Here is a 126,906-nt window from a genome sequence, read left to right on the forward strand (position 1 = left end):
GGAATGACCCAGAATTCCTAAGCCTATCAAAATAAACTTCATGAGGTTAAGCAATTAATAATACTGGTTAATCAGCAATTAACCATGGCTGATCTATTTCCCTCTCAACGCCAATCACCTGCCTTCAGCAACAAATTCCACAGATTCACCACTCTCTGGCTAAAGAAGAATGCTACTCCAGATAACACATTTTGTATGTTATCCAGAGTAACGCATACAAAAATGCTGGGGGTCAGGCAGCATTTATGGAGAGAAATAAACGGTTGAAATTTCGGGCCAAGACCCTTCACCAGGATGAGGATACTGGTCTTGATTGTAGAGATAGGAAGAGCAAAATGGTAGAAGAAATCTGAGGAAAAGATTAGATATTCTTATAAAAGGTGAAAAATCCAGGGGATGTCAGCAAGTTAATCAGCATCCGTGGACAGCAAAGCAGGATTAGCATTTTGTATTAATGAAATGTGGACAAACATTAAAGGAAAGCAATAGGTTTAATCCCGAGTATTGTCCTGGATCATAACTCAGAGTGACTTTTAATCCTTTGAACCAGTGCTTTCCCAGAAAAGTAACGACAATAGTTCTTATGCAGAAACCTGATTCATGTTTTAACTTGTATATTGCATTCCATGTCAATCACCAACCTGCTCAGTTTCACTTGTGGGCTGATTGCAGCTGTGTCATTACATGGAATGGCATATAATGAATTCTGCGTGTCCCAGTTCTTCCAGCGAACCAATCCCACACACCCATTCTTTTCCCATCATTATGTAGGGTTGTTTTTTTTCTCCCCACCCCCACCCCCAGTTTGGAAAGCTCTTGTTGAATCTATTCCATCACTGAGCAGCGTGCTCCATACTCGGAGTAGGGAGAACAAAGTCTCCATCTGTGGTTCACCTGTAAATCTCTGTAAGTGTTAGGCAGGAGTGATGAAAGACCTCTGGTGAGTTTATAAGGAATGCCAAGAACAGTTCTAGTATGGAAAAGGAATTCAGGAAGTAGATTCCAGTGGATTAGTTTTAACAAAGAGGCAGCAAATTAGAAAATTTCCTTAAAGGTAGACAAACACTTGTAGTACTTTAACTATGTCTTTCTGGGTTGGGTTACTCAAATCTAGGTGTACTGTTTTTAAGGCATGCAAACAAAACTTCTCCAATACATCTGATACTACTACTAAGCCAATTACTAATTCCCTCTTCACTTGGGAAATGTTTATCTTGTGCTGTGTGGGATCACCAAAGTGCTTCTCTTGTTCTGGGTAACCACATTTACAGGGATTCCATGACAAGAGATATGAACTGGAAGCTGCAGAAGGTTATCTATCAGCACCTGCAATTCCTGATCACCACACGGGATTGTTCTTCTTCAGAACTGTGCTCTGAAAAGAGTTGGTTTGAAATGCTTCTGAAGATGAATGAAGTTGGGACAGTAGAGCTGCTGCCTCACATCCCCCAAGACCCAGGCCATTCAAGTGTGACTGTAGGAAAGTGTGTATGGAACCGGAGGAGATAGCTCAGGTACTTAATGAATATTTTGCTTCAGTATTCACTACGGAAAAGGATCTTGGCGATTGTAGGGATGACTTACAGCAGACTGAGTAAAAGCTTGAACATATAGACATTAAAAAACAGGATGTGCTGGAACTTTTGGAAAGCATAAAGTCTCTGGGACCCGATGAGATGTACCCCAGTCTACTAGTGAGGGAGGAGATTGCTGAGTCTCTGACAATGACCTTTGCATCATCATCAATGCGGATGGGAGAGGTTCCGGAGGATTGGAGGGTTGTAGATCTTGTTCCCTTATTCAAGAAAGGGAGTAGAGATAGCCCAGGAAATTATAGGCTAGTGAGTCTTACTTCAGTGGTTGGTAATTTGATTGAAAAGATCCTGTGAGGCAGAATTTATGAACATTTGGAGAAGCATAATATGATTAGAAATAGTCAGCATGGGTTTGTCAAAGGCAGGTCGTGCTTTACGAGCCTGATTGAATTTCTTGAGGATGTGACCAAATACATTGATGAAGGTAGAGCAGTAGATGTAGTGTATATGGATTTCAGCAAGGCATTTGATAAGGTACCCCATGAGAGGTTTATTGAGAAAGTAAGGAGGCATGGGATCCAAGGGGACCTTGCTTTGTGGATCCAGAACTGGCTTGCCCTCAGAAGGCAAAGTGTGGTTGTAGATGGGTCATATTCTACATGGAGGCCGGTCACCAGTGGTGTGCCTCAGGGATCTGTTCTGGGACCCCCTTCCCTTTGTGATTTTTATAAATGACTTGGATGAGGAATTGGAGGGATGGGTAAGTAAGTTTGCAGATGACACAAAGGTTGAAGGTGTTGTGGATAGTGTGGCTGTCAGAGGTTACAGTGGGACATTGATAGGATGCAAAACTGGGCTGAGAAGTGGCAGATGGAGTTCAACCCAGATAAGTGTGAGGTGATTGATTTTGGTAGGTCAAATATGATGGCAGAATATAGTATTAATGGTAAGACTCCTGGCAGTGTGGAGGATCAGAGGGATCTTGGGGTCCGGGTCCATAGGACACTCAAAGCTGCTGCATAGGTTGATTCTGTGGTTAAGAAGGCATATGGTGTATTGGCCTTCATCAACCATGGGATTGAATTTAAGAGCTGAAAGGTAATGTTACAGCTATATAGGACCCTGGTCAGACCCCACTTGGAGTACTGTGCTCAGTTCTGGTCGCCTCATTACAGGAAGGATGTGGAAACCATAGAAAGGGTGCAGAAGAGACTTACAAGAGTGTTGCCTGGATTGGGGAGCAAGCCTTATGAGAATAGTTTGAGTGAACTCGGCCTTTTCTCCTTGGAGCAACGGAGGACGAGAACTGACCTGATAGAGGTGTATAAGATGATGAGAGGCATTGATTGTGTGGATAGTCAGAGGCTTTTTCCCAGGGCTGAAACGGCTAGCAAGAGAGGGCACAGTTTTAAGGTGCTGGGGAGTAGTTACAGAGGAGATGTCAGGGGTAAGTTTTTAACGCAGAGAGTGGTGACTGCATGGAATGAGTTGCTGGTGATGGTGGTAGAGACAGATACAATAAGGTCTTTTATGAGACTCCTGGACAGCACATGGAGCTTAGAAAAACAGAGGGCTATGGGTAACCCTAAGTAATTTCTTAAGTAAGTACATGTTCGGCACAGCTTTGTGGACTGAAGGGCCTGTATTGTGCTGTAGGTTTTCTGCTTCTATTCCAAACATACATAATTTACTGAAAGCAGTAAGTGAAAAACACCAGAGATATACTGAACTAAAAGGTGAAATTGAAAGACAATGGTACACGAACTGGGTATACGTTGTCCTGATTGGAATTTCTACCACTGATACCATCCCAAAGTCACTACCCGATAACGTTAAAGAAATAGGTCCACACAGTAATATCTATGCAGATCTTTGGAAAGCCACAGTACTAAGCAGCACTAAAGTGGTCTGAAAGCGCATAGCAATTGAGAAATGAGTGCGCTTTGCCAAGCCCATGGCTCAGCATGAGAAAAAATAAAAATCTAATAATAATTGTAACGTTCTCCTTCGGGTGTAACGAAACGCCGAATTTAACGTCCGGATAAACCACAGTTAATAAGAACCAGATCGCAATAAGATTAACCATTTACTGTTCACTCTTCACATTAACATATGGTGAAAACTGTTGATAAAACAATACAAGATTGATACAGTATTTGTTCCTTCCTTAATATCACATTTCAAGTGTAAATACTTGCAAAGGTGACTATAACTACATTACACTAAGGTGCAGTATACAGGGAGAGTTTACCTGCTCCATTGACTACTTTAAATACACTTCCATGCAAACTATCCGCGACTCTTTAACTAACGAAAGCATAAACATTATCTACCGTCGTTACCTCTAACAGGATCAGCATTAACATCTTAGTTCAATATATCGATTATCTATTAACTTACAGCGTTGCTCTCACTGTGATTTCTCATGCCTGCAAAACAACTTCTGCTCAGGTGAGCCTCGTGGAAAGCCCCACCCTCGCGCTAATTTCAAACCGGTGTTTTCCCACAAGACGCGGCGAAACCGGATGTGACGTCATCGCATGCCGATATATTTTACATGCAATGAATATACTTTAAACACTCCTAATTCTAACTAGAAAATACTATTGAATGAATTACTAAGCGAAAATATTATAAACTAAATAACTGTCGTAAAGACAGCACAATAATAATAAATAAGCAATAAATATTAAGAACATGTGATGAAGAGTCCTTGAAAGTGAGTCCATAAGTTGTGAGAACAGTTCAATGGTGGGGCAAGTGAAGTTGAGTAACGTTATCCCCTCTACTTCAAGAGCCTGATGGTTGAGGGGTAGTAACTTTTTCTGAACCTGGCGGTGTGAGTCCTGAGGCTCCTGTACCTTCTACCTGATGGCAGCAGCGAGAGGAGAACGTGTCCTGGGTGGTGAGGGTCCCTGATGATGGATGCTGCTTTCCTGCAACATTGCTCCGTGTAGCTGTGCTCAGTTGTGGGGAGGGCTTCACCTGGGATGGACTGGCTGTACCCACTATTTTTTGTAGGACTTTGTAGGAACTAGGACTTGTCTTTCTCGAGTGAAGGAAGATAAGAAGCAACTTAATAAGACTATGAGAGGCACAGATTGAGTGGACGGCCAGCTCCTTTCTCCCAGGGTGGAAATTACCAATAGCAGAGGACATCTAAGAGTGGAGGAAAGCTGAGGGGAAATGTCAGAGAGGTGGGGGCCTGGAATGCACTGGTTGGTAGTAGTGACTGGAACATTTAAGGGACTCTTTGAGAGGCACATGGGTGTAAAAAAAATGGAGGGTGATGGCTGTGTAGGAGGGGAGGGTTAGATTGATCGAAGAGTAGGTTTATATAGATGGGCACAACATCATGGGCTGGAGTGCCTGTACTGTTCAATGTTCTATGCTCTAATAATTAAGAACAGTATCTATCTCAAAGAGCTGTACACCACAGAGATAGGCCCTTTGGCCCATCACACCCATGCTGACCTTTCTGCCCATCTACACATATCATTTTATGCTTGCTTATTCAAGTATCTTGCTAAATGACTATTAAAGATAGAAATTGTACCTGATTCCACCAGCTCCTTTGGCAGCACACTCCAGATATTGACTTCCTTCTGTGTTAAAAAAAACTTACCCTCTCCCCCCCCCCTTCCCTTCTCACCATAAAATTATATCATCTTGTTTTTGATACCTCCACCAAAAGAAAGAAAATTGGACTATTGATCCTGTCAGTTTGCATGTAATTCTATAGAACTCTATTACACCATCCCTCAATTTCAGCCTGCCCAGCCAGTTCTCATGACAATCGTCCTCCATCTGTTTAAAAAGCAAATGCGGTTGTGGACTTGAGAAAGAGTAAGATGAGGGAACAGCCGCCAGTCCTCATAGATGTGGAGAGAGTGATCAATTTCAAGTTCCTGGGTGTCAATATCCCTGAGGCTCTAACCTGGACCCAACATATTGATGCCATTATGGAAAAGGCAAGACAGTGGCTATATTTTATTAGAAGTTTGAGGAGATTTGTATGTTACCAAAAACACTCGCAAATTTCCTTAGATGTATCATGGAGAGCATTCTGACTGGCTGCATCACCGTCTGGTATGTGGTGGGGGGGTGGGGGGTGGGCTACTGCACTGGACCGAAATAAGCTGCAGAGAGTTGTAAAGTTAGTCAGCTCCATCACGGGTACTAGCCTCCATAGTATCCAGGATGTCTTTTAAGGATCAAGGCCTCTGAAAGGCGGCATCCATCTTGGAGGACCTCTGCCACCCAGGACATGCCCTCTTCTCATTGCTACCATCAGGAAGGAGGTAGAGAAGCCAGAAGACACACACTCAATGATTCAGGAACAGCTTCTTCCCCTCAGCCATCTGATTTCTGAATGGACATCGAACCGTGAACACTAACTACCTCACCACTTCATTATTGCACATTTTCTGCATGATCATTTAATTTAACTATTTAAAAATATATATATGCTTACTGTAATTCACAACTATTTCTCTCTTTTATCATGCATTGGATTGTACTGCTGCCGCAAAGTTAACAAATTTTACAATATGTGGCGGTGATATTAAACCTGATTCTGATAATACAGCTGGATTAATCTATGGATTACTGATTTGTAAAAAGGATAAGGAGAAGAAAATCTCCAGGGAAATTATAGGCATCTGCAAATCTGTAGGGGACATGATAATGGGGTACTGCATCTTTCCAAGTTTAGACAGAGACAGTGACCAGCAATAATTAACTAATTGGAGTGTGTTTTTTAAGTTAGAGAGCAGAAAGGTTTGATGAGTAGAATCTGGTTTACATATGGACTTGCAAAAGGCATTTGACAAGGTAAAGGGGGAGGTTGGTGGTTTTGAAGTGTATTATATTGATTATATTATAAATTTTACAAAAAAAAGAGGTGGCGATTCAAGAGGCTGCAGATGCTAAAAACCTGGATCAAAAAATAACTGCTGGAGGAACTCAACGGATCAGACAGGTGCTAGAGAGAAATAGAGAGAGGCGAATGAAATCACCATTCATATACCGCCCCCTCCCCACCCCACCCACAGATGTTGCTTGGCCCATTGAGTTCTTTCAGCTGTTTTGTTTTTTGTATCTTTGGTGGATTTACGTTTGGGAAAGAAGTCAGGGTAAGTAGATCAGGTTTCACAGGGGTGCATACAGGGAACATGGAGCATTATGTAACAAGGTTGAGAGTAGATAGCTCCAAGATGAACATAGTCAATTGGAGAAGGGCCAGTTTCATTGAGATAAGAGCAGATCAAACCCATTACCTGGAATCAAATCTTGACAAACATGTGATGAAACAATTTACATTTAAATTGAAGATGATCCTAAATAGACACATAACCGTGAAAATCACAATGGCTCTGCCTTAATTTATTTCAAATGTTGACAAATTCAGTATTGGTTCCTGGAGACAGGAAAACAGAAAATATTACTCACTTATTCCAAGAAGGGTGTGAGGATAAAATTAGTAACCACTCCTCAATCCATTTAATCTCTTTGATGGGTAAGTTTTAGAAACAATAATCAGGAGTATAACTAGCTCTAACTGATTAGACAAGTGTGTGTCAATTCAGGAAAGCTGGCATAGATTTATTTAACACAAAGTACTCTGCATATGCTGTGGTCAAATCAAGATGTACAAACAAGCTGGATGAACTCAGCAGGTCGGGCAGCATCCGTTGAAAGGAGCAGTCAACGTTTCAGTCCTGACAAAGGGTCTCGACCCAAAACATTGACTGCTCCTTTCAACGGATGCTGCCCGACCTGCTGAGTTCATCCAGCTTTTTTGTAGGTCTAGATTTATTTAAGACAAGTCATGCTTAGTTAACTTATTGGAGTGTGTTTTTTTAAATTAAGAAGCAGAAAGGCTTGATGAATAGAATCTGCTTTACATACGGACTTTAACAAAGCATTTGATAAGGTGCCACCTGGCAGACTTGCTTATAAAACAGAAGCCCGTAGAATAAAGGGCGTTGTAAGCTGTGTGATTAGAAACTTGCCAGGATCAGAGCAATAGCAAAAAGTTATTTGTGCATTGTGTGTGGTGGAGAATTATTTTTGGAACTGTAGGGAGCTGTGCAGTGGAGTTATCCATGGTTTAGTACTCAGTTCTCAGTTATACACACTGAATGTTATTGAGTCGGACCTGACTACTGGCAATGCTAGCCAATGGTGTAGTGGCACCCACACCAAACTTCAAGGCAAGTGCTTCTGGTTTCAAATCCGGCCGGCTCTTTGCGTGCCCTTCCATCCAGGCTGAGTTGAGTGTTGAGCTAGTAACTCGGCCCCGTAAAAAAACTAAATAAATGGAAAGGTTGCCGCCTGATATACCACAAGGTGCGGAGAGGAGCCAAACACGTATGTGCACAAACTCATTTCCAAATCTGTGGATGGCACAAAACGTGGTGGCATAGGGAACAGTGAGGATGGTAGTAGGTGCCAAAGAGATATTCGAAGGCTGGGGCAGAGGAAGATGGATGGCAGATTTAATTCTCAGAAATAAAGTGTGTTGGAATATTGAACTGGAGTAATATAAAGCTAACAGGCATATGTGTGCATGCTTTGCTGGGCGCAGCCTCAGAATACAATGGTTCCACTAGTGAAGAGTGTTGTAAACGGAATGAAGGGAGTTACTGAGAATGAAGGTTTTTCGGACAATACGTGGTTAGGATCTGGGATGCAATGATGGGAGAGTAATGGGGCAGATTAGACAGGGAACTGGGTAAGTGTCTGAAACGGGGGTTCCCAACACTTTTCATAACATGAACCAATACCATTAAGCAAAGGGTTTGTGAACCATAGGTTGGGAACCCCTGGACCCTGAGTCATTTGTCATTTGTGGAATGGCACTGGATGGATTATTATTACTGGATCTGAATCGGGATCAGGTTTACTATCACCAGCACGTGTCGTAAACCTGTTAACTTAGCATCAGCGGTACAATGCAATACATATTAATAGAAAAAGACCTTAAAGCACGGTAAAATATATATATATGTATGTATGTATGTGTGTATACTTTGAATTGAAGTTAAATAAGTAGTGCAAAAATAAAAAAAAATAGTGAGGTAGTGTTCATGGGTTCCATGCCAATATGGCTAGTACGGACTTAATGGGCCCAATAGCTTGCCCTGGGTGTTGCAATCTCTGAGGTTTCGTGCCAAGTTCCTTCTTAATTATGCTGCCTTGATGATCATTACATATAATGCCAGAAGTACATATTAAATGGGTTAATATTGATGTTTATTAATCTGTCACAAGAAAAGCCCTCAAGGATCGAACACTTTATTTAATTGACTGTGTTGTTCCAATGAAGATTTAAACATGTTGGGTCTTGCAAATTGTGGTGATAATGTTGTTTGACAAGTTCAGAATTGCCATTGCATCATGTTATGTTTTTCTGAGTTTGTCAGTGAGTGTTGCTGCCTGGTAACGACTATCTTGCTTTAATGCACATCACCAGGATCGGGTTTATCATTGCTGACATATATTGTCAAATTTATTGTTTTGTACAATCTAAGACATAAAAAAGTTACCAAAAGAATGTATAGTAATTCTTAATTACTTTAATTTACTAAATATTATTACTATTTATTTTACAAAAATGAATAAATACTGCAAAAGAGGATTAGTGAGGTGGTGTTCATGGGTTCCTGGACCATTCAGAAATCTGATGGCGGAGGAGAAGAAGCTGTTCCTAAAGTGTTGAGTGGGGGTATTCAGGCGCTTGTCCTGAGATGGTGAGATGATGCTAGGCGCTGCTTTCAGTGTGATACTGAGACAATGGTGCTCCAGGTAGCATCCTTGGAGTGGATGTGGGAGGCTTTGCACATCATTAAGAATGGCGGTGGGTTATGTGGCGTATGGTATGAGACCACATGGAGTAATTGTACCAGCCACTGTCAGTAGTCAAGAATCCAATAAAGGATGTTTGGCTGGTGCCTCTACTTCCAGCAACACAACAGACAACACAGGCTGTGAAGATAAAAGTTTGATTTGCTTATTCACCTCATTGTGACCCTCGTGCTTCATTTGTCTGCTTGCAGCACGCTGCTTCTGGAACTGCAGCACCATCGTTGGTAGCCACGCCATTGGATGCACTTGTACACCTGCTCGTTGATACTAATATCTAATCAGCCAATCAGGTGGCAGCAACTCAATGCATAAAAGCAGGCAGATGTAGTCGAGAGGGTCTGTTGTACAGAACAAGCGTCAGAATGGGGAATAACTGTGATATTAGTGACTTTGACTATGAAATGATTGTTGGTGCCGGATGGGCTGGTTTGAATATTTCCGGAACTCTGATCTCCTGGGATTTTCATGCACACAGTCTCTAGAATTTACAGAGAATATTGCTAAAAAAGCAGCCATGCCGGATTCTACTCCTGTACCCAATAAAGTGCTGACCGAGTGGATATTCTGCATTCCATTTTCCTAACTCAAAGTTAGGAAATGTTCGCAAACAAAATCTTATCAATGTTATCTCGGTATTAGTGACAATAATAGACTAATTCCAAGCTTGTTTAGCCATTAGTCAGATTACTGTGTAGATGTGTGGGTAGGAGGTAGGAATGGGGCTTGTTTTACTGTTGTGCAGTGATGCTTCTTGGGAAGAAAGATCTTGGCTCAAACCATCAATGGTTTGTTCATTTCCACAGATGTTGCCTGACCTGCTGAGTTCCTCCAGCATTTTATATGCATTGCTTTGGATTTCCAGTGTCTGCAGACTTTCTTGTGTTTGTGTTCCGTTTTGTTCTGCGGAGCATCATGGGCACCAGAATCCGTGGCAAAACTTCTGCTCTCCTCCCAGCACTCCTTTGAGTGTATCAGTTGTTAACACAAACGAAGCATTTCACTACCTGTTTCAGTGTAATTGTGTTGCCCAATTAATATTGATGTCAGTGGAATAGATTCTGAGAAGGGGGAGTTGGTGAGTTTGAGGAGAACAACCGAATAACCCTTCCCTCATATGGGTTAAAATCTCTGACCTTTGACCTGTGTCTCACAGGCCTGGGTGGCCGTATATCTTTCAGTTAGCCTCCTTCCCCCGCCCTCTGCCCCAACCTTATTATTCTGGCGCCTTTCCCGCCCTTCTCAATCCTGAAGAAGAGACACGGCCCAAAATGTCGACTGTTTATTCATTTCTATAGATGCTGCCTCGCCTGCTGAGTTCCTCCAGCATTTTGTGTGTGCTCCCTAGCCATGAGTCGGATTGAATTTCCTGACAAGCTCCCACAGTAATTGCTGAGGATGTATTTTTCAGAGCGGTATACTTCTGAGGAATTCAGTGCAGGTTTGAAGCCCTTTGCAATGGCAGTTTGTCAACAGGAAAGCAGGAGTCAACTCCCTGCTGATGTCAGGTCAGGAGCACTTGCCTGAGATCAGCCAAAGCATCTCCCGGCAGGAACCCAGAGGTGAAGTGGTCAGTCTGCACACACACTTACTTCCACTTGGAGGAGTTTCATCTGAAAGTGGGAGCAGCTCATGTGTGATGTCTCGCTCTTAGACCAAGGGCGTCGAAACGCTCCTTTCCTTGCTGGTGGTGACAGACTAAGTCAGCCCCTGCACGCCATGCTCAGAGACAGTAATTCTGAAATTCAGCCGACACAGTGGGTAGTGGATCCCATTTCAAGCAGGAAGCCCCGGGCGTCTGATGCTGCACTCTGTCACGTAGTCCCACAAAGAGACGCAGCGCAGAAATGGATCCTTCGGCCCAACCACACAGTTGGATCTCGCGGTCAGAGACTTGATGGGATTACAGCATCTCACAGCAGGGCGGTTGACCCGTTGTTCTTTTGGCATCCCATCACCCTCACTCTCCACAGACCTCCAAAGCTTTTCTCTTTCAAGGTTAAAGGGGGGAGTTTAAAGGTGAAAAGAGGGGGAAGTTGTTTCTATGCAGAGAATACTTGGTGCCTGGAATGGATAAGAGAATCAGGCAGTTTGGTGGAGCTTAAAGAGGTTTTTAAGATACACTTGAATATGAAGGGAATGGAGGGATGTGCAGGATACACAGGAGGAGGACATTTGTATGAATTGTCAACAAGGTTGGCACAACATTGTGGGCCGAATGGCCTGTTCAGTGCTGCACTGTTCTGTGCTCCATGTTTTCTATTCACATGTTACCCTGCTCCTTTGGAATTTACTGCTTAATCACAGATCACAGAGGCTGTTGGTGCATTTGCCTCCAAATCCTATACCTATAAGGTATAGATGTGAGTTTGGAGTGTCTCAAGCCCTGTAGGTTTTGAAATCTCTGCCACGGGGACAGTTTTCACTCCAAATCTGCCCCTCGCAATTAGATATTGTCACCTCTCATTCTTCTGAATTGCATGGGAACAGGCCCTTCAGCCCATCAATGCCTGCACTGACCGCCAGGTACCCATTTATACCACTTCCTCATCAACTCCACTCAGAATCTACATACTCACCCACATTGTGCGAGCAATCATCAGTGGGCAGTAACCTATCAATCGCTGTACTTATGGGATGTGGGAGGTGTAAACTCCATTATGGGCCCAAGAGTCCACACTGGGCTGTGCTGCCATGTTCTGTGTCCTGTTCTCTTCGGAGAAAAGGAGGATGTGAAGTAACTTGATAGAGGTGTACAAGATGATAAGAGGCATCGAGTAACACTGTCTGTTTCTCTGTGACAGGCGCATTGATGGAATGGTACGGGCTGTGGACATGATGGATTGCATCATGGGTCAAGATGCCAACATGACGACTCTTCATCAGGGCCACGTGAAAACCTCCAGTGGTGACCTGGACAACAGTAGCATGCCACAGGTGAACACTTCCCTATTGATCGCTGGCCCTGTCAGGTCCATGGCAGTGCCTATCTTCTCGATGACGCTGGGAGCCCTGTCCAACATCATTGCCCTCTTCATCCTGCTCAAGAGCTACGCCAGGTTCCGCCGGAGGTCCAAGGCCACATTCCTGCTCTTTGCCAGCAGCCTGGTTCTCACTGACTTTGCAGGCCACATCATCCCTGGTGCCTTGGTGCTCCAGTTCTATTCCGGGAAAGTAGAGAGTGACAACCACATATGCCAGCTGCTGGGAGGCAGCCTGATCTTCTTTGGCCTTTGCCCGCTCTTCCTTGGTTGCATCATGGCAGTGGAGCGATGTGTGGGCATCACCAGACCTCTCCTGCACTCAGCGGTGGTCACCTCCACCAGGACTAAACTGGTGATTGCCAGCCTTTGGGTGCTGGCAGGCATCGTGGCCATTCTTCCCTTTCTGGGTTTTGGTAGGTACAAGCTCCAGTACTCGAAGACCTGGTGTTTCATTGCTGTGGGCTCGCAGAACAACTGGACGGACAGTGGCTTTGCTTTTCTCTTCTCATTCCTTGGAGTGAGTACACTCGTCGTGTCCCTGATCTGCAACACCATCAGCGGGGTGTCACTCATACAGGCACGGATTAAGAAGAGGAACTACAGTCGAAGAACAAAGTCACATGACATTGAAATGGTCGTCCAGTTGGTTGGGATCATGATGGCTTCGTGTATCTGTTGGAGCCCGATGCTGGTACGTACCCTGTTAGTAAAATTCACACCGATCTCTCACCTGGGACAGCATAGCAAAAAGCCTCTTGGTGCACATCTACTCCCCTCTGTCTGCACATGTTCCCTATCTCTCTGTTCCCTTCATGTGGCTGTCTAAACACACTATAATATCTACTCGCAGACCACTCTGGCCAGCACCCTCCATTGACTTTGTAAAAGACTTGTCTCGCACACCTCCTTTAAACTTCCCTCTCTCACCTGCAAGCTATGCCCTCTTATGGTTTGCAGTTCTACCCTAGGAAAGAGCCTCTGACTATTGACCTTGCTGTGCCTCTGATAATTTTGCCAACCTCTCAGGTCTCCCCTCAACCATTGACACTCCAGACAAAACAGCCCATATAGTTAATACTTTTTAATTCAGACCGCACTTAGTAAGCTCCTCTGCATCCTTCTAGTAATGGGGTAAATAACGCAGGAGTCTAAATGTGGCATAACCAAAGTTGGAAAGTGACGTCCTGTCTCTTATACTCAATGTCAGAACTAATGATGGCAAGCATGCAAGTACCACCCTATCTACTTGAGGTGTCACTTTGAGGGAGCCATAGACTCGAACCCCAAGATTCATCTGTACACCAGTGCTCCAAAGGGTCCTGCCATTTACTCTATATGTTTCCATTATACTAACCAAAAGTCAGGCTGATCTGATGCTAACCTTCACTCTGTGTTCCTGCCACTCTTCAATAATCTACCCACTGTAGCTCCACCTTAATAACACCCGAAGATGAGATGATTCATTCAGTCCCTCGTTCGCAGCTCCAGCGACTCGTGTCTGATCCTGACTCTGGAGCTGTCTGTGTGGAGTTTGCATGTTCTTTCTATTTTGTTTCATTGGAGATATGGCCCTTCCAGCCCAACGAGCCCCCACTGCCCATCTAACATACTAACCTGTACGTCTTTGGACTGTGGAGCACCCAGATGAAGCCAAGTGGTCACAAGAGGAACATACAAACTCCTTCCAGACAGCAGTGGGAATTGAACCCAGGTCACTGGCACTGTAATGGCATTACACTAATTGCCACGCTACTGTGTCGCCCCAATTCTCCGTGTGTGCTCCCCGAGTGCTCCGGCCTGTGACCTGGCCGATATTCATCTCTCACCCTGTGGCTAGAGTGACTCAGAAGCCAATGATGTGTATCCTTAGTTGTAACTCCAAATATGTAGCAGTTAGATCATACAATATCGGACAGTGCAATACAGTAATAAGCTATTCGGCCCATAATGTTTAGCAAATGACACTGAACCCTTTCTATGTGCATGTGGTCCATATCCCTTGATCATCTAGAGCCTCTCGTGTAAACACCTCTATTGTATCTATCACCACCAGCGTGGCAGGGTGGAGATACGGCTGTACCAAAGGAGATGTAAAACACTCCTTTCCTCTGCTATCCTGCAGGTCACCCTTGGGCCCCCAGATCAGGGTCACATGAAGCCATGGGAGCAGGTGGATGGTTGTATGAGCAGCCGGTGCAGATCACAAGCCCTGGTTAGGTGACCACTGACGTCAAGCAGACAAACTCTGAAGGGTATTGATAATGGCTGAGGTCACCCATCCTGTAAAGACACTGCCCAGAAGAAGTCAATAGCAAACCACTTCTGTAGAAAATTTTGCCAGGAGCAATCATGGTCACGAAACCATCATCACCCACATGATGATAATGATAATAATGATAATGATAATGATAATGATGATGATGATGATGATAATAATGATGATGATGACAACTACCACCAACCGTGGCAGGAAACCCAAGCACCTACATCTCTGTGTAAAAAGTAACCTTTCCCTGCACATCTTTGAAGTTGTTCCCTCTAATCTTCAATGTATGCCCTCTAGTATTGGACAATGTTGACACTGGGAGAAAGACATCAGCTGTCTGTCCCTGCCTGTCATCATTTTATAAATATCTTTCAGGTCTCATAAGGACATAAGAACATTAGGAGCAGGAGTAGGCCATCTGGCCCATCGAACCTGCCCCGCCATTCAATAAGATCATGGCTGATCTGTCCGTAAACTCAGCTCCATCTACCTGTCTTTTCCCCACAACCCTTCACTCCCTTACTATGTAAAAACCTATCTAACTGTTTCTTAAATATATTTAGTGAGGAAGCCTCAGCTGCTTCCCTGGGCAGAGAATTCCACAGATTCACCACTCTCTGGGAAAAACAGTTTCTCCTCATCTCCGTCCTAAACCTTCTACCCTCAATCTTGAGGCAATGTCCCCTAGTTCTAATCTCACCTACCAATAGAAACAACTTTCCTACTTCTATCTTATCTATCCCATTGAAAATTTTGTATGTTTCTATAAGATCCCCCCTCATTCTTCTGAACTCCAGAGAGTATAGTCCCAGGCAACTCAATCTCTCCTCATAGGTTAACCCCTTCATCCCTGGAATCAACCTGGTAAACCTCCTCTGCACTGCCTCCAAAGCCAGTATATCCTTCCTCAAGTATGGAGACCAGAACTGCACGCAGTACTCCAGGTGCAGCCTCATCAGTACCCTGTATAGTTGCAGTGTAACCTCCCTGCTCTTCAATTCAATCCCTCGAGCAATGAAGGCCAACATCCCATTTGCATTCTTAATAACCTGTTGTACCTGCAAGCCAGCTTTCTGTGATTCATGAACAAGCACTCCCAAGTCCCTCACCCCTCAGCAACTGCCACTCCAGAAAAAAATAACCCAAGAAGGTCCAAGCTCTCCTTACTGCTCATGCCCACTAATCGAGGGAGCATCCTGCTAACCCTCTCCTGAATCTTCTCCAAAGCCTTCACATCTTTCCTGAATGAAATGACCAGAACAGAATTCAATACTCCATTTGGGTGTGCAAAGTCCTACAAGCATCAAATCCCAAAGGTACTCAGGTCGGTAGGTTCATGGGCCAGTGTATATTGTCCCCATTGGGCAAGTAAGGGCAGAAGAGGGACATAGGGAGCATAAAATAGATTTGATGGAAATGGGTACTTGAGGGTCAGTGTGAGGTTAATGGCCAGAGGCTTATTTTTGTACTTTGTGACTCACTGACTATGTGACATTGAGACAAATAGTGTTAGTTAATAATGGTTGAGGAAATGAACACCAGGACACTGAACAAACCCTAAACCCCACTGATCTCCTTCCTCAAGGTAATATGTGGTGTTTGTTTACACCTTGTACAGTATACCTGAGCGCTCAGTTTAATGATCTATTGAAATGAAAATTCCTCCTCTGCGTTGCACTAGCTGTAATTTTTATGCTTCATTACGGCAGTAGGACTTGAATCCACACACTGTTAGCCCACTGAGCCACATCTCACACCAACTTCATCTCTAAGTGACAAGTTCCTGTGTTTTGTTCCCATTGGAGTAATCAGTGAGGAACGTTTGATGGCTCGTGCCCTATACTCACTGGAGCTTAGAAGAATTGGGATGGGGGGGGGGGGGAAGATTCTCACTGAAATCTATCAAATATTGAAATATCTAGATAGAGAACACATGGGGACAGGACCTTTCCATTAATGGGACAGTCTAGGACCAGAAGGCACAGCCTCAGAAAAGTAGGATGCCTCTTTGGAATGGAGATAAGGAGGAATTTTTCTAGCCAAAGGGTGATGAATCTGTGGAATTCCGTCACTGGCTATATCTAAAGTGAAGGTTGATAGGTTATTGATTAGTAAGGGTGTCAGAGGTTACAGCGAAAAAGCAGGAGAATGGGGTTGAGAGAGATAATGAATCAGACATGATGGAATGGCAGAGCAGACTCAATGGGCTGAATGGCCTAATTTTGTCCTAAGTCTTATGGAAACTTGCCTGTTATTTCTCTTTTGATCTCGTATCTTCGTGGAGCAGTTCAGTTCTATTTCACTAAACAACTCTACCCTTCTGTTTGGCCTCAGGTTTATGTGACAATTACCCGGATCCACAACTGTGAGGACTATGCTAAGCTCAGCTTACTTGGGGTGAGGATGGCTTCATGGAATCAGATCTTGGACCCCTGGGTCTACATTCTGCTGAGACGGGCAGTCCTGAAGAAGATCTACCAAACTGTCTTAAGGAGGAATGGCATGAACAGGACCATGTTTGACCGATGGGAGGTCAGCTCCTTCCAGAGCTCTGATCGAAGTGTGGTCAAGAAGTTTTGAAGGAAAGCTGTGCTCAACCTTTGGAAGTGGTTGCTGTAGAAGGTGGCCTACCTGGATATCATTCAGGTGGAGTCTGGTTCAGTGGAAAACAGCAGACGATGGGAGCTGAGTTTTGGCATTGAGAGTGATTCAGAGGAAAGGGGAAAGTTGACACTACTTTCCACAGATGAAGTTTGGTCCCATCCAAGGACAGAACCATTCAGGAACTGAGTGAGACCAGAGGGCATTGCAGATGAGAAGATTGAGTTTGAAGGGAATTGGGTGAAACCATTTTACTGTGGACCAGCACATTATACTAGATTGACCCACCACTCAAGGAGACTCATTTCCCTTTGGCCCTCGGGTTGCGACCACAGAGAAAGACCCTTCTTGTGTGGTCGGAGATGTTACAGGTGGGACGTCAAAGCGTTTTCCTGTTAAAGCATGGACTTTATTCGAGAGTCGTAACGTTATCCTGCTGTTTGATGAATCCATTCTGAGCACATACAGAATTCATGGACCACCATGAATGAGGCAGTGGACAGCCTCTCCAGGGAAGCCAGAGCGTGAATGTGGCCTTGGAAGGGAGAGACTCACAGTCCCGCATGATCCCCTTCCCATTCCACACCTGGTCTCCTCACCCTTGATGAGGGTGCAAAGGCTGTCAAAGATTACCAGAAGAAGGCCGGAGAATGGGGTTGAGAAATAAATCAGCCACCACTGAGTGGCTGAACAAACATGATGGGCTGAATAGTCTAGTTCTGTGCCCAAGTCTTATGGTTCTAACATAAGGGGGGCATTTGCAAAATGAAGAGAACCTGATCTGCCCTAGTCTTCTCCACATGATGCAAAACCATGGGAGAGTGAAGGGTCAGCAGACACTGAGGAGCAGTGGAAGGAATTGTAAAGTGATTGCTGGTTGGTGATTAGCAGGGAGTGAGATCATTTGACTTTCACCCTGGCTGAACTTGCATACCAGTGGCTTGGGGTTAACTGGCTGATATTCTATTGCTGAGCTTGCCCATCTTACAGCCTGCCTTCACCCCATAACTTTTGATGCCCTTACTAATCCAGAACCTATTACCCTCCTTTTTAAGTGTACCCAGTGAATTAGCCTCCACAGCCTTCTGTGGCAATGAATTCAACAGATTCACCAACCTCCGGCTAAACAAATTCCAACTCATCTCGGTCCTAAAGAGATGTCCCTCTATTCTGAGACTGCGCCCACTTATGGATGCATCTTCTCCACGTCCACTCTATTTAGCCCTTTCAATTACCTTCTCTATCACCTGTCCCAATTCTCTCAATGCCCAAACATATTTTGGCCTCAGCTTTTAATACACAAGGGCTGAGACTCCAAGGCCCTCTGGAGAAGGAAATTCCAGAAACGGGAAGCAACCTCTTAGTTGTCAATCCTTCTCAGAAGTTTCTACCCTTAACCTCACTTGTCTAACCTTCAAAGTACATGGGCCCATTCCATTCAACCTCTCCTCAGTGGAAACCCTCCTCATCCCTGAATTCCATCTGGTAGAGAGCTTTTCCTGTGGGAATTAACATTTTGAAGGAAGGTTTGTTTTATTGGGGGGGGGGGGCTTCTCTCACGATGAAAAAAAAGCAGCTGGGGTAATGTTCAGATTGGGGTTTCAGCCCAGACCTGTAACATCAATGTCATTGGTAGCCAGTGAGATCCCAAAGGACAAGCCCCCTGAGCACAGTTTGATTTGCCCCTCTGAGTCCCATTCGATTTGCCCCCTGTGTACTGCTCGATTTGTCAGTGATAGTTGTGTTGAAAGCAAATACTCTGCACATGTTGCTTGTCCTCATTTTCTGGGTGTGTCTGGTTGGCACCAATCACCCATCCGGGATTATCCCTGAGAAGGCGGTGACGAACGGACTTCCCAAACAGCTGAAGTGTTTCTGCTTTGGGGAGGCAGGCAGGAGGTCAGAATTAAATCCAGCCACATGAAAGAGACATGTTCAATTCAGGACGGTGCGCAAACTGGGTAGTCTCCCCTTGCCCTTCCTGGTGGCAAAGGTGCCAGGTTTGGAAGGAGCTCGTGGTGTTCCGTGGTGCAGCTGGATCCACGTAGTGAGTGAGGACATTGTGGTGTGTTGAAAGAGAAGTCTTGCCATTTTGGATACCAGCAAGAGAAAGGTTAAATCCTGAAAGAGACCTTTAAGACCAATGGCCAAAGCATAAACCTGGGCTCACTCTTAGTCAGATAGTTATAGAAGATAGAACATAGAACAGCAGTGCACAGGACAGGCCCTTTAGCCCTTAAACACAAGAGATACAGGAAACCTTAAGTAACACACACAAACTGAATAGGGGAACTCAGCAAGTCAGTTCTGATGTAGGGTCTTGGCTTGGAACGTTAACTCTTAATTTTCCTTTTACAGACTGTTTGGCCCATGCTGTCTGTGCCCAATTAAAACTAATTCCATCCTCCTGCAAAGTATCCATAGTCCTCCATTCCTTGCATACTTAAACCCTGTTAAACACCACTATCATGTTTGCTTTGTGCACTACCTGTAGCAGCCCATTCCAGGCATCTATCATTTGTCCCGCACATCTCCTTTAAACTTGATCCCCACCCATCACCTTAAACGCACGTCCTCTCATATAGGACATTGTTACCCTGGGAGAAAGATACTATCTACCCTATTTATGCCTCTCATAATTTTATAAACATCCATCAGGACTTCCATCAGCCTCCGCTGCTCCTGCTAAACCTCTCTGGTATCCTTTCTAAAGCCTCCACACCCTTCCATGATAGCCATGCGATTTGAGTTGCTGGAGAGCTTGAGGTGTTAAACAAAAAGCCCCATCTGCACCCTCAGGAGATACAAAATATCCCATGGGAATACTTCAATGGAGAGCATGGTAAATCCCACTGGCACTAACCAATGTGCTTCTAATGCAGTCTTTTCATGTCTGTCCACTGCAGTTTTTGGAAAGCTTACTAGGAACTTCTTGTTACATTGGCAGCTGCACTGATTCTATTGCAAAGCTCTACGTAAGGCAACTTTCATCCTTTCTCTATAAAGTAGACATGTTCCCTGCAGAGGGCCACATACCAAAAAATATTAAAAAGTCACTGTTTACTAGAAAATTCCAAATACGTGAGGAGTCACCATAATGACTTATCACGTGAAGGAGACACGTCTTCCACACAACAGTTGTTGACATTGAACTCCTTAGATCACTGCACTTTATCTCACAAGAGTAGCACTTAAAATGAAATATCTATATTTGCTACGATCTCAGTACTGTTTACCTGTGTTCAAACGTGCAAATAATAACTTCAGCTGTAAGAATTTAAATGTATCTATAGAAAATGAATATATTTAAGAATTATTAAATTTTTTTTAAAAGAAATATATTATGCCATGTATTTTTGTATTGTGGGCTATTTAGTCAAAGCTTTGATCTGATTGAATAAAAATCCTTTCATCAGTATTTGGTATTGAACTGATGTTAATTCCAGTCAGTCTCAGACATACCCAGCATTACCCTCATTGTCCTCATGATGGTGCCCCTCGTGAATCTGCTGACCCGGTTGGCAAAGGTGTAGAAGAGAGTTGCAGGACACACCCGATGGCAAAGAAAATGTGGTGAGATTACACTCAGTGGCCACTGGTACAGGAGGCTCGTTATAAAGTGGCCACTGACTGCATGTTCGTGGTCTCTCACTGCTGGAGCCCATCCACTTCAACGTTCGATGTGTCGTGCATTCAGAGATGCTTTTCTGCACACCACTGCTGTAAAGTGTGGTTGTTCAAGTTACTGTCACCTTCCCATTAGCTTGAACCTTTTCCACCTTTCCTTCTGTACTCTCTCATTAACAAGGCACTTTCACCCACAGAGCTGCCGCACACTGCATTTATTTTGTTTGTTTTTACGCACCATTATCTGTAAACTCCAGTAATTGTTGTGTGTGAAAATCCCAGGAGATCAGCAGTTTCTGAGATACTTAAACCATTCTGCCTGGCACCAACAACCATTCCGTGGTCAAAGTCACTTAGATCACATCTCTTCTCCATTCTGATTTCTGATCTGAACAACAACTGAACCTCTTGACCACGTCTGCATGCTTTTATGCATTGAGTTGCTGTCACATGATTGGATGATTAGCTATTTGCATAATGGGGAGATGTAGCTAATGAAGAGGCCTCTGAGTGTATTCGCAAATCGGAATGCTGTGGGCTGCAGAGAGGGACCTGAGGGTGGTGGTTTTCCCATTCCCAACTAAGAAAGGATGTGCTGGCGTTACAGAGGGTCCAGAGGAGGTAGACAAGAATGATCCCTGGAATGAAAGGGTTAACATAAGAGGACTATTTGCTGGCTCTGGAGCTGTAGCCATTGGAGTTTAGAAGAATGAGAAGACATCTCATTGAAATCTCCTAAATACCGAAGGGCCTAGATAGAGTGGATGTGGAGAGGATGCGTCCAACGGCAGAAGCCTCAGCATCAGGACAAGAGGACGTCCCTGCAGAACAGAGATGAGGAGGAATTTCTTTAGCTGGAACAAGGTAAATCGGTGGAATTCATCGGAGGACAAGTCATTGCATATAGTTGAAGCAGAGGTTGATAGGTTCCTGATTAGAAAGGGTTTCAAAGATTACAGGGAGAAGCAGGAGAATGGGGCTATGGGAAACTAAATCAGCCAGTATGTACATGGAGAAGGACTGATGGTCTGACTGGCCTAATTATATGTCTTGTGGTTTTATGGCTGTATGACAGAGGTGGACCTGGCCATGGTCCCAGACGTAGAGTCAAGCAGCACAGAAACAGGACCTTTAACCCACCACGTGCACACATTGACCATCAAGCCCCCGGCTATTTACACTACTCCCAGTTACTCACACCTGGGACTCTATGTGTTAGCAATTCATTTGCTCATCTCGAAATGTTCCCGATGTAACACCACCGAATGTCAGGAAAGGTGTTTTCCTCTTACTGGACATGGTCATTAGCTGCCTGTCGTGGGGTGTGAGTTACTTGCCTGTTTACAGCCCATGCCTATATATTGTCTTGCTGTGTGAGGCAGGAGTCAGAATCGGAACTATTGTCACTGACATGACGTAATAAATTATTACAAGTTACAGTAAAAATGCATAGAGCAAAGGAGGAAAAATGTCCTTGATAGTGAGGAGCCTTGTGATGGCTGTCACCTTTGGAGTTCACGGATTCATGGACCATTCAGACATTTCATGCCAGAGGGGAAGAAACTGTTCCTAAAACATTGAGTGTGGGTCCTCAGGCTCCTGCACCTCCTCCCTGATTGAAGAGCATGCCCCAGTTTGTGAGGAGTCTTGTGATGGATGCTGTCTTCTTAAGGCATTGCCTTTATGAGGTGTCCTTGATAGTGAGGAGCCTTAGCTGTCACCTTTGGAACGAGTCCTTGATAGTGAGGAGCCTTAGCTGTCACCTTTAGAACGAGTCCTTGATAGTGAGGAGCCTTAGCTGTCACCTTTGGAACGAGTCCTTGATAGTGAGGAGCCTTAGCTGTCACCTTTAGAACGTGTCCTTGATAGTGAGGAGCCTTAGATGTCACCTTTGGAACGAGTCCTTGATAGTGAGGAGCCTTAGCTGTCTCCTTTGGAACGAGTCCTTGATAGTGAGGAGCCTTGTGCCTACGATGGAGCTGGCTGGGTCTATGCCCCTGTGCTGCCTCTAATGATCATGATTATACCAAATGGTGATACAGCCAGTCAGAATGCTTTCCAATGAACATCTGTAGAACTTTGCTAGTGTCTTTGACAGCATGCCAAATCTCCTCAAACCCTAATGAAGCATAACAGCTGGCATGCCTTCATCTCAATTGCATCAGTATGGAATTACTGTGTTCATCGAGGAATGGAAATGAGTGCCGTGCAGTCACCAGAGAACACCCACAGTTCTGATTTCACGATAACCGCTATTCCACTGATGAAGCAGCTGATGGGTTGGCTTGTACACTGCAATGGGTACACTGACACCAGACTGACTGACTTCAGTCTTTGTCTGAAGTATGACTCAGACCATCGTTGAGGTTTCCCCAGGCCTCCCCATTGAGATCACATTCACAGGGGCTCCTTAATGCCACTCACTTTAGTGTTTCCTTTGTGAAAGACATTGATACTCACCTTAACCACCTGACACTCGATAACATTTACCATCAACACTGACAAAAAGTGAAAAATAATGTTAAAAATTACAATTATTAAAAGAAAAATGAAAGTTACAGAAGAGAAAATACAAGTACACTTAAAATATTAAGATTATTAATATTAAATGCTTAAGATTTTATTTAAAAAAATCAATTAAATCAACTCTTGTCCTGCCCAAAGTGAACGGTGTGGTTTCAGATGGCAGGTTTTTCTGGGAAATCTGAAGAATCTATCAGTCAAAATCAGAATCAGGTTTAATGATATACATCGTGAAATTTGGTGTTTTGTGACAGCAGTGAATTGCAATATATATTAATTAAAATATACATTTGGAAGTATATATTAAAAATTACATTAAATAAGTTATGCAGAGGAGGAAAAATTACATGGTTCAATGTCCATTCAGAAATTTGATAGTGGTGGGGAAGAAGCTGTTCCTGAATTGTTGAGTGTGTGTCTTCAGGCTTCTGTACCTCTTTCTTGATGGTAGCAACAAGAAGAGGGCAATTCCTGGGTGATGGGGGTCCTTAATAATGATAATAACCTTTTTTGAGGCATTGCCTTTTGAAAGGGTCCCGGCTGACGGGGAGGCTCTTGCCCATGATGGAGCTGGTAGTCTTTACAACTTACAGCAACTTTTTCCAGTCTTGTTCAGTGGCTCCTCCATATCAGACACTGATGCAGCCAGTTAGAATGCAGTCCATAGTACACCTGTAGAAATTTGTGAGTGGCTTTGGTGACATACCAATTCTCCTCAAAGTCCTAATGAAAGACAGTCGCTGCCTTCTTTGTAATTGCAAAGTCCAGCCCAAGTGTCCCACAACCATCTCACTGCTGTAGTTCACAGTACACTTCTAATGGTCAGTCGATCTCACCTGGTTTTGCATGCTATATTCCCCCTTTGGCATGCCATCAGATTTCACTAGCTAAATTGGAAAGGTTGAGTTAACACTGCTCCCAGTAACGTGAAGGAGTTTGGCAATTGTCAATGGGAAGGCCAGCATTTATCTCCCAGCCTTAACGCCCTTGAGGATTTAGGGGTGAACAATCTTATTGAATAACTGCAACAGTGAGAGAGCTGAATGACTTTCCAGACCAATTCAGTGTCAGGACTTCCGCTGAAAACAAAGTGGAAAAGTTGGCTGCCTTATTTGTGATGAATCTTTGCATGAGCAGCCATTGCAATTAAATTATGAGATTTATCCTTTGGCTAATTCTGGGAAGGATAAAAACTGCAAACAGACAGCCTTCTAATGCAATAGTCCTGCTTCTAAATGTGTAGGTTCGTCTGAGAGAAGATTCATTATGGACTTACCAGACTACATTGGAGAATGATGTACCAACAGTTAATACATTCCCCACTCTGAAGTGTATCTCATCTTACATAGTCATTGATCTATCTTCACTTCTGTTGTGTGTGCATGTTTGAAACGTCGAGTGTGAACACATCTGTGAGTGCTTATGTGTGTGTATTTTTGTGTTTGTGTACGTGAAATGTGTGTAACTTAGAGTGTGAATGTGTGTGTGTGAATGTATGACTTTCAGTGTGAATGTGTGTGTGTCAGAGAGAATATGTGAGTGAGTGTGAATGTGTGTGTGAACATGTGACTGAGTGTAAACGTGTGTACAGCTTTGAGTGTGAATGTGTGTGCTATGTGCGTGTGTATCTGCATTCTAATGTTTGTTCTCGAGTGTGTATGCGCACGCATGTTTGTATGTGCCACTACAAAACTGGAAATACTGACTTTTTTCAAACTAGTAATGCATGCTACTTGGCAACTACCGTGTGTATGTTTGAAAAGTTAAAGCTCTGATCACCACCAGATTGTCCACAGACAAGGTTTATGTTCATGTTATTCTCCAGAGACCACTGTCATGGTATACCCTGTCTGTTTCCTCACTCACATTAATACAAAGATATATCTCCCACTGCTTACAACTTACATGGGATTTGAAACTGTTCTCTCCAACTCTGAGCATCCAGCTCCCTAAGACCAACCCTGTCTCTTGCAAAAATGCCATCCCCTTCTCACAATTCCTCCGTCTCTGCCACATCTGCTCTCAGGATGAGGCTTTTTGTTTCAGGATGAAGGAGATGTCTTCCTTTTTTAAACAAAGCGGCTTCCCTTCTTCCACCATCAACTCTGCTCTCAAACGCATCTCTCACATTTCCCGCGCATCTGCCCTCACCCCATCTGCCCATCACCCCACTCGGGATAGGGTTCCCCTTGTCCTCACCTACCACCCCACCAGCCTCCTGGTCCAACGTATAATTCTCCGTAACTTCCACCACTTCCAATGGGATCCCACTACCAAACACATCTTTCCCTCCCCACCTCTTTCTGCTTTCCACAGAGATCACTCCCTACGCAACTTCCTTGTCCATTCGTTCCCCCCCCCCATCCCTTCCCACTGATCTCCCTCCTGGCACTTATCCTTGTAAGCGGAACAAGTGCTATACCTGCCCTTACACTTCCTCCCTCACCACCATTCAGGGCCCCAGACAGTCCTTCCAGGTGAGGCGACACTTCACCTGTGAGTCAGCTGGTGTGGTATACTGTGTCCGGTGCTCCCGGTGTGGCCTTTTATATATTGGTGAGACCCGACGCAGACTGGGAGACCGTTTCACTGAACACCTACGCTCGGTCCGCCAGAGAAAGCAGGATCTCCCAGTGGCCACACATTTTAATTCCACGTCCCATTCCCATTCTGATATGTCTATCCATGGCCTCCTCTACTGTCAAGAGGAATCCACACTCAGGTTGGAGGAACAACACCTTATATACCGGCTGGGTAGCCTCCAACCTGATGGCATGAACATTGATTTTTCTATCTTCCATTAATGCCCCTCCTCCCCTTCTTACCCCATCCCTGACATATTTAGTTGTTTGTTTTTTTCTCTCTCTCTGCCCATCACCCTGCCTGTTCTCCATCTCCCTCTGGTATTCCCCCCCTCCCTCTTTCTTTCTCTTGAGGCCTCCTGTCCCATGATCTTTTCCCTTCTCCAGCTCTGCATCACATTCGCCAATCACCTTTGCAGCTCTTAACTTCACCCCGCCCCCTCTGGTCTTCTCTTATCATTTTGCATTTCCCCCTCCCCCCAGTACTTCCAAATCTCTTAGTATCTCTCCTTTCAGTTAGTCCTGACGAAGGGTCTCGGCCCGAAACGGCGACAGCACTTCTCCCTATAGATGCTGCCTGGCCTGCTGTGTTCCACCAGCATTTTGTGTGTGTTGTTCCCCAAGACCAACTTGACCATACCAAACACATCACATAATCAGTAAACATTGTCCACAAATATGAAATAGTAAACTAGCTGCACTTTTTGCCCTTCCCAAAAATAGCCACAGGATAAATACCACATCTTACCATGCAGTATGGAAGCATAACACTACGACAGTGCCAGTGACCAGGGTTCATGTCCCACTGATGTCTGTAAGGAGGAATTGACATTGGCTAATGAGGCTTTGAATGACTATTTTGTGTCGGTCTTCACGGTGGAGGAAATTTCTAACATGCCAAAGGGAGATGCTATGGATACAATGGGAGGTGAGGGCTTTGATACAATAGCTATCACTAAAGAGGTAGTGTTGAGCAAACTTGTGGCCTGGAGGGTAGACAAGTCTCCTGGTTCTAACAGAATGCATCTCGGAGTACTAAAAGAAATGGCAGACTTTATAGTAAAGACTTTGGTGATGATTTACCAAAATTCTCTGGATTCTGGGACTGCATGAGCTTCCTCTGCGTGATCCGGTTTTCTTCTTCATTCCAAAGACACAGGGGTTAGTAGGTTAATTGGCCACATGGGTGGCACAGTCTCGTTGGGTTGGGAGGGTCTGTTGCTCTGCTATATCTCTATATTAAAAAGTCTGATAATTCAGTACATTCTGTAAAGCAAAGCAGAAAACGTTGTCTCCTGACTCAGAAACAAGTTGCCAATGGAAGCAATGGAGGCAGGTTCAATTTCAACATGGTAGAAGGGGTACAGAGGGATATGGTCGGGGTGCATCAGGATCCTGGTCATTGATGGGTTCAGAGTGATCTGGTCATTAATAGGTTCATTAGGATTCTGGTATCGATGGGTTCAGTGGAGATCCTGGTCTTTGAGGGGTTCAGTGGGACCTGGTCATTGATGGGTTCAGTGGAGATCCTGGTCTTTGAGGGGTTCAGTGGGACCTGGTCATTGATGGGTTCAGAGGAGATCCTGGTCATTGAGGGGTTCAGAGGGATCTGGTCATTAATAGGTTCATTAGGATTCTGGTATTGATGGGTTCAGAGGGATCTGGTCGTTGATGGGTTCAGAGGGATCTGGTCGTTGATGGGTTCAGAGGGATCTGGTCGTTGATGGGTTCAGTGGAGATCCTGGTCGTTGATGGGTTCAGAGGGATCTGGTCGTTGATGGGTTCAGTGGAGATCCTGGTCGTTGATGGGTTCAGAGGGATCTGGTCGTTGATGGGTTCAGTGGAGATCCTGATGGGTTCATTGAGATCCTGGTCATTGAGGAGTTCAGAGGGATCTTGTCATTGAGGGGTTCAGAGGGATCTGGTCATTAATAGGTTCATTAGGATTCTGGTATCGATGGGTTCAGTGGGATCCTGGTCATTGATGGGTTCAGAGGGATCTGGTCATTGAGGGGTTCAGTGGAGATCCTGGCCATTGAGGGGTTCAGAGGGATCTGGTCATTGAGGGGTTTAGTGGAAATCCTGGTCATTGATGGGTTCAGAGTGATCTGGTCATTAATGGGTTCATTAGGATTCTGGTATCGATGGGTTCAGTGGAGATCCTGTCATTGATGGGTTCAGTGGAGATCCTGATGGGTTCATTGAGATCCTGATCATTGAGGGGTTCAGTGGAGATCCTGGTCATTGATGGGTTCAGTGGGATCTGGTCATTGATGGGTTCAGTGGAGATCCTGATGGGTTCATTGAGATCCTGGTCATTGAGGGGTTCAGTGGAGATCCTGGTCATTGAGGGGTTCAGTGGAGATCCTGGTCATTGATGGGTTCAGTGGGATCTGGTCATTGATGGGTTCAGTGGAGATCCTGATGGGTTCATTGAGATCCTGGTCATTGATGGGTTCAGTGGAGATCCTGGTCATTGAAGGGTTCATTGAGATCCTGGTCATTGATTGGTTCATTGAGATCCTGGTCATTGATGGGTTCAGTGGAGATCCTGGTCATTGAAGGATTCATTGAGATCCTGGTCATTGATTGGTTCATTGAGATCCTGGTCATTGATGGGTTCAGTGGAGATCCTGATGGGTTCATTGAGATCCTGGTCATTGAAGGGTTCAGAGGGATCTGGTCATTAAGGGGTTCAGTGGAGATCCTGGTCATTGATGGGTTCAGTGGGATACAGATCATTCATGGTTTCAGTACACACTAAAAAGACAAGGGAGGTATTTTTGTTGCTTTTTCATTCACGGGATAAAGACAAGTATTTTATTTTAGTTGATGCGCTGAAGACGTGTAGCTGCATGTGCCAGTGCAGAGTTGAAGATGACAGTCTCATAGCAACAAAAAAGTTTTGGAACACAAATAAAAATTTTGTACACCATCTGGTCCAGGTGACTTCTGACTTTTCAGTTTCCTTAGAACTTTCTGTCTAGTCATACTAACTTCACACACTTGACACCTGGAACTTCCATTGTGTTGCCTTTAAGGCATTTGTTTAGTTTATTATATTTTCGCTTTAGTAATTCATTTGTTATCATTTTCTAGTTAAAGTTAAGGTTGTTTAAAGTAAATTCGTTGTCTGTGTTATATCGCGGCATGCGATGACGTCACACCCGATTATGCCGCGTCTTGTGGGAAAATACCGGTTTGGAGAAATGGGAAGGAGGGCATTTATGTGTGCAGGATCAGAGCGAGGAAAATTTTCTTTCTACGCACTAGAAACATTAGTGAAGCAACTCCGTAAGTTCATGAGATAATCGATATGCTGAATTAAAAATGTTAATGCTTATTCTGTTAAAAGTAATGAAGGTTGATAAAGTTTATGTTTTTTGTTATTTAAAGAGTTGCGGATAGTTTGTGTTGAAGTGTATTTAAAGCCAGTCGATGGCGTAGGTAGATTCTGACTGTATGTTGCACTTTAATGTAATATAGTTGTTGTAGTTTTACTTTTGCAAGTATTTATGATCTAAATGTGATGTCAAGAAGGAAACAAATACTGTATATATTTTGTATTGTTTTATCAACAGTTTTCACCATACATTAATGTGGAAGAGTGAACAGTAAACAGTTAATCTTACTGGGACCGCCTCATCAATTGGTTTATGCTTGGTGTTTAGTTCAGAGTTCTTTTACACCTGTGCGAGAACACTACATCCACCGTACTGCTAATGTCTTCCACGGTGAAGATCTGTGCAAAATACTTATTCAGTTCATCCACCATTTTGTTACCACCCATTACAACTTCTCCAGCAACATTTTCCAGTGGTCCAATATCTACTCTCACCTTTCATTAACACTTTATGTATCTGAAGAAACTTTTAATATCCTCTTCAATATTATTGGCTATCTTACTTTAAAAGTAAGCAGGAAGTATCATATTGTCAGAATAACACATCAGGTTCACTAATGTCATTTAGGAGGAAAAAGTCCGTAGTCCTTAACCAGTCAATATATATATGATTCCACATATTTTTTATATTATTTATGACACAGAGAATGTTTGGCCCACAAATCCTATGCTAGCTATGTTATGGAGCTTAGCAGTCTCCCAATCTATGTCGGGTCTATATACGGGAGTATATACAGTCCTGTATCTATATACGGGAGTATATACAGTCCTGTGTCTATATACGGGAGTATATACAGTCCTGTATCTATATACGGGAGTATATACAGTCCTCTATCTATATACGGGTCTATATACAGTCCTGTATCTATATACGGGAGTATATACAGTCCTGTATCTATATACGGGAGTATATACAGTCCTGTATCTATATACAGGAGTCCACAGTGGGAGCACTGGGTACAGTAGACAACTCCAACAGACTCACAGATGAAGAATCACCTCTGTTTGGACTGTTTGGGGCCCTGAATGGTAGTGAGGGAGGAGGTGTAGGGGCAGGTGTGGCACATGTTGCGCTTGCGAAGATAAGTACCTGGAGGGAGATTGGACGGGAGGGAGAAATGGGGAAAGGAGTCACATAGGGTGTGATGCCTGTGGAAAGTATAAAGTGGGTGGGGGAGTAAAATCAGCTTGGTGGTGGGACCCCACTGGCGATGACATAAGTTACGGTGCTTGACCTAACTTGCCCCCGCATCCAGCACATAATTGTCCATAACTCCAAAGCCAGTCCATCCTTCCTCAAGTAAGGAGAGCAGAAATGCACACAGTACTCCAGGTGCAGCCTTCTCAATACCCTGAACAGCTGCAACAAATTTCTCTTGTCGGGTCCCCAGCAATCTCCTCCCTCATTTCCAACAGAATCTGGGGAGAGTAATTTATCCAGCCTTACGTGTTCCATGATTCCTAACCCTTCCTCCTTCTTAATACTTACATTCTGCGGAAAATGAACGCAACTCTCCCCGAACTCATGATTTCTCCACCGAACTCTTCCAGCATTATTCTGCTCATTAGTATTGGGGCGCTATCATCTGTATTATTCAGGTAATATTGCTCTCTGACAAGAACATCTGATTATTATATTCCTGGAGATCTTCATCAATGCCTTAGGATCGATGCCTAGGATCCTAGGATGCCTCCTAGGATTATGATCTATGCAGTCCAATCCTGGTCCCTCTTTCTACCTCCCCTCTCACACCCACCCAGTTGAAGAGAGCCCCCTGTACACCCCCCTTTATGGAGCAGATCCTGGGGGAACAACTATGAGGCAGAGTGTCAGCACATCAAAAACATCTGGCAAATGTGGTGCTACACTCGGGAAACACGACAAAGTGGTCCTTGGAACATTTCAGAAAAAGATCCCGATCTTTATACAGCTTTTAGAAATAGAGCAGTAATGTTGTCATAGTTACAGTAAAGAGTACTGTAAATGAATTTATTGGCTGATGGCATTTTGAGGACTGGGCGTTGTCCTGCACCACCACCTAGTGGCTAACAGTGGAACTACAGCAGCACTCTCAGCGACTCCTCGCACTGTTAGTTCATATTCTCGGGATCTGATGTCCCGGAACAAACTTTTCCGTTCGGCCAGGTGCTATTTTATTAGTGTTCCAATACATGTTCAATCAACTTCTTTAGGAGATTTTGCACAGTAACATTGAACCCAGGAAAGCAAACCGGCCGAGTCTGCAGGGAGTGTGGAAGCGGACTCTAACAGAGGTGGAGGCGAGGGGAAAGTGTGGGAACTCGGGGCCCGTTCTGTGCGAATTGCAGACTCCACCTACAGCAGCAGGTAGTAAGCCTCTGAAAGTTTTCCAGCAGAGCAGTTACATGTCCTAAGGAGGCGAGAGAAGAGTTTTAAAAAGGAGTGGTGGACCAATGGATTAGCAGGAGCAATTAAAAGTGAGGTAGGGTCAAAGCAGAGCGGCTATTGTGTGACTGGACCAGTGCAGGAGTGGGAACTCGAGGCTTTGCTGAGGTAAGTAGCAGGTAAGGTTTTTGTAGTGGTTGAATGACTAAATTACAGCTAATTAAACAAATTAGGGATGATGCAGGATCGGGCGATGTGCTGTAGCTGCATGCTGTGCGAGCTGGTGGAGCCCATTGTGGCTCCTGGTGACCACATCTGCAGCAAGTGTCGGCTGCTCGAGGAACTCAGGCTCAAAGCTGATGACCTGGAATCCGAGCCTCAAACACTGCGGCACATCCGGGAGGGGGAGCGTTACCGGGATTCTCCATTTCACGAGTTAGTCACACCCATTAGATTAGCTGCATTAAATCCGGTCTGTGGTCAGGGACAAGAGGGTGTGACTGTGAGTGAGGTGGGTAGTGGGATCCAAGAGACAGTGCTGGAGGAACCTCAGCTTGCCCAGCAGGTCTGAGACTCTTGCTCCCTGTGTGGATGACAGGGGGGCTGTAGGAAGGACGAGCAATCTAACTGTGGTACAGGGAGCCATTCAAGAAGTGGAGGAGAAGAGAAATATTAACAGTAATTTGGGATAGTGTAATCAGGGGAATAGACAGAGTTCCCTGTCGCGAAGATAGAGAGTCCCAAAGGCCGTGTTGCCTGCCTGGAACCTGGGTTTGGGACATCTGACCTGCAGAGGAGTTTGCAGTGGGAGGGGAAAGATCCAGTTGTCATGGTCAATGGGGGTACCAATGACACAGGTAGAACGAGGAAAGAGGTTCTGCTGGGGGAATTTGAGCAGCGAGGGACTAAATTAAAAGTAGAACCAAAAAAGGTGGTAATCTCTGGATTATTACCTGAGCCGCGAGCAAATTGGCACAGGTCAAGAAGGTTAGAGAGTTAACTGCATGGCTCAAGGATTGGGGTGGGAGAAGTGGGTTTGAATTCATGGGAAACTGGCACCAGTATTGGGGAAGGAAGGAGCTGTACCAATGGGACGGGCTCCACCTGAACCGTGATGGGACCTGGATCCCAGCGAATCACATAACGAGGGCTGTGGATAGGCTTCAAACTAAACAGTAGGGGGTGGGTTCAACAGATTGGAGAAGTGTGGATAAAGTAAAATCAAAGGGTAAGAAAAAGAGAAATGTGAGAGTGAAGAGAAGTCAAGTGCAAAAGAGTAAAAGATTACAAGATTTTAAAAGCACAATGAGTGTGAGGGCATTTTGTCTGAATGCCTTTAGTATTTGAAACAAGGTCAGTGAACTTGTGGCACAAATCAGTGCAAAGACATATTATTTAGTGGCCATTACAGAAACGTGGTTGCAGGTTGGAGAGGATTTGGAATTAAATCTCCAAGGATACCAGGTAATACGGAAAGATAGGCAGGAAGGTAAGGGAGGTGGTGTTGCACCCTTAATTAAGGATGAGATTAGAGCAATAGTGAGAGACGATATAAGATCTATGGAGCAGAATGCTGAATCCATCAGGGTAGAGATCAGGAATAGTAAAGGGAAAAAAAAATCACTGGTGGGAGTTGTCTATCGGCCACCGAATAACATCACAGCGACACAGGCAATACACAGAGGAATATCCGAGGCATGTAAGAATGCAACAGCAGTTATCGTGGGGGACTTGAACTTGTAATTGGATTGGGTGAATCAAGTTGGTCGAGGCAGACTTGAGGAGGACTTCATAGAATGCATCTCTGATGGTTTTCTTGAACAGCATGTTACTGAACCTACAAGGGAATATGCTGTCTTAGATCTGGTCCTGTGCAATGAGACAGGTAAAATTAGTGATCTTGTAGTTAGAAATCCTCTTGGAAAGAGTGATCACAGTATCACAGATACAAATGGAGTAATACAGATGATCATAGAAATGGAGGGTGCAATAGTTCAATCTAAAATCAGTGTATTATGCCTAAACAATAAAGACTACAATGGGAAGAGGGAATATTTGGCTAGTGTAGACTGTGAACACAGGCTATATAGTGGGACAGTTGAGAAATAGTGGAAGACTTTCAAAGAGATTTTTCACAGTGCTGAACAAAAATATATTCTAGTCAAAAGCAAGGACAGTAAGGGTGGGGAGAGCCCGCCTTGGATAACTAAGGAAATTAAAGAAGGCATCAAACTAAAAGCTCGAGTGTACAAAGTCACCAAGAGTAATGGGAAACTGGAAGATTGGGAAAATTTTAAAAACCAACAAAGAACCACTGAGTGAGCAATAAAGAAAGGAAAGCTAGATTATGAAAATAAACTAGCACAAAATATAAAAACAGACAGTAAAAGTTTTTATTAATATATAAAGCAGAAAAGGGTGGCTAAAGTGAAGCAACACACACAAAATGCTCAGGACGAAGGGTCTCGGCCCGAAACGTCGACTGTACTTCTTCCTATAGACGCTGCCTGACCTGCTGCTTTCCACCAGAATTTTGTGTGTGTTGCTTGAATTTCCAGCAGCTGCAGATTTCCTTGTGTGTGCGTGGCTAAAGCGAATGTAGGTCCCTTGGAGGACGAGAAGGAGAAGTTGACATTGGGTAATGAGGAAACGGCTGAGGCTTTGAATGACTATTTTGTGTTGGTCTTCATGGCGGAGGACACACTTAACATGCCAAAGAGAGATGTTATGGATGCAATGGGAGGTGAGGACCTTGATACAATAGCTATCACTAAAGAGGTTGTGTTTAGCAAACTTGTGGGTTTGAGGGTAGACAAGTCTCCTGGTCTTGATGGAATGCATCCCAGGATACTGAAAGAAATTGCAGGCTTTATAATAGATTTACCAAAATCCTCTGGACCCTGGGCAGGTTCTGGCAGATTAGAAGACGATGAATGTTACGGCACTGTTCAGACAAAGATGTTGGCGAAAGGCAGGTAACTATAGGCCAGTTAATTGAACATCTGTAGTTGGGAAAATGCGTGAAACTATCATTAAAGAAGAAAAAGTGAGACATCTGGAAAGAAATGGATCCATCAGGCAGACACAGCAGGGATTCAGCAAAGGCAGGTCCTGTCTGACAAACTTACTGGAGTTCTTTGAGGATATAACTAGCACAGTGGATAGAGGTGAACAGACGAACTTTACTTACTTGGATTTCCAGAAGACATTTGATAAGGTGCCACATAAAAGACTTATCCATAAGGATGCATAGAGTTGGGGGTGATGTATTAGCATGGATAAGGGATGAGTTAACTAATAGAAAGCAGAGAGTTAGGATACATGGGTGCTACTCTGGATGACAATCAGTGGTGAGCGGAGTGCCGCAGGGACTGGTACTGGGCATGCAACTGTTCACAAAATATATTAACGATTGGGAAGAGGAGACCAAGTGTAGTGTATCTAAGCTTCCTGATGATATATTAAATTGAGTGGAACAACAAATGGCGCAGAAGGCATGGAGAATCTGCGGAGAGATATAGATAGGTTAAGTGAGTGAGCAAGAGTCTGGCAGATGGAGTACAATGTTGATAAATGCAAGGTCATCCGCTTTGGAAGGAAAAATGAAAGAGCTGATTATCATTTAAATGGCAAAAATTGCAGCACGCTGCTGTGCAGAGGGACTTGGGTGTGCTTGTGCATGAATCACAAAAGGTTGGCTTGCAGGTGCAGCAGAAATGTTGGCCTAGAGGGATTGCATTTACGAGCGGGTAGGTTATGCTCCCTGAGGCCGCACCTGGAGTACTGTGTGCAGTTCTGGTCTCCTTACTTGAGGAAGAATATACTGGTTTTGGAGGCGATGCAGAGGAGGTTCACCAGATTGATTCCAGAGATGAGGGGGTTAGACTATGAGGAGAGATTGAGTCGCCTGGGACTGGACGCACTGGAATTCAGAAGAATGAGAGGAGATTTTGTAGAAACATAAAATTATGAAAGGAATAGATAAGGTAGAGGCAGGAAAGTTGTTTCCACTGGTAGATGAGACTAGAACTAGGGGAAATAGCCTCAAGATTCAGGGGAGTAGATTTAGGACGGAGATGAGGAGAAACTGTTTTTCCTAGAGTGGAGAATCTGTGGAATTCTCTGCACAATGAAGCAGTGGAAGCTACCTCCGTAAATATACTTAAGAGAAGGTTGGGTAGATTTTTGCATAGTATGGGGGATTAAGGGTTATGGGCAAAAGGCAGGTAGATGGAGATGAGTCCATGGCCCGATCAACCATGATCATGATTAATGTAAAAGGAGGCCATGGATGGACATATCGGAATGGGAATGGGAAGTGGAATTAAAATGGGAGGCCACTGGGAGATCCCGTTTTCTCAGGTGCTCGGTGAAGTGGTCTCCCTGTCTATGCTGGGTCTCATCGATATACGGGAGGCCACACTGGAGGAACACTGGACATGGCGGATAACCCCAACAGACTCACAGGCAAAGTGTCACCTCACCCGGAAGGACTGTTTAGGGCCCTGAATGGTGGAGAAGGAGGGGATGTAGGGGCAGGTGTAGCACTTGTTCTGCTTGCAAGGATATGTGCCAGGAGGAAGGAAGGACGAATAGACAAGGGAGTCACGTAGGGAGCGATCCCTGCGGAACGCAGAAAGTTGGGTGGTGGGGGAGATGTGCTTGATTGTGGGATCCCGTTGGGAGGTGGTGGAAGTTTCGGTGAATTATGTGCTGTACGCAGAGGTTGGTGGGGTGGTAGGTGAGGACAAGAGGAATCCTATTTCTGGTAGAGTGGTGGAGGATGGGGTAAGGGCAGATGTGCGTGAGATGCAGGAGATTTGCGGTTGAGGGCGGCGGTGATGGTGGAGGAAAGGAAGCCCCTTTCTTTGAAAAAGGAGGACATCTCCTTCATCCTGGAATGAAAAGCCTCATCCTGAGAGCAGATGTGGCGGTGTTGGAGGAATTGAGAGAAGGGGGTGGCGTTTTTACAAATAACAGGGTGGGACGAGGTAGCCGTGAGAGCATGTGGGTTTGTAACAGACATCGATGGATAAGCTGTCTGCCGAGATAGAGACAGTGGAGGGAGGTGGGAGAGGGGAAATTTGTGTTTCTTATTATTTTAATTTAACCCCGTTAATAATGGGTAAATATATACGGTGTAATTTCAGTGTCTGAAGGCGGTGAAGCCTTGAATTCTAAGCCCACTAAGGAACATAAACTACAGAAAGTGCGACATACAATGTTACATATCTGGAGTATGGTTTTATTCCGTTCCCGTCAGATCAGTGATGCCCAGTGTATCTTATTTGTAATATTCTACTGCCTAATGAAGCCATGAACCACCAAGATTGTAGGAACACTTCCGTAAAAGACACCCTGGAAAGGCTACTTTTGGTATTGCTCAGATCCACAAGATGAAAGAAGCATTTGAAAAGCATTGCACGTTTGAGTCATCTCCCAAGGAAGATAAAAATGACGTTGATAGTGGTCTCATTGCTTCTCATAACAGTTCCAAAATGATGGCAAGGTGTGGAATACCTTATACAACTGGTGAAAGATTAATAACGCCTGCTGCTGTATCAGGAGTGCTCACCACTGTTCTCAAAATGGATACCAATATTTTAAAATTGATTCCTGAGTAATAACTCTGTAGCTTGTCGTATTGATGAAATTAGTGAAGACATTGACTGTCAACTATGCACAGAGCTGCAGAAAACAGAATTTGGATGAGTCAACTGTGCAAGACAATGAAGCATTGCTAACAACGTATGTATGGTTAATCAAAAGTGGAAATATTTATGAAGAGATTCTCTTTTGTAAAAAGTAAAAAAAAACTATCAATGGAAAATCAATCTAGCATGAGTTTAAAATGTATTTGAGGATAAAAGTATTCCGATCAAGAACACGATTTCTTGTGCAACAGATGGAGCATCATGTATAACAGGTCCCCATGTTGGTTTAGTGGCATTTATGGAAATAAAATTCCAAATCTGTTTGTAATCCTTTGTGCAAGTCAACATCTCACAGCCAAAACCTCAGCTAGTGACTTGTTTCAAGCACGACTATTGTAATATTTGCTATCAACAAGATTAAAGCTCATCCATTAAATAGCAAGATATTTGTTATACCAAGATAATAATGAAGAGTTTGAATGCTTGCTTCTTCACACTGAAGAGCATTGGCGATCAAAGACTGCTACTTAACATGTTTCTTTGATGTTTTTGACACTGTGGTTGAAAACATTGGGTGAAGAACGTTTCACTGCATGGAAAGTACGACAGTCCCTTTCACAGATGGTGATTTGCAAGAGTACTGCTTATACCTGCAGTCACTGAAGAAGGTTTTTCAGAATCGATTCAAAGACTTGAAGGATCTAAAAATTCCAGACTGGGTAATTAACCCATTTCTTTGCAAACTGGAAGAACAGGAAGAGGGCTTGCAAGAAGAAATTATTGAAATTCAGAATAATGAAGAAGCAAAAAAGCTTTTCAAAAATGTCACCTTTTGAGGTATGTGGCTGCACTGTTATACGAAGTTTCCTGGACTTTGGAGAAGAGCCAAATTGCTCTTCATTGCATTTCCATTCTCCTACTTTGTTGAAGAGACTTCAGTGCAGTCAACCACATACTCACAAAAATCAGAAACTGCTTGGACATTGTTACGCACGGGGACTTAAAGCTTTTTCTGTCACAACTTGAACCAGATATTTCAACTCCTGTTAAAAACCATCAAGCTCGAGGATCACATTATGCCGAAGCTGCTATACAGTTCACAGGTAAGCTAGGTTTAAGGACAAATAAAACATTTAAAGCAGAATAATTTTTCTCATGTTAGACATGTTTTTACACTATGGGGCACCAGTAAGTATATTGTGCCTAAGCGGGACATTGGCAAGTATGAAAGTGCTTCGGGGGGAATTGGGCTGAAAAAGGTTGAGAAATGCTGGGCTAGACAGTTGATTATCAGAGGGAGGAGGCAGCTTGGTAGTATAGTGGTTAGCACAAAGCATTACAATGCCAGCGGCCAGGTTCAATTCCCACTGCAGTCAGTAAGGAGTTTATACGTTTCCCCCATGACCACGTAAGTTTCCTCTGGGTTCTGCAGTATCCTCCCACAGTCCAAAGATGTACCAGTTGATATGGTCACATGGGTGTAAAATGGGTGGCGTGGGCTTGTTGGACCAGAAGGGCCTTTTCTCTAAATGAAAAATAAAATTAAAAATGCTTTGTTCCCACAAGTAATAAAATGCAGATACAATGAAATCCCTCCATACCCAATGCACCTTTTAAATACACATAAATATCGTAACACTGTGGTGTTCTAAAATCAGTAACATAACATAAACATATTGAGATGCCCTAAACACCGACAGGAAATGATATTACCCAACGCATGACCGTGCTTCATTTGAAACTCACAAGCAGCCATAGGTGTGGTGTTGAGAAGGTGCAGTTGGGGATAGGGTTCCTCTTGTCTCACACTGTTCCCCCTCATCTATCAGCCGATGTCACCACTTCATGTACTCTTGCTGCTCTTCCCATTGCAGCATTCCAAAGAGAGAATTCCCTGCAAGACACCCTTGTCCGTTCCTTCATCCCCACCTGCATTTCTGCCCTTTTCATGGCCGTCTCTATACAACCACAGGGTGCTGACTATCTGCCCATTTACCTTTGGCCTTCCCGCTTAGCAGGGGCACCACCTCATTTTACCTGGACCTCTTCCAACTGAGCCGACTGGGCCTTGGTTCAAAGCTGTGCGGGATAAGTCTACTCACAAAGAGTGTGGAAGCCTGGAATGCAGTGGAGTGCGAGGCAGATGCAATAGAAGTGCTTATAGAGGCTCTCAGACATACGCAGAGAATGAGGTGATACGGACTTAGTGTTGGCAGAAGGAGTTAGGCATTGAATTACTGGATCAATTAGTTTGGCACAAAAGGACCGTCCCTGTGCTGTACTGATCTATATCCACAGAGGAAATCTGGAGCTGCTGGAAATCCAGAGCAACACACACACACACACACACAGAGTGCTGGAGGAACTCAGCAGGCCAGGCAGCATCTATGGGAAAGAGTAAACAGTCAACGTTTCAGGCCGAGACCCTTCATCAGGACTTTTCAACATCGATGTCCTGATGAAGGGTCTCGGCCTGAAACATCAACTGTTTACTTTTTTCCATAGATGCTGCCTGGCCTGCTGAGTTCCTCCAGCATTTTGTGTGTGTTGTTTTGTCCATGAGGATTTATTTGTCCACAGAGACAGTAAACTCTATGGACAGACCAATCCACGACACACACACACACATAACCATGGTCTGACATGACAGGTCTACAGTGACAATCCAGATTTTAATTATTCTCCCAATAACTGAAAATCTTTAATATTCAGAACCACACTGCAAAAGTAACTCCGTAAAATGATGATTGTCTTTGGAAAACATCCTTTCAGTTTATATTTAGTCAAAGAATCAAATATCTGATCATCCAGTCCACGTGTGGATGAGTATCAAGCTTAATGTACAGGAGGCGAAGATAGATATATATATATATATATATATATTATGTAGAGGCTGGGGTTGAGCCAGATGGGGATACACACAGACACACACACAGGACCTGCACAATCCTGGGTTGAGAGCTGTACAAACTGCTGATCGATTAAATCACATCCACCATTAATTGAACACAGCCGATGGGATATGACGTCAGACATCCCAAGATGAAGCAACATTCCAGGCCCAAACCCTAGTGGATAATGTCCCACTTTCCTCCAAAGTTTATGTTGGTATTTACGTCCTTGGCAATGCACTGGGGAGGGTTTGGGTGGCAGCCCGTTCCGAATCACGACCCGTGCAACCTTGACCTTTGGCGGCTTCCTCAGTTGTAAAGGTCATCGTCTCCATCCTCACGGTACAGGTTCCCTCCACTCCCTCTGTCGCTTCCCTGACCACTGGACTGGCTACCGGATGGAAACCTGGAAGAGGAAGAGGATATTGACATTGGTGGACTTTGGGACACCCATCGCCTGACATCACGAGGTCTCCTCCACCCAACAGTCTGCGGTGGGAGCCTTGCGGCACCGGAAGGCACGGAGATTAACTGCAGGTACTGGAATGTGAAACGAGGATGGAACGGTGGGAGTACTCAATGGGTCAAGCAGTATCTGCAGAGGCAAAAGGACTACACCAACATTCCAGGCCACAACCCTGCACTGAGAATGAGAGGGAAGAGGAAAGATTGACATACAGAGGGTAGGACTAAATGTCGAGGCTGATGGGTGATGGGGAGGGGTTGATAGGCAGATGGAATAGGGTGGGTGGAAGTGGTGGGAGGGATAAAGAAAGATTGAAGGTAAGGACGCCATGCTATAGCTAAGGTGACACTGAACTAGGAGTGCAGAAAAGATTTACAAGTATGTTGCCATGACTTAAGGGGCTGAGTTATAAGGACAGGTTGGACAGGCGAGCACTTTAATTTTGAGTGTTGGAGACAGAGAGGTGAACAAACCCTAACGGGTAACAGATAGAATCAGGTATAATTTGTTGTTATGTGGCAGCAATACAATGCAATACAAATAATAAAAATAATATATTTTATTTATAATAGATAATAAAAAAGTTACAGTACAATATAGTATATAAAAATAAAAAATATATATGTAATGCATTGTACTGATACATAATATCAATTTCATGACATATGTTGGTGATATTACACCTAATTCCTGTATATAAGTTGAATTAAATAAGTAGTACAAAAAACACAGTGAGGTAGTGTTTTTGGGTTCAATGTTCATTCTGAAATTGGATGGCAGAGGGGAAGAAACTATTCCTGTAACATTGAGTGTGCGCCTTCAGGCTCCTGTTCCTCCTACCCGATGGTAGCAATGAGAAGGGGGCTTGTCCTGGGTGATGGGCGTGCTTAATGATGGGTGGCACCATTCTGAGATATCAATATGCCAACAATAAATGTGTCTCTGAACAGATCTACTCTGGTTCTTTGTGGAAAGACCTAGCAAAAGGTACACCACAATATCCAATACTAGAGAGCGTACATTTAAGGTGACAGCGGTAAAATTTAAAGATGTGTACGGTGAACTGATTTTACACAGGGAGTGGTGCTGACAACTGATACATTAGTGGTCTTTGAGAGGCTGTTCGAGAGACACACATGAATACGGAGGGAGATAAATTGCATGCACACAGATGAGAATAAGTATGATTCAGTACAGACATCGTGAGCTGAAGGTACTGTACCTATGCTGTAATGCTCTATGTTCAAAGAACCCTTCATCAGAACTGTCCCTGACCCCTGACCTGAATTGCCAATGGCTTTCCTCACAAAGATGCTGCCTGACCTGCTGGGTATTTCTGATTTTATTTCAGCTGTTCCTTTGATTTTTGACCTGGCATCCCAGGTGGTTTAAGCAGTGCAGCTGGCGAGGCGCCAGTACGGATGGACAGACGTGCATGAGGGGGGTGTGCGGATACGGAGGGATGGGCGGGGTGGGAGGGTAGATACGGAGGGATGGACGGGGTGGGGGGGGTGCAGATAGGGAGGGATGGACGGGGTGGGGAGTGTAGATACAGAGGGATGGACGGGGTTGGGGGGGTAGATACAGAGGGATGGACGGGGTGGGGGGTAGATACAGAGCGATGGACGGGGTGGGGCGTGTAGATACGAAGGAAAGGACGGGGTAGGGGGGTGTAGATATGGAGGGATGGATGGGGTGGGGGGTGTAGATACAGATGGACGGGGTGGGGGGGTAGATATGGAGGGATGGACAGGGTGGGGGGGTGTGTAGATAAGGAGGGATGGATGGGGTGGGGGGGTGTGTAGATACGGAGGGATGGACAGGGTGGGGGGTGTAGATATGGAGCGATGGATGGGGTGAGGGGGTGCCGATACGGAGGGATGGATGGGGTGGGGGAGTGTAGATACGGAGGGATGGAGCAGGTACAGAGGGATGGACAGGGTGGGGGGGGATGCAGATATGGAGGGATGGATGGGGTGAGGGTGTAGATACGGAGGGATGGACAGGGTGGGGGTTAGATATGGAGGGAAGGACAGGGTGGGGGGTAGATACAGAGGGATGGACAGGGTGGGGGTGTAGATACGGAGGGATGGACAGGGTGGGGGGTAGATACGGAGGGATGGACAGGGTGGGGGTGTAGATACGGAGGGGTGGACAGGGTGGGGGGTAGATACGGAGGGATGGACAGGGTGGGGGTGTAGATACGGAGGGATGGACAGGGTGGGGGTTAGATATGGAGGGAAGGACAGGGCGGGGGGTGTGTAGATACGGAGGGATGGACAGGGTGGGGGATGGTGCAGATACGGAGGGATGGACAGGGTGGGGGTGTGTAGATATGGAGGGATGGACGGGGTGGGGGGGTAGATACGGAGGGATGTACGGGGTGGGGGTTGCAGATACGGAGGGATGGATGGGTGGGGGTTGCAGATACGGAGAGATGGATGGGGTGGGGGGTGTAGATACGGAGGGATGGACTGGGTGGGGGGATGTAGATATGGAGGGATGGACAGGGTGTGGGGGTAGATACGGAGGGATGGACAGGGTGGGGGGGGGTAGATACGGAGGGATGGACAGGGTGGGGGATTTTGTGGGGTGTAGATACGGAGGGATGGACGGTGTGTGTGGGGTAGATACGGAGGGATGCAGATACGGAGGGATGGACAGGGTGTGGGGGTAGATACAGAGGGATGGATGGGGTTGGGGGGTGTAGATATGGAGCGATGGATGGGGTGGGGGGGTGTAGTTATGGAGGGATGGGCGGGGTTGGGGGGTAGATACGGAGGGATGGACAGGGTGGAGGATGATGCCGATATGGAGGGATGGACAGGGTGGGGGGGGTAGATACGGAGGGATGGACAGGGTGGGGGATTTTGTGGGGTGTAGATACGGAGGGATGGACGGGGTGTGGGGGGTAGATACGGAGGGATGCAGATACGGAGGGATGGACAGGGTGTGGGGGTAGATACGGAGGGATGGATGGGGTTGGGGGATGTAGATACAGAGGGATGGACAGGGTGTGGGGGTAGATACGGAGGGATGGATGGGGTAGGGGGTGTAGATACAGAGGGATGGATGGAGTGGGGGGGTGTAGTTATGGAGGGATGGACGGGGTTGGGGGGGTAGATACGGAGGGATGGATGGGGTTGGGGTTGTAGATATGGAGCGATGGATGGGGTGAGGGGGTGCCGATATGGAGGGATGGACAGGGTGGGGGGGGGGTAGATATGGAGGGATGGACAGGGTGGGGGATTTTGTGGGGTGTAGATACGGAGGGATGGACGGGGTGTGGGGGGTAGATACGGAGGGATGCAGATACGGAGGGATGGACAGGGTGTGGGGGTAGATACGGAGGGATGGATGGGGTTGGGGGGTGTAGATATGGAGCGATGGATGGGGTGAGGGGGTGCCGATACGGAGGGATGGATGGGGTGGGGGAGTGTAGATACGGAGGGATGGAGCAGGTACAGAGGGATGGACAGGGTGGGGGGGGATGCAGATATGGAGGGATGGATGGGGTGAGGGTGTAGATACGGAGGGATGGACAGGGTGGGGGTTAGATATGGAGGGAAGGACAGGGTGGGGGGTAGATACGGAGGGATGGACAGGGTGGGGGTGTAGATACGGAGGGGTGGACAGGGTGGGGGTAGATACGGAGGGATGGATGGGGTTGGGGGTGTAGATACGGAGGGATGGATGGGGTGGGGGGGTAGATACGGAGGGATGTACGGGGTGGGGGTTGCAGATATGGAGGGATGGATGGGTGGGGGTTGCAGATACGGAGAGATGGATGGGGTGGGGGGTGTAGATACGGAGGGATGGACGGGGTGGGGGGATGTATGGAGGGATGGACAGGGTGTGGGGGTAGATACGGAGGGATGGATGGGGTTGGGGATGTAGATACAGAGGGATGGATGGGGTGGGGTGGTGTAGTTATGGAGGGATGGACGGGGTTGGGGGGGTAGATACGGAGGGATGGACAGGGTGGAGGATGGTGCCGATATGGAGGGATGGACAGGGTGGGGGGGTAGATACGGAGGGATGGACAGGGTGGGGGATTTTGTGGGGTGTAGATACGGAGGGATGGACGGGGTGTGGGGGGTAGATACGGAGGGATGCAGATACGGAGGGATGGACAGGGTGTGGGGGTAGATACGGAGGGATGGATGGGGTTGGGGGTGTAGATACAGAGGGATGGACGGGGTGGGGGATGGTGCAGATACGGAGGGATGGACGGGGGGGATGTAGATATGGAGGGATGGACAGGCTGTGGGGGTAGATACGGAGGGATGGATGGGGTTGGGGGTGTAGATACAGAGGGATGGATGGGGTGGGGTGGTGTAGTTATGGAGGGATGGACAGGGTGGGGGGGTAGATACGGAGGGATGGACAGGGTGGGGGATTTTGTGGGGTGTAGATACGGAGGGATGGACGGGGTGTGGGGGGTAGATACGGAGGGATGGACAGGGTGTGGGGGTAGATACGGAGGGATGGATGGGGTTGGGGGTGTAGATACAGAGGGATGGACGGGGTGGGGGATGGTGCAGATACGGAGGGATGGACGGGGTGGGGGGGGGTGCAGATACGGAGGGATGGACGGGGTGGGGGATTTTGCGGGTTGTAGATACGGAGGGATGGATGGGGTGGGGGGGGCGTAGATACGGTGGGATGGACGGGGTGGGGGGTGCAGATACGGAGGGATGGACAGGGTGGGGGATTTTGTGGGGTGTAGATACGGAGGGATGGATGGGGTGGGGGGCGTAGATACGGTGGGATGGACGGGGTGGGGGGTGTAGATACGGAGGGATGGACAGGGTGGGGGATTTTGTGGGGTGTAGATACGGAGGGATGGACGGGGTGGGGGGGTGTAGATACGGAGGGATGGATGGGGTAGGGGGTGTAGATACGGAGGGATGGACAGGGTGGGGGGGGTAGATACGGAGGGATGGACGGGGTAGGGGGTGTAGATATGGAGGGATGGACAGGGTGGGGGGTAGATATGGAGGGATGGACAGGGTGGGGGGTAGATATGGAGGGATGGACAGGGTGGGTGGTAGATATGGAGGGATGGATGGGGTGGGGGGGTGCAGATACGGAGGGATGGATGGGGTGGGGGGGTGCAGATACGGAGGGATGAACGGGGCGGTGGTGTGCAGATACGGAGGGATGGACTGGGTGGGGGGGTACTTGATGGTACAGACCTGAAGTTCCCAAAGCCCCTGCTCTGCTGCAACGTCTGGGCAAACATCTCGTACTTCCTGATGTCGTTGTCGCTGACTGAACGGCGGCCGAACCTCATGGCCTCCTCGAAGTGATCGGAGCGGATTTCAGGAACGGGGTCATAGTCGTCCTCCTGGGAAACATGAGCCACAGATGTGAGACCGGGAACAGGAGCAAATCCGGGTCTGGAAAGGTTGTGAGATGAGTTGCTATGGTGTTGTTAGGTCACATTGGAGAGCAGAGAACAGGGAAACAGGCACCCATTTCCACCAGTCCTATATATGAAATGCTGGAGGAACTCAGCAAGGCTGGCAGCAGCTATTGTTGTTGTCCCTTTCTGCGCCTGTGCTTTGGGCAGCAACCCTGCTGTTTCTTTAACATTTTGCCTGTTTTTTTTCCAAGACTGAGTTGCTAGCTCGACGTTCAACCCAGCACGGATGAAAAGCGTGCATGGAGTCAAGCGGATCCAAATGCAGGACCACTTGCCTCGAAGTCCAGTGCGGATGCCACTGTACCACCAGCTGGCTTAGGCAGCATCTCTGGACGGGAATTATCAGTCAGCATTTTGGATCTCCTGATGAAGAGTCCCACCTGAAAGGCTGTTTGTTTATTCCCCTCAATTGAGGTTGTCTGACCTGCTGAGTTCCTCCAGCACTTTGTGTGTGTCATTCAAGGTCTCGAGCATCTGCAGAACCTCTTCTGGTTATGAGTTTCTATGCCGATATCTCTTTATTCATCTCATATCCCCATCAACTCTCACAGATCCAACCACCCACCTACACCAGGCACAACTTACAGGAGCCAAATAAATCCACCGGCCCCCAAGTCCTAGGGATAGAGAAGAAGATTCACATGGTCACAGGGATGGCATGCAAACTGTGCAGGGGAAACGCCCCTAGGTCAGGACTGAACCTGGTATCCATGGAGCTGTGGGCAGTGGCTCTACCAGCTGCAGCAGTGTGCCACCCACAGTGTATCGCACTGTGCTCACCTCCCACAGCCACACAAACCCACTGATTTATTGCTGCCTTCCTTTCAACATCTAGTATCCCAAAGCGCCTTCAGCAGGTCACCCCGGGGTGACCCATGCCCCTCTTCCCTCTCCCATAACCCCCACCCCACCATCGCTCACCATGGCCGTGTCAGGATTGTGCCGATGCTCCTGCTCCCGCCGGATCTCAGCCTCGATGGCCTCGCGGATTGCCAGCTTGCATGCCCTCTGGCAGATCTCGGTCAGGTCGGCTCCCGAGAAGCCATGGGTTATCTTGGCCAGGTAGCCCAAGTCAACACCCTGCCACACAACAGAAGGAGTGTGCGTGAGTCGGCTCTACTCCATCTCTCCCCCCATGATAATTACCAGCTTCGATTCAAGATTATTTATCGTCACCCTTCAGTATATGAGTGTACAAAATGATTGTTACTCTGGATATGGTGTAGCAGGAGAACCACAATAAGCATAAGACACACAATAAATATAAATACACAAGTTTAGCTTATATACACTCAGTGGCACTTTGCCAGGTACTCCCGTACAACTGTTCATTAATGCAAATGTCTGATCAGCTAATCATGTCGTAGCAACTCAGTGCATAAAAGCATGCAGACATGGTCAAGAGGCTCAGTTGTTGTTCAGACCGAACATCAGAATGGGGAAGAAATGTGACTTTGACCATGGAGTGATTACTGGTGCCAGACGGGGTGGTTTCAGTATCTCAGAAACTGCTAATCTCCTGGGATTTCCACACACAGTCTCTAGAGTTTACAGAGAATGGTGTGAGAAACTAAAAACATTCAGTGAGCAGCAGTTCTGTGGGTGAAAATGCCTCGTTAATGAGAGAGGTCGGAGGAGAACGGCCAAACTGGTTCAAGCTGACAGGAGGGCGACAGTAACTCAAATAACCGCATATTACAACAGTAGTGCGCAGAAGAGTATCTCTGAATATGCAACACTTCAAACCTCGCAGTGGATGAGCTACAGCAGCAAAGGTCCAGGAGCACACACTCCATGGTCACTTTTTTAGGTGGAGGGGGTACATAGCCTGATTGTGTGCACATAGAGTAACTCAAGGTACAGGAGTATCTGTACATAAGGTGACAACTCTGAAACAAAACCTCCTAGTTTTGCCTGAGCTGATATATACCAGGCTGTCCAAGTTCTCAGGCAGAAGCTCCCGGAAAGTATCATTCCATCGCTTCCGCGCTGGAATTCCATGACTTCCCACCTCTGCGTTCGGAGTCCCTACTGGATTGGCTTTCAAGGCGGTCAGCAACTCTCTCCAGATATTACCCCTCAGCTGCACACAAGTGACAATCTACAGTGGCTATTTAACCTTCTAACTAGCGAACCTTTGATGTGTGGAAGGAAAGCAGACTGCGGCCAATTGCAGCTGACTTATTATTGTAACACGTAGTGAGACACAGTGAAGAGCTTGTCTTGTATATTGTTCATACAGATCAGAGCACTGAGGTAGAACTGGGAAGAGCAGAAACAATGCAGAATAAAGTGTAGAAACTACAGAGAGAGTGCAGTGCAGGTAAACAATATTGTGCAATATGACACCAAGGTAGATTATGAAATCAGGAGTCCATCTGTTTTGTTCAGATACAGTACGGAACAAACCTTCGCAGACTTTGGAGCCACGTTGCCCAGCAATCCCTCGATTTAATTAACTACAGGACAATTTACAATGACCAATTAATGTGCCAAATGTACGTCTTTGGAATGTGAGAGAAAACCTGAACACCTGGGGGAAACCCACGTGGTGAAGGGGAGAATGTATGAACTCCTTGCAGGCAGTGTCGGGAATGGAACCCAGGCTGCCAGTACTGAAACACGTTGTGCTAACCACTACACTACCATGCCGTACAAGGGAATCATTTAATAGTCACAACAGTGGGACAGAAGATGTCTTTGAGACGCGCAGTATGTGTACTCAGGCTTTTGTACCTACTGCCCAATGGAGGGGGTGGGTAGACAGGAAGTCCAGTGATTACGCTGGCAGTTTGAGGTAAAGACAGAGTCCATGGAGGGGAGTCTGGTTTCTGTGATGTTCTGGGCTGTGTCCACAACTCTACAGCTTTTTAGTCACGTGGAGAGTAGCTGCCATACCGAGCAGTAAACACTTGCTGGTGACGGTGAGGGGTGGTGGGTGTGGGGAGGGTGGGGTCAATGCTTCTGCTGCTGCTTGTGTATGGGGGGGGGCTTTGGAGTTCTGAAGTACCCGTCATACACTCTTTGGGTTTTTTTGTTTTGTGGATGTCTGTGAAGAGTAAGAATTTCAAGTTGTATATGGTATACATTCTCTGATATTAAACTGAACCATTTGAAAAGGTTATTTAGGTCTTTGGCAGCTGTTGATAATCTGTATAGTTTTCTTCCCCTATCCTTGCCTGGGACACGACAGCTAGTCCACTGATTTCACCAAATCATTTGGTGTCTTACATGTTCTGTGCCAAAATTCCATGGCTTCCTACCTTAAAACTGGAGTCTCTTCTAAACTGGCCAGAATGTGGCTGGAAACAGGGCTTATTGCTGGTATGGGGGAGTGGGAAAAGCTACTGCCCAGGATGAATGTCAGCAGCAGAGAATTGTAAACTTATCATGAGCATGAGCTTCCATAATATCCAGGCATCTTGAAGGACCAGTACCTCCAGAAGGCGGCACCCATCATTCAGGACACTCCATCACCCAGGTCATGCTCTGTCCTCATTGCTACCATCGGGAAGGAGGTACAGAAGCCAGAAGACACACACTCAGTGATTCAGGAACAGCTTCTTCCCCTCTGCCACCAGATTTTTGAATGGACATTGAACCCATGAACACCACCTCACTATTTTTTCATTTCTTCCTATTAACTATTTTAAATAAATATACTTATTGTAATTCAGTTTTTTCTCTATTATTATATATTGCTATGTACTGTTGCCACAAAGTTAACAAAATTCATGACATGATGACATATGCCAGTGATATTAAACCTGATTCTGATATACATGAAAAAGCTAATCTCTTTCTCTCAAGACTCCACACGGACAGTGCCAGTGGGCAGCATTGAACCAAGATCTCCCTACCTTTGCAATCGGAGACCTTCTCAGGTTGGCTTTCAAGATGGCCATCCGCGACTTCTCATCGGGCAGTGGGATATAAATTAGCTGATCCAGTCGCCCGGGTCTCAGGATGGCTGGATCAATGATGTCAGGTCTGTAAATAAACCAATAAGGAAAGTGCTATCATTTCTGCAGCACCCTCACCACCCCAGGGGTCCCAAAGCACCTCTCGTCCAATGAATCCCTTTTGAAGTGGAAATGCAGTGCAGGAAACATGACCTGTCAGTTGGTTTGTGCAGAGGAAGCTCCCATGAGATGGTGACTGGATAACTTGTTGGTAAGACTGTCCTTGTCAGTGGAACCTTGTCCTAGTTATACCTGTTCCTGAAGAGGTTTAAAGAGGAGAGTGGTGGGTACCTGGAATGAGCTTTTAGGGGTGATGGTGGACATAGGTATGATATGATGTTTAAGAACCAATTAGATATGAATATGCAGTGTGTTGCGGGATATGGATTATGAAAATCTTGTCCTAGTTATGTCCATGTCTAAAAGAGTGGGCCTTGTGCCCAGGAGTGACTGGTCCAGCACACAGGAGGGACTCCTGCCACTGAGACGAGTCCTCCGGTTGTCTGGGTCTTCCTCATGGGAATGGGTCTGGTGTATGGTTACACCCTACCCCTTGCCTCTGAGGGACTATCCCCTCTTTCTGGAAGTGAACCTGGCTGGGACCGAGCAGAACACCCCTCGGTACGACCTCTGTCCTTGGGAGTGGGCCTCTGGGACTAGACTCTGCACCTGGCCCTGGGATTCATTCCTGAGAGAAACCCCTGGGAGTGGGCCTCTGGGACTGGACTCTGCACCTGGCCCTGGGATTCATTCCTGAGAGAAACCCCTGGGAGTGGGCCTCTGGGACTGGACTCTGCACCCGGCCCTGGGATTCATTCCTGAGAGAAACCCCTGGGAGTGGGCCTCTGGGACTGGACTCTGCACCTGGCCCTGGGATTCATTCCTGAGAGAAACCCCTGGGAGTGGGCCTCTGGGACTGGACTCTGAACCCGGCCCTGGGATTCATTCCTGAGGGAAACCCCTGGGAGTGGGCCTCTGGGACTGGACTCTGCACCCGGCCCTGGGATTCATTCCTGAGGGAAACCCCTGGGAGTGGGCCTCTGGGACTGGACTCTGCATCTGGCCCTGGGATTCATTCCTGAGAGAAACCCCTGGGAGTGGGCCTCTGGGACTGGACTCTGCACCCGGCCCTGGGATTCATTCCTGAGAGAAACCCCTGGGAGTGGGCCTGCAGGGAGACGGTGCTCGGAAGTAGAAACGGCTAATGGTGCCACTTCTACTTCTGCTCACGGTAACGTCCTTTTGCTTGATGTTGGTTTCAGGAAGGGGAAGAGGAAGGAGAGAAAACATTCACCAGTCTACATCAGGGGCATGGCAGTGATGAGCATCATATTAATCAGTGAAGTTCCTGGCTGCTAACATACCAAATGACCTGTCCTATAACTTGCACATAGATACAGTCATAAGGAAGGCACTTGAGGGTCCTTATTTTCCTTGGAGGTTGAGGAGGTTTGGCTCATCATTAAATACTCAGACAAAGTTGTATAGATGTAATGTTGAAAGTGTCCTCGCTGGTTGCAGTTTGGTCTGATGCTGCAAACTGAATGTGCAGAAATGTCAAAAACTGCAGAGGGGACTCTTCAGAGGCACGTCCCCTCCCTCTATCGGTAGTACCTACAGAAGGTTGTACAAGAAGTAGGCATTCATCAAAGCTCCCTCCCATCTCGGTCAGGGCAGGAGATAGAGGAGTCTGAAGTCCCGCACCACCAGCTTCAAGAACAGCTACTTTCCTTCAACCATCTGGTTCTTGAGAAAACTGGGACAACCCTGATCACTCCCTCTGTATCACAGCCACAGATTAAAAAGGTTTTGTTTGTTTTTGCTCTATTTTATGGTCTTTTGAATATTTTCTTTATATATTTCTTGTGAATACTGCTTATCTGATGTTATGTACCCGGAATGATGAGACAAGTACGTTTTTCATTGCGCATGTGCGTGTGACAATAAAATCAGCTTTGACCTTGAGCCCTCGCAGACATCTGTGGGAGAGAGCCGCCTCTGGGATAGAGTCTGCGGGAGTGAAAACATCTCTGGGACAGTTTCCGTGTGAGTGATGGTGCCTCTGTGACAGTGTCTGTGGGACAGACTACGCGGGAGTGAACAGGGTGCACGTATGTGAGTGATGGTGCCTCTGTGACAGTGTCTGTGGGACAGACTAGGCGGGAGTGAACAGGGTGCACGTATGTGAGTGATGGTGCCTCTGTGACAGTGTCTGTGGGACAGACTAGGCGGGAGTGAACAGGGTGCACGTATGTGAGTGATGGTGCCTCTGTGACAGTGTCTGTGGGACAGACTACGTGGGAGTGAACAGGGTGCACGTATGTGAGTGATGGTGCCTCTGTGACAGTGTCTGTGGGACAGACTAGGCGGGAGTGAACAGGGTGCACGTATGTGAGTGATGGTGCCTCTGTGACAGTGTCTGTGGGACAGACTACGTGGGAGTGAACAGGGTGCACGTATGTGAGTGATGGTGCCTCTGTGACAGTGTCTGTGGGACAGACTAGGCGGGAGTGAACAGGGTGCACGTATGTGAGTGATGGTGCCTCTGTGACAGTGTCTGTGGGACAGACTAGGCGGGAGTGAACAGGGTGCACGTATGTGAGTGATGGTGCCTCTGTGACAGTGTCTGTGGGACAGACTACGCGGGAGTGAACAGGGTGCACGTATGTGAGTGATGGTGCCTCTGTGACAGTGTCTGTGGGACAGACTACGTGGGAGTGAACAGGGTGCACGTATGTGAGTGATGGTGCCTCTGTGACAGTGTCTGTGGGACAGACTAGGCGGGAGTGAACAGGGTGCACGTATGTGAGTGATGGTGCCTCTGTGACAGTGTCTGTGGGACAGACTACGTGGGAGTGAACAGGGTGCACGTATGTGAGTGATGGTGCCTCTGTGACAGTGTCTGTGGGACAGACTAGGCGGGAGTGAACAGGGTGCACGTATGTGAGTGATGGTGCCTCTGTGACCGTGTCTGTGGGACAGACTACGCGGGAGTGAACAGGGTGCACGTATGTGAGTGATGGTGCCTCTGTGACAGTGTCTGTGGGACAGACTACGCGGGAGTGAACAGGGTGCACGTATGTGAGTGATGGTGCCTCTGTGACAGTGTCTGTGGGACAGACTACGTGGGAGTGAACAGGGTGCACGTATGTGAGTGATGGTGCCTCTGTGACAGTGTCTGTGGGACAGACTAGGCGGGAGTGAACAGGGTGCACGTATGTGAGTGATGGTGCCTCTGTGACAGTGTCTGTGGGACAGACTACGTGGGAGTGAACAGGGTGCACGTATGTGAGTGATGGTGCCTCTGTGACAGTGTCTGTGGGACAGACTAGGCGGGAGTGAACAGGGTGCACGTATGTGAGTGATGGTGCCTCTGTGACAGTGTCTGTGGGACAGACTACGTGGGAGTGAACAGGGTGCACGTATGTGAGTGATGGTGCCTCTGTGACAGTGTCTGTGGGACAGACTAGGCGGGAGTGAACAGGGTGCACGTATGTGAGTGATGGTGCCTCTGTGACAGTGTCTGTGGGACAGACTACGCGGGAGTGAACAGGGTGCACGTATGTGAGTGATGGTGCCTCTGTGACAGTGTCTGTGGGACAGACTAGGCGGGAGTGAACAGGGTGCACGTATGTGAGTGATGGTGCCTCTGTGACCGTGTCTGTGGGACAGACTACGCGGGAGTGAACAGGGTGCACATATGTGAGTGCTCCTCTTCCGATCTACCTGTTCGTGGCTCCGATGATGAAGACGTTCTTCTTGTTGGACATGCCGTCCATTTCAGTGAGGATTTGGTTGATTACCCTGTCTGCCGCCCCACCGCCATCCCCTGCACTCCCGCCGCGAGACTTGGCGATGGAGTCCAGCTCATCGAAAAATAAGATGCAGGGGGCGGCCTGTCGAGCCTGAACAAAATACAGCAAGGGCCAATCAAAACAGGAGTCTTCCACAAGAGACCAGATTTAACCAAAAGAATCTGTGACTGATGTTGCTGCAGACACTGGAGCCATGATCTGGGATAATCACTATGGGCTATTATTTCTTGGTAAAGGGGTGGCATTGGCAAGGCCAGCATTTATTGTCTATCCCTATTTGCCCCGGTTTGAGGCAACAGTTCACAGTCGACCACCACGCATTTGACTTTCAATCACATCACAGCTACTCCACAATTTAGATTTGTTTAACAGAAAGAAAGATGAAAATATGAGCAGCTGACATTGGGGGGAAATGATAATGATCTGCTCCTGTTATCCAGCAGGTGAAGCTTGTGGAGCTGCTGTCTGTGGGAACATAACTTTCACGAGCTCAGAAAAGTACTGGCATAATCAAACACTTCACCCACCCCAGATATTCCCTCCTCTCTCCTCTCTGCAATCGGCTGGAAGATACAAAGGTCCAAAAACACGTTCAACCGGGCACAGGGACCGCTTCTGTCCCACTGTCATACAATCGTGTGTGATAAGATGCTCAGAGTCACAGGAGCTTGAAGATACACACTCAATGATTCAGGAACAGTTTCTTCCCCTCTGCCACCCGATCTCTGAACCCATTAGCATTACATCACTACCTTTTTTGCACTACTTATTTAATTTAACAAATATACACACATGGACACCTACTGTAATTCACAGCTTCAATTATTATGTATCACAATATACTGCTGCTGCTACTTTAACAGATTTTATGACATATGCTGGAGAAGTTAAACCCGATTCTGATTCTCTTGACCTCACAGCTACCTCGTCAGAGATTGTACATTATTGCATGTTCTCTGGAGCTTTTATGCTTTATTCTGCTTTGTTAGTGATTTTTCTTTGTTCTACCTCAATGTACTGTGTAATAAACTAATCTGTATGAACTAGGCAAGGTAAGCTTTTCTAAGCATCTCGGTACATTTGGCACCAATAAACCAATGAACCAGTATTTCTCTCACACCCTTTGTAATTTTGGAACGTCTAACAAATCTCCCCTTAACCTTCTTTGTTCCGTAGTCAATAATCAAAGCTTCTCCAGGCTTGATGTTCACTCACATCCCAAACATCCACTTAAATCCTTCCTCAACAGCACTGTTACCAACTTAAACATGCAGTAAACAGGAGAAAGAGGCCATTTGGCCCCTTACTTCTGTTCTACCTTTCAACGTGAATGTGGCTGATCATTCAAATTCAGTCTTCTTGTTTTTTCCAGATATACCTTGACCTTTGTAACCCAACCAATGTCTAACTCTTTCTTGACTATTTAATGATCTGGTTTCAGTGCATTTTGCTAGAAAGAATTCTATAGTCTCGTCTCTGTTAGATGAAATCACTCCTCTTAAATGGCCTGCTACCTATCCTTAGACTGTGATATGGACTTGCAGGATATCAGGAACATCCTTTCTGCATCTAATTTATTAGGTTCTGTCAGAAAATCACTAGACTTCAGTGACATCTCTTCTTAACTCTAGCATATATTCACCCAATCAGCCCAATCCATTTTCGTACATCAGGTCTGCCGTCTCAGATGAACTTTCGCTGAATTCCCTCCATACCAACAACCTCCTTCAGCAGACCAAAAACTGCATACAAATAAAGGTATGATCTTATCAAGACCATGTGTAATTAGGGAGCTATAAAACTGGCCCTCCAGCCCATCTGCCCCTTGCTGACCAAAATCTCACCTAAGCTAATCCCCTTTCCCACTTCAGCCTTTCTTATCCATGTAGTTGTCCAACTTCCTTTTAAATGTTGTTAATGTACCTGCCACAATCACTTCCCCTGGCAGATCATTCCATGTACTAACCACCCTCTGGGTGAAAACGTTGCCCCTCAGTCTCCCATTAAATCTCTCCCTTCGCAGGTTCTCATATTTAAATTCCCAATCCCGGGAAAAAGACTGTACAGTACTCATTCTCATTCCTGGGAAAAAGACTGTACTCACTGCCAATCCTGGGAAAAAGACTATACTCATTCCCACTCCTGGGAAAAAGTCTGTATTCATTTGTCCTCTCCTTGTCCCTCATTACTTTAAACTGACTACTTCAATAACATCTTCCCTCATTTTCCTTCCCCCCCCAGTGAAACAAAAAATCCCAACCTGCTAAACCTCTCTCTATAGCTCAATCTCTCAAGTCCTGGGACCATCCTGGAAATCTCCTCTGCGTTCTTTCCAGCCTGATGGCACCTTTCCGATAACGTAAACTGAACACAACGTTCCAAATGTGGCCTCACCGTTATCCTTGACACTGACTAGAAGACACCTCTGTTTCTGTATTTGAATCCTCTTGCTGTAAAAGTCAGCAAAAAATAAGCCTTGTATCTGGAGACTTACCTTCAGCAACTGTTATCCCGGGTAACAAGACCCCATTGCTCCTCCCCCTTTTCGCTATCTATCACCTTTCAGATAATAAATGCCTTCTCGTTTTATCCAGCAAAGTGGACGCCTCATGGTTATCCACATAAAGCTGGCAAATTCCTTCAAAGTGAGTTTTCAAAGGAGACTTTGTACCTTGTCAAAGACATCCCGTACATTGGCTTCTGACTCTCCAAACCACATGGTGAGCAGCTCTGGTCCTTTGATGGAGACGAAGTTAGCCTGACATTCAGAGGCAATGGCTTTTGCCAGGAGGGTCTTTCCACAGCCGGGAGGACCGTAGAATAAAACACCACGGGATGGCGTCATGCCAAACTTCAGGAACTTGTCTGGGTACTCCACTGGGTACTGGATGGAGGAAAAGCAGGAAGTTATTCATAGAGTTAGAGAGTACTGAGCAGCAGAGAACCAGGGCTTCAGTCCATCTAGTCCAACCTGACCCGAACTTCTGCCTAGTCCAACCTACCTGCTCCTATCCCTCTAAACCCTTCCCATCCATGTACCTACTGAAACTTCTGTTAGAAGTTACAATTGAACTTCTGCTGGCAACTTGTTCCACACTCACACCCCCCTCTGAGTGAAGAAGTTCCTCCTTAGATTCCCCTTAAATATTTTACCTTTCACCCTAGACCCTTGACCTCTAGTTCTGGTTTCACCCAATACCCTGTCAGGTATGGAAGTCTGCGGTCCAGGTGCAGGCTGTTGGGACGAGGTAGAGGGCCAGGCTGACATAGACTAGAGGGGCTGAAGATCCGGTTTCTGTGCTGTAGTCCTTCTTTCCTGTTTGACATGTACGCTACAAAAGTATGGGAAAGCAAGGGAGAGTCACTTTGAGGGCAAGGTTGGGATTGTATGGTAGAGTAGACCACAGCAACATAGTGGCTTGTTTCTTGCTCCTGATTGTTTTGTCCTAACAGTGGGAGGAGGTGAGAAAAGATTCCAAGTCCTTGAGTTGGGTTTAGATTGTTGGATTTTAGTGCTATCTCCATTCAGCCTAGGCTGGATTCTCCTTTTTGGTGTTTATCCCACTGAAATTTAGAATATCCTTTTATTGATGCAGAAGAGAATCATTCTGTATGGAAGCACCACAGCCTGGTGCGCCAGCTGCTCTACACATGACTGCAAGGAACTGCAGAGAGTTGTGGATGCAGTTCAGGATATCACAGTAGAATACGACAGACTTTACTGCATAATCTGAAACTTTGTTTACCTGCACTGCATTGTCTCTGTAGTTTTTGTTCCATATTGTTAATGTTTTCCCTTGTCCTACCTCAAAGTGCTGTGTAATGATCTGATCTGTATGAACAATACACAAGACAAGTTTTTCACTCAGTTAAAGTTAAAGTCCGTCCCAAGCCTTATAGGCTCATCAGGCCGGTGTCTATACTCAGCGACTGAGAGTATGAGACCCACCCCCAGATAGGACCCAGTCTATCGCGAGGTTAACCCCCAGCATTTTGCCGGTACCCATTTTCAGCTGGGTGGACTGGAGTAATGTGTGGTTAAGTGCCTTGCTCAACGATACAGCATGCTGCCCCAGCTGAGGCTCGAACTCACGACCTTCAGATCGCTAGTCCAACGCCTTCACCACTTGGCCACGTGCCACACCGTCTATCTCAGTAAGTGACAATAACAAACCAATACCAATGCCATTGCTTCTGAAACCCCTATTCCTCACCTACAACATGCAAATATGAATACATCACTGCCACTCACTGCGATTAAATAAAGGCATTCCTCTCATCTCCCCTTGGGTTCTTGGCCCCTGGAGGCCATTCCAGCATCCAAGCTCTTTCTGGCCGTGAAAGATTAGCTTCTTTTGTCACATGTATGTCGAAATATAAAGTGAAATGCATCGTTTACACCAAATCAAATCAGTGAGGATGTGCTGGGGGCAGCCCGCAAGTGTTACCATCCTCTCTGGCACCAAGATAACATGGCTACAGCTCACTAACCCAGACCATTGGAATGTGGGAGGAAACCAGAGCACCTGGAGAAAACCCACACGGTCATTGAGGAGAACGTACAGACCCTTACAGACATTGGTGGGAATTGAACCCTGATCTTACAGCCAGTGTTGTAAAACCTTGCACTATCTGCTACGCTGCCATTCTGCCACCAACTGTGCCCTCCTGCCCCGAATGCTTTACCCCGGTTAAGGGAAATACTTGCTTTCTTTCTGCACACCCACCTGCACAAGCTCCTGGAGCTCCCGCTTCACCTCATCCAAGCCTCCAATGTCGTCCCAGGTGACCGTCGGCACCTCCACCACTGTCTCCCGCAGTGCTGAGGGGTTACTCTGGCCCAGTGCCCACTGGAGTATACAGGGAAACAGGACAGGAAGCATTAATTAAACCAAGCACCAGTCTATGACACACACAAAATGCTGGAGGAACTTAGCAGGTCAGCCAGCATTCATGGAGGGGAGCAAAAGGTCAGCATTGCAGGCCGAGACCTTTCTTAAGTCCTGATGAAGGGTCTCAGCCCAAAATGTCAGTTGTTTATTTCCCTTCGAAGATGCTGCCTGACCTGCTGAGTTCCTTCAGCATTTTGTGTGTGTTACCCAAGATTTCCAGTATCTGCGGAATTTCTTGTCTTTATTATTATCAAATTGTAACCCTCACTCTGCCCACCTAAATCTTCTCTTTCAATTTAAGACCACAAGACACAGGAGCAGAATTAGGCCATTCAGCCCATAGAGCCCCTCCTAGTTTCACTCCTTATCCCACATCGGTTGTAACTCAGTGAGTAATGCACTCTCATAAACACAAGAGATTCTGCAGGTGCTGGAAATCTGCACAAGATCCTGGAGGCACTCAGCAGGTCAGGCCCCTACGGAGGGGATTAAACAGTCGAGGTTTTGGGCCGAAACCCTTCAGGTAACGCACTCTTCCGTGCGAGTCAGAGTACCTGGGCTCATGCATTTAAGAAGGGGGTGTGGGGGGGGATTAAGTTCAAAGAAGATGTGTTGAACAAGATTTTTTATTACATTTGGTGCCGGCTGTCTAGTGTGCTGCCGGGGTGGTGCAGGCAGATAACACGGAGGTGTTTATTTCCTTTGGAGACTCAAGCCCTTCTGACCCAATGAGCACAATTACACCCGTCTGAGCAACGAATCTACTGTGTCTGTGGAACGTGGGAGGAAACCAAAGCACTCGGAGGGAACCCGAGGAGTCACAGTTTAAAAGGCTCTTCAGTAAACACATTAATACGCAGAGAGTAAACAGGAGTGTTTAGTTTAGCTAACCATCTGATTCGTTCGGCACAAGGCTGTGGACCAAATGGGTTTACTGTTCTGTAAGCACAAAGATCTCGGCCAACACTCCAGCTCAGCACCACAACTGTCTTCATCCAGGCTCTCAGCACTTCAATCTCCTCCTGCGAAGCAGGCTAGAATATTGTTAATGGCGTCAGTTAGCTGGAAGATGTCGGTTGGAAAGCTGGCTGGTCTGGGGAACCGGGAATGCCTCACCTGGAAGTCGTCCATCGTCACTGCCATCGAGTTCAGGACATCTGCGTCAATCGTCTCGTCCTCCAGGTCAATGATGCTCATCTTCTTCCGGATGGCCTGCAGAGCGGCCTCGGAGCAGAGTGCGGCCAAGTCCGCGCCCACGTGCCCGTGGGTGTCGTGCGCGATCTGCAGAAGGAAATCAGATCAAGCAAAGCCAGTTCCCTGGGCTGCCATGCAGGAGAAAGGTCGATTGAGTCGCCTGGGCCTAAAGTCACAACAACCTGGATGAATCAGGTCGGTTCCGGGGAAGAGGGGTTAACACGACAACAGATCGAGTCAGAATGGCCTGTAGTTAAAGAGGTGGTTGATTTGTAAAGGTGTCAAAGGTTATGGGAGAAGGAAGGAGAATGGGGTTGAGAAGGATGATAAATCAGCCATAATGGAATGGCGAAGCAGACTCAAAGGGCCGAGTGGCCTAATTCTGTTCCTAGTCTTTTGGTCTGACCCCATTAAATTTAGAGAAATGTGGCCACCTCGTCAAGACATTGAAGATTCATCAAGGTTCATAAAGGTGGGTCTATAGGGTTTAGGACTGAGATGAGGTGAAGTATTTTTTTGTCTACTGTGAATACAAAAATGAATCTCAGGGTAATATATGGTAACATATGTATACTTTGATAATAAATTTATTTTGAACTTTAAAACATTGAAGTAGGAGCTGGATAAATTTCTCAATGCTGAAAAGATCGAGGGACATGGGGAGAAGTTGGCTTATCAGTCTCTATCATTTTGGAAGGCAGAGAAAGCCAAAATGGCTGAAAGACCTCATCCCTACTCCTATCCCTGTGTTAGCGCCAGCAAATTGGGTAAATGTATCTTCAGTTTCTGACAGCAATCGATGTCTTTGAATACTTAACTTGTTAAAATTAGTTCTGTGGATGCTTTCTGCAACCAACGGCTGTCCCCGTTCTCCCACCCCAAGGAGCTCCCTCTCCCCTCTTCCCCACCTTCTCAAGGTCCACGTCATCCGCCAGCTTCATGTTCTTGGTGTGAATCTGTAGGATCTCAAGCCTGCCGATGGAATCTGGGATTCCAATGTCGATCTCGCGATCGAAGCGACCTGTCGAGACAGACAGCAAGAGGATACAGGGGTCTCCCTCGGAGGACTCGGAGGTGAGCGTGGGTTGGACAAAATGTAAGTCAGCTGGCACAGACAGAGGTGCCCATTGTGAAGCCTGATTCAGCTGTGGGTCCAAAGATGTTTTCAGGTGGCAAGTCTTTGCACAGTACTGTCAGGTACAGGGAGGATAGGACAAGTGGACAGCTATGTAGGAGGGAAGGGTTAGATTGATCTCAGAATCAGAATCAGGTTTAATATCACCTACGTCATGAAATTAGTTGCTCTGCGGCAACAGATTTTAGGTTAAAAGGTCCGCTCAACATCTTGTGCTGAAGAGCCTGTACTGTGCTGTACTGCTCTACGTTACATAGTACATAACCACATTTGGTAAATAACACTCTGTCTAACCCTTTCCCATCCATGAATTATGAGGAGTGACGATGGGGTAGATGGTAGGACATTTTACCCCAAAAAAGAGGAATCTAAAACTAGAAGGCACAAGTTTGGTGAGGAGCGGTGTCGGGACCTGGGGTGAGGGGTGATGTCGGGACCTGGGGTGAGGGGTGGTGTCGGGATCTGGGGTGAGGGGTGGTGTTGGGACCTGGGGTGAGGGGTGGTGTCAAGATCTGGGGTGAGGGGTGATGTTGGGACCTGGGGTGAGGGGTGGTGTCAAGATCTGGGGTGAGGGGTGATGTTGGGACCTGGGGTGAGGGGTGGTGTCAAGATCTGGAGTGAGGGGTGGTGTTGGGACCTGGGGTGAGGGGTGGTGTCGGGATCTGGGGTGAGGGGTGATGTTGGGATCTGGGGTGAGGGGTGGTGTCAAGATCTGGGGTGAGGGGGGTGTTGGGACCTGGGGTGAGGGGTGGTGTCAAGATCTGGGGTGAGGGGTGATGTTGGGATCTGGGGTGAGGGGTGGTGTCAAGATCTGGAGTGAGGGGTGATGTTGAGACCTGGGGTGAGGGGTGATGTTGGGACCTGGGGTGGGGGGTGATGTCGGGATCTGGGGTGGGGGGTGGTGTCGGGACCTGGGGGTGGGGGGTGGTGTTGGGACCTGGGGTAAGGGGTGGTGTCGGGACCTGGGGTGAGGGGTGATGTTGGGATCTGGGGTGGGGGTGATGTTGGGATCTGGGGTGGGGGTGATGTTGGGATCTGGGTGAGGGGTGGTGTTGGGATCTGGGGTGGGGGGTGATGTCGGGATCTGGGGTGGGGGTGGTGTCGGGATCTGGGGTGGGGGGTGATGTTGGGATCTGGGGTGGGGGGTGGTGTCGGGACCTGGGGTGGGGGTGATGTCGGGATCTGGGGTGGGGGGTGGTGTTGGGATCTGGGGTGGGGGTGATGTTGGGATCTGGGGTGAGGGGTGATGTCGGGATCTGGGGTGAGGGGTGATGTCGGGATCTGGGGTGAGGGGTGATGTTGGGACCTGGGGTGGGGGGTGGTGTTGGGACCTGGGGTGAGGGGTGGTGTTGGGATCTGGGGTGGGGGGTGATGTTGGGACCTGGGGTGGGGGGTGATGTTGGGATCTGGGGTGGGGGGTGGTGTCGGGATCTGGGGTGGGGGAGATGTCGGGATCTGGGGTGAGGGGTGGTGTGGGACCTGGGGTGGGGGGTGATGTCGGGATCTGGGGTGAGGGGTGGTGTTGGGACCTGGGGTGGGGGGGTGGTGTCGGGACCTGGGGTGGGGGGTGGTGTTGGGATCTGGGGTGAGGGGTGATGTCGGGATCTGGGGTGAGGGGTGATGTTGGGACCTGGGGTGGGGGGTGATGTTGGGATCTGGGGTGGGGGTGATGTCGGGGTCTGGGGTGAGGGGTGACGTCGGGACCTGGGGTGGGGGGTGGTGTTGGGATCTGGGGTGGGGGGTGGTGTCGGGACCTGGGGTGGGGGGTGGTGTTGGGACCTGGGGTGAGGGGTGGTGTTGGGACCTGGGGTGGGGGGTGGTGTCGGGACCTGGGGTGGGGGGTGGTGTCGGGACCTGGGGTGGGGGGTGGTGTTGGGATCTGGGGTGAGGGGTGACGTCGGGACCTGGGGTGAGGGGTGATGTTGGGATCTGGGGTGAGGGGTGACGTCGGGACCTGGGGTGGGGGGTGGTTGGGACCTGGGGTGGGGGGTGATGTTGGGATCTGGGGTGAGGGGTGATGTCGGGATCTGGGGTGGGGGGTGATGTCGGGACCTGGGGTGGGGGGTGGTTGGGACCTGGGGTGGGGGGTGATGTTGGGATCTGGGGTGAGGGGTGGTGTTGGGATCTGGGGTGGGGGTGGTGTCGGGACCTGGGGTGGGGGGTGGTTGGGACCTGGGGTGGGGGGTTATGTTGGGACCTGGGGTGAGGGGTGATGTTGGGATCTGGGGTGAGGGGTGGTGTTGGGATCTGGAGTGAGGGGTGATGTTGGGACCTGGGGTGAGGGGTGGTGTTGGGACCTGGGGTGGGGGGTGGTGTCGGGATCTGGGGTGGGGGGTGATGTCGGGACCTGGGGTGGGGGGTGGTGTAGGGACCTGGGGTGGGGGGTGGTGTTGGGATCTGGGGTGGGGGGTGATGTCGGGATCTGGGGTGGGGGGTGGTGTCGGGATCTGGGGTGGGGGGTGATGTTGGGATCTGGGGTGAGGGGTGATGTTGGGACCTGGGGTGAGGGGTGGTGTCGGGACCTGGGGTGAGGGGTGGTGTCGGGATCTGGGGTGAGGGGGTGATGTTGGGATCTGGGGTGGGGGGTGGTGTTGGGATCTGGGGTGGGGGGTGATGTTGGGATCTGGGGTGGGGGGTGATGTTGGGATCTGGGGTGGGGGGTGATGTCGGGACCTGGGGTGAGGGGTGGTGTCGGGATCTGGGGTGGGGGGTGATGTTGGGATCTGTGGTGGGGGGTGATGTTGGGATCTGGGGTGGGGGGTGGTGTTGGGATCTGGGTGGGGGGTGGTGTTGGGATCTGGGGTGGGGGGTGATGTTGGGATCTGGGGTGAGGGGTGATGTCGGGACCTGGGGTGAGGGGTGATGTCGGGACCTGGGGTGGGGGGTGGTGTCGGGACCTGGGGTGGGGGGTGATGTTGGGATCTGGGGTGAGGGGTGATGTTGGGACCTGGGGTGAGGGGTGATGTTGGGATCTGGGGTGAGGGGTGATGTTGGGACCTGGGGTGAGGGGTGATGTTGGGACCTGGGGTGAGATGTGGTGTTGGGATCTGGGGTGAGGGGTGATGTTGGGACCTGGGGTGGGGGGTGGTGTTGGGATCTGGGGTGAGGGGTGATGTCGCGATCTGGGGTGAGGGGTGGTGTTGGGATCTGGGGTGAGGGGTGGTGTTGGGATCTGGGGTGGGGGGTGATGTTGGGATCTGGGGTGGGGGGTGGTGTTGGGATCTGGGGTGGGGGGTGATGTCGGGACCTGGGGTGAGGGGTGGTGTCAGGATCTGGGGTGGGGGGTGGTGTTGGGATCTGGGGTGGGGGGTGATGTCGGGATCTGGGGTGGGGGGTGATGTCGGATCTGGGGTGAGGGGTGATGTCGGGATCTGGGGTGAGGGGTGATGTCGGGATCTGGGGTGGGGGGTGATGTCGGGACCTGGGGTGGGGGTGATGTCGGGATCTGGGGTGGGGGGTGATGTCGGGATCTGGGGTGGGGGGGTGATGTCGGGATCTGGGGTGGGGGGTGGTGTCGGGATCTGGGGTGGGGGGTGATGTTGGGATCTGGGGTGAGGGGTGGTGTTGGGACCTGGGGTGAGGGGTGATGTTGGGATCTGGGGTGAGGGGTGGTGTTTGGATCTGGGGTGAGGGGTGACGTCGGGACCTGGGGTGGGGGGTGGTGTTGGGATCTGGGGTGAGGGGTGACGTCGGGACCTGGGGTGAGGGGTGGTGTTGGGATCTGGGGTGAGGGGTGACGTCGGGACCTGGGGTGAGGGGTGATGTTGGGATCTGGGGTGGGGGGTGGTGTTGGGACCTGGGGTGAGGGGTGATGTTGGGACCTGGGGTGGGGGGTGATGTTGGGATCTGGGGTGGGGGGTGATGTTGGGATCTGGGGTGGGGGGTGATGTTGGGATCTGGGGTGGGGGGTGGTGTTGGGATCTGGGGTGAGGGGTGACGTCGGGACCTGGGGTGAGGGGTGGTGTTGGGATCTGGGGTGAGGGGTGACGTCGGGACCTGGGGTGAGGGGTGATGTTGGGACCTGGGGTGGGGGGTGGTGTTGGGATCTGGGGTGGGGGGTGATGTTGGGATCTGGGGTGGGGGGTGATGTCGGGATCTGGGGTGGGGGGTGATGTTGGGATCTGGGGTGGGGGGTGATGTCGGGATCTGGGGTGGGGGGTGGTGTTGGGATCTGGGGTGAGGGGTGGTGTTGGGATCTGGGGTGGGGGGTGGTGTTGGGATCTGGGGTGGGGGGTGATGTCGGGATCTGGGGTGGGGGGTGGTGTTGGGATCTGGGGTGGGGGGTGGTGTTGGGATCTGGGGTGAGGGGTGGTGTTGGGATCTGGGGTGAGGGGTGACGTCGGGACCTGGGGTGGGGGGTGATGTCGGGATCTGGGGTGAGGGGTGGTGTTGGGATCTGGGGTGAGGGGTGATGTCGGGACCTGGGTGGGGGGTGGTGTTGGGATCTGTGGTACACTGTCTGAGACCCCCACACTTTGAAGAATTATCTAACAAAGCCCTTAATCACCAAGGCATAGTAGGCCGAGGTACACAGAGGAGTCAGAGGCTGGAAAATGGAGTGAAACAGACGGTGGAGGCACTCAGTGGGTCAGGCAGCTTCTGTGGAGGGAAATAGACAGGAAACACGTCAGGTATCTGGACTGTACAGGGAAATGGGATTAGTCTGGATAGGTAAAATCAAGCAGAAAGTTCTCAGCAGGTCTGTGGAGATAGAAATAGACATGTCAGAGTAAAGACGCTTCGTCATAACTGGGAATGAATATTTCCTGTATTTTCTATTTATACTTTAGATTTCCAGCATCTGCACAGCTTCCTTCTGACTGGGGTGAGTTCGGTGTCCGGTTTGGGGGTCTGGTAAAGGGGCTTGTCGTGTCCATTCTGGGGTCCACTCGCTCACCATTGACAGGACACTCAGCTCTCACCTCTGGCTCCAAGAAGCTGTTTGCCTGTGACAGTGGCCACACCCCGGGACACCCCTTCAACAGGTGAGGTAAACCAGACAGCCTCATACCCCAGTGAAATGGGGGACCTGCGTGTGCCGGCATGCGAGTTCATCTCTGGCAGACTGGGCGGGTGAGATCAATGGCCAGGAAGGCATTGTGGAGAGCGAAGGGCATCGAAGAAGCCATGCCCATCCCCTGCGACCCAGGAAGACCCCAATCGCAATGACTACTCATTCCGCAGGGCCTGGATTTCCAGGGTTGAGAGAGTGGAACTGGCCCAGTGCAATGGCTTTTCCACCTTAACAACCCTCCCACATGGGTCTTCTGCCATCTTTGGACACAACGGACAGCCCACAGTATTTGATGGTCGGTGTGGAACCTGGGCCAAAGGCTTTTTTCTGTAATATATGACTCTATAAGTCTGAGGGGAGAATCACATTGAAGCCTCCCAAATACTGAAAGATCTGAATAGAGTGGATGTGGAGAGAATGTTTCCACTGGTAGGGGTATCGAGTATCCAACGGCACAGCCTCAGAATTAAACTAGGATGAAGAGGAATTTCTTCAGCCAGACAGCGGTGAAGCTGTGGAAGCTTTCGCCATAGAGGCCAGTGGAGGCCATGTCTTTGGATGTAGTTAAGGTAAAGATTGATAGGTTCTTGGTTGGTAATGAGGTTAAGAGTTATGGGGAGAATGCAGGAGAATGGCATTTAGAGCAGCTATGATTGAATGGCAGAGTACACTAGATGGGCAAGAACAGGCTAATTCTGCTGCTGTATCTAATGGCCTGGAAACAGTGACGGTGGCCTGGAAACGGTGACAGTGGCCTGGAAACAGTGACAGTGACCTGGAAATGGTGACGGTGGCCTAGAAACTGTGACAATGGCCTGGAAACGGTGACAGTGGCCTGGAAACGGTGACAGTGGCCTGGAAACAGTGACGGTGGCCTGGAAACGGTGACGGTGGCCTGGAAACGGTGACGGTGGCCTGGAAACGGTGACAGTGGCCTGGAAACAGACAGTGGCCTGGAAACAGTGACGGTGGCCTGGAAACGGTGACAGTGGCCTGGAAACAGTGACGGTGGCCTGGAAACGGTGACGGTGGCCTGGAAACAGTGACGGTGGCCTGGAAACAGTGACGGTGGCCTGGAAACAGTGACGGTGGCCTGGAAACGGTGACAGTGGCCTGGAAAGTGACGGTGGCCTGGAAACAGTGACGGTGGCCTGGAAACAGTGACGGTGGCCTGGAAACGGTGACGGTGGCCTGGAAACGGTGACGGTGGCCTGGAAACGGTGACGGTGGCCTGGAAACAGTGACAGTGGCCTGGAAACGGTGACAGTGGCCTGGAAACGGTGACGGTGGCCTGGAAACGGTGACAGTGGCCTGGAAACGGTGACAGTGACCTGGAAACGGTGACGGTGGCCTGGAAACAGTGACAGTGGCCTGGAAACAGTGACAGTGGCCTGGAAACGGTGACAGTGGCCTGGAAACAGTGACGGTGGCCTGGAAACGGTGACAGTGGCCTGGAAACGGTGACGGTGGCCTGCCACGGAGCAGACTGCAGCTGGTCTGAAACCCACCGAATCTCCGGAGTGCTGGGTCAATACTGTTTGGCCGGTTCGTGGCAGCAATAATGATGACGTGAGTTCGTTGCTTCAGTCCGTCCATCAGGGTCAGGAGCTGGGAGACAATCCGACGTTCCACCTCCCCATGGGTCTGCACAGTGGGAGAGAGTGGGAGAGAGAGCATGAGGGAGTGGGAGAGAGCATGAGGGAGTGGGAGAGAGAGGGGGAGAGAACATGAGGGAGTGGGAGAGAGAGCATGAGGGAGTGGGAGAGAGAGGGGGAGAGAACATGAGGGAGTGGGAGAGAGAGGGGGAGAGAACATGAGGGAGAGAGAGCATGAGGGAGTGGGAGAGAGAGGGGGAGAGAACATGAGGGAGTGGGAGAGAGAGGGGGAGAGAACATGAGGGAGTGGGAGAGAGAGCATGAGGGAGTGGGAGAGAGAGGGGGAGAGAACATGAGGGAGTGGGAGAGAGAGCATGAGGGAGTGGGAGAAAGAGGGGGAGAGAACATGAGGGAGTGGGAGAGAGAGCATGAGGGAGTGGGAGAGAGAGGGGGAGAGAACATGAGGGAGTGGGAGAGAGAGCATGAGGGAGTGGGAGAGAGAGGGGGAGAGAACATGAGGGAGTGGGAGAGAGAGCATGAGGGAGTGGGAGAGAGCATGAGGGAGTGGGAGAGAGAGGGGGAGAGAACATGAGGGAGTGGGAGAGAGAACATGAGGGAGTGGGAGAGAGAGGGGGAGAGAGCATGAGGGAGAGAGAGGGGGAGAGAACATGAGGGAGTGGGAGAGAGAGCATGAGGGAGTGGGAGAGAGAGGGGGAGAGAACATGAGGGAGTGGGAGAGAGAGCATGAGGGAGTGGGAGAGAGAGGGGGAGAGAGCATGAGGGAGTGGGAGAGAGAGGGGGAGAGAACATGAGGGAGTGGGAGAGAGAGCATGAAGGAGTGGGAGAGAGAGGGGGAGAGAGCATGAGGGAGTGGGAGAGAGAGGGGGAGAGAACATGAGGGAGTGGGAGAGAGAGCATGAGGGAGTGGGAGAGAGAGGGGGAGAGAACATGAGGGAGTGGGAGAGAGAGCATGAGGGAGTGGGAGAGAGAGGGGGAGAGAACATGAGGGAGTGGGAGAGAGAGCATGAGGGAGTGGGAGAGAGAGGGGGAGAGAACATGAGGGAGTGGGAGAGAGAGGAGGAGAGAACATGAGGGAGTGGGAGAGAGAGCATGAGGGAGTGGGAGAGAGAGGGGGAGAGAGCATGAGGGAGTGGGAGAGAGAGCATGAGGGAGTGGGAGAGAGAGGGGGAGAGAGCATGAGGGAGTGGGAGAGAGAGGGGGAGAGAACATGAGGGAGTGGGAGAGAGAGCATGAGGGAGTGGGAGAGAGAGGGGGAGAGAGCATGAGGGAGTGGGAGAGAGAGGGGGAGAGAACATGAGGGAGTGGGAGAGAGAGCATGAGGGAGTGGGAGAGAGAGGGGGAGAGAACATGAGGGAGTGGGAGAGAGAGCATGAGGGAGTGGGAGAGAGAGGGGGAGAGAACATGAGGGAGTGGGAGAGAGAGCATGAGGGAGTGGGAGAAAGAGGGGGAGAGAACATGAGGGAGTGGGAGAGAGAGCATGAGGGAGTGGGAGAGAGAGGGGGAGAGAACATGAGGGAGTGGGAGAGAGAGCATGAGGGAGTGGGAGAGAGAGGGGGAGAGAACATGAGGGAGTGGGAGAGAGAGCATGAGGGAGTGGGAGAGAGCATGAGGGAGTGGGAGAGAGAGGGGGAGAGAACATGAGGGAGTGGGAGAGAGAACATGAGGGAGTGGGAGAGAGAGGGGGAGAGAGCATGAGGGAGAGAGAGGGGGAGAGAACATGAGGGAGTGGGAGAGAGAGCATGAGGGAGTGGGAGAGAGAGGGGGAGAGAACATGAGGGAGTGGGAGAGAGAGCATGAGGGAGTGGGAGAGAGAGGGGGAGAGAGCATGAGGGAGTGGGAGAGAGAGGGGGAGAGAACATGAGGGAGTGGGAGAGAGAGCATGAGGGAGTGGGAGAGAGAGGGGGAGAGAGCATGAGGGAGTGGGAGAGAGAGGGGGAGAGAACATGAGGGAGTGGGAGAGAGAGCATGAGGGAGTGGGAGAGAGAGGGGGAGAGAACATGAGGGAGTGGGAGAGAGAGCATGAGGGAGTGGGAGAGAGAGGGGGAGAGAACATGAGGGAGTGGGAGAGAGAGCATGAGGGAGTGGGAGAGAGAGGGGGAGAGAACATGAGGGAGTGGGAGAGAGAGGAGGAGAGAACATGAGGGAGTGGGAGAGAGAGGGAGAGAGAATATGAGGGAGTGGGAGAGAGGGGGAGAGAGAACATGAGGGAGTGGGAAAGGGGGGGAGAGAACATGAGGGCGTGGGAGAGAGAAAGGAAGAACATGAGAGAGTGAGAGAGAGAAAGAGGGAGAGAGAACATGAAGGAGGGGAGAGAGAAAGAGAATATGAGAGAGTGAGAGAAAGAGTATGAGAGAATGAGTGAGAGAGTGGGAAAGACTATGAGAGAGAATAAGAAAGAGTATGAAAGAGAAAGTATGAGAGAGAGTGAGAGTGGGAGAGAAAGAGAATGGGAGAGAGAGAGAGAGGGAGAGTGAAAGAGAGTGAGATTATGAGAGATAAGAGTGAGAGAGGGTGAAAAAGAGGGTATGAGAGAGAGAGAGGGTATAGCAGACAGAGTATGTGAAAGTACAGGTATTAAGTGGGTGTGAGAAAGAGAGTGAGAGAGATAGAGATAGATATTAGGAAGAGTATTGAGTGCCTCTGAGTGTATCCGGTAATCCCAAATGGAACAGCTGGAATTCTGTCATTTCTGAATAAATAAATGCAGGATTCACTGCGTAAACCCCGGCAGTCGATCACTCTGCTCCTTTTACGGGCTATGCGTAGAATCCAATGAGTTTCTCAACTTGCAGAGTAGGGGCTCCCGGCCCATAGATCCCAAAAGTTTTAGAACAACTGAGGAAAGTTCCTTTAGCTCCCACTCTCTGTTCTGTCTCCAAACACGAGGCACTGCCTCCCAACTCCACATCTCCCTCACCCCACCTGGTGCCGTCTGCCTGTCACCCACTTCCTCAGCTGGTTGCATCCCATCCCCTGCCAGTCCCCGTGTCTCCTCTTGATACCATCCATCTGTCCTCCACACTCTCAGTCTGACCCCAGACCTCAGTCATCCCTCTGGCTCCACAGATGCTGCTCATCCCACTGCTCCTCCAGCTGTTTCAGATACCAGCATCTGCAGTCTCATGTGACTCCGAATGGGAAAAGGTAATTGAATACGGCATACACTGCTTTTAATTTAATTTACACAATTATAATGTTTTAACTTTTTAAGTACTTTAATTCATTGTTAATTAACTTTAAGTATGTCTACATTTTAACACATTTGGGGAATATTTGAGGAAATTTAATATATTCGAGAATATCAAATCTCCAATGATTAAGCAGAAGCTAGACAGTGTTGTCTGGAAGCTCTGGTCAGGCTGTTCCTGGGGTATGGGTTCAGGAGGGTCACCGTGACCGTCCGCCACTGAACCCAGCTCGAGTCAGCCCAGACAATGAGACATCAGAGCAGGAACAGGAACAGATCTTTTGGCTCTTCAAACTGTCCACCATTTAATACAATCCCAATTTACCTTCATCTCAAATCCACGTTCCTATTCTTTCGGCCATAAATTACACAGAATTACAGCACACAACAAGCCAGTCATTCTAAGTGTCACTTGCTGGTGTTAGTGCTCCACATGGAGCAGCCATCCCCTATAATCTATCTAACTCGACCAACACTCCTTTCTAAGGCAACACAAGTGAATCTGCAGATGCTGGACACGAAATGCTGGCAGAACTCAGCAGGCCAGACAGCATCTATGGGAGGAGGTAGTGATGACGTTTTGGGCCGAAACCCTTCATCAGGTGTTAAGTAACATGGGATGGTTGAGGGGGGGATAAAAAGTGTGGGGAGGGATGAAGTGGAGAGCTGGGAAGTGATAGGCTGGAGGGAAATGGGCTGGGGGGGGAAGGTGGAGAATTATGGGAAATAAAAGAGAAAGAAAGGTAGGGCTGGGGGGGGGAGAGAGAAAGAGAGAGAGAAAAAGAGAGAGAAAGAGAGGGGAAAAATTATAGTGAGGATCTGGTTCTCTTTCTCTCTCTTTCCCCCCTCACTATAATCTCCCCCCCAGCCCTACCTTTCTTTCTCTTTTATTTCCCATAATTCTCCACCTTCCCCTTAGCCCTGATGAAGGGTTTCGGCCCGAAACGTCGTTATTACCTCCTCCCATAGATGCAGTCTGGCCTGCTGAGTTCTGCCAGCATTTCGTGTTTTTTTTCAAAACTCCTTTCTCATGCCTTTCCTTCACCCAATTTCCACTCAAACACACTCCTGCTTTTCAGAAAACAGCAGGTAAGCAGGCCCATAATGTCATACTGAACTAATTAAACAAGTAACTGAATATCTAACTAGACTAAAGCCACACAGGCAAAATGCTGAAGGAACTCAGTCGGCCAGGCAGCCTGTGGGAAAGAGTACAGGGTTTCACTGATATACAGGAGGCTACACTGGGAGCACCAGACATAGTAAATGATCCCAACAGACTCACAGGTGAAGTGTCAGCTCACCTGGAAGGACTCTTTGTGACCCTGAATGGTGGTGAGGGAGGAGGTGTAGCACTCGTTCCGCTGGCAAGGGTAGGTGTCAGGAGGGACATCAGTGGGGATGGAAAAGGGAGTTGTGTAGGGAGCAATCCCTGTGGAAAACAGAAAGTGCGGGGGAGGGAGGGAAAGATGTGCTCGGTGGTGGGATCCTATCGCAGATGGCGGAAGATATGGAGAATTATGTGCTGGACGCAGAGGCTGGTGGATGATAGGTGAGGATAAGAGGAACCCTACCCTGGTAGGGTGGTGGGAGGATGGGGTGAGGCTAGACATGCTTGAATCAGAATTGCAGTTAAGGGCGGTGGTTGATGTTGGAGAAGGGAAGAAATTTTCTTTGATAAGGAGAACACCTCCTTCATTATGGAATGAAAAGCCTCATCCTGAGAGCAGATGCGGCAGAGACGGAGGAATTGAGAGAAGAGGGTGGCATTTTCTAGCATTTTGTGAGTGTTGCTGAAATGTCGGCTTTCTGTGTTGATAACTGGCTTTTCCCACAAGTGTAAATATCTTCTCGATTTCTCCCCTAAACAACTCCTTTCTAACTGTAAAGTCCTCATCAGGCACATTCAGTGTCCTCTTTTCCTAACGGAGCCATCAGCCACTGCTACCATCAGGAAGGAGGTACAGAAGCCTGAAGGCACACACTCAGTGATCCAGGAACAGCTTCTTCCCCTCTGCCACCTGATCTCTGAATGGACAATAAACCCATGAACACTACCTCATTACTTTTTTATTTTTTCTATTATTATATACTTCTTTGTACTGCTGCTGCAAAGACGACAAATTTGTCGACATGTACTGGTGATATTAAACCTGATTCTGGTTCTGGTTTAATAACCTACACCCTCCTCCTGTTTAATCTCACCTCACTGCTTCTTAGTACTTTGTAATGAAGCAAGGTGTCCTGAGGCCTTAATCAAATTGTAAATACGTTCCCAATAAAACGTGACCTTTATCACTTATAATGTGGAAAACAGTCCATTCAGCAAGTGAAGGAAATCAAAGAAAAAACAGATGCTGTATATCTGAAATAAAATCGTACAGTACTGGAAACACTCAGCCGGTCAGTCTGCATCTGTGGAAGGAGTAGCAGGGACTGGCCTCTCCTGTTGGGACGGGACTGCCCTCTAGTGTTCGATCGAGGGAAGGACAAGCTGGATTGACAGCACGTGCTTGCCTGTGGACTGCCAGAAACTGCACCATCAATCTGAGGGACATGTCACTCAGGGACTTGGGGCTATATACAGTTTTGAGTGTCAGAGCATCTATTGATCGGTGTCAAAAAAGCCAAATTAAATCCACTGAAATTCAATGTTGTAAAACAATAAAGCATGAAAACTTCTGGGGTGTGGGGTGTATAAGCACTCTATATTTTTTGGTGTAATTGTATGTGAGCTTTCTGGAATGTGCTGTGTTATTCAGTGTATGTTTTGCATCTTGGCCCCAGAGGAATGCTGGTTCATTCGGCTATATTCTTGTGTGGTTGAACGGTAATTAAACTTGAATTTGATTTTGATTTTGATTTGAACATCATGGCTTTATCCGATGAAGTGACTCAGACCTGAAGTGTTAACGTGTCTCCCTCCACAGATGCTGCCTGACCAGCAACGTGTTTCCGGTATTTACTGTTCAGTGTGCAACCAGTCCAGGTCTACCCACAACTTGGTCACACTCTCTCTATGCCTCTGGCACTGAGAAGAGAGTGGACCTGTGACAGGCAACAGCACCTTCTCTCTCTTCGGAGCAATAGCGTCCAGTTCATCGATGAAGATGATAGCCGGTGCGTTCTTCTCGGCTTCCTCAAAGGCCTTCCTCAGGTTACTCTCGGACTCCCCCGCCAGCTTGCTCATGATCTCTGGACCTGCGCAAGAGAGTCCACAAAGTCACAGTAACATCAAAGCACAAAGTCGGCCAGTTTTATCTTCAATACATTTCATAGAATAGGACACTACAGCACGGACGATGTTGTGCTGTCCTTTTAACTGACTCTACGATTATTCTAACTCTTCCCTCCACATAACCCTCCATCTTTCTTTCCTCCATGTGCCACTGGTAGCAGATTGTATGAAACCACTACTCTCAGTGTAAAAGAAAAAATTATCCCTGTACTTTCCTCCAATGACTTTAAAATTATGTCCTCTCATATTAGCCATTTCCACCCCAGGAAAAAGGCTTTTCTGTCCATTCTATCTGTGCCCCTTATCATCTTTCATGCCTCAATCAAGTCATTTTTCATCTTATTTTCACTCCAAAGAGAAAAGCCCAAGCTATCCTCATAAGATATGCTCTCCAAATCCAGGCAGCATCCTGGTAAACCCTCTCTAAAGCTTCTATATTCTTTCTAGAATGAGGCAACCAGAACCTGAATACAGGGCTCCAAGTGTGGTCTAACCAGAGTTCTATATTCCCTTGGATGCAATGCCCTGACTGATGGTTTCACTGGATGTGACCACACTTCTGATCAAGTTACGTCCTTGATTGACTGACGTGATTTGTTAGATTGTTTCAGGAATGTGAGACCTTACCCCTCCTTACAACACCAACAGCAACTCAATAAACTGACTGGTGGACTACTAGCAGGTACAGGTCTGTTTGGCCAAGGTGGCTGCGATTGATTATCAGTTACTGTGTGAATTGAGGTCATTTTTCACAATCTATCAGGTAGCACAGCAGCCCAACAGAATGTGCCAGTGTCTCGCAGCTCTGGGGGTTGTGCTGGTTCGATCCTGGCCACGGGCACTGCGTGGATTTTGCAGATTTTCACTGTGACTGCGTGGTTTTCCCCACATTGGTGTGATTTCCTACTACATCCCAAAGGTCTGTAGGTTAATTGACCACTCGGTGTGTGGTAGAAATTGGGGAGAGTCATAAATGCTATTAATGAAGCATCAGTGTAAAAATGGATGGCTGATGGCTATCACAGACGCTGCGCTGAGCGATCTGTTTCTAAGCCATCTCTCTTTGTGACTCTGCACAGTGAGGGATAAATATTGAGCTGGAAACGGCAAAAAACTCACAGCACCATGGGATTCTGTGAAGGAGAAAACACAGGCTCATGTTGGCACATCGGCTGAGAGCTGACTCCTCCAACAGGACATCAAAAACGTGACTGTCACCCTGGGATAGACGTTTAAGCTCCTGGGGTGTGACTCCAAATAAGACCCACCACGTCGAAGTGAGAAAGGTGCTCACTGAGCTACCTTTGTGAAATCATGGTTAGGTAATTGGCCAACTATGCAGAGGCTTGGATTGTTAGAGTCGCATGTTCAAATCCCATCGCAGCAGCTGGCAAATCTAAGTTTGAATAACTAAATAAATATGGACTTAAGTTAATTTAATTAAGTCAATGGAATCACTGAGTATCTTGTAAAAGTCACCTGGTTTGATAAGGTAGTTTTGAGATGTAGACGCACTGTCTTAATTGTCTAAGCTATAAGTTATTCCAGACACACAACAACATTTTGACATTTCAATGCCCTCTGACACATCCCAGAAAGATTACGGGCTGTTTGCAAGGAGCAATAAATGTTGGCTCCTACATCAAGAAAATAAATGCCCTTAAAGAAAAGCCACCAGATATGAACTATGGACTAGATCTCCTGGAGGACAGGTCAACCAGGGATCCAACTACGGAACCATTATGGAAGCAGTGCAGGAGGTTTCAATGTCAAAGTGAATGTGGGCTGAATGGCTGATTTATGTCTTACCATTGATGAGGAAGAAGAAAGCTCCAGTTTCGTTGGCTACAGCTCGAGCAACAAGCGTCTTTCCAGTTCCTGGAGGGCCATAGAGCAGGATTCCCCTTGGTGGCTGTGGACAGATTGGACCAAGGCATTGAGAGGTCATGAGGGTGCACTAACAGTGGTTCACATGACTCTATGCCTCTCAGATGTACAGAATACCCCCACTGGTATTTACATCTACCCACCCTCCAACCCATTACCAGTAACACAGCCACACAAGCAAGGCCACAGGAAGCCATTCAACCCTTCCATATTTTCTTGTTGTGTGTGAGGAGGGCTAACAGTCAGATGTAAATCCTTTCCATCTTTCCATCTGGGTTTGTTTCCAGCAAAACCCCAGAAACCACTTGTAAGATTGAAAGACGTAGCAGCAGAATCAGGCCATTTGGCCCATCAGGTCTGCTCTGCATTTTGGTCGTGGCTGATTTATTTTCCTTTATTGTCTTTCTCAACCCCATTCTCCTACCTTCTCCATTTAAACTTTGTCACCCTTACTGATCAAGTGCCTATCAATCTCCGCTTTGAATATATCTAACGACTTAGCTTCCATAGCCGACTGAAGTAATGAATTCTATAGATTCAGCAGCTAAAGAAATTCCTCCTCAATTCTATTCCAAAATAGCATTCTTCTACTCTGAAGCTGTGCCCAGAACTCCTAGACACTCCCACTATAGGAAATATACTCTATATATCTACACTATCTAGGCCTTTCAATGTTCAATAGATTTAAACAGATTCCTCACATTCTTTGAAACTCCAGTGAGTACAGGGTACAGGCCCGGAGACAACAAATACTCCTCATACGATAACACTTTGATTCCCAGGATCATTCCTGGCAACATAGACTACAGAACCTGAACTGGTGCCAGACTACATCCAGGATATAAGGAGTTCCCTCACAGCCTTGGAGTGGAGCGGGAAGAATTTCACATGAACATTAAATTCAGACTGCGTGAAGTGTTGACAATGTGGTTCTTGACCAAACCATATTCCTTGTTGTCAGTTTGCCCACTCGATTTCCTTCCTAATTTCTGAATTCCATCTTTCTCTGCATTTCACCCTGTGCCTTAACTCTATCTCTCATCTCCTCTTTCTCTACAATTCCTCCCTATGAGGGGATTTCTTCTCGTTCTCTGGAATTCCTTTCTGTGCTCTCACTTATCCTGGCTTTGGTGACTGTGAGAATTCGGTGAGTTGTCAAAAAGAGTCAGTCCGGTCCCCATCTCACTCTGACTGTGACCTTCTTCACAGTGACAATCCCAGCCCTTCTGCCTGAAATTCTTTGTCACTGGGCTGCTCTGCTCCCTCAAGGTCCCACAGACAGCCACTGGGTAAGGGACCTGAGGATTTACATTGCGGCTTATTTCTATCCCAATGCCCAAGTCTGTTCCACTAATCTATCTTGCTAATCTATGTTTCTATAATGAGGTAATAATTAGGGTTGTCCCATTTGGTTCAAGAACAGCAGTAAATCTTCAACCTGGCAATTTGGTACTGTGGACTGCATGTTAGCTAGTTGCATCACTGTCTGGGGGGAGACGTGCTGGCTACTGTACAGGATCAAAGCTAGCTGCAGAAAGCTGTAAACTCACTTAGTTCCATCATGGGCACCTGCTCGGCAGTATCCAGGACATCATCAAGGAACGATGTCTCAAAAGGTGGTGGTCATCATGAAGGACCCCATCACCCAGGTCAAGCCCTGTTCTCAGTGCACCATCAGGAAGGAGGTACTGAAGCCTGAAGGCACACACTTAATGCAATGATCAGGAATCCCTTGCTGGCATCACTAAAGGAGTCAAAAACTAGAGGCTATGGGCTTAAGTTGAAAGGGGCGATATTTAGAAAGGATCTGAGGGGCAACTTCTTCATTTGGAGGGTGGTCTGTACATGGATCAAGCTGGCAAAGGAAGGCAGTTATAATAATAACATTTAAATGGACAGGTACATGGATAGGGAAGGGTCGGAGGGATATGGGCAAATGTGGGCAAATAGGACCAGATGACATTGGAATTTTAGATGCCAAAGGGACTATTTTTCCGTCCATTGAACAAATTTCCTTCCCCAATCCCCTATCCAACTTCCTCTATTCCCCACTCTGACTATTACTTCTTCTCACGAGCCTATTACGCTCCCCGGGTCCCCTCCTCCTTTGCTTTTTCCTCTGGCCCGTGCTGCTCTCCAACCAGAATCTTTCTTCTTCAGCCCTTGACCTGGCTTCACCTATCACTTCCTATCACTTTCCAGCTAGCTTTCCCCCCCTCCCACTGCCCCCTCTATCTTTTCATTCTGTCATCTTCCCCCTTCCTTCTCAATCCTGAAGAAGGGTCACAGCCCGAAACGTCGACTGAGTTTTTGTGTGTGTTGGGTTAGCTTGCTTCCATGCTGTGTTCAAAGAGTGCATCAGATACAGAGTACACTCCCTCTCAAAGAGTTAACGAGCACAGCTCCTAAACACCATTTTATAAACGTTAAGCCCCCCACACTTGCCACACCTACCTTGACCCCGATAGCCTTGAAGAGGGCTGGATGCCGAAGGGGCAGCTCGACCATCTCCTTGATCTGAGCCAGCTGTTTGCGGCAGCCTCCTATGTCGTCATATCCAACGTCATTCAGGTTCTCCTCCTCATCCTGTTGGCGAAACAACAGCATCACCACCCAGCGTACAACAAAGGTGAGGGCCGCCTCAGGCCATCCCACGCGCCTCGCAGCCTACGCAGCCGTGTTCGGGCTGGGCGGCGGGTTGGAGGTGCGTCTCTACCAAAGGTTGCATGAGGGGCTCCTTCCCTCCACTAGCCTGCAAGTCACCCCGGGCAAGGTGTTGCACCTGCTTAGCCCCCGATCAGGGTCACGTGAAGCCACTCAAGCAGGTGGTGGATGGTCGTATGAGCAGCCGGTGCATGTGGCAAGCCCTGGTTATACAACCACTAACGCCAGGCAGACAACTTATGAAGAGTATTGATAGTGGTTGGGGGGGGGGGGGTGTCACCTGTCTTGTAAAAACCCTGCCTAGGAGAAGGTGATGGCAAACTACTTCCGTAGAAGAATAACCATCATACGACATGGCACAGGACAAGCAAACAAGTCTGTTGGCAATTCAAATGCTATACCAGGGATTGATTTAAATGAGATGCCTTTGGTTTTTAATGTAAATTGCAGGCATTAATCAAAATCAGGCTTTATTATCACTGGCATATGTCATCAAATTTGTTAACTTAGCAGCAGCAGTACAATGCAATACATGATAATATAGGAGACAAAATAAATAAGTAAATCATTTGCAGTAAGTATATACGTGTATGTGCTTATTAACTAGTTAAATTAAAAGTAGTGCAAAAACAGAAATAAAAGTGGGGTAATGTTCATGGGTTCAATGTCCATTTAGGAATCGGATGACAAGGGGGAAGAAGCTGTTCCTGAATCACTGAGTGTGTCTTCAGGCTCCTGCACCTCCTTCCTGATCGTAATAGTGAGAAAAGGGCATGCCCTGGGTGCTGAGGATTCTCAATAATGGACGTTGCCTTTCTGAAACACCGCTTCCTTGAAAATGACTTGGATACTATGGAGGCAAGTACGCAAGATGGAGATGACTAATTTTACAACTCTCCGTAGCTTCTTTTGATCCTGTGCAGCAGCAACCCTTCCCCCCCAACCGGATGGTGATGCAGCCTGTCAAGATGCTCTCCCTGGTACATCTGCAGGAGTTTTCGAGTGTCTTAGGTGTCACCAAATGTCCTCAAACACTTAATAAAATATAGGCACTGTCTTGCTTTGATATGTTGTGATCAGGTTAGATCCTCAAAGATCTTGACCCCCAGGAACTTGAAATTGCTCACTCTCTCCACTTCTGATCCCTCTTTAAGGATTGGTTTGTGATCCCTTGTCCTAACCTTTCTGAAGTCCATTATTAGCTCTTTGGTCTTAATGATATTGAGTGCAAGGTTGTTGCTGCAGCACCACTCAACTAGCTGGTATGTCTCATTCCTGTACACCCTTTCGTCTCCATCCGAGATTCTGCCAACTATAGTTGTATTTCAGAATATAGTTGGCATCTGAGGTGTGCCTAGCCACACATAGAGAGAGTAGAGCAGTGGGCTAAGTACACATCCCTGAGGTGCACCAGTGTTGATCGTCAGCGAGGAACAGTTATTAATACCAATCCGCACAGATTGTGGTCTTCCAGTTAGGAAGTTGAGGATCCAATTGCAGAGGTATAGAGACTCAGGTTCTGTAGATTATCGATCTGGACTATAGGAATGATGCTGTTAAAAGCTGAGCCATAGTCAACAACAGCATGCTGACGTAGGTGTTTGTATTGTCCAGGTGGTCTAAGGCTGTGTGAAGAGCCATTGAGACAGAGTCTGCTGTAAACTTATTGTGGCAACAGGCAAATTGCAATGGGTCCAGGTCCTGGCTGAGGCAAGTTTTGTTTCTAGTCATGACCAACCTCTCAAAGCATTTCATCACCGTAGATGTGAGTGCGGCTGGACGACTGTCATTAAGGCAGCTCACACTGCTTACTCTTCTTGGGAACTGCTATAATTGTTGCCCTTTTGAAGCAGGTGGCAACTTCCAATCGTAGCAGTGAAAGGTGGAAAATGTCCTTGAATACTCCCACCAGCTGGGTGGCAAAAGATTTGAGAGCCCTCCCAGGTACTCCATGGAGGCCTGTCACCTTCTGAAGGTTCACCCTCGTGAAAGACAGCCAGGCATTGGCCTCCAGACAGGTGCAACACGGATCTTCACAGCTGTCCTCATATTCTCCTTTCAAAGCTGCATTACCAGCGTCTGGTAGTGAAGCATCACTGCCCTTCATGCTATTAGGTTTCGTTTTGCAGGATGTAATGTCCTGCAAACCCTGCCAGAGTTGATGTGCATCCAATGTCGCCTCCAACCTTGCTCAGAATTGTTCCTTCACTCTTGAAATAGCCCTCCGCAAGTCATCCCTGGTTTTCAGCGACAGGCCTGAGCCGCAGATCTAGCCCTCAGCAGATGACGAACCTCCTGGTTCATCCTTGGCTTGTGATTGAAATAAGCTGCTGAGAGTTGTAAACTCAGTCAGCTCCATCATGAGCACCACCCTCCGAGTATCCAGGACAGCTTCAAGGAGCAACGTTTCAAAAAGATGACATCCATCATTAAAGACCCCCATCACACAGGTCATGCCTTGTTCTCATTGCCACCATCAGAAAGGAAGTACAGAAACCAGAAGACACACACTCAGCGATTCAGGAACAGCTTCTTCCCCTCTGCCATCCGATTTCTGAATGGACATTAAACCCATGAACACTACCTCACTATTTCTTTTATTTTTATTTTTGCATTACTTACTTAACTATTATACATATATACTCTTAGTGTAATTCATGGATTTTTTGATGATTATGTATTGCATGGTACTGCTGCTGCAAGGTTAACAAATTTTATGCCCTATTAAACCTGATATAAAATGATTCTGATTTTGATTTGTTGACTGTGGTGGTCACACTCTCACCTTCTGCTTAACAGGATGAGGGAGCAGAGAAGGAGATAAGAGTGAGCGGGGTCCTTGATTATATTGGCTGCTTTGGTAAGACAGTGGGGTACGTAGATGGAGTTAATAGAAGGGAGACTGTTAGGTGGCTGAATAATCTGTAGGGAGAACGGAAACATTAACAAGTGCTGCCTGATCATCTGGGTATTTCCAGCTTCCTGCAATATTTTGCTTCAAAGTGCAGCCTGACCCTCTGTTCCCTTAATGAGGGGACGCTTGCAATGATCAGGAATCCTTTGCTCTCATCACCTAGTGGCTCAGTTCCAGAGGCGTCTTACGTTTTCCGCGCGACCGTGTGCGTTTTCGCCAGGTGCTCTGGTTCCCTCCACAGTCCGAAGGCATACTGATTGGTAGGTTAATTGGTCATTGTAAATTGTCCCATGATTAGCTTAGGGTTAAATCAGGGCTGCAAGGGCCTACACTGCGCTGTATCTCCATAAACAAATATTCGACATCACCTCTTCCCCATCTCAACAGAGTCAGGCTGAAGCCTCAGAACTGCAAGAGCTGCTTGGCTCAGTTAAATCTGGCCAGCAAGAGTTGACATCACTGAAGGGGCTGACTGACTGGGGTTTGCAAGTGAGGAAATCAAAAAGCCAATTGCATAAGGAGATAATAACGAGGCCTAGTCTTGGAGCTTATTGATTGTGGATAACTTCAATCCCCACAACGCCGAACTGATCACTGAACACAACCTATGGACTACTTTCAAGGTCTCTACAATTCATGTGCTCAGTATTATTTAGTCATTTAATTCATTATTTAATAGTAATTATTATTATTTGTCTTTATTTGTATTTGAACATTTGTCTATTTTTGCACATTGGTTGTTTGCCAATCTTTGTGTGAGTTTTTCATTGATTCTATTGTATTTCTCTGTTTTACTGTGAATGTCTCAGGATCATATATGATGATGTATCAGTACTTTGATAATGAATTTTGAGGTGATCGTAAAGCCAGAAGGGTTGACCTTACCTCTCGTTTAATTGGCTCGCCTTCGCAGTGCAGGATGGTGTCTGGAGCCACAATGCAATGAGGTGCAGGGTCAGTCTCCACCACCTTGAATTCCACAGCTCGCATCCCTCCACGGACCAAGAAGATGTCTCCTGGAAAACACACGGGAACACACGCACACACACGCATGAGGCCGTCGTTAGTCAACTACACCCGTCATAAACCCCGTCTTGGGAAGATCACAAGTCCAGTCTCCAAGCTAGCTTGAAAAAGGTGAATATATTATTCAATGCCTCAATTTCACTCCACCAACCAATGACAATGGTAGGTAGGTAGGCCTTTGTTAGTGTCGATAGACCACAGATTTGCGCCTTGGAAAGTTTCCAGGGAGCAAGCCTGGGCAAGGTTTTTTTTTAAAGGAAGACCAGCAGTTGCCCAAGCTTCAAGTCTCCCCTCTCCACGCCACCGATGTTGTCCAAGGGAAGGGCATTAGGACCCATACAGCTTGGCACCGGTGTCATCGCAGAGCAATGTGTGGTTAAGTGCCTTGCTCAAGGACACACAAGCAGCCCCAGCCAAGGCTCGAACTAGCGACCTTCAGATAACTAGACAAACATCTTAACCACTTGGCCACACGCCAACAACAATGACCGTTCCTTTAAATCAACCGGAAAAGCACCAGAGGAACTCAGCAGCCATGGAGGGAGATGGTTGAGACCGTTCATCCATTTGGGGATACTGTGTCTTCTTCATCCTTCAAATCATCCAAGTTTCCACCTGAAGACCAAACACACTTTCTGCTTCACTGGATGAACAAGAACCGACAAGTATCCCCGATGAAGTTGGAGGCCCAATGTCTACGAGTGTGAGAATCCGGGGAAAGGATTGGAGGCCTGGAATTGGGTGGAATGGGAAAGCAGCTCATTTTGCTGTGGTTGCCTTGTTTAGTTTTGATGTTGCTGCTGCTTGTGTTGTTCTGCAGAACACTGCGTGCATGTGACATTGGCACCGGAATATGTGGTAACTCTTGCGGCCTGCCACCAGCACACCCTTGGTCAGCTCCATCGCGGGCACTAGCTGCTGTGGCATCCAGGACCTCTTAAAGGAGCAATACCTCAAAAAGACGACATCTATCAGTAAAGACTCCCATCACCCAGGACATACATGCCTTGTTGTCACTGTTACTATCAGGGAGGAGGTACAGAAGCCTGATGGCACACACTCAGCGATTCAGGAACAGCTTCTTCCCCAATCCCCATCTGACTTCTCAATGGACATTGAACCCATGAACACTACCTCACTACTTTTTTATTTCTGTTTTTGCACTACATATTATATTTAACTATCGTATATATACGCTCTTACTGTAATACAAGTTTTACCTATTATCATGTATTACACTGTACTGCTGCTGCAAAGTCAACAAATTTCACGACGTATGCCAGTGATATTAAACCTGATTCTGAATGTGTTTAGTGGCACATTAACCCACTAACTTGCACGTCTTTGGGACGTGGGGGGGAAACTGGAGTAACCAGAGGAAACCCCACATGATTACAAGGAGAACGTGCAAACTCCAAAAAGACATCACCCGAGATGTCAGGACCACAACTGGGTCACTGGAGCTGTCAGGGTACATGCTGTCCCAAGTCTGCGATTGCCCTTGTCAGTTGAGTTTTACTGGAACCTCTCTGATCCAGACCGACAGTTAGCAATGTGATGTCAAATACACCATATATTTAATCACCAGGCGTCGGTCATACCCTGACAAGCTGCTGGTTAGCCTCCTCCTTGAACAAATATAGTCTGTGGGGTGAAGGTTATCCCACAGTACTGCTGGGTAGGGATTTAGACCTAGAGATGTTGAATGACTGTCAATATATTTCCAGGTCAGGATGATGCGTAAACTAGAAGGGAACCTGCTGGTGGTATCCTGCTACTCTTGGTCACAAAGCTTGAGGGTTTGGGAGGTGCTGTCAGATTAGCCCAGATGAGAACCTATTGAATATTCTATAAACAGTGGACACCGCAGTCACTGTGTGTCAGTGATGTAGGGAAGGTATGCTTAGGATGCTAGATAGAGTCATACAGCAGTACAACACAGAAATAAGCCCTTCAGCCCATCTATTCCTTGCTGAACCATTACTCTGCCTCGTCCCATTGACCTGCATACACCTCCTATCCATGTATCTGTCTAAATTTCTCTTAAATGTTGCAATCGAGCCCTCATCCACCACAACACGGAAATGAGTTCATGCCGACCTGACCTGCCCAGTCTCACCTACCTGCCCCAGGACTATAATCCCCCAAACCCTCCCATCTACGTACTGCACCTATCCAAATTTCTCTTACATGTTGAAATCGAATCTGCGCTGGCAGCTCGTTCCCCACTCACACCACCCTCTGAGTGAAGGTGTTCCCTGTTAGGTTCCCATCAAGTATTTCACCTTTCACCTGAACAACAGTTTGCTTTGCTCTGAATGGTGCCGAGATCAAACTTTGGTTAGGCTGCCACACCTCGAGTACTGGGTGCAGTTACGGTCATCCCGATAAGTTGCTAAATTGGTTCATTATCGTCACACATACTGAGCTACAGAGAGACAATTCTTTGTGTTACATACGATGGAGGCTTTCGAGAGGGTGCAGAAGAGGTTCACTAGGATGCTGCCTGGATTGGAGAGGGTGGAAAAACTTGGATTGCTTTCTCTGCAGCGTTGGAGGCTTAAGGAAGTTTATCAATTTATGGCAGGCATAGATAGGGTGACGGTCAGAAGCTTTCCCCAAGAGCGGAAATATGGAACACCAGAGTGATGTAGATAAGGTCAAGGCACGCAAGCTTTTTCCACTGAGGTTCGGTGAGAGTACAACTTCAGGTCATGGGTTAAGGGTGAAAGGTGAAAAGTTTAAGGGGGACATGAGGGGAAGCTTCTTCACTCAGAAGGTCATGAGAGTGTGGAATGAGCTGCCAGTGCAAGTGGTGGGATGGGAGGGGTATGGAGGGCAATGGTCCAAGTGCAGGTCGATGGGAGTAGGCAGTTTAAATGTTTGGCATGGGCTAGATTTGCTGAAGGCCTGTTTCTGTGCTATACTTTAAATTTTTTTTATTGGGACACAACACGGAATAGACCTTCCAGCCCTTTGAGCTGTGCTGCCCAGCAATCCCCAATATAACCACCGGACAATTAACAATGATCAATTAACCTAACAACCAGTACATCTTTGGAATGTGGGAGGAAACTGGAGCACCAGGAGGAAACCCACATGGTCACAGGGAGAGCGTACAGACTCCTGGCAGGCAGTGGCAGGGATTGAACCCAGGTCACCTGCACTGTGAAGTGTTTTTATGACTCTCTAACTCTAGAAATCATAGGAGAGTGGGGGCAAGACCTACAGCAATAGCTTTTTGGTGTTAAACACAAAGAGCAGCAGGTGCTTTGAACATGCTGCCAGAGGTGGTGGTAGAAGAGGTGAGTTTAACGATGTTTAAGAGGCATTCAGACAGACATATGAACATGCAGGGATATAGACAATGTACATGCAGACGGAATCAGCTGAACATGGCATTAGGAAGAGCACAGACATCGTGGACTGGAGAACCTATTTGTGCTGTGCACTCTACATTGATCAAATAAGTCTGACTGAAGCCACACTCAGCTAAACTTTACAGCGCCAGCAGTCAAGGTCTGATTCTCACACTCTCTATATGTTTGTATGTTCTTGCCATCACCACATGGGTTTCATCTGGGTGCTCCAGTTTCCTCCCATGTTCTAAAAGATGTACCGTTAGTTAGTGAGTTGTGGGCATCAGAAGCTTGGTTCCCAGCACACTCCTCGGACTGCGTTGGTCATTGACACAAAACGAAGAACTTCTCTGTATGTTTCGATGTACGTTTGACGAATAAAGCTAAATTACTCTAGTCATGGTGCATTGGTCATACCTTTGTGCACAGGCCGATAAGCCTCCAGGAAGTAGGGCTTCAGATAGACTTCAAACAAATTTCCTGTCAGCCCTTCAATGGTGTCATCAATGGGCAGCACGTGAATCCGCTTTCCATATTTCACGTCTGGGCACGCCTGGATACTGAAGGACAAGCAGGCCACAATTAACGGGAAAAAAGGGAAAGAAAAGTATGCTCTGACAACCTGCAAAATACGGTTTTCACTGCCACCAAGGCCCTGTGCATACCAGGGTATTATACTTTCTGTTAACAAGAATGCAAGGGTGCATTGCTGAGGCTTTATAAGGCACTGGTGAGGCCTCAGTTGGAATATCCTGAGCACTTCGGGGCCCCTTAGCTAAGAAAGGAAGTGCTGACATTGGACCGGGTTCAAAGGAAGTCAACAAAATAATTCTGGGATTGAAAAGCTTATCATACGAAGAGCATTTGATGGCTTTCGGCCTGTACTCACTGGAATTCAGAAGAATGGGTGGGGATCGCATTGAAACCTATTGACTGGTTAAAAGCCTTGGCAGTAGATGTGGGGAGGATGTCCTCTATGGTGGGGGAATCTAGGACTAAAGGAGACAGCCTGAGAACAGATGGATGTTCATTCAGCATGGAGATGAAAAGGTATTTCTTTAGCCAGTGAGCGGGAAATCTGTGGAATTCTTTGCCACAGGTAGCCGTGGAGGCCAAATCTTTATGTATATTTAAGGCAGAGGCTGAAAGATTCTTGATTAGTCAGGGCATGAAGGGATACTGGGAGAAGGCAGGAGACTGAGGCTGAGAGGGAAATGGATCAGCCATGATGAAATGGTGGAGGAGACTCGATGGGCCAAATGGCCTAATTCTGCTCCTATATCTTATGTTCTGGTTTTATTAACAGTTAAGTAATCAAGAGAGTGTACCAGAAACACAAAATATATGCTGGAGGCATCCAACACATCTCAAAACAATCCGCTATGATAAAAACTATTGCATAATATCAATACTGTAGGGGCATTTAACACTGGGTTATTGGATTTACAGCACCTCCCTGCTTCCCAGTCTACCCTCAAAGTAGCACCGACACCTCACCTGCACCTGCCCGCCATTTAAAATGCAGGTCATTCAGCTGTAGGGAAGACATTGTTAGGCTTATTGCTTTTACATCTATTGCCTTATCTCAGGTGTTTCATTGCCTTGGTCAGTGTTTCTAAAGGTCATCTAGTCACTCAGGCACTCTGTTATTATCTCTACTGTGCTCGGGTTAGTGTCAAGGTAGGTATACAGTATGTATCTGTAGGCTGTGTGTTAATTAGAGCTTTTGGAGTTGTTCTTGGCTATTACTGGAGATTGCTTTCTTATCCTGTCTCCATACCTTGGTCACGCCACACTTGGTCATTCCTGTGTTCTGCTGCCCAGCCTCTCAAGTTGCCACCGCCTTTAACTTGCATCCCATTGAAAATGCCCACAAATCCTGTTCACCGTGATGCCACTCCCTACTCCTGGCAAATTGATAGAGCGGCACCACTATCTAAAACCATGCTCCTTACTGTCAACGGCACAGCAACATGTGGGTAATGTTGATCCTGAAGTGCGGATCAAGGAGCAGAACAAGGATCCCATAAGGAGTTCTAAATTTAGTTCATTAAATCAATTAATATAATAGAGGCCAGAACTAACTCTGCTGAATTCTATCTCGGTCAGCTGTCTTATCAACTATTATTGTATTATTGAAAAAAGGTTGCACTCTCTCGCTATAGCCTCCTCCAACTCTATTCCCAAGATGTTGACCTGGATTATCGCCAAAGTTAATCATTTAAACCTGGTTCTAGCAGACAATGATGAAATTCCCTCCCTGTTTGGAACTACTTCCCTGCTTCCAAAAACTTCTCGTTTGAACTCTCTTTCGGCCATGTCCCTTAGCTGGCTGACCATTGGCCCCTCCTTGGAAGAGCTTCAAGATATCCCTCAGTGTGACGGGCAAGTGTACCTCACAACATCTCCGAGTCGCACCCGTAGGTTGTTCCGTGTCACCCTGCTAATTCGGATCCGCTCCTCGCTGCAGGTGTCATCTGACAGGACAATGCAAACCGTCTCCCTCCGCTTCTTCCCCTTCAGCAGGACGGTATCACCACGGAAAAGCTGCAGCTCGTCCATCTTGACCTGCAAGAAATACCAAGCCCCAAATGAGCATGCTCAGAACAACTAGCCATCTAAAGAATAATCCATAAAAAGAAAGTTATCTCCTCTCTAGAATTACCCTGAAGTCGCCAATGTGCATTGATGTAGCAAAATATCTCTAGACCATTAGCACTGGTTAACCAGAGTGCCGATGACACTAAAACAGGTTGTGTTATTGACAGTGAAAATCCTACAAGAGATATGGAAATGGTCCAGTCCATCACAGGTAAAGATCTCCCCACCATTGAGTACATTTACACAAAGTGTTATTGCAGGAAAGCAGCATCCATCATCAGGGACCCCCATCACCCAAGACGTGCTCTCTTCTCGCTGTTGCCATCAGGAAGAAGGGACAGTAGTCTCAGGTCTTGCATCACCAGCTTCAGGAGCAGTCATTAAACCTCAACCATCAGCCTCTTGAACCAAAGGTGATAACTTCACTTAACTTCACGTGACTTCTCACTGAAATGTTCCTATAACCAATGGGCTCACTTTCAGGGACTCTTCATCTCCAGTTCTCAATATTTATTGCTTATTTATGTATTATTACTATTTCTTTCTTTTTTCATTTGCACAGTTTGCTGTCTTTTGCAAACTGGTTGAATGCCCAAGTCAGCGTCGTCTTTCATGGCTTTGGTTATGGATTTACTGAAAATGAATCTCAGGGTTGTATACGATGACATATGAGCACTTTGATGATGAATTTACTTTGACCTCTGAGTGTTGGTTATTGGGATTTACAGAGGGATCTTAATCAGTTGGGGAAGGTAAACGGCGGTGGCATTTTCACAGTAAATGGCAGGGTCCTGGGGAGTGTTGTGGAACAGATGGTCCCAGCAATAGAAGCACATTGTCCTCAGAAAGTGGTATTGCAGACAGACAGACAGAGTAAAAGTGGCTCTTGACACACTGACCTTCGTCAGTCAGGGCACCTGAGTTGGACAAGCAACTTCAGGGATATGTAAGAGAAGTTACCTTTCAATCAGAACGATAATCAAAATTTAAAAGGCACTGCTTCATGGCAGTTTCTCTAAGTTGTGAAGTGACCAATCAGCAAGAGGGATTCATTAAAGGGCCAATAGAAACTCATGTGCAAGCAGTCTGGCTCCTCTTTTGAGTGGCTTTGGCTCATCAGGCCTAGGTGAGGTAACATATTTAGTAAGTTTCTCTCTTTCTGTTCCTATTTGTTAGGGCATAGCGGTTTATGGAGAATAGCTCTGGGGCAGTGTTTTATATTCTGTGTGGGACGTGGTAAGTCTGGGAGACTGGAGGTCTCCCAGATAAACACATCTGCACCGGGTGCATCGAGCTGCAACTCCTGAGAGATCATTTTAAGGAACTGGAGCTGCAGCTCGATGACCTTCCATTCCTACGGGAGAATGAGGAGGAGATAGACAGGAGCTACAGGGAGGTAGTCAACCCTAGGTTGCTGGATGACTGTCAGGAGAAGGAGGGGAAATGCACAGCCAGTAGTGCAGAGTACACCTGTGGCTGTTCCCTTCAAGAATAAGTATATAGCTTTAGATACTATTGAGGTGAAAACCTACCGGGGGAGCCACAGTGACCAGGTCTCTGGCACTGAGTCTGGTGCTGGGGCTCAGAAAAGCAGAGGGGTGGAGAGGACTGCAGTGTTGATAGGCGAGTCCTTAGTCAGAGGAACGGCGACAAGTTTCCGTGGGCACAATAGAGACATCCCGATGGTATGTTACCTCCCTGGCGGCAGGATCAGAGATGTCTCGAATCGGATCCATCTCAGGGGTGAGGACGAGCAGCCAGATGTCTTGGCACACGTTGGCACCAATGACGTAGGTAGACAAGGTGAGGAGGTCCTGGAGAGAGATTTTAGGGAGCTAGCAAAAAGTTGGGAAGAAAAGGGACCTCCAGGGTAGTAATCTCCGGATTGCTGCCTGTGCCACGTGTCAGTGAGGGTAAGAAAAGGATGATTTGGTAAGTGAATGCATGGCTGAGGAACTGGTGCAGGGGACAGGGGTTCAGATATATGGATCATTCTGATCTCTCCTGGCGAAGGTACGACATGTACCTGAACCCGAGGGGGTCAATATCCTTGCAAGCAGGTTGGCTAGAGTTGTTTGGGAGGGCTTAAACTAATTTGGCAGGGGATGGGAACCAGACTGATAGTGCTGAGGATGAGGTAGTTGGTTTACAAACAAAACCCATGTGTTGTGAGACTCCTAACAAGGAAAAGCTGATATAGGGCAAAATTGAAGTTAACAGGATGAGTTCAAATGTAAAAAGCAGCCAAAACTGAAAAGGGTGAACACAGGACTGAAAATGTTATATTTGAATGTGCACATTATACAGAATAAGGTAATTTATTTGTAGCACAGTTGCAGATTGGCAGGTATGATGTTGTAGGTATGACTGAATCATGGCTGAAAGAAGATTACAGCTGGGATCTTAATGTCCAAGGATACACATTGTATCAAAAGGACAGGCAGGAAGGCAAAGGGGGCTGTGTTGTTCTGTTGGTAAAAAATCAAATGATTAGAATGAGGTGACATAGGTTTGGAAAGTGTTGAAACATTGTAGATAGGGCTAAGTAACTGCAAGGGTAAAAAGACTCTGGTGGGATTTGTATACAGAGCCCCAAACAGTAGTAAGGATATGATCTACAAATTACAATGAGAAATAGAAAATGCTTGCCAGGAGGGCGATGTTACAATAGTCATGGGGATTCTTATATGCAGATAGATTGGGAAAATCAGGTTGGTGATGGATCACAAGAAGGGGAATTTCAAAGAGATGGCTTTTTTGATCCTGGACGAACCCAGTAGGTGATCAGCAATTCTGGACTGGGTGTTGTGTAATTGATTAGAGAGTTTAAGGCAAAAGAACCCTCAGGGTCAATTGATCATAATATGATCAAGTTCACCCTGAAAATTGAGAAGAAGCAGCTAAAGTCAGATGCATCAGTATTACAGTGGAGTAAAGGGAATTACAGAGGCATGAGAGAGGAGTCAGCCAGAGTTGACAGGAAAAGAACACTGGCAGGGATGATGGCAGAACAGCAATGGCTGGAATTTCTGGAAGCAATTCAGAGGGAACGGAATATATACGTCCCAAAGAGGAAGAAGTATTCTAAAGGCAAGATGACACAACCATGACTAACAAGAGAAGTCGAAGCCAATATAAAAGCCAAAGAGAGGGCATGTAATAGAACAAAGATAATGGGAAGTTAGAGGATTGGGAAGCTTTTAAAGCAGAAAGCAACTACAGAAGTCATTTGGAAGGTTAAAATAGAATATGAAAGTAAGCTAGCCAATAACATTAAAGAAAATACCATAAGTTTCTTCAGATACATAAAGTGTAAAAGAAAGGAAAGCGTGGATATTGGACTGCAGGAAGATGGTGTTCCAGTACTGATTATTATTTCCTCTCAACCCAATTCTCCTGCCTTTTCCCCACAAGGAAGGGTATAGGTTAAGATCAGAGGACTGAGATTTAATAGGAAGCTGAGGGGAAACATTTTAACCCACTGGCTGGTCAGTATATATTGTCATAGAAAAGTGCAGCAGATTAACAGGTCCTTTGGTCCATCTAGTTCATGCCAAACCACTTAAACTGCCTACTCCCATCGGCCTGCAGCAGGACCACAGCCTTCCATACCCATTCCATCCATGTACATACCAAAACTTCGTTTAAATGTTGTCACCAAGCTCGCAGGCACCGCTTGGACTGAGATAATGATGAAGATGATCTTTATTTGTCACGTACATCGAAACATCAAACCATACAGTGAAATGCACCATTTCTGTCAAATCAGCATGGACTGTGTTGGGAGGAACTCAAGTGTCACAACGTTTGTGGCAAAAACATAGCACGACCGCAACTTACCAACCCTGACGTAATGTATGGATCTAGAGCAACAACTCCTTGGCACTATGTATGTCCTGTAGTCTATGCATATGTATTGTTCGTCCTCTTCCCCCTCTCCCCCCCAATGTGAATACACTTGTAGTGCTAGGTTATGGACTGTAGTTTTCGATGGGACTGTAGACCAAGGTTTCCTCGGGGACTTTTGCTGTTGTTTGCATGGTGGGTGGGGGTTGGTATTTCTGTTGGTGCGAGTGAGGGGAGGGTCAATGCTTTGGCTGCTGCTTGTGTGTGTGGGGGGAGGTGGGGCTTGGGGTTCTGGTGTTTCCATCATTCATTCTTTGGGGTTTCTTGTGTTGTGGATTTCAGGTTGTATACTGTATACATTCTCTGATATTAAGTTGAACCGTTTGAATTAAACCAATTGATTTTTGAACCTGGAGCCCATGCCCATTCAGACAGAACATAGGGACAGCGGTGGGAACTGAACCCTGAGCGGTGATCACTGGTGCTATAATAGCGTTGCACTAACTGCTCTGCTTCCATACTGTCCTGCCAGAAGAAGTGGTCAAGGCAAGTACATTAACCACATTGAAAATGTACTTTGACAGGTTCATGGATTAGAAACGTTTGGGCAAAAAGCAGGCAATGGGACTAGCTTAATTGGTCTTCATGGTCCAGTTAGGCTGCAGACAGCATCCTTGTAAATCTCCTCTGCACTCTTCTGAGCTTCAGGGCCTGTTGCATATCCTTCCTATTTACAGGACACAGAACAGTATGGAGACAGGACCCTCAGCCCAAACACCCCATGCTAACCATTGCTTCCTTCTTGCTCGTCCCAGTTGCTGTCATTCAGCCGATAAGTCTCCAAGCACCTCACCTTCAGGTACCTATCCAAATATCTCTGCTTCTACCACTTCCTCTGACAAATCCTTCATGGTACAGTACTCACCACCCTCTTTCATTTGAATTCTCCCTGCTTCTTTGGCGATATGATGTCCTTGTAAAAGAAGGCTCTGCTACACACAGAGCTACTGAAACCCACCTTCTTGTTGACCCATGGGGTTTACTGGTGGTGATGGGAATCCCAATGTTTGCTTTTGCAACAGGGTCCTGTTATCAACATTGATGAACCTTGGGCAGCACACTGATGAAGCAGGTCAGGCCAACGTCCAGGGTTCAATTCCCAGCTCGGGTGCTGTCTGTGTGGAATCTGCTTGGTCTCCCTCTAATGCTCCTGGGTTTTCTCTCGGGTGCCCGGGATTCCTCCCACATCCTAAGGATAGGTGGATTGGTGGGCTGATTGGCCGCTGTGTGTTGGTGAGTGGTAGAAGATGGGAGCACAGGACCAATGGGAACGTGTATCCGATGATGCTCGTGGACCTTGTAGGCCCAAGGGCCTGTCTCCAGGTTGAGTGAATCCATCTCTGTGAAACTTCCCACCCAGCTGGGATATGGGACCAGAGAGCAAGGCCATGGGTACCTGAGAGAGTGAAACAATGCTGTTGTCGTCATTGATGGCCTCATCCACAATGAGCCGGTTGGGGCGGTGTTTCTGTTGTAGAATCGCTGTCGAGACATCTTCGGGCTTTGCACTGCAAAGACAAAAGATGGAATGACTTGTTAACCAAGCACTGATCAGTCCTTCCATTGTTCCTGTAAAGGGACAACGAGTCGGGGTGTAACTTCCCTTTTCCCTGTGTAAAGTCAAGATACCAAACAACCAAACATAGTGACTGGGGGGAGATGGAAGTGGAAACAACTGGAGACTGAACTGACTCGATGGGCTGAATGGCCTCTTTCTTTGCTGTACTATTGTATCATTGGCAAGAAACAATCTGGTGAAGGAACTCAACAGGTTCCGTTTACAGAAAGGAACTGTCGATATTCTAGGCTAATTGCTGATGCAGGGTCTTGACCTGAAACAGTGATGATTCCTTTCCCCCCACCCCTCCATAGATGCTGCCTGACCCACAGAGTTCCTCTAGTAGATTGTGTGTCACTCCAGACTGCAGCATCTGCAGTCTCTTGTGTCACCATGGGAACATACAATAGTATAACACAGACCATTCAGCCCATGATGTTGTGTTGAACTAAAGAAACTAGTAATTAAACACCTAACTAAACTAATCCCTCTTGCCAATACAATGCCCATATCTCTCCATTCTCTACATATTCATATACCAATCTGGATCCCTCTTAAACACCTTTATCCTATCTGCAGCACATTCCAGACAATCACCTCTCTGTGTAAAAAACTTGAACCACAAATCTCCTTTGAACTTTCCCCTCTCACTTTAATTACATGCCCTCTAGTATGAAACATTTTGACCCTAAGAAAAAGTTCCTGGCTATCCACCCTATCTATACTTCTAATAATCTTCCTTCAGCCTCTGCCGCCTCATTATTCTTATTACCTCAGTACAGCAGCCAACATAATCAAAGACCTCACCCACTCCCAACATTCACTCTTCTTCCCTCTCCCATCAGGCAGAAGACACAAATGCTTGAAAGCCAATACCATCAGGTTCCAGATCAGCTTCTACCCATTGTTAAAAGACCATAAGACCTTAAAATATAGGAGGAGAATTAGGACATTTGGCCCATCGAGTCTGCTCCACCAGTTCATCATGGCTGATCCAACTTTTTCTCTCAGCCCCAATCTCCTGCCTTCTCCCCACATCCCTTTGTGTCCTGACCAATCAAGAATCTATCAACCTCTGCATTAAATGTACATAAATACTTGGCCTTCACAGCTGCCTGTGGCAATGAATTCCACACATTCACCATTCTCTGGCTGAAGAAATTCCTCCTCATCTTCATTCTAAAAGGATGCCCTCTATTCTGAGGGAGTGTCCTCTCTCCCACCATAAGGAGCAAACAAACCATTCAATCCTGGAATCATTTTCATAAACTTCCTTTGAACCCGTTCCAGTTTCAGCAGATCCTTTCTAAGATAAGGGACCGAACCCTGCTCACAATACTCCAAGTGAGGCCTCACCAGTGCTTTTTAAAGTTTCAACTTTACATCCTTGCTTATTTTTTTATTTAAGCCCTCTTGAAATGAATGCTAATATTGCATTTGTCTTCCTCACAACAGACCCAAACTGCAAATCAACCTTTACGGAATCCTGCCCAAGGACTCCCAAGTCCCTTTGTACCTCAGATTTTTGTATTTTCTCTTCAGTTAAAAATAGTCAACCCTTTTATTTCTTCCACCATAATGCATGACCAAACACTTCTCAAATGTATTCCATCCACCATTACTTTTGCCCATTCTCCTAATCTAAGTCCTTCTGTAGCCTCTCTACTTCCTCAAAACCACCTGCCCCTCCACCTATCTTCACATTGTCGGCAAACTTTGCAAGAAAGCTATCAATCCCATCATCCAAATCATTGACGTATGACATAAAAAGAACCGGTCCCAACAAAGATCATTAATAACCTCCACAATCTCTTCAGCCACTTCTTTCAGAACCCTGGGTGTACACCTTCTGGTCCAGGTGACTTACCTACCTTCAGACCTTTCAGTTTCCAAGATACTTCGCTTTAGTTATGGTAATTTCACATTCTTCATGCCCCCTGACACCTGGAACTTCCACCATACTGCCAGAGTCTTCCACAGCGAAGACTGATGCAAATTACTTATTCAGTTAGTCCACCATTTCTTTGTCCCCCAATACTACCTCTTCAGCATCATTTTCCAGTGGTCCAATATCTACGTTCACCTCTCTTTTACACTTTATATATCTGAAGAAACTTTTGGTATCCTTTTTAACACTACTGGCTAGCCTATTTTCATATTCTATCTTTACTTTCTTAATTACTTTAGTTGCCTTCTATTGGTATTTAAAAGCTTCCCAAAAATCTAACTTCCCACTAACTTTTGTTCTATTATATGCCCTCTCTTTGGCTTTTAAATTGGCTTTGACTTCTCTTGTTAGCCACAGTTGTGTCATCTTTCCTTAAGAAAACTTCTTCCGCTCTGGGATATATACACCTTGTGCCTTTTGAATTGCTTCCAGAAAGTCCAGCCATTGCTGCTTTGCTGTCATCCCTGCATGTGTTCTTTTCCAATCAATTCTGGCCAGTTCCTCTCTCATAATGCTATTTCTTTTACTCCATTGTTATACTGATACACCTGACTTTAGCTTCTCCTTTTCAAATTTCAGAGTGAACTTGATCATATTATGATCACTTCCCATAAGGGTTCTTTTACCTTAAGCTCTCTAATCAATTCCAGGTCATTGCCCAACACCCAGTCCGGAATAGCAGATCTTCTACTGAGCTCAACCATGAGCAGCTCTGAAAAGTCATCTCGTAAGTATTCTAGAAATTTCCCCTCCTGGGATCCATCACCAACCTGATTTTTCCAATCAACCTGTATAGTAAAATCCCCATGACTATTGTAATATTGCCCATTTGGCATGCATTTTCTATCTCCTGTTGTAATTTGTACATCATCTCCTTATGATTCTGTAATCAAAATGGCTTCTTTGTTTTGTTAAAAGTAGGAATGCTTCTTTGTTGCGAGAGTGCTGGAAGCTTGTTTGGGTTAAAATTTACTGATAACGAGAATTGTATTCCTTTGTAAACCAATTGGGATTAATGTTGTTCTTTCTTCTGAGTCTGTAAGCTATTGTTGGCGGGCTTTTGGGGAGATCGGCGTGAAGGGGTGAGAGAGAGAGAGAGAGGACGTGATGCTGTAAACTGGGCGAGGAACGGACCCCAAGTGGGGGTCCAAGGCCAGGAGGTACCCCGAGGAGAGGAGACAAAGATAGATGTGCTTGGTTGACCACTTCGGGTGGTCCTGAGCTGCAAGTCGAGGAGTTCAGAGGGGATCGAATGGTGGCCAGAAGACTTCAGTAATTGAGCTCCAACGGTTGTGCATGAAGTGGTTTGGACTTTGATAAGTTTGGCGCCTTTTCCTTATTTTTTTTTTCCTTCATATATACTGTATCGTTATTAACCAGTTAGTTATAGTAACCTTTATAAATTGTACTCATTTAATCGCTTATGGTGTACTGTCTGTTTTTGGGCGAGGCGGGGACATCACACAGCATCCACACCAGCTGTTTACCCAGTTTGGTGGGGCCGAAGGCTGCTCCCCCTAGACGAGAACGAGCTGAACGAGCCTGAGGCGATCCAGGTGGTTACAATTGTTTTCGGGATTGTGTACAACTCCTATCAGGGTCTTTTTATCCTTGCAGTTCCTTATCTCTATCCACAATGATTCAACATCTGCTCACTCTATGTCATCTCTTTCCAATGATTTGATTACATATTTTTACCAACAGAGCAACATCCCCCCCCGCCTTCCTGCTTATTCTTCCAATACAATGTGTATCATTTGAAGTTAAGCTCCCAGCTATAATCGTACAGCTATGATTCAGTGATACCCACAACATCATACCTGCCAATCTGCAACTATGCTGCAAGTTCATCTCCCTTATTCTGTACACTGTGCGCATTCAGATACAACACTTTCAGTCCTGTATTGGCCCTTTATGATTTTGTCCACCTTTTACATTGCGACTCATCCTGTTGCCCGCAATTTTTCCCTATCAACTGCCTCTCCTCTCTACACTTTGCCTGTTTGTATACCAGCCACCTCATGTTCAGCACTATTATCCGCCTTTCCTACGATACACCTTGCAGCTCAGAACACTGGTCACACCACGCTCAACTTTTTGATTCCTAACTGTGTCTGAAGTCTTAGCAATATCTACCGCCACAACCTCTCCACTAACTGTTCTGGCACTCTGGTTCCCATCATCCTGCAACTCTAGTTTAAACCCCACCGTGCAGCACTAACAAGCCTTTCCATTAGGACATTAGCTCCCTTCCAGTTCAGGTCCAAACCATCCCTTCTGTACAGGTCCCACCTTTCCTGGAAGAGAGCTCAATGTTCCAAAAATCTTTTGCTCTCCTTCCTACACTAACTCCTTAGCCATGTATTAAACTGTATAATCTTCCCAGTTCCGGCCTCACTAGCACATGGTACAGGTAGCAATCCTGAGATCACAACCCTGGAGGCCCTGCCCTTCAACTTAGTAACTAACTCCCTGAACTCCCTATGCAGAACCTCGTCACTCATCTTACCCATGTCATTGGTACCTAAATGGACCACGACTTCTAGCTGCTCACCCTCCACATAAGAATGCTGAGGATTCGAGATATCCTGGACCCTGGTACCCAGGAGGCAACATACTATCCAGGAATCTGGTTCTCACCCACAGAACCTCCTGTACATTCCCCTAACGAATCACCTATCACCACAGTATGCCTCCTCTCCCCTCCTTCCCTTCTCAGTCACAGAGGCAGATCAGTGCCAGACACGCGACATTGTGACTCTGTTAGGTCATCCCCCAACAGTATCTAAAGTGATATATACCTGCTGTTGAGAGCAATGGCCGCAGGCTCTTAACTCCTTTCCACTTCTTGATTAATAAAAGACTATTGAATGGTTCTCTTGTACTCTTCACCTCACAATCAACCTCTTCATGGCCTTATTGTATACCTGCACTGTAACACTTTCTTCTACTTTCTGTAATGGTTTTACCTTGGTTCATGTAAATACACTGTGCATCAGAATCAGATTTAATACCATTGGCATATGTTGCGAAATATGCTGCTTTGCAGCAGCAGCAGTATACAAAAAAACTAAAAATTACCATACAATGTATATATGTATTGCACATATATGCAGATAGATAGATATATAGATAGATTAAATTAAATAACTAGTGCAAAATGAGAGTAAGAATAATGAGGTTGGGTTCATGGGTTGGTTCAACATCCACTCAGAAATCCAATGGGGGAGGGAAAGAAGATGTTTCTAAAATGTTGAGTGTGTACCTTCAGGCTTCTGAACCTCCTCCCTGATGGTAGCAATAAGAAGAGGGCATGTCCTGGGTGGTGGGGGTCCTTAATGACAGATGCCATCTTTTTGAAGAATCGTCCTTTGACAATGTGCCTGTTGCCAGGGAGGATGATGTTCATGATGGAACTAACTGAACTTGCAACCCTCTACAGCTTTTTCCAATCCTATTCAGTAGCCCCTCCATGTCACATGATGATGCAACCAGTTAGAATGTTCTCCATGGTACATCAGTAGAAATTTGTGAGTATCTTCGGTGACCCACCAGTTCTTCTCAAACTCCTAATGAAATATAGCCACTGTCGTGCCTTCTTTGTAATTGCGTCATTATGTTAGATCCAGGATAGATCTTCAGAGACGCCGACACCCAGGAACTTGAAGCTGTTCCTCCTTTCTATTGCTGGTCACTCGATAAGGACTGGTGTGTGTTCCCCTGACTTCTCCTTTCTGAAGCCCACAATTAATTCCGGGATTTGCTGGTGAAGTGCAAGGTTGTTACTGTGACACCATTGAACTAGCTGATCAATCTGACAGGACACTGAATGTAGATCAGTACAGCACAGGACAGCCCCTCCACCCCATATTGCCGGGCCAAACCAATTCTATTAGTCATCCAATGGCCTTCTGTATGTCTCCTTGTCACAATCTGAGATTCCTCCGAGGCGTCATCAACAAATTTATAGATGGCATTTGAGCTGTGCCTAGCCACACAGTCATGGATGTAGAGAGAGCAATGGGTTAAGCACACACCTTTGAAACGGGATTGGAAAATCAATGTTGCTTGCCAGCGAGGAGGAGATATTATTACCATCTGCATTGACTGTGGTCTCCTGATGAGAAATGTAGTTGCAGAAGGTACAGAGGCCCAGCTTTTGATTAGTACTATGGGTGTGATGGTGTTGAACACTGCCTGACATTAATATTGCAGCTGATCTTTATTAACAGTTATGAAAGACAAGTTTTCACTGTATTGCAGTCTGTGTGACAATAATAAACCAATTCCAATTCATCATCTTTCAATGAGAGGCATCATTCTATGACAGGTGACTGTTTGAAGTAGTTATTAATTTAAAAGAATTAACAGGTGGTATGATGGTTGATCTTTAGGATTATAAAGGTTAAAGGTAATTATAGCCATCACGTTGATTCCAAAACAATAAATCCAGGCGGCTCACTGCTTTATCTCCAGTGCTTTCTTGCTCTAGTTTTGCAGTTCTCTACAACTGTTACAACCCACATCATTTGACACTGTCAATCACATGACACTGTCAGTCATTTGACACTGTCAATCACATGACACTGTGCCAATGTGTTGTTTGCGTCAATGAGCAACACAGCCCAAGGATGTGCCGGAGACAGCTCAGAAGTGTTTCTTCAATTGCTTCTGGCACCAACAAAGCATGCTCACAACCTCCTAACCCTAACCGCTACCTTTTTGGAATGTGGGAGGAAACCAGAACACCCTGAGGTCATGGGGAGAACAACCTCCTTCCAGACAGCGGTGGGAAATGAACCCCTGATCTTCTGATTGCTGGTGATGTAAAGCATTACTCTAACCACTATGCTACTGTGCTGCTTTTTGAATCACCCATCACCCTCTGAATGCACAGTGCTAACTACAATGCACACATAATCTCTAACCACTTTTTACTGGAGGAACTCAAAAGGTCTGGCATCACAGGTGGGAAGAAAGGAACTGTCAACATTTTGGGTTGAAACATCAGCTATTTCTTTTCCCCGCAGATGTTTTGCACCCTGCTGAGTCTCTGCAGCAAAAAGTTTACTGCTTGAGATTCCGATAGTTGCAGTCTCTTATGTCTACACATGGGAACTTCTCTGGTCACCTATGTTAGGGCTTGGGCTTGACAGCAATCTGAAAGGGTGTATCTGCATCAGGGTCTGTGATCTCTCAGTGCTGCCTCACCCTCCCCCTCACTTCTGTGTTTGCTCTCCAGGGTGGGATTTCTATCGTAAAATTACACTGAGTGTGTAGTCAGCTTACAGAGGCCAGAAGCACTGATCTGGTAAAATAAAGATCTGGAAAAAAGCCAAACACCCAGCTTTACCTTTCTAGAATATCATGTGAACCCTTGACAGCAGCTGATAAAATGTGCTGTTTCTTTCATATTTTATGTTTATTTATTTTATCCAAACAATTTTTTTATTCTTTATCTGAAAATTTTGGGTAATGATTTGTGTGTATTGTGTAAGGGCGAACTTCTGTTATTCAAACTGCCAGAAGGTGGAGGCACTATGTATGCTAGACGTGATGCATGGGGAATGCAGTGATGAAGGGGTAAGGAGACATTTACAAAGCAGTTCATTGCTGGTCTCTTTACCTCAATCCACGCTCATTGAGGGCCTCCCATTGATTTTTATAAATGACCTGGATATAGAGGCGGAAGGATGGGTGAGTAAGTTTGCGGATGACACAAAGATTGGGGGAGTTGTGGATGGAGGTGTAGGTTGTCGAAGGTTACAAGAGGATATAGACAGGCTGCAGAGTTGGGCAGAAAAATGGCAGATGATAATAATAAGTGTGAATAAGTGTGAGGTGACGCATTTTGGAAGGACAAACCAGAAGACTGAGTACAGGATTAATGGTCAGTTACTTAAGAGTGTGGATGAACAAAGGGATCTTGGGGTTCAAATCCATACATCCCTCAAGGTCGCTGCACAGGTTGATAGGGTAGTTAAGAAGGCCTATGGGATGCTAGGCTTCATTAACAGGGGGATTGAGTTCAAGCGTAGAGAGGTCATGTTGCAACTCTACAAATCTCTGGTGCGACCACACTTATTTTCAATTCTGGTCACCTCATTATAGGAAGGATGTGGAAGCTATGGAGAGGGTGCAGAGGAGATTTAACAGGATGTTGCTTGGTTTAGAGAACAAGTCATATGAAGCAAGGTTAGCTGAGCTGGGACTTTTCTCTTTGGAACATAGAAGAATGAGAGGGGACTTGATAGAGGTCTACAAGATTATGAGAGGTGTAGATAGGGTGGATAGTCAGTACCTTTTCCCAGAGCACGATTAACACCAGAGGGCATATGTACAAAATTAAGGGAGGGAAGTATAGGGGGGACTACAGGGGTAAATTTTTTTACACAGAGGGTTGTGAGTGCCTAGAATGACTTGCCAGTGATGGTGGTTGAGGCTAAAACATTAGGGGTATTTAAGAGCCTCTTGGACAGGCACATGGATGGAAGAAAATTAGAGGGTTATGGGGTAGTGTGGGTTTAGTACTTTTTTTTAAGGATTATATGGGTCGGCACAACATGGAGAGGTAAAGGGCCTGTACTGTGCTGTAATGTTCTATGATTCTAACACCATATGACAGGAGCAGAATTAGGCCATTTGGGCAAACAAGTTTGCTCCACAATTCCACCATGACTGATTTATTTACCTCTTCAACCCCATTCTCCTGCCTTCTCTCAGTAACCTTTGACACCATGACTAATCAAGAATCTATCAACCTCTGCTTTAAATATACTCAATGATATGGCTCCAGAGGCATCTCTAGCAATGAATGCCACAGATTCACCAGCTAAAGAAATTCTTCCACATCTCTGTTCCAAGGTAACATTTTTCTATTCTGAAGCTGTGCCCAGAACACCTAGACACTCCCACTATAGGAAATATACTTGGTATAGCCACACTATCCAGGCCTTTCAACAGATTCCTTACATTCTTTGAAACTCCAGTGAGTACAGGGTACAGGCCTGGAGACAACAAACATTCCTCATACGATAAACCTTTCATTCCCTGGATCATTCCTGGCTGCATAAAGACTACAGAACCTGAACTGGTGCCAGACTACATCCAGGATATAAGGAGTTCCCTCACAGCCTTGGAGTGGAGCGGGAAGAATTTCACATAAACATTAAATTCAGACTGCTTAAAGTGTTGACAATGTGGTTCTTGACTAGACCAAGTATTCCTTGTTGTCAATTTTCCCACTCGATTTCCTTCCTAATTTCTGAATTCCATCTTTCTCTGCATTTCACCCTGTACTTTAACTCTATCTCTCATCTCCTCTTTCTCTACAATTCCTCCCTATGAGGGGATTTCTTGTCGTTTTCTGGAATTCCTTTCTGTGCTCTCACTGATCTTGGCTTTGGTAACTGTGATATTTCGGTGAGTTGTCAAAAAGAGTCAGTCTGGTCCCCATCTCACTCTGACTGTGACCTTCTTCACAGTGACAATCCCAGCCCTTCTGCCTGAAATTCTTTGTTACTGGGCTGCTCTGCTCCCTCAAGGCCCCACAGACAGTAGCCCGGGCAAAGTCAGCCGCTGGGTAAGGGACCTGAGGATTTACACTGTGGCTTATTTCTATCCCAATGCCCAAGTCTGCTTTGATATTCAATCACGTCTGATTGAATTTCTCTTCTCTGCATAACCTTTGACACCCTTATAAATCAAGAACCTATCAACCTCCGCTCTAAATATACCCAATGACTTTGCCTCCACAGCCATCTGTGGCAATAAATTCCACAGATTCACCATCCTCTGACTAAGGAAATTCCTCCTCATTTCTGTTCTGAAGAGTTTTTTTTGTCTCTTCTGAGTTTGTGCCCTCTGGTGCTAGATTCACCCACTAACTGAAACATCCTCTCCACATCCACTCTATCTAGGAAGTGCAAATTCACCCGTTGTTGGGTGGTGACTCATTTATCGTTCCTATCACCTTGTCAGATGGAAAACTAGGGTAGACACTGGTAATTGAATCCTCCTCCATCAGCTGAAACACACTGGGCTCAAAGCACACCTCGATGGCTGAAGGCTGTGGTTGATGCCCACTGGGATAATGCCTTACGTGCCTTTAATCCCATTAGACCAATGCACATTCAGGTGGAGATACAGAAGCCTGAAGGCACACACTGAGCGATTCAGGAACAGCTTCTTCCCCTCTGCAATCCAATTTTTAAATGGACACTAAAGCTTTGAGCACTACCTCATGTTCTTAATATACAGTATTTCTGTTTTTGCACATTTAAAAAAAATCTATTCAATATACGTAATTGATTTACTTGTTTATTTATTATTATGTTTTATTGTATTTGTTATTTTTTTCTCCCTCTGCTAGCTTATGTATTGCATTGAACTGCTAAGTTAACGAATTTCACATCGCATGCCAGTGATAATAAACCTGATTCCGATTCTATACATCATATTTAGCATTGAGAATTAATGGTCGAGCATTGCATCAACCCTGTTATCTGTAAATCTCCTGGAAGCCAGTCACTTTGCATTGCAAGTTTTAATTGTGTTCTTTCTTGTAACGATTGTTTAATTTATATTTCATTTATAATGTTGTGCATCTCATGCTATGTTGCCGTGAGGTTGCTGCAGGTTTTCGTTTGTCCATCTTTGTGTGTGTGGTTTTACATTATCTTTGCTTGTGTGTAATTTTTCATTGATTCTATTGTATTTCTCTGTTCTACTGTGAATGCCTGCAAGAAAATGAATTTCAGGATAGTATATGGTGACATATTTGGACTTTGTTGATAAATGAAGCTTACTCATTAAACCTCTGCAAACTGTACTTGTCCACATGACAATAAACTCAACTTTGACTTTGACACTTGGGACTTTCTGGAATGCGTTGGAATTGACTTTTTTTCCTGAACTATTGACTTTTGCATCGATTAACATCCAGACAGTCCTCTAACGCATTACTTTTCAACGTTACACAATATGATAAAAATCTCAATGAATCACATGAATTGAAATATGGAATAGCTATCACATATTCTGTGGGAACAGTGATCCAGGTGGCTGGAAAGGGAGTATGTGAACGGAGATCCCAGTAACTGGAAAGGGGCACACCAAATATCACACAGGAAGTCAGGTGTCAAACTACGGGGAAACACTCTGGTGGAAATCAACAGGTTGGGTCGCATCTGTGGATGCAAAATTTATCTAAATTTGTACTAAAGAGAGGAAAAAAAGTTTACAAAATGAAAAAGATGTTCTTTATTGTACTGTAATTCATTATACCCTTGAATTAATAAATAGAAAAGTATGCGATTTTTCAATTTTTGTTCTAAATATTAGAAGTATACATACTAAAAGAAATTAAAGTGCCATGCAGTTTTCAAGCTGTGTAAACATTTGCTGCTCAAAGCCATGGTTAATTCATATAGCTGTAAGAAAATATTAGCAGGAACATTGCTTCCTGTATCTTTTAGTATTGATTTTAAAGTTCTCAATGGTCTGGGACCAGAGAATATCAGAGAATGGCTTTTATTTTATAATCCTGCTCGAGCTCTCTGGTCCTCTTCCGCCGGCCTCTTAAATTTAAACGATCTCCCTCAAAAGATAATCGGCAGATCAGCTTTTTTGAACGACGCTCCTTAACTGTGGAATTCAATGCCTAAAACTATAAGGGATGCAGACTCAATTGAGACTTTTAAACATCAGCTCAAAACCTATTTATTTCACCTTGCTTTTAACTAACATCTTTTTGTCCCTTATTTTCATATTTGCACTTTATCCCATTGTACAGCACTTTGTCTGGATGAAAAGTGTTTGATAAATAAGTTATCATTATTTATATTTTCTCAGCTCAAGCTGGTAAAATCTGAGGTACTAGAAGAGCCAAGCAAACTCATTTCTCAATTGCTAGGAAGTTTCGGACTATTCTCATGGTGCTTAGTGTTGTGGCTTTCTGAAGATTTACATAGATTATTATTATCTTCATCACTTCATACTGGCTATCTCCCTGCCATATTTCAGTTCAGATGAAGGATCTTGACCTGAACTGTCCATTTTCCACCACAAGAGCTGCCTGACCTGCTGGGTTCCTTCGCTGTTTTGTGTGTTGCTTCAGATTACAGCATCTGCATTTTTCTTCTGTCTCTGGTATGCAATGGTCCATATTTCCCTCACACAAATTCAAAACAATCAATTGTTGTCACTTTGTCGCTTACACCAGCTTGCTCTGTGCCAACTGGTTGATGTACAAAATGAGCACACTTTGAAAAGTGCTTCACTGCTTACAGATCACTCTGGCATAAAGTAAAAGGCATTACAAAACTGGCAACAGTGGTGTATCTGGTAGAGTTGATGCTTCACCGTTCCAGACATCCAGGTTTGAACGACCTCTGGTGCTGTCAGCATGGAGTTTGCATGTTCTCCTTGTGAGTTCATTGGCTTCCTTGGCATGCTCCAATTTTTATCAAGCTTGCACGAGCAGTCACCTCACAGTCTCCACCCAGAGTTCAAGAGTTGCCTGCCACTTGTTTCCAACTCACCTGCAGCCTATTTAAACCCAACTTTCATCTGCAGTCCATTTTTTTACCTTTTGAACCAACCAGCCTCAACTAGTTGCTCCTAGTCATCAGTTACCCTGTTACCTGAGAGTTTAGTATCTGTCCTTTCTTGTTTTGTGTCCCTTCATGGCTTGTCATTTTGCAATTTACTAGGAAAATACCCTTTACTGCTAAATTGTCTCTGTGCTTTTGGGTCAAGCCTCTTCTACATTTTGTGACAGTTTTCCCTCGCATCCCAAATGTGTTTGGACACTGTAAGTACTCTTCAGTGAGTGAATCAAATCTGTGGGTAGTTGATGGGAATGGGGGAGGGTAAAATGGGATTAGAGGAGGACTAAAAGGAGCATAGCATCTGGGTCCCTGGTATTTTAAAGTCAGCCAGATACCAAACCATCAGGATTTCCCAATAGTCTGACAGCAGATTATTGGAATGTTACTATATTTGGGAATTCAGTGACTGGGCTTGTACAGGTCATTCACAGGGCACACTTTCATCCACCCTTATCGAATAGGTGTATGACGGGGGGGGGGGGGGGGGGGGAGGGAGAATCAGCCAACTGTTCAGATGCTGAGTGAACAAGGTGTTCCTTTCTTAATTTGGGCTCAGACTTATTTATCACATATGCGTTGAAATATTCACTGACATGCATCGTTGGTGTTGACACCCAGCCCACCAAATCATGTCCACAATGTTACACCAAAACACACAAACAGCAGCAATGCAAGCCCCTTTTCCAGCCTCCCACTCGCTATTCCCATCCCTGCCTCCCACCTTAATGTTCTTCTATTAGAAAACGATAAGGGCAAGTATTATACAGTCCAGCACAATACACAGGCTGGGCTGCCTGTTACAACTTGGGTTGAGTGTGCAGATTCTCCACTTTGTGATGAGTGGATAAGACACGGTCCTCATACACCCATTAGCACAACGTTTTACAGTACTGGTGACCTGGGTTCAACTCCCACAGCTGCCTATAATGAGTTTGTACGTTCTCCCCGTGACAGTGTGGGTTTCCTCTGGGTGCTCTAGTTTCCTCTCACATACCAAAGAGGAATTGGTTGGTAGGTTAATTGTTCATTAACCTAAATTGTCCTGTGATTAGGCTAGTGCTAAGTCAGGGGATTGCTAGTTGACACGTCCTGACAGGCCGGAAGGGCCTGTTCTGCGCTGTATCTCAATAAGTAAATAAATGGATTATGGTTGAGGTATGTGGGTACCAACCTCAGCCTAAACCACCATTCAAATATAGAATAGTTTAACATAAGAATAGGCCCGTTGGCCTACAATGTCTGCACCAAATGTATGGAATTAAAAAAGCTCTTCTGCTGAGTGTGTCCATATCCCACTATTCTCTACATATTCATATGTTTGTCTAAAAGCTTCTTAAATGGCAGCAATAGGAATGTGGAGAGATAAGTGAATAATGCAAATGGAGGCTTGATGGTCAGTATCTATTCAAAGGGCTGAAGGGCCTGTTTCATTGTTGCATGTGATTTATGGAATGACCGCTCCTACATGTTTGCTTCCATGAGCACTGCACTGAATATGTCCAAATATGACTCCTCCTCGCCCTTCCCATGCTATAAATGCCAATTGAAATTGATAGCGTAGTGGTTAGGTTGCTGGATATCTTGGGTCACAGTCAGGAATTGAAATCCCACGAGATGTATCCTAGGCTGTGAAGAGAGGCAGGCTGGAGATAGCTGGGGCCCTAATGGAGATTCTAAGATCTTTATTGGCTACTAGTGAGGTGTTTCAAGAGTGTGGACATAGTGAGACCTTGAAACAGACTAAACTGGATGCAATAAATTCAGTAGGGTGCTCAGGAAAAACTTGTTTACTCAGTGAGCAGGGGGAAAATTGAACTTGCCACAGTAGGAGTCGTTCTGGCGTCCTAGAGTTATACAGGATTGAAACAAGGCCTTAGGCCCAACTTGCCTATGCTGACCAAGCAAAATCCTTTTAGGGTAAAGAAGTTTAAGGATTAAAGATTAGCTAGATACAGCATGGAATAGGCTCTTCTGGCCCTTTGAGCCACATTGCCCCAGCAATTTCCCGTCTTAATCCTAGACTAATCATGGAGCAATGCACAAATACCAATTATCCCATCAACCGGTATGTCTTTGGACTGTAGGAGGAAACCAGAGCACCTGGAGGAAACCCACACAGTCACGTGGAGAACTGTGAAGCTCCCTGCAGGCAACAGCAGGAATTGAACCCAGGTCATTTATACCACAAAGTGTTTTGCTAACCACTAACATCGACACATTAAGTGAGGTACATTGTCTGCGTCAAATCAGTCAGCAAAGATTTAGCTGAGCAGCCGGCAAGTTACCACATTTATGGTGTCAACACAGCATGCCCACAACTCACTAAACATAGCTATACATCTCTGTAATGTGGGAAGGATCTGGAGCACCTAGAGGAAACCCAATAGGAGAACATACAATCTCTTTACAGGCAGCACCAGGACGCAGTCTTCCAGTTGTTTCTGTAAAGTGACTGCACTAATCAGGAGGATACCATACTATATGTTTAAGGCCAGTTAGGTAAGTGTTAGGGAGAAAGGAAAACATCATCAGCACTGGTTATCTTGAAGTTAAGCGGGTGGTGTGAGCTGAAATGAGCTGGGAGGAGGTTGGTATGGGACAGCACATGGACATGATATCCATGTCATTCTGACCTCTCTGAGTCTCTTCCTCAAGACATATTTTATAAAAAATAACATGCATTTTTGATCTTACTTTTAACCAGAAGTTAGAGTAATCGATGTTCATGCTGCCAGGTTGATGTAGAGGAGGCCATAGATTGACATAGGGTTGGGAAGTGGCATTAGAATGGGTGGCCGCATATTGTGGCAGGCAGAGTGCAGGTGCTCGACAAAGGTCCCCCAACTTTACAAAGTACTATATGTAGTACTGAGCAAGGATACAGGGAGGGAGTAACACACAAAATGGTGAAGGAACTCAGCAGGTCAGGCAGCATCTATGGAGTGAATAAACAGTCAGCATTTTGGACTGAGACAGAGATAAAGGATAAACTGTTTCATGTTGTAAGTGAGATGACATGGAAATCACTGTTTGCAGGGACAGTGGAAGTGGAGTCCGTCAGGGTGTTTAAAACAGAGGTGTACAGGAGATTCACCATAACGTTGTCTGGGATGGAGAGTTCTGATTAAGAAGAGAGACTGGGTCTGGTCTCCCTCGAGCAGAGAAGGTCAAGAAGGGATATGATTGAAGTATATAAAATTATGAGAGATATAAACAAGGAACTTTTCCCCATATCAGACAAAATGAGAGGACATGGGTTGACACAAAACATGAGTGAGGCTGTAGATGCTGGAAATATTAAACAAAACATAAAATGCTGGAGGAACTCAGGTTAGTCAGTGTCTATGGAGGGGAATGAACTATCGATTCTTTGGACTAGAATCCTTCATCATGCAGGCTGAGGGTAGCAGACACCAACAGAATCAACAAACTCATTTGCAAGGCCAGTGATGTTGTGGGGGTGGAACTGGACTCTCTGACGGTGGCGTCTGAAAAGAGGATGCTGTCCAAGTTGCATGCCATCTTGGACAATGTCTCCCATCCACTCCATAATGTACTGGTTAGGCACAGGAGTACATTCAGCCAGAGACTCATTCCACCGAGATGCAACACTGAGCGTCATAGGAAGTCATTCCTGCCTGTGGCCATCAAACATTACAACTCCTCCCTTGGAGTGTCAGACACTGAGCCAATAGGCTGGTCCTGGACTTATTTCCACTTGGCATAATGTACTTATTATGTAATTATTTCTGGTTTCATTTTGCTATATTTCTACATTATTCTTGGTTGGTGCAACTGTAACGAAACCCAGTTTCCCTCGGGATTAATAAAGTATGTCTGTCTGTCTGTCTGTCTGTTTAGGATAGGGGAAAAGGATGATCTTCTTCACCCACAAAGCAGAAACTCCCTGGAACGTGTTGCATGCCTGGTACGGAAGCACCAATACCCAAGAATGGAAAAGCCTACACAAAGTTGTGTCTTCAGCCCAGTCCATCACAAGAAGATCCCTCCCCACCAGTGATCACATCTACACAGAGCGCTGCCACAAGACAGCAGCCTCCATCATCAAGGACCCCTACCATCCAGGCAGTGCTATCTTCTCACCGCTGTCACTGGACAGGGGGCACAGGTCCCACACCGTCAGGTTCAGGAATGGGTATTACTCTTCAACCATCAGGCTCCTGATCCAGCATGGATAACTTCACTCACTACAACGCTGAACTAATCACTGAACATAACATATGAACTCACTTTCAAGATCTAATGTTCTCAGTATTATTTATTTATATTTATTTATTATTGTTATTACGGTAGTTTATTTTTGCATATGCACAATTTGATTTCTCTAGCACATTGGCTGTTTGTCAATCTGTATGTTGCTTTTCATTGATTCAATGGCATTTTGTGTGTTCTATTGTGAAGACCTGCAGCAAAATGAATCTCAAGCTAGTATATGGTGACATATATGCACTTTGATAATAGATTTAGTTTGAACTTGAACTTTGAGAAGCAGTTACCTACAGTGTTTAATAGGTGTCTAGTCAAAAAATTGTTGACGTGGTCCATGCAGTGCCATCTCTCAATTCTTTAAACCCCACTGAAAGAGTAAGAATTTTGGGTTGTATATTGTATACATTCTCTGATATTAACCAGAACTATTGAACTACAATAAAAAGATACCTAATCATTATCTTTTCTGTCAAAAGAACCAGTGAATCGTTCTTTTGCAACCCAAAACCAGTGAGGTGTTTTCACACAAAATGTCTCACGCCCACTTGGTGCCAGCTGGATGGTTGTGAGAACACATGACGTTGGATGACTTGCTTTGAAATCCTCACAGGCCTGGTGTACACATCAGTATTTGGAAAGTAAACAGTTGGCAATAGCTTCACTTATTTCTTTTCCTCCTGTCATTTATGAGTGAACACTGGATATTCACAAAAATAACAGTCAATACTGTATTTAGTACCACCATGAATATTCATCAGAGTCATTGTCTTCAGTAATGAACTTGGACACGTCTAATTATAGAAGTAGATTTACTGATGAAATTAGTAATTCGTGCCTAGCTCTCAAAACAACCAAGTACAAGCTGGACATAAAGTATTTGCCATTGTTATTTCAGCAACAAAAGTCTCATCAAGAGTGAAGTGTTTTTATTTTCCATTCCTTGATCTTTTATGAATATTCAAAGATTCAACATACATGTATGCAGTCCTCTCCACAATCACGCAACAGAAGAATCATGGATCCAAACCATTCCAGGAAAATCATCAAGTCCTGCCCCTTCCCACCACATGCCAAATGCCAACCAAAAAATGAGTACAGACACAGAATATAAAACACAAAATCAAAAGGCACATTTCAGCTCAGTGTTTCTTATCTGTAGGCTGCCCCGATTCAAAATTGCCCAAAAGTAATAACAAAAAGAGCACCAGAACACAACATAAAAACTGAATTAGATCCAAGTCTATAACCTGCATCAATTAAACCTTGATCCGGCCTCATCTGCCAACAGCATCGAAGCACCAATCCTTGTATTTTCAGGTTCATATTTCTTATGTTATAGATGAGGTTTAACAACATAACAGCACTATTTAAAATTGATGTTATTTTTCAATTGTCTTTAAAAGATGAATATTAATAACATTCAACAGGTTTTCTAAAGTGCTTTATGTTTTTATTATCAGCAAAACCATGAATAAGCAACAGGACCTGTCTTCTTTCCATTAAAGAGTCCATAGTTATTTCTACTAATTTCAAATTTCGAAGCGTGAACTACATTTACTATCAAAGTATGCATACATGATACAACCTTAAGATTTGTCTCCTAACAGACGGCTATGAAACAAAGAAACACAGAAGAGCCGATATGAAAAATGTCCGCTGAACTCTCAATGTGCAGAGAGAAAAAGAAACACATCACACAGATATTAACCACAAGCAAATAGTGTTCTGAAATGAAGCCTGTAAAGAGCCCCATAGTTCAGCACAGAGCCCAGTCTTGGAGCATCCCTCACCTCCGGCACTGACACCCTGACCTTCTCAATCTGGCCCGGCATCTAAATCAACATCCAAACATCGGGTGGAATCGTCTCGATACGCTGTGAGGCCAAGGCCCCACCGCCTTGATTCAGCCTGTGATTGACCTTTTCGATTCATCCTTGTGCTTCAGTCTCCGTGCAAACATTGAGTCCAGTCAATGTGGTAACTGGACCTTGCTGCCTCGATGTGGCCTTCACCACAGTGCTTAAAACGATCGAGCCTCAGGCCTCCCTCGCTCTTGGCCACCTCGCCTTGGTTCTGCCACATCAAAATGCCTCCAAGTTACAGACTTCCCTTAATGTATTAGCGATAGATAATCTCTGCTCAAGATTACCACAGCACGCAAGCAGAATGTTTTTTTTGAAGATTATCACCAATTTGGGTGAACACTCTGGTAAAGGTTCACCACCTCTGCCTCAAACATACATCTCAGCGCAAGTTTAAAGCTACCTTCAAAACACTATCACTACTCGAGCAGCAATATCATTAACATGGGGAAGTCAGCAGGTGCGGGAAGTTCAGAGCAACACACGAGATGCTGGAGGTGCTCAGCAGGTCAGGCAGCACCTATGGGAAAGAGTAAACAGTCGACATCTTCAGCCAAGACTGAGAAGGAAGGGAGAGGATAGAAATATAGCAACATAGAAAACCCACAGCACAATACAGGCCCTTCGGCCCACAAGGTCGTGCCGAACATGTCCCTACCTTAGAAATTGCTAGGCTTACATGTACCTATCCAAAAGTCTCTTAAAAGACCCTATTGTATCAGCCTCCACCACCACTGCCAGCTGCCCAGTCCATGCACTCAGCACTCTCTGAGTAAAAGACTTACCCCTGAGATCTCTGTACCTACCCCCCAGCACCTTAAACCTGGGTCCTCTTGTGGCAACCATTTCAGCCCTAGGAAAAAGCCTCTAACCATCCATACGATCAATGCCTCTCATCATCTTATACATCTCTATCAGGTCATCTCTCATCCTCCGTCACTCCAAGGAGAAAAGGCCAAGTTCACTCAACTTATCCTCATAAGGCATGCTCCCCAATCCAGGCACCATCCTTGTAAATCTCCTCTGCACCCTTTCTATGGCTTCCACATCCTTCCTGTATACTCCAAGCGGGGTCTGACCAGGGTCCTAAATAGCCGCAACATTACCTCTCGGCTCCTAAACTCAATCCCACGATTGATGAAGGCCAATACACTGTATGCCTTCTTAACCACAGAGTCAACCTCTGCAACTGCTTTGAGTGTCCTATGGACTTGGATCCCAAGATCCCTCCGATCTTCCTCACTGCCAAGTGTCTTACCATTAATACTTCATATTTGACCTACCAAAATGAACCACTTCACACTTATCTGGGTTGAACTCCATCTGCCACTTCTCGGCCCAGTTTTGCATCTTATCAATGTCCCGCTGTAACCTCTGACAGCCCTCCACACTATCCACAGCACCTCCAACCTTTGTGTCATCAGCAAACTTACTAACCCATCCCTCCACTTCCTCATCCAGGTCATTTATAAAAATCACAATGAGTAAGGGTCGCAGAACAGTTCCCTGAGGCACTCCACTGGTGACTGACCTCCATGCAGAATATGACCCGTCTACAACCACTCTTTGATTTCTGTGGACAAGCCGGTTCTGGATCCACAAAACAATGTCCCCTTAGATCCCATGCCTCCTTACTTTCTCAATAAGCCTTGCATGGGGTACCTTATCAAATGCCTTGCTGAAATCCATATACAGTACATCTACTGCTCTTCCTTCATCAATATGCCAGATGCCAGAATAAAAAGGTGGGGGTGAAGGGGGAAGAGACTAGCTGGAAGGTGATAGGTGAAGCCAGGTGGGTGGGAAAGGTCAAGGGCTGGAGAAGAAAGAATCTGATAGGAGAAGAAACTGGACCATGGAAGACAAGGGCAGGGAACCCGGGGAAGTAATAGACAGGTGAGGGTCAGAGTGTGGAATAGAGGGAGGTGAGGGGAGGGGTGGACTCTGTTCACCAGAAGGAGAAATCGATCTTCATGCCATGAGGTTGGTGGGCACACAGACAGAATAAGATGTTGCCCCTCCACCCTGAGGATGGCCTTGTCCAGCAGTGGTATGACCACTTTGCAAGCTTTGCCCAGTGTTTTTTTTGTTAAAAAGGTGTATGTTTTCTGTATTTGTTTCCTTGTGAACGCTGCTTTTCTGATGTCACTGCAAGAAAGTTTTTCATTTCACTGGTGGAAGCAAGTACTTGTACAAATGAAAATGAGCTCTCCCCTTGTATTTCTGTCTCCTCACGGGGCCCACGCTCGGTCAATGAGACCTGTCTTGGGACACTACACAAATGTACCTTGTTCTGGTTAAGGTTGACACAAATCCTGTGGCTCTGTAAATTGTGTCACAGATAGACAGCTGTACTGGTGGCTTGTTCAAGAATAGTTCAGTAGATTGATGACAGACACTGCAGCCTCAGTGCGCTGACTGAAGGTCAACAAATCGTCTGTACCCCAGCTCGGCTCATTTAAGTCGTACAGAACCAGGGAGGTCTCACAGACAACAGAAATGTCAATTTTTTTTTACAAAGTAAATGCAAGCACAGGCCATTTCGTGCCCTTGTTGTTTTTAAAGCAAAATCTTCAAGCCACTTTAAATATTAAAATGTCTGATCACTCCCACCAGTTCCCCAACCCCCGACTGTGAGCTCGGGAAACAAAATAGCAACTCAGATTACAGCATGTGACTCCTGACCCAAATGAAATGAGATAGAACCAACTTCATCGAAGTTGAGATGTTAATGGAGGCCCACTTTCACACAGAAAGCAACCAAAATTAGTTTAGACTCTCACTCCGCGTCCAACGTACTGGCATCGGCGCTGGAATCAATACGCTCTTCTTTTCGGGGAACTGCACGCTCTTTTCCTGCCGCTTCCTAGGATTTGCAAGGAAATAATTGCACGCACCCTGCATGAAAGGCCGTCTGTTTATTGAGTGCACCCTAAGCAGCGGCATGACGACCACTGGGAAGAGAAAAACAAAAACCCGATGCTTCGATACATACTCGCCTGCTGATTTTGGCATGGCTGTGGGTCGTGGGCCGATGTCCGGGGGTTTTAAATCGCTGTCTCCGTGTGGCGGGGCGCGTTCCGCTGCCTGTCCGCAGTCTTGGCTCGGACGTCAGATTGCTCCGTGCTTAGTCACAGCTGCTCCCTTACTCCGGCTGTTTTCCCAATGGTGTTGAGCTTGTGTCAGCCGTTCCCCTTTCTCCTCCCCCTCGCTCCAAAATCAGCCTCCTCCCCACAGCCCCTGATCTGAAATATGCCCCAAACGCCCCCCTTCGAGCCTCGCAACGCAATCGCAGCGTTGACAGGGCGACTCGGCTCCGTGTTTCACCACGCATGTTGGCAGGGGATAACAGAGGAACTCAAATCACGATTGGATGCGATATGAATTGCCATCCAGGACCCAGAGCACAGCGTTGAGGGCGATGTCCACCGCCAGGCACGAAGTTTAAACATTGCAACGAAAAGAAAGTGCAACATTTGCGTTATTTGCCTCCTCAGAATGATCAAATTCTGTTTAGCACTTGGCTCCCGTTTCTGTTCCAACACAACTGTGGCCTGTTTCCAATATCCCGAGCAGAACTGGGTGAATATTCTGATGTAACTACAGTTTGTACCGTATGTGTAACTCACTGTGATGTAGACGTGTTTTATTTCAGTTAAACGTCACCCACCTGAGCAACGCCAGACGTGTGTTTAAGTTCCCATCCCCACAACCAGGACATCTTCAGGGGGGTGTGATTCTAGAAGGTAGTTCATCATTGAGGACCCTCATAAGATGATCAGCCATAGGAACAGAATTAGTCCATTTGGCCCATCGAGTCTGCATCGCCATTCAGTCATAATCTATTATCCCTCTCAGCCCCATTCTCTTTTCTTCTGCCTATAACCTTTGACAATCAAGAACATATCAACCTCTGCTTCAAATATACTCAATGACTTGGTTGTGTGTGACACTGAATTTCACACATTCACCACTCTCTGGCTAAAGAAATTCCTCCTAATCTCTGTTCTAAAGGGATGTCCCTTTCTGAGCCTGTGCCCTCTAATCCTAGACCAGGGGTTCCCTACCTGGAGTCCATGGACCCCTTGGTTAATGGTAAGGGGCCATGGCATAAGATACTTGGGAACTCTGGACCTAGAATCCCCCACTATCGGAAACATCCTCTTTACCACCACTCTGTCAAGGCCTTTCAATTTTCAATAGGTTTCAATGAGATCCTCCTTCATTCTTCTAAATTCCAGCAAGCCCCTTCATTTTGTAGATTATTCTCTCTGAACTTTCTCAGATGACTGCACCTCTTTTTTTCGATAATGGGTCCAAAGCTGCTGACAATTCTCCAAACCCAGCCTGACCAATGTCTTACAAAGCCTCAGCAATACTAAATCTACTGTAACGGGAGAGATCAGAGGATTTGGAGGAAATGGAAGGAGAAGGGGAACCAGAGGGAGATGCTGTGGTGGTGCCTTTCATTGTCCTTTTCTCACTGACACCTGGGCAGATGATCCTGGAGTCAGACAGCTTTGTCTCAGACTCCATGTTGATTCTCAGGCACTACTACTTACTACTTTGTACTAAATTATCTAATTTTATGCATCATTTATCTAGTGTATGGTCTGTACCTCCGTGTCCATGATGCAGCGTTAAGCAGGTCTTTAATCTGATCAAGTCGGAGGGAGACAGCATTCATTGGCTCATTCCAGGAAGATGTGCAAGTTTCCGAAAGGGTGTAGGAGAGGTTTACCGGGATGCTGCGTGGATTAGGTGATGTGTGTTATAAGGAAAGTTTGGACAAACTTTCTTTGGAGGAACAGAGGCTGAGGGGAGACCTGATAGACGGCTACAAAATCATTTTAGGCACAGGTAGAACAGATAACTGGTATCCTTTTCCTAGAGTCGAAATCTGGTCAAAGCTGAGACTTTATAAGGCTTTGGTCAGACCACACTTGGAGTATTGTGAGCAGTTTTGGGCCCCTTATCTAAGAAAGGATGTGTCAATCTTGGAGATGATCTGGAGGAGGTTCATGAGAATGATCCAGGGAATGAGTTAATATATGAATAGCATTTGACGGCTCAAACCCTGAGCACACTGGAGCTTAGAAGAATGAGGAGGATCTCATTGAAACCCATCGAATATTGAAAGACCTAGGTAGAGTGGACACAGAGAAGATGTTTCCTATAGCTGCAAAGTCTTGGACCAGAAGGCACAGTCTAAGAATACAAAGACATCCCTTTAGAACAGAGAGGAGGAGGAAGTTCTGTGATTCACAGTGTGGATCTGTGGAATTCAATGCCACAGACAGCTTTGAAGGCCAGGTCATTGGGTATATTTAAGCTGAAGATTGATAGGTTCTTCATTAGTAAGGCTGTCAAAGGTTAGGGAGAGAAGACAGGAGAAAGGGGTTGAGACATGATGGTGCTGGAGGCCACTCCATGGGTTGAATGGCCTTTCTCTGTTCTAAGCCTTATGGTCTTATGAAAATGCCTCATACTATAAGGGATGTGTTTTAGGTGAGTGGAGAAAGTTCAAAGATGTGTAGGGCAAGATTTTTACACAGTGATTGGTGGGTGCCTGGAATGTGTTGGCATGGGTGGTGAAGGAGGTAGGTATGATAGAGGTGTTTAAGAGGCTCTTATAGACATGTGAATATGCAGAAAATGGAGGGACATGGTCATTGCATAGGCAGAAGAGATTGGGTGCAATCATGAGCCAAAGGCGCTGCCTGTTCCTGTCCTGTACTGTGTTCTACTTTTGACTGAGAGTGCCATCAAGGAACCTGGGTAAAGTTGTCATTGAGGAATCTCTTCACACTTGAAGCCAAGCTTAACATAATAGAAAGAGACTGAAGTTATTAATGATAAATTATCATATCCCAGGTACATTGCTGCTGGGGTTTCTTCCATTGTGAAGTCAAAGATGGGGATGACCATCGATGGTTGCTCAATTATCAGTTCCATTCAGATTTTCTCATATGATAATACTGTCCCTTGCTACATATGAAAAATTTAGACAATGTTCAGACATGAGCAAGTAAGTGGCAGGTAATATTTCTGTCACACCCAAGCAAATAAGATGGTATTATCTCCCATCAAAACAATAGGGTTCACCCCTGACCAGTAATTCAAACTAGACTGGCTACTGTGGGTTCATGGCCCTGGATTATTCAAAAGTTCAAAGGTTAATTTTATTATCAAATTATGGATGCAGAATACAACTCTGAGATTTGTCTTCTCCAGATAGCCATAAAATACCGTAGTCTATAGAAGTAGTAGAAAGAAAGACATCAATATCTCCACCCCCCTCCCCCGATGGAAAGAAAATGAAACAAAAACTCACAAACCCCGATCCTCCCCGCCAACTATTCCTTTGCACAAAAACTAACAGATCACCCACATGGAGAAACAACAGCAAGAACATCAAACCCCAAACCCAGCCTGCCAATTAGAAACAAAAAGGAATGGGCGAGAACACCGAGGGAAACAATTTGAACCAGTGGCCCCTCCCAGGGAAACAAACCAGTTGACCCTTCAAGGAAAGCAACTCGCACCAGTGATCCCTCCAAAGGAAGTGACTCAAACCAGTGGCCCTTTGGAGGGTAGCAACATGAACCAGTAGCCCTTCCAAATATAAACCAGCGTCCCCTTGGAGGGAAGCACCCCGAACCAGGAACAACACAAACAATTTGAGAATTACTGGTGCTGAACTCATCTAGTGCAGTGAAGAACATTTTACCACATTCCAGGCAAGCGTTGTAGATGGTAGAGGAGCTTTGGGAGGTCAAGATTTGAGTTCATTGCTACAGGGGTACCTAACTCCTCCTGATATGTTGTTGTAGCCATGACATTTTATGGTTGGTCCAGTTGAATTTTTGACCGATAGCCAGAACATTAACATTGAAGGACTTGGCAATGGCAATTGCACCAAGTGTCATGTGTTGTGGTAGACTCTCTCTTATAGGAGATGGTCATAGCCCACAACTTGTAAGGGACAAATGTTACTTACCAATTCTCAGCTTACTACATCCAAAATAATGGAGCAACTCAGTAGGTCAGGCAGCATTTATGGAAAGGAATAAATCATTGAGATTTAGGCTGAGACCCTTTATCAGACCTGAGGAACTGCACTGATGGAATGATTGTGGAATGATTCAATAACCACAGACATCTTCTTCTATGTCAGGTATGACCAGCCACTGGAATGGATCTTCTTTGATGCCCATTGAGTCTGCTTTTTGCACAACTCCATGACACCTCGCTTAGACAAAGATAACATCAAAGACAGTCACTATCACCTCTGGATTTCAAGTTAGCCTTTCAACATACACATGTATACAGCTAAATGAAACATCATGTATCTGGGGCCAAAGTGAAAAATACAGTGCATACAGTCACACACCGCATATATAGTTATGAGCCAGCACATACAGTCACAAAATAATATTAGCATGAGTGGCATGGCCTGAAGATTGACAGGTTGATATAAGTATGAAGTGCACCTTTTTGTAAGACAGCATAATGTTACAGACACTATTTTAATAAACAAACAGTTGTACAACAGGAACAACAAAAGATGAAAAGTGACCAGTGCACAATGAGAGTGTGTCTGTGAGTTGGGGAGTGGTAGGGGAGTTTATGGGGCATTCAGACAGGGTATACATTTGTGTTGGGTGGCAGCAGGAGAGTTAAGAAGTCTGTGGGAAGAAGCTGTTAACCAGCTTGACAGTTCTGGTTCTTATGCTGCAGGTACCTATTTCAGGTCTTCACTTCACGTTTTGGCCAAGGCTGAGCTGTGAGGTCCCGCCAAAACTCCAACTAGGCACTGGTGATTGGTGAGTAAATGCTACTTGAAAACACTGTGGATTACACCTTTCATTGCTGTGCTGGTGTTGGAGAATAGACTTGGTTGGTCTGTAATTAGTTGGATCAGATCTTTCTTTCTTGAGAACCTAATAAACATGGACAGTTTTCCAAATTTTTGGGTAGATACCAGCGTTGCAACACGACTGGGACAACTTGACTGGAGCTATAGCTAGTGCTGAAGCACACTGCAGCTGGGATGCTGGTCAGGCCTTGTATACTTTGTTGTACTTATTGCTCTCAGCTGTTTCTTGATATTTATTTATTTGGGGATACAATGTGAAACAGGGCCTTCTGTCCCAACAAGCTGCTCTGCCCAGCAACCCACCTTAATCACAAGAAATTTACAATGACCAATTAACCTACAAACTGGTACATCTTTAGACTGTGGGAGGAACCAGAGCACCCGGAGGAAAGTCACGAGGTCATGGGGAGAACGTACAAACTCCTTACGTTTGAACTCTGAACTTCAGCACCCAAGCTGTAATAGCATTGCACTAACCGCTACGCTGCTGTGGCACCAGGCGGAGTGAACCAAACTGGCTAAAGACCAGCTTCTGTGATGTGCACAAAGAGTGTGGTGGTGATGGTGGTCTCAGGAGGAAGCCACAAAACACATCTGTTTGGGACTTCTGGCTGAACATGGGCATGAAGACTTTGTTGTCATTATGATCAAAGTCACTGGAGAAACACTAAAGCTGGTGATATAGAGTTCTTCATTCAGCCCAACAAACAGGCCTCATACTGGAGACACTCTTGAAAGAGATTCCCTGACCCCAATATTACATCGTATTTACTATATGTTAATGAACAAAGGTAATGACAGGACAATTTCTATAGTTACAATGTATTCATAATGCTTCCTTTGAGCTGCACATAATTTCCAAAACACCAAGATCTTCACACCAACACACCAAAAATGAATGTTAATCACCGCTTCTGTCAGCTGCATTCATGCATGTGCAGACATCTCAGGTAAATGTGGCGCTCCCTGGTTTGGAATCAACCCCACTCTGCAACTCCAGGAAGACCAAAGTTCTGAGCTGCATTCTAAGTTCAGTCTACAATCCACATTCAGATCTGAAGACTGGATGCTGTTGAAATTAGTATTTGCTTTATTCCATAACTCCAGAATACACCCTAACAGCTTCATCCATGTCTTTAGGATTCACATACTGAGCTCCTCAGTCACTCAAGATGACAATGTTCTTGGAGCCTCTTTCTCCCACTGGCTGTTCAATTGACCATCACCATTCAGAACTAGATGTGGTCAGTTGATCTGTTTAGTTGTAAGGTTGCTTAGCTATATAAATTGTGTGGTAATTTTACTGTTTAGCACACGTGGAGTCCTAGATGATTGGTGTTTAACTGATCAGAGGAGTGGGAGGTGCTAAAGATGGCACCAGAAGTTCTTGCAGACCTGGGCAACTTCTTCCAGTTCATCCATGAAACAGTTTAATTCTTCTCTTTTCATGGCTCCTTTTTTTACAAGGTGACTGGGGTCCTGTCAGAGTCTGTGATCTGCAGCTGCAGCTCAAACTACAGTTCTTCTCGGGCGATGGATTCTTGCTCTTGGAACTTGCCAAGCTACATGGCATTTTGATATCTCCAGATGCAACCTGGAAGACATGTGCCTCGGGGTGCGGCCCTGTGGACGATTCAATTCCTAGCTGATGTCAGCGGCTGAAGCATCATGGGAGATTGAAGCATTGAGACAGCAGGTAAATGGCGTATGCTGCTGTCGAAAAGAAGGCCCCTGCACTTGAGCAATCTCTCTTTCTCATTTTCTCTCTTCATGGTGAGTGAGTGTCTGTCAGTCTGCGAGTGGAGGGGCTCAGAGAAGCAATGTGGAAGATTGTAACACTGAAACAGCAAGACATTGGTCTCCCCTCAGACTAGTGAGAGTGAGATCCTGTCTAAGATGTCGAAGTTTTGAGATGGACAGTAGTTTTTGCTTAACTCTAAATCATGGTTTCTGGGGGCTTTGCTTTTTCTTGCATGGAGGTGGTAATGGGGCTGATGCTTTTGCTGGAGCAAATGGGTGGGGGCAGGATCGATGCTTTTCCTGCCGCTTGTGAGTGGGAGGGGGAGGAGGGACTTGAGGGTTCTAATGTTCTCTGTCATCCACCCTGCGTATTGTCACATGTACTGAGGTACAGTGTAAAACTTGTTTAGTACACTGTACATACAGATCAATTCATTAAAGGATTGAGTTAGAAGAAGGTAAAACAATAACAGAGTGCAGAGTAAAGTTTAGCAGTCACAGAGAAAGTGCTTGCAGACAATAAGGTACAAGTACAAACGTACTTAGATAATGAAGTACCTTCAAGAGGATCACAACCTTGTCATAGGGTCTGGAGGCTTGTGTGCCTCAAGGACCAGGAGAACTATGTCAGCTGGAGTCAGGGACTTATGCTTTTGCTTTTGATATGGTCACCCATGCCAAACAGATCAAAGGTTAGAAGACAGACTAAGAGTTGTCCACTGGTCCTCCAGGTTCAGAGGTTCAGCTCAGGGCTAACAACCCTGACTGGTAAAACAGAACTGTTACGGAAACAATGAAGAATCCCTCTGCATCTGAGTGGGATGGTATTCCTGAGTCTCCACCCGGGACGTGCATGATTGACGGCAGTGAAAACTGAGAAGCACTGACATGATGAAGGAAATCCTAAATACCATCAGAGATGGGGGACCTAAATGCCAGCAGCATAACAGGCAGTAGGTAAGTAACATAATGAGGTAGACTGTCAGGTCAAGAACCCAACCATTAACAGCCAGCATCAATGCTCTTTCTCCAGGTATGTGGTAAAACAGAGCAAGTGTTAGCCTATCTCGGTATTTGGATCTCCCTCTGCCATTTGCATGCAGTAGTCACGGAGAGTTCAGGCTGAGGAGTATCGTAGAGCAGCAATGCAAGACCTGGAACATCTGCACATTTTCTGTTTCCACCAGAAGGTGAGATAACATCGACTGGTCCATCCATTGTTTACTTACCTACGGAAAACTCCCTGCGACAATCGGCATAACTTTGGCTTTTTGTAGTTATGTATTTACATTGATAACTCCTATGTAAGATTATAATGTTTCTGTATGACATAAAACAGCAAACATTTCTGACCTGCAATCTTTGATCAGTATAAGCAGTAAAGGTTCAAAGTAAAAGAAGGTGATATTCCATAGAAAACGTACCATGCCAGCATTTTATCTGTATTTACAATTCTTTGTCAGCTACATTTATCATCTCAGGGCTCTCCTGATGGTCTTTGACTTTTTCACGTTTGAACTTGTTTATAACTGTTTTTCCTTATAACATAGGAGTTGGAGGGGGCACTTGACTGATTGAGCTTGTGCCAGCATTCAGAGTAATCCCACTCCCCCCGCCTTCTCCCCGTGTTCTTTCTCACACCCATCAACACCACCCTGAACCACCCACCACCCACTTACACAAAGGATAATTTACTGCAGCTGCTTAACATCCAACATAGCTTTGGGATAAGAGAACAAACAGGGATCCACACAAAATCACAGGAAGAGCAGGAGACTCAATGTTGGGGAATATTTGTTGAAGCGTTGTCAGATACCAGAATACAATATTCATTGGCACTGAAGCCAAGTGGAAGTGGATAGGTTCTTGATTGGTAAGGGTGTCAAAAGTTAAGGGGTGAAGGGAGAAGAATGGGGTTGAGAGGGATAATAAGCCAGCCAGGATGGAATGGAGAGGCAGACTCCATGGGCCTATTGGCTTAATTCTGCTCTTATGCTCCAAGGCAGAATATCATCAACCTCCATGAATATCATTGAGATTTCCTGCAATAAAGCTTTCTGTTTGATAGTCTATTCAACACTCCCAGTGTCATTTATGCTTACACTGGTAGAGACAATTTCAACACAATTACCTTTTTGTTGTCTGCCTTAGATTGGAAATTATGCCCAAACTTTCCCGGAAGTATGCAGCATTCTTCATAAAAATGGAGAACCACACTCCCCCATCATATTGTACAATGGAATATAATGGAACTGGCTCAAAATAATAGTTTCATTTGATTTTCCACCGAAGTATCATCTGTTCCTAAACAATATAAATGCAAGGATCTGGAACTAGGTCAGATACACATCCTGCTTGGCATGGACATCGATGAATTTGCAATCCAAAGGTTCTTCAGAAGTCAAGAATGAGGCATAAAATGTATTGTCTAGCAACTTTATTAAGTGTTACAAGAACAAAACAACAAAGAGAGATGCAAAAGAACAAAGAAAAGACAAAGGAAAAAGTAGTCATGGTCAGATAGGGATAAAAAGATTCCAGCGACAACAATTAATCTATAAAATAGCCGGATCCAACTCACACGATACCTGCTACATAAGACTAAGAAGTTTCTAGAAAAATAAAGAAGCAACTATACCATAATTGCTGTAAAATTCACTGAACAATTTTATGTACATGGGTGATTATATATAAAATACAAGAAAGCATAGGAAAGTTAAACTACAAGGAAAATGTAAGAAAAATAACATTTATACACTGCATTGGATCAAAGGGATGGTTTCCATGCTGTATAACTCTATGGCTCCCTAAATGTTCAGCTATTTCTCTGCTCGGAGAGTACACTGCACAAAATCTCACCACTGTGATGTGGTTCATCATGGACCTATCCGCTGTTTGCACTGGGAAGGTGGCAATACTTCCGATCGCTGATGAGGTATAGTGGAGCTGGTGAGAGATAATCCTGCCATTGTTCTGAAAATGAGAATTGAGTTGTCAAGTTGTTCAGCATATAATGGTAGGTTCTTTGTCCTACCACATCCAAGCTAACCTCTTTGTCCATCAATGATTGTATGTAACTCCAATAATTCCAGTTTCTTATCAGTGGTAACGGCAAGACAGTGACTCATCTCCTTCTACCTTAGGCCACAAACTTATCAATCACCCCGATGAGTTATTGAGTTCAAACTTTCTGCATAATCACTCAAAGAGTTGACCTGCATGTGCATGTAACAAGAGCTGTATAACTCATCTCCTTCTACCTTGGGCCATTAACTTATCAATCACCCCTGCTGTGGACACTTTCTGGAGGTCCAAGATCCATATGCTCCATGACTGCTGGACTAAGTGTGTAAATGTAGGAGGGGACTATGTTGAAAAATAAATGTGCTAATTTTTCTAAAATTGACTCCTTCTACCTTAGGCTATCAACTTATCAATCACCCCTCGTATAATAGAGCAAAAATTAGTGGGAAGTTAGAAGATTGGGAAGTTTTTAAAAACAAACAGAAGGCAACTAAAGAAGTCATTAAGAAGGTAAAGAAGGATTATGAAAAGTAAACTAGCCAATAATATTAAACAAGATACCAGAAGCTTTTCTCAGATACTTAAAGTGTAAAAGAGAGGTGAGAGTGGATTCGGACTGCTGGAAAATGGTGCTGGAGAGGTAGTAATAGGAGACAATGAAATGGCAGATGAACTGAGTAAGTATTTTGGACCAGTTTTCAGTGTGGAGGACACTAGTAGTATGGTGGAAGCTCTAGGTGTCAGGGGCCATGAAATGTGTGAAGCACCGTAATTAGAGAAAAAGTTCTTGGGAAACTGAAAGGTCTGAAGATAAGTCACCTGGACCAGGTGGTGTACACCCTAGGGTTCTGAAAGAGGTGGCTGATGAGATTGTGGAGGCATTATTAATGATCTTTCAAGGACCAATAGGTTCTGGAATGGTTCCAGAAGACTGGAAAATTGCTCAATCCACTCTTCAAGAAGAGAGAGAGGCAGATGAAAGGAACCTATAGGCCAGTTAGTCTGACCTCAGTGGTTGGTACAATGCTGAAGCTGATTAATAAGAATGGGGTCCCAGGAAACTTGGAGGCACATGACAAAATAGGCCATAGCATGGTTTCCTCAAGGGAAAATCTTGCCTGACAAATCTGTTAGAATTCTTAAAGAAATAACAAGCAGGTTAGACAAAGGAGAATTGGTTAATGTTTTGTTACTTGGATTTTCAGAAGGCCCTTGACAAGGTGCCACACATGATCATGGCTGTTTAACAAATTATGAGACCATGGTATTACAGGAAAGATTTTAGCATGGATAAAGCAGTGGCTGATTGGTAGGAGACAAAGATTGGGAATAAAGGGAGTCTTTTCTGGCTGGCTGCTGGGACTCATTCTTTTTACTTTATTAGTCATTGATTTGGATGATGGCATAAATGGCTTTGTTGAAAGGATAAGGCATCCTTTGGAGTACTGTGAGCA

General features: G+C 46.3%; 2 protein-coding genes across 7 annotated transcripts in view; one reads left to right on the forward strand and one right to left on the reverse strand.

Annotated features, from left to right (window-relative positions):
- The window catches only part of LOC132406549 (prostaglandin E2 receptor EP1 subtype-like), a 34,950-nt gene extending 14,361 nt beyond the window's left edge, over positions 1 to 20,589 (forward strand). For 5 of the 6 annotated variants that reach the window (XM_059992361.1, XM_059992362.1, XM_059992363.1 and 2 more), the window contains exons 2-3: positions 12,206 to 13,076; positions 16,986 to 20,589. In XM_059992361.1, coding sequence (XP_059848344.1) covers positions 12,219 to 13,076; positions 16,986 to 17,231 — 1,104 coding nt within the window. In that variant the 5' untranslated portion in view covers positions 12,206 to 12,218 and the 3' untranslated portion in view covers positions 17,232 to 20,589. Of the gene's footprint in view, positions 1 to 1,447; positions 1,515 to 12,205; positions 13,077 to 16,985 lie in introns of those variants that run through there. The other variant, XM_059992365.1, reaches the window with a different exon arrangement.
- A 19,685-nt stretch (positions 20,590 to 40,274) lies between these two features.
- LOC132406550 (transitional endoplasmic reticulum ATPase-like) lies at positions 40,275 to 116,053 on the reverse strand. Its single transcript, XM_059992368.1, has 18 exons — positions 115,805 to 116,053; positions 93,998 to 94,109; positions 88,490 to 88,662; positions 86,512 to 86,654; positions 82,595 to 82,725; positions 78,586 to 78,717; positions 76,054 to 76,156; positions 74,074 to 74,207; positions 67,712 to 67,847; positions 60,963 to 61,075; positions 59,977 to 60,141; positions 58,696 to 58,818; positions 56,640 to 56,852; positions 53,880 to 54,058; positions 50,052 to 50,181; positions 47,113 to 47,271; positions 45,962 to 46,113; positions 40,275 to 40,703 (listed from the first exon to the last, which is right to left on the reverse strand). The coding sequence occupies exons 1-18, from the start codon at positions 115,822 to 115,824 to the stop codon at positions 40,607 to 40,609; spliced, it is 2,415 nt and encodes an 804-aa protein (XP_059848351.1). The 5' UTR covers positions 115,825 to 116,053; the 3' UTR covers positions 40,275 to 40,606.
- Positions 116,054 to 126,906: the final 10,853 nt, after the last annotated feature.

Source organism: Hypanus sabinus, chromosome 16, assembly GCF_030144855.1.
Source record: "Hypanus sabinus isolate sHypSab1 chromosome 16, sHypSab1.hap1, whole genome shotgun sequence".
Classification (NCBI taxonomy): domain Eukaryota; kingdom Metazoa; phylum Chordata; class Chondrichthyes; order Myliobatiformes; family Dasyatidae; genus Hypanus; species Hypanus sabinus.

Coding starts and splice junctions, on each gene's coding strand:
- LOC132406550 (XM_059992368.1), bottom strand. CDS start 115,824: ATGCCAAAATCAGCAGGCGA. Junction 50,182..53,879: donor ATCATCGGAGCCACGAACAG/GTAGATCGGAAG, acceptor GTTTATTTACAG/ACCTGACATCATTGATCCAG. Junction 46,114..47,112: donor ACAATCCTGACACGGCCATG/GTGAGCGATGGT, acceptor CATGTTTCCCAG/GAGGACGACTATGACCCCGT.